The sequence below is a fragment of the Notamacropus eugenii genome, chromosome 5 (assembly GCF_028372415.1).
Source record: "Notamacropus eugenii isolate mMacEug1 chromosome 5, mMacEug1.pri_v2, whole genome shotgun sequence".
Taxonomy (NCBI): Eukaryota; Metazoa; Chordata; class Mammalia; order Diprotodontia; family Macropodidae; genus Notamacropus; species Notamacropus eugenii.
Genome location: NC_092876.1, coordinates 444,193,882 through 444,338,060, shown reverse-complemented (window position 1 = coordinate 444,338,060; position 144,179 = coordinate 444,193,882). Strand labels below are relative to the sequence as shown.

At 38.6% G+C, this 144,179-nt stretch overlaps 2 long non-coding RNA genes and 1 pseudogene across 2 annotated transcripts in view; all 3 read left to right on the top strand.

Moving 5' to 3' along the window:
- The first annotated feature begins 30,675 nt into the window (after window positions 1-30,675).
- Window positions 30,676-115,165, top strand: LOC140503121 (uncharacterized). The gene is made up of 4 exons (XR_011966708.1): window positions 30,676-31,573; window positions 57,189-57,267; window positions 79,766-79,816; window positions 115,102-115,165. It is a non-coding gene; the product is annotated as an uncharacterized lncRNA (long non-coding RNA).
- Window positions 115,166-132,130: 16,965 nt separating this feature from the next.
- LOC140503120 (uncharacterized) overlaps window positions 132,131-144,179 on the top strand; it is a 15,141-nt gene continuing 3,092 nt past the window's right edge. Inside the window, exons 1-2 of the long non-coding RNA XR_011966707.1 lie at window positions 132,131-132,214; window positions 132,327-132,446. This is a non-coding gene — a long non-coding RNA (uncharacterized lncRNA). The remainder of the gene's footprint in view (window positions 132,215-132,326; window positions 132,447-144,179) is intronic.
- On the top strand, window positions 140,662-142,456 carry LOC140503119 (atlastin-3 pseudogene; annotated as a pseudogene).

Genomic DNA, 144,179 nt, shown 5'->3' with positions numbered 1-144,179 from the left:
AACAGACTATAATTGGGAAAAGTTGCTCTTTCTTGAACTAAGAATGTGGTTCATTATTTGAATTTATTCTGAATGTTAGAACAAGACAAGTGAAAATATATTAAGCACATAAGGAAAGAATTGATAAAGGGAGTCCCTGATCAACATGATGAGTTTCCCAATCAAGGTGATAAGATTATCTATCTATAGATAGATAGATAGATAGATAGATAGATAGATAGATAGATAGATAGATAGATAGAACTTTTGTCAAATACTATGCCAGATATGGTACTAAGCTCTGAAAATATAAGGGGAAAAAAAGAATCCCTACCTTCAAGGTGCTTACATTCTAATGGGGAAGGATGGCATAAAAAGAGGCTGAAAAGTTAAAATATAGGAAGTCAAGAAATAATCCAAGGAATGAGTCATGGGCTGAGCCGTGCTTAAAGTGTGAGTTTGGCTGGCATAAATACTTCTTTGAATGGGGATTGTGGGGATGAACTCACCAATCAGAGAAGGATAATGTTAAACACCTTTATAAAAGTGAGCTATGTGCTCAGTGTTACTTCTGTCTCTCTTTTTCTGTCTCTTTCTGTCTCTCTTGACGTCTCCAGGTCTCTCTTTTCCTCTTTTCCCTTGAAACTTTTCCAGAGTGAAACAAAGGTAGCTATCACTGCCCTGCTCCCCCTCCCCAGGAGTAGTTAATGGCAACTGGCAGAAGAAGCATATGCAAAAGTCAACATTTTTAATTGCAAGTGCATGAAACCCAAGAGAATAGTTTATGAATAATGTTTGTGAATGATAATTGTGTGGAGAGAATGGGGGATTTAGAATGCCTTAGATACCATTATTCAGAAATCTAGATGTCTCGCCAGAGAAGGAAGATTTCTTGAGTAAAACCACTTTGGAAGTTGCCTTAATGGGTAAACCACAAGTTCAAGAGTTTCCAAGTTTGGAACTTTGAAGAAAAAGAGTTCAGGACCCTTTGGGGGTGGGAGAAGAAGAAAGGCTATTTGGTTTATTTATGTATTTTCAGTATCTGTTTATGGTCTCCTGGGAATGGTCTGTGTCATCTGCATATTGAAGTATGGGGGGAAAAATGCAGTTCTCCATCCAATTTATATCTACCACCTTGACTGTTTGTATTGAATCTGATAATCCCTGTTGCCTTCTGTTGGAGAACACGAGGTGTAAGCTTTATTGTGAATATATTAGGAGACTTTCCTGAAGAAACTTCAAATGATAACCATAAGCCAATGAGAAAATGATCTGTTGGTGCCATCCCCCAAATCTGATCCAGTCCATGTGAGCCAAAAGCCTTGTGGGGCACTTGACCACTAGTTTAAAAAATATCACATCTTTGGTCAAACCAGGTTCAATTCAAATAGCCAGGACATCTCCATTAGATCCAACTGAGAGTATTAGTAGTCTGAGAAATCTTTTTTTTTTAAACAATATTATTATTTATTTATTTTTATCATTCTTTTCCTCTTAAATTTTGAGTTCAAAATTCTCTCTCCTCCTGACCCCTCCCCAGTCACTGAGAAGGCAAGCAAAATGATATCAATTATACATGTGAAATCATGCAAAATTTATTTCCGTGTTAGTCATATCACAAAAAAGCAAAAAAAAAAAAAAAAAGCAAAAAATTATACTTCCATTTGCAGTTAGAGCTAATCAGTTCTCTCTCTGGAGACTGATAGTATTTTTTTTTTTTTTATCATGAGTCCTTTGGAATTGTCTTGGATTATTGTATTGATCGTTGTAGCCAAATCTTTCACAGATGATCATCATTATAACATTACTATTCTATGCACAATAATCTTTCAGTTCTTCTCATTTCACTTTGCATTTTTTTCTGAAACCAGTCACCTCATCATTTCTTATAGCACAATAGTACTCCATCATAATCATATGCCACAACTTGTTCAGTCATTCCTCAATTGATGGGCATCTTCTCAAACTTCAGTTCTTTGCCATCACAAAAAGAGCTACTAGGTCCTTTGCCTTTTTCTTTGATCTCTTTAGGGTACAGATGTAGAAGTGGTATTGTCAAAGGGTATGCACAGTTTTATAGCTCTTTGGGCATAATTCCAAATGTTTTCCAGAATGATTGGACCAGTTCACAACTTCAACAACAGTTTAGTAGTGTTCCTATTTTCCTCATCCCTTTTAGAATTTGTTATTTCTGATAGGTGTGAGATAGTACCTCAGAGCTGTATCATTTGCATTTCTTTAATTAGTAGTGATTCAGAGCATTTTTTATATGATTATAGATAGCTTTAACTTCTTCTGAATATTGTGTATTCGTACCTTTTGACTATTTATCAATTGGGGAATGGCTTTTATTTTTATAAATTTGAACTAGTTCCCTGTATATATGAAAAATGAGGGCTTTTATTGTCTATGGTACCTTTCAGCAAAATGTAGTTTCCTGGACTATTTCTTTAAGTTATATGTAGTTTTGCTTTTGCTTTATCAGAGATCATGATTGCTTTCTCCTGCTATTTTTATTTAGGCTGAAATACAAATAAATCCTGCTCCAACCTTTTATTTTAACTCTGAATGTATCCTTCTGTTTCAAGTATGTCTCTTATAAATGACATATTGTTAGATTCTGGTTTTTAATCCATTCTGCTATCCACTTCCATTTTATGAGTGAGCTCATCACATTCCCTTCTCAGTTGTAATTATTAACTGTTTATTTCTCTCCATCCCATTTTCTTCTGTTTAGCTTTCTCTCTCTGTCTCTCTCCTATGTCTCTTCAAAAGTTTGTTTTGCTTCTGACCACTGCCTACCTTAATGTAGCCTCCTTTATATCATCTCCCTCCTCCACTATATCTCTTATCTCCTTCGCTTTCTGTTTCTTCATTGGGTAAGATGGATTTTTATACCCAGTTGAGTGTGTATGTATACGTTCTTCCTTCTTTGAATTATTTACGATGAGAGTGAACTTGCCCACTACCCTCCCAATTTTCCTTTCCACTATAAAAAGGATAGCTAGGTGGCACAGTAGACAGAGTGCCTGCTCTGGAGTCAGGAAAACCTGAGTTTAAATCCAGTCTCAGACATTTAGTGGCTGAGTGACCCTGGACAAATCACTTAACCTATTTGCCTCAGTTTCTTGATCTGTAAAATGAGCTAGAAAAGGAAATGGCAAACCAGTATCTTTGCCAATTGGGGTCATAGAATTGGATACCATCAAAATCAACAAATAAAAATTCTTTCTTGTGCACTGCTTTTATGTCAGAAAATTTTCCCCTTTCTACCTCTCCCTCCCCCTTCTCCCAGTGCATTCCTCTTTCTCATCCCTTCTTTTCTTTTTTTCTTTTTTCATCCCAACATAATTGACTTATACCTATGCCCTCCGTGTATATTCCTTCCAACTGCCTTAATAATGATAAAGTTCTTAGGAGTTACGTGTATCCTCTTTCCATGTAAGAATGTAAACAGGTTAACTTTATTGAGTCTCTTATGATTGCTCTTTCATGTTTACCTTTTCATGTTTCCCTTGAGTCTTGTGTGTAAATATCAAATTTTCTATTCAGTTCTGGTCTTTTCATTAGATGCTTGAGAATCCTCTATTTCATTAGATACCAATTTTTTTTCCCCAAAGGATTATATTCAGTTTTGCTGGACAGGATATTCTTGATCACAATCCTAGCTCCTTTACCTTTCAGGATATAATATTCCAAGCCTTCCACACTTTAACAGTGGTAACTGTGATATCTTGTGTAAACCTGATACTGGCTCTATTATAATTGAATTATTTCTTTCTAGCTCTTTAAAGTATTTTATCCTTAACATGGGAGCTTTGGGATTTGATTATAGTACTCCTAGGAGTTTTCATTTTGGGATCTCTTTAAGGAGGTGTTTTGGGAATTCTTTCAATTTCTATTTTACCTTCTGGATCTAAGAGATTAAGGAGTTTTTCTTTATAATTTTTTGAAACAATTTCTAGGCTATTTTTTTGATCATGGCTTTCAAGTAGTTCAAAACTTCTTAAATTATCTTTCCTCAATTTATTTTCCATGTCAGTTGTTTTTCCAGTGAGATATTTAATATTTTCTTCTGTTTTTTTCATTCTTTTAATTTTGTTTTATTGTTTCTTGATCTCTCATGGAGTCATTAGCTTCCACTTACCCAATTCTAACTTTTAAAGAATTAATTTCTTCAGTGAGCTTTAGAAACCCTTTTCTCATTTGGCCATTTCTGCTGTTTAAGGAATTCTTTTCTTCAGTGAATTTTTATGCTCTTTTTACCAACCTGCTAATTCTCTTTTCATAATTTTCTTGTATCACTCTCATTTCTTTTCCCAATTTTTCCTCTACCACTCATCTCTTTTTTTCCCCCAGGAATTCTTATTTGGTCCAATTAGTATTTTTCTTTGAGACCTTGCTTATAGGTGCTTTCACATTGTTGTTTTCTTCTGATTTTATGTTTTGGTCTTCCTTGCTACCATAGTAGCTTTTTATGGTTAAGTTCTTTTTTTTTTTTATTGTTTGCTCTTCTTTCTAGTTTATTTCTTGACTTTGAACTTTATGTTAAAGTTGGGCTCTGCTCACCTTGAGGTAGAAGGCACTGTCTTGAGCTTCAGGCTTTTTTGTGTTGCTGTTTTCAGAACTAGTTCTGGGGGTCTGAAAGTAAACCATACCTCCAAGATAGTGTGATCTGGGGAGAGGTATGGTCACTGCTTTCCTGGTGTATGATCTGGTCTTTACCCAGAGCAGGTCTCTGCCCCTCTGTGGCTGCAAATGCCCTGGAACTGTGATCAGTACTTGTGACTGAATAGAAATGTTATTCTCCATCCTAGAACTATGATCAAGAACTGCTTATGGGTAGTAGAGCTGCTAATCAGTACCAGATGCACCCAGTGACAACAAAAGACCCCCTCATCTTTTTCTAACCACTTGTCAGACCCCCTTACTACTTCTATTTTGAGAGTTTACTACTGGTGCTACTGCCAAGCTCCAGGCTGGCTCCCACCCTGGCATCACAGATCTCTATTGCTGACCTCTTAAGTCGTCTTAAACTAGAAAAATATTTCACCCTGAATCTTTTTTTAGTCTCTGCCACTCCAAAATGTGATTTGAGGAGTTATTTTTAAAGTTGTTTGGAGAGTAATGTTGGGAGAGTTCAGTTGAGTTGCTCCTTGTACTCCACCATCTTTGTTTCTTAGTCTGAGAAATCTTAATGATGCTTGGAAACCAAGATATGATGATGATGATGATGATGATGATGATGATGATGATGATGATGATAGCTGATATGTACATAATACTGTAAGGTTTGCAAAATACTTTATATACATTATATCTGGTAACTGTCAGAAACTTCTTAAATTGCATTCTTTCCTTTTTTTTTACTCCCACCAGCTTTAAAAATATCAAAGTAATATCAAAAGCCCTCAGAAATTTGTGGGGTATATTAAATCTAATGATTATATAATATTATATAATTATATTATATAATTAAATCAAATTCTAGAATTTGTCTAAAGACTCTCTCCATGAAAAACAAGGTACGATGATTTGTCTGCCCTATTCTGAGATATTATACAGGGCAAATAAATCTAAAGGTGATTTCCTTCATCTTTCTAGGTGAGACAATTGTTATACACTGGATGTTTTTGCTGGCAGCTAAATGCAGCACTTCCCTAACTAAAGAGTCTGTCACTTTTTTCCTTATAGAAATTGTTGTCTCTTTTGGTTTTCAACCCAGATAGAAGAGATAGTCTTCACATATTCCATCATTACTCCTTTGAGCTAAAATCATTTATTCCCTAATAAATAAATGCTCAATAAATCCAAGCGCGGGATAGACAAACCCCTACCTAGATAGAAGATGTGGCCACTATGTAGAAACTGTCTCCTGTGTAAACAGACTGAGTCTTGGAAATATTGACTTAGTGGACTACTAACAGCAGCAAACATTTACTTAGTGCCTATTTAATAAAGGGAAAAGGAAAGAGATAGAACAAGAATGTATACAAATGGATCACATGATAGGACCATTATGTATCATGGTAGCTCCACACATACACATGTGTACACACACATCCAATAGATTAGCCCACTGTATCCCTGAAAGATGACAAAGGGACTGTGTCTCTGGGGCTTTATTGGCCCAGGGCTAAGCTTGAAGTTATACCTCCTCTAAAGGGGCTTGGTTGTTGTTCTTGGTCTTTGAAGAGGACCAAAATGGTATCACCATTGTAAAGTGAAATTTCAGTGTGCCTGACTGTGGATGATCAGATAAATATAAGCTTGGAATGCTTTACCACAGATTGGGCACAGATAGTCTGTGCGAGTATTTGGGTTGGATATCCCAAATTTGCACAACCTGCATTTACTCTTCGTTACCTAAAGCATAAAAAGGTTCACTCACATTAGTCAGGGCCCTTCAGACTTAAAGACCCAAGACCATGTGAATTGCCACCCTCTTCCCTGCTAACCAGACATACTCCCATATGAATACTCAGAGAGTTGTATTTACCCAAGTTCTCTAATATGCTTTGTTGTTTTTGTGTTGTTAATTTTTTGTTAAAAATTGAATATGTGGTTCATTTCACTCCATTCAAGCCAGGTAGTTGCCTGAATAAGGCTCATCCTCATTGACCAGTTCCTATACATGGGATGTTCATGCATTTTTTAATGTGCAAAGGCAACCAGTTGACTAGTAAGAATTAGAAAAATAATAGATCATGTTACTAGTTTAGCTAATAAGTTTCTGTACTTCTTAGGGACTGACTTTCAGTACATTTAATTTAAAGAGACAATTTGATTTTTTTGTTTGTTTGTTTCAATTTAATTCTCCAGGCATAGAGCGCGCTCTATTTTTTTTTAAAAACTGGGTTTAATATCTATCAAGCTGCAGGCTCCTGTAGCTGTGAATTGGTTAAGTCATTCTGGAAAGCAATTTGGAACTACGTTCCTAAAGTTACTAAACTGTGCACACCCTTTGACCCAGCAATAACACTACTGGTCCTGTATCTCAAGGGGATCCAAGAAAGAAGAAAAATACCTATGTGTATAAAAATATTTATAGCACCTGATTTCATGGTAGCCAAAAACTGGAAACTAAGAGGGTGCCCATCAATTGAGGAATGGCTGAACAAAATTTGGCATATCAAAATAATGGAATAGTAATGTGCTCTAAGAAATGAAAAAAAGGGGCAGTTTCATAGTAGTCTGAAGCAGCAGAAAAATTTATATATTAACAACAATATTGTGAGGACAAAAAACTCTGAAAGACTTAAGAACTTTGACTTATATAATAATCAAACAAAATTCCTAAGGATCAATAATGAAATATGCTACCCTGACAGAAGTTATGGATTCAAAATTTAGAATGAGACATACATTTTTAATATGGCCAGTGCAGGAATTTGTTTTGTTTAACTCTGCATATTTAATACAAGAATTTTGTTTTTTCTTTTTTCATTGGGAGAGGCTGGTAAGAATGAGAGAAAAGTGCTCATTGATTGGAAAAGTGTAAACTTTTAAAAAAATTAATGTTTGTATTTACGTTTTCTATCCAAGGTTGATTGTTGCATTTTAAATATCTTCTTGATACACTAACAGGTCCAAGTGAGAAGTTACATTTTTTCATTGAGAAAAAAATAATCATTAAAACAATTAGAAAAACTGTAAACATGTGATACTATAAACATGGGATTTCATGTGCGTAAGGAAATCTCAGGTGAAGAAGCTTCCTCTACTAGTGGAGATTAATAGCTTCTCTGCTCTTAAGAGTCAAAGACTTATGTAGTATGCTGAGAAGTGACTTGCCCATGGTCATACAGCCAGAGTATTTCAGAAATGATACTCAAAGTCAGGTCTTGGATTTGAGGCCTGTTCTCTATGCACTACACCATGCTGCTTCTTGCCAAAACAAACAGGCTACTAATCTGGTGACTGTTGTTGGACATTCAGCTGTTGGACTTAATTTTTTTTAATATAAAGGTGACAGTGGCAAGAATGTTAATTTTGAATGATATTTTTAACATTATAAAACAATTAGTCAATCGAGAAACAATTATTAAATTCACTATGTTTTAGGCACTGTGCTAAGCACTAGGTATAGTTATCCCTTCTACATGGCAACTTTCCCCGTCACAGTTATGCAGGTTGGCATAAGAAATTAAAATGGGAATTTTGAGGGAGTTTTGCAGAAGCTGCAGACCACATGTGAGGGCCAGCAGACAAGAGAGAGCCTATGACCAAATACTTAACTCAAAGTTTACAATAAGTTATTGTAAACATTTCATAAAAGAAAAAAGAAAAATCAGACTTCTCTGGTATGAATGGAGGGGCAAAAAATTGTACATGAATTTTCCAGATTGCAGAGGCACCTAACCCCTGTGATGTGGGAGGATAGCTGTATATAGGGAGACAAAAATATGGTCCTTGCTGGCTTGCAATGTAATGAAAGAGACAACATGTTAGACAGTAGATGAGCTAAGAGGGAAAACGCTAGCAACAGGGATCCAGGAAAGGTTTCCTGCAAAAGTGGCATTTCAGCTGAATCTTTAGGGAAGTCAGGAAAGCTGAGAGGTGAGGAGGAAGTGCATTTCAGTTGTGAGGAATAGATAGCTAGTGAGAAGTCATGGAGTGGGGAGATGGGGTGCCCTGAGTGAGAAATAGCAAGAAGGCAAGTATTTCTGGATGGTAAAGTATGTGGGAGTAAAGTATAAGAAAACTGGAAAGGTAGGAAAGAGACAGAAAAGGTTGTAAAAGTCTTTAAATGCTAAATGGAAGATGTTCAGAGGTAATAGGGAGCCACTAGAGTTTATTGAGTTGGGAGGCTAACTTTAAGAAAACCACTTCATCAGCTGACTAGAAAATAGACAAGAATAGGGTGAGACAAGACAAGGAGACCACCTTGAAGTCTATTGCAATAATATAGACTTGTGGTGTTGAGAACCCACAAAAGGTTGGTTGCCATGTAAGTGGCCAGAACAGGATGCAGATGAGAAATGTAGTGAAGATTAAAAAAAAAAAAAAAAGACATGACTTGGCAACAGATTGACTATATGGAGTAGGTACAAGATGGAAGTCAGGCATGGCACTGAACTTTTGAGTCTGGATGACTGGGAAGACGATATTACCTTTATTATAGTAATTGAGAATTTCAGAAGAGGGGAAATTTTGGTGGAAAGATGAGATCAGTTTGGGACATGTTAATTTGAGGTTCCTATGAGACATTCAGTTCAAGATATCTTAGAAGCAGTGTTCATCTGACACTGAAGCTCAGGAGAGAGGTGAAGGCTGGATATATAAATCTGAGAATCTTCCATATTAGATGGTAATTGATTTCTTAGGAACTGACAAGATCATTAAATGAGACAGGAAAGAGGGAAAAGAGAAGGGCAACCAATACACAGAGCCTTTGGAGACACCCACAGTTGGTGATCTGAATGAAGAGGCAGCAAAGGAGACTGAAAAAACAGTTAGGAGGAGGAAGAGTGGTGTCACTTCACATACACATTCAGTCTGTTGCCAAGTCTTATCATTTCTACCTTAGTATCTCTCATCTCACCCCTTTTTCCATTCGCATAGCCCCCTTTTTCTAAAGAGGAGCAAGTGTTTAATAGAAAAGGAAGTTCAGTGTCAAAGGCTGTAGAGAGGTCAAAAGTATGAGGACTGAGTAAAGGCCATTTGATTTGTCAATTAAGAGATGATTGATGACTATGGAAACAGTTTAAGTCAAATGATTAGGGAAGAAATCAGATTGCAAGGGGTTTAGAAGAGAAGTGAAGACACCAATTGTAGATTTTCTCAAAGAATTAAATTGCAAAGCAGGTGAGAAATATAGGGCAATGCTTATAATAATAAAAACTTATTTTATGGGAAATTTTATTCATACCATATGTTAATAACTCAGTCATTAATATAAATTTTGACTACAGATGTATAATTATTTTAATTGAATTTACTCTGACTGGGAAGAATGATATAATTAATCATTGGGGGAATAAATATCTAATTTGTTTTGTAAAATCCTAAATATACTGCCAATAAGTTGCATTTTGTTTGTTTCATTACAAATATGCAAACAGGCAATCACTGATAAGTGGCAATACTTAAGCATTTTGAAAAATATTAGGCAGTAATCCTGTCTTCTGTAGTTGTGTATGTATGTGGTTCTTGTCTGAAAGTTGGCAGCAAATGAAATTAAGTGGTTTGCCAAATGACTGAATTGCCAATCAACTTTCTTTTTCTTAATTTACTAATTTCTGTCATAGCTGTCTCTCCAGGGATCCCTTATGCTACTTCCAATTCTAATGCACATCAAATGCCACTAAAATGTCACAAAATGATCAATTTGTCCAAATGGAGAGGAAGTTGTTTTTTTCCTTAGATTCTAAATGTGGGTCAGCAAATGGAATCTTTCTCTTCCAAGAGATAAGGTTGAATGTTATATAAAGACAAATGTAAACCATTATATGCCTTATTTACACTTTGAATTCAACCATAGTGCTATCATACTGTATTCATGAGTACATTCATGAGATTTTGATAACTTTTTTTGTTTTCTGAAAGAATAGGTAATCAGAGCTGTAATTTTGTATGTACAGTATCCTAGTGAGGTTTTTTTTTTTAATGCACTGAGAGAATTGGTTATTAATAACCAATGTCTTGGGGAGATTAAGAGTTCTCTTCTTTTTCCAGAGTTCTGATTTTAAGTTCAATCTCTTAAAGGCCATTACTGAAAATAGATTGAATTAACTCTTCTGATCTTGATCAGACCCCTCCCAACTTTACAATAAATTTAATCTGTAGAGGAGCAAGTGTTTAATAGAAAAGGAAATTCAATGTCAAAGACTGTATAGAGAGGTCAAAAAGTATGAGGACTGAGTAAAGGCCATTCGATTTGTGGGGAATCTGTTCTACTCCAGCTTAGGTGGAGAAGGATCCTTTTGTCTAGATAGCCCATGGCAGGGAATGGTCTGAGTATAGAGTTTGTTTCTCTGTCCAAAGCTAACATGATGTCACTTTCAGCCTCTCATTAAACACACTCTTTGCAAAGGTAAATTAACTGTCAGCCTACCATCATGATTGTCTTTGTTCTAAGGCACACTACCAAGTGACCATCCTTTTATAAATAATGTGCTGGCCTTATTAAGAAAATGATTAAATTACCCAGAAACTACTTCTCTTGAACCTTTTTAATCATCACAGTCTTGGTCAAGATCAATAATTTCTATTATTTTAAAAGACATGACAATTTGTGTGGCTTCATTTATTCAGTCACTCACTCAGTGAACATGTATTAAGTAACTTCTATACACAATCCGCTGTGCTAGGTACTAAGGATCAAGGAAAGATACAACACAAAACTTTCATTCAATGTGGTTCCTCTCAACAAATACTGTTTAAGTCATTACTATGTGCAAGACACTGGTGATAGCTGAACAAAACCCAAACATTCTCTTTTCTCAATTACTGTCAGTTTTAATGAACAGAAAAAGAAGTGCGTGAATACATATGATGGATGTGAGAGTAAGATAAGTGTAAAAGTTGGGTCTGGACAAAGTGCAATGAAAATTTTGAAGAGGAAGAAATCTCCTGGAGGGGAGAAGAGTCAGAGGTTACATGAGTTGAGTCTTGAAGGAAAGGAGGAACTTTAACAAAATGTATGGGATTGGGTGGTATTCCTTTCATTTAGGAGAGAATTCAAGCATAGAGATGGGAAAGGGCAAGATTAGAATGAGAGACAGAGAGTAGTTGAATGTATCTGGAAGGTAGTGTATAAAGCTTAATGACAGCTAGCATTTATATGGCACTTTGCAATATTCTTCATTATATAGGCTAACTCATTGGTTCCCTTATAGCAACCTTGTCAGGTAGAGGCTATTTTGTCTCCATCTTGCAGAGGAGCAAACTGACACATGTAGAGTTTAAGTGGCATGCCCAAGGTCACATAACTAGGTCTGAGGATGGATTTGTACTTCAGTCTTCTTGACTCCAGAACCAGTGCTCTCTGAACTCACTTAGCTACCTGGTGAAAAATGCAAGTAATATTGAGGAGATGAGAACGAGTAAAACTTAACAGCTGATTGCAAATGTGAAATAAGGGAAAAAGAGAAGTCACCAATAGTTATTGGTAGGCATCTCTGGGGGGAGGGGAGGGATGGGTTGGAATAATAAACCTCAGTGTTGCAGCTGGATGAGGAGAAAGTCTGGAAGATCTTGTCAAATATTACACAGGCACATCAATTTAGTCTAAAAGTATTAAACACAAGCAGATACCATAAAAGACTCAAGTTAAGTCAGACAAATGGTTAACTCCTCTGACTTCTTGTTTCTTCCTTCCCACTCCTATGTTTACATCCTAGTTTGCATTTCCACTTCTCTCAGCTCAGCCCTTTGGATTTAGATGCTCTAAAAGAACCTTGGTATTAACATAGCCCGGCTTGTTGGCATCCCTGTTTGAACTCTATTTCCTCCACGCCTCATAGAATCAAAGTGACACAGAATTGTAGAGTTAGAAGAGATAATGCTGACTTCATTGTTAGATCATACAGAAAAAGAAATTCCCACTCATAAAACGCAAGTGACTAGATCTCTAAATCACCAGGATTTTTAAAAAATGTTATACTTTGAAGCTGGGTCTGGAGACAGGAGGATTCATTTTCATGACTTCAAATCTGACCCCAGACACTTAACTAGCTGTGTGACCCTGGGCAAGTCACTTAACCCTGCATGTCTCAGTTTCCTCATCTGTAAAATGAGCTGGAGAAGGACATGGCAAACTATTCCAGTATCTTCACGAAGAAAACCCCAAATGGAGTCACAAAGAGTTGGACATGACTGAAAGATGACTGAACAACAATACTTTGAGGTTATAGCTAGTGGAGTGGTATGGGTGTAAGACCTCTATTAATCAGGTCATACATACTGTGGAGCATCTCATGTTCCTTCTTGTGCCAATACCCTTTGCCAGTCCATTAGGTAATGGAGGCTCTTAGGCAGTCATGTTTAGTGCAATGCTGTATACATAGTAGGCACATAATAAATGCTTATTAAATTCTGTGTAAGAGTAATAAAGCCAACTGTAGGGGTGGCAGCGAAGACAGCGACATTAGTGCTAAATCTATATGTATAGGGTGTATTGGAGGAGCTGACAATTGATATGATTTGACCCGTTTTCCTAAATTTCAGGTTTTCTAATATCAACAGTTGCTTGCATTTTCTACCCTTATCTTGCACTGAATCTGTTCTACACCTATTCATTTAGATTTGTCACTAAAGTCACTGATTCCAACAATAAAGGCAGAAGAAGATCAAAGTTAGACCCCTGGGATGTACCTACACTTAAGGAGTGGAAAGAAAATGAAAAGACAGCAAAGGTGAGATGAACAGTCAAAAATATGATCGGAGAACCATGTAAGCACAGTGTCATCTGTGAGGAGGGAGGAAAAGATATCCAAAATAAGGTTGTGTGATCCACAGTGCTACAGAGGGATCAAGAAGGAGACAGACAGAAAAAATAGTCATGTTTGTAAGAAGTTCATTAATGTACTTGGAGAGAGCTGCTCCCATGGACAATGGGGACAGAAGCCAAATGGTAAAGATTTGAGATAGGGAATTCATGAAGAAGTGTAGGTAGAAATTGTAGACTATTCTTTCTAGAAGGTTAGCAGAGATAGCTTGAGGGTATGGCAAGGTCATCCCCTCTCTTACATTTTAGCATATCAAAGTCTTAAGCAAGCTTGTAGGCTAAAAGAATGACAGAATAGACACAGTGGTGTCAAAGATATAAGAGAGAAGAGATGATTGATGATGAATCAAGGGACTGGAGCTGACAAGAGGGAATGGTATCTGGAATATCTAGGTCAAGGGAGTTAACCTGGGAAAGGAGGAATGCCACTAAATCCTATGGGCCCAGAGAGAAGGAAGGTTGGGTGAGAAGTTGAAGAATTAAAGAATAAAATTAAGTGAATTTATATCAGATGTCTTCAGTCTTCTCAATAAGGTTGTCATTTGATTTTACAACCTACTCTTCACTACTAAGAGTAAACTATATGGTAATAAATAAAATTAAATATGAAATTCAATTAACAGATCTGGCTACAAAGAGTATTTTATCAGCCTTCCTTGAGTATAGACAAAATTGACCAGTTTACTACTCTCTCTACCTCACAGGCTTATTGTCAAGAAGAATTTGTAAATCTTAAAATGCTATAGAAATAGGAGTTGATTTGGGGAAAAATATTAGTGAACCATTATAGAGTTTTATGGTTTATATATGGTAGAGATTCCATAGGCTTATAGGAACCTATAAACTCAGGGAGCTCTGTTGGAAGCTTGCAAGGACTCTAGGGACATGGTGACTCAAGGCAATCTACAGATGCCATAGTGTTACTCCAAGACTTCCAGTAATGGGGGGAACTGGAGGGAAAGTTGGCTACTTGTCTCCACACTCACTGGACCATATATCTTCATCTTTACTCTGGTCATTATTCATGATTCTATGTTCTCCAGTTCTAGCTGCTGATGTTGCTCTACCTTCTAAACTAGACCAACAAAGGCCATACCTGGAAGGAGCTAAGGCACTCTGCTGTGTTCCAGCCTAGGGGCCCCAAAGTGAGAATAAAGAATACACCAGCTCCTCGAGTTCAGTAGTGATTCCTTATGTTAGACATACACTGTCTCTTTCCATCATCGCAACAGTCCTATGAGACTGCAGTTATCATGGTCCTCATTTGACGGAGAAAGAAATGGAGACACAATAGCTAGTAAAGAGATCTGGGACATAGCTCCAAGGATTCTAACAAAGTCCAAGGTCTTTCCTGCTCCATCACAACTGCTTGAAGTATGAGATATTTTGGAGAACAAATGTTTTTTCTTTTAAAAAAATCTTTGTTCTGGAAAATCTAGAATGTTACTTTCTGAGGACATGAAGCTATGTTATGAAGAAAAAGAGCCTTTGAGTTTTAATTATTAACTGTTAATCTCTCTGAGAAACAGTTCTGTGTATGAGTAGACTGCTTGTCTTAGTGACAGTTTCTATCTAGAGGGTGATATCTTTATCAAGAAGTACTCAAGATTTAGAAGAACACCTGAGGGATTCCTGGGGAAAAAAAATCTCTGCTGTATGTTTCATAATAGCAATAAGCACAACCATCTCCAGAGAGGGAAGGAGGTGTGTGCCTCCGAGTTCTGCAGTTCTGTGAATAAAGGTTTATTACTTTCCTTTACCTTCCATCAATCAGCCAAATGTTAGGAGAAGTAAAAAAGAAAAGAAAGAAACCTCATCTTGGTGTCTGTAACATAAAATAAAGTAGCCAGAATATTCTCTCATTCCTGACCTTGAAAGTTAACTTTCTCAAATTTGGTTAGAACTACAGCATGTTTCATGATTAAACCAAACCACTGCCCATATAATTTGTGGGCTCCGGTCCTAATTTAGACTTTCATCTATCTGTCATGAGGGATTTCTTCACTTACTTGAAAAAAAGTGCACTGTATTCTTTTCCACTCTGAAAGAATCTTAACTAAATAGTCAGGCAAGAGGACCAGAGTTTGTAAAGCCACCCAGCACCATTATTTAACCACTTGGGAGGTGTTTTTTGGCTGGCCAAATCTGACGTTTCCAAGGATACTGCTAATTCTGCTTTTCCTGTCAATATCTTAAAAGCATGTTGAGGTACTAGAGGGCTCAGTACATTTATTAATTTTTACAATTCCCCAACGCTCACTTGCTGGGTTAACAAGCTGAAATGGAAGGTAACCGTTCTCTCTCTTTCTGCAAAGAGTCTCTGTTTTCAGAGAATACCTATTCTGTTTCCCAATCAAAAAATTTAACAAATATTTATTAAACACCTGCAATTCTGGGAACAGGGAACAGAAAAATGAAAGGGAAACAGTTCCAAACCTCAAGGAGCTCCTATTGGGAAGGTATCATGTATGTAAATAAGTATAAAGAAGACATAAATATATGTATGTATGTACATGCAGGAGTGTATTGTATGGAGAGGGGGGCTGGAGAGAGCCAAATGTTAAATTTTTAGTGTATTTTATACCTTGAAAATCAGCACACTCCAAATCAGGTCTTGATTTATTATTTTGTTGATTGTCTAGACTTAAGAAAATGTTAAAAATGCAGATTAAACTTAGAAGTATGTCATGTACATTTTTGGGGGGAAAGTTAGTTATCAAACATTTAGCAGCACACCTGTGTGTGTGTGTGTGTGTGTTGCCCATGTAAGTTATATGTGTCCACGTCTATTTATATGTGGCTTAGAGGAAAGCATGAACAGATATCTCTAGAGTGGCTTCTGCCCACCCTTATCCAAGGGAGACTTTGGTTCTTACTGGGAGGAGAAGCAGGAGATTGGTGCCAGAGACTGGCACCACTCTGCTCTCCTCAGAGAAGAGGTGTTGAACTAAAATTATATCTTTCTGCCCCCACCTTAAATACTGCAGGTCTAGGGAAAATAATTCTTAGGTTCAAACTATACTCTTGATCTCTATTTCTATCTCTATCCCTTGGGGAAGGAGGGCCCAAAGTTATATATCCTATATTCTGACCAAATACCAGTTACACATATCCAAGCTGATAGGAAATAGAAATCTGAGAAGATATACTGATGAAAATATACCAGACAATAACAGAGTAAATGACCTCTCCCTCTGGGAGTATGATAGCTCAGGCAAGAAAGAGAGTCCCAGATCTCACTGAAGAGGGAATTCCTCAAAGTCTCTAGAGTAGTAAGCTAGGGATTGGAACACAATTGAGGTACATGTCAGCTACTTCTCAGAAAGTTTCTCCCCATTTAGAAACCTCTCCCTGAAGAAAATCTGAAACTGAGTGTCATGCCTCTCAAATCTAGAAGTCAGAAGATCAGGACCACTTCTTTTCCCAAGCTCTACCAAGGCAATGTTACTGTATTGAAGAGTATTTATGGAGGGTATAAGGAAGCAGACTGGAAATTTAGGGGAAAAGGATAGGTTTAGAAGGATTTTGAATGGTTTAGAAGGATTTTGAACACAAATAAAGGAACATGAGAGAAGACACAACTGTTAATGGAAAGGAAAGCTAGAGATACAGTCTTCCACAGGGAGCCTGGTTTCCGGACTAAAGGATAGACAGAACATGGAAGGGAAAAAGTCTAAAATGAAGATTAGTTCATTAATTATAACATGGGAGTTCCAGAGGACAAAGTGGAAGGGGCAGGCAGATACAGGATAGAAAACTGAAAGGATAGGGTTGAGGTAGATGGGAACAGAGAGTAAACAGTGGTGACTAGAGGCAGGCTGCTCTTTGGTACTCTGTATATAATATTCGGTATCAGAGAGATAAGGAGGGCAAAAGGATTTGTGTTTGCTAACCATTGGGGAACAAGTTCAGGAAAAATATCAGTTGATAGAAAGAGCTCACTGATGAAGGTAGATAGGTAGAATATTCTCTCCTTGAGATTTTCACTGGGGTGCTTAGTTTTTGGTGGAAGCTTTGTGAAAACCCAGATGTTGTTGCTTCCCTCTCTGGTAAAGATGTAAGTATGGTCAGGCAGTTTGGCAGTGCTGTCTGTTGATTTTTTATTTCTCTGAAATTTTGATTTTGATTTTCTCTGATACCTGTGTTTAATTAAAGTGATTGTTAACCACTCAAAAGTTACTTTTCCTTTTAGAGAAGCAAATCAAAGAACCTGTGGTAGCCAAAGGTCACGCAACAGACAGAACAGAGCTGGAATTCTCTCTGAATTTTAGGCTTCTGTAGCTCAAGCTGAGATCATCTAGCCTACAACTGTCAAAACAGCTGGCCCTTATGCCAGGCCCAACATTCCCAAGTAGGGTCAAATCAGATCAAAATGTAAATGGCAAGCATTTGACAAAATAAATAAAAATGCAATTAAAAAAAAAAAAGAAATTTCCACTGCTGTAGTGACTGTTTGGTCTGGGCTCCAAGAGGGGAAATCGAACCCTTGGAGAAGGAATGAAGTAGACTGGGCCTGGAAGGTCTATTGGACAAAAGTGTTAGTTAGGATTTTAAGCCAGGATTTATATTTAACTGAAGAACTGAGGCTTAAAAATATGCAGTGATTTTGCCAAAAGTCACATAGCCCAGTATGTAATCAATTTACTGATATGAACTCAGTTGAAAACAGTCCTGAAAATAGACATCTTTTACGTGTCAAGGATAATTATTGTCTGGTGTCTCACCACTGCTCTGGTAAGCTTTAGGAACTCTCTCTCTCTCTCTCTCTCTCTCTCTCTCTCTCTCTCTCTCTCTCTCTCTCTCTCATGCAGTAGGCTTAATATGTGCCAAGCACTGCTCTAGGAAGTATGGATACAAACAAAAAAAGAGTATCCCTGATTGTACATTCAACTGTAATAGCAAGGAGTTAACATTCTGATGCACTATTTCATGATACAATGAAGAGAGTAGTGGATTTGAAGTCAAGGACCTCAGTTCAAATCTTAGTTCCTACCTCTGTGACCTAAGACATCACAACTTTTCTGGGTCTTAGTTTCCTCAATTGTAAAACGAAGGGGAACATAATAGATAATCTCTAAGCTTCCTTCCATCTCTTAAATCTATGATAAAATAAAATGCATAAAAAGATTTTTTGGGGGATAATAAGTGGGAAAATAAAGCAAGTCTTCCTAAAGAAGGCGCACAAGGAGCTAGTATTTGAGTGAGAGAATATCAAGGGTGAATGTATTTTATTTCCTTACAATAGGAATTAGTTTTCCCTAAAAGATGACAAAGTTACCCCTGAAACTTGATTGATCTCTGCCCCCCTTAACACAGTTTCTGATAAACTAAAGATATAAGGCACCCCACCTACCTGGAGTCAGGACCTCTCCAACTTGATGGATTTCTGGTAACTATACCCTGTCTTATTTGTTTCCATATGGAGACAAGGAGGGCCTCTTCCAGAGACAGCAAGTGCCACTTATTGTGTACCTTTCAGTATACCCTTGCTATATTAGGCAAAGTGAACTCCTTCTGATAAATGTTCAGTGATTTCTGTCTCATTTCATTCCAACATTGACTTGAACTGATGTATCTCCTAATGTGAGAAGAAGGCAAGGAATGCCTTCAGCATGCTTGGTAGACCTTCTTCTCAAACTTCTGAACTAAAGATTACAGATTTGAAGGTGGAAAGGGTGTTAAAAGTCACCTGTTTTGTATATAAGGAAACTGAGGACCAGGGAGATTAAGTCTCGCACAACAGCTTGCCTCCTCTGTCATTTCTTTCACTTATTTTCAAACTTTTCCTATCCACTGACTCATTCCCTGCTGCCTACAAACAAGCCCATGCCTCCTCATCCTGAGAAAACACTCACTTGAACCTTCCATCCCTGCTAACTATCATTTTATTTCTCTTCTACCTTTTGTAGCTAAACACTTTGAAAAGGCCATCTACAATAGGTGCCTCCCCTTTCTCTCTTTTTATCCTTTTCTTGAGCCCTTACAATCTAGCTTTCCCACCTTGTCATTCTACCAAAGCTACTCTCTCCAAAGTTACCAATGATCTTAGTTGCCAAATCATGACTTTTTCTCAATCCTCATTCTCTTTGATCTTCGAGCAGCCTTTGACAATGTTAATCTCTCTCTCTCTCTCTATCTCTCTATCTCTCTCTCCCTCTCTCTCTCTCTCTCTTTCTCTCTCTCACTCCTTGATAGTCCCTTCTCTCTAGGCGTTTGGGAATCCACACTCTCCTGGTTTTCCTCTAACCTATCTGGTCACTCCTCTTGTCTCCTTTGCTGGATCCTCATCCAGATCACACCTTCTAACCATAGATGTCCCTCGGGGTTCTGTCCTGGGCCCTCTTCTCCCTCTGCTTCATTTGGTGAAATCATCATCTCCCATAAATTTAATTACCATCTCTGTGCTGATGATTCTCAAGTCATTCTGCCTCAGTCTCTCTGCTGACCTCCAATGTCATATCTCCAACTGCCTTTCATATATCTGAAACTGGATCCTAACTTGAATTCAACATGTCCAAAACAGAATTCTTTATCTTTCCCCTGAAATTCTCTCCCACCTTCCTACTTTTCTTATTACTATAGATATCAAACTCCCAGTTCCTCAGGCTCAAAACCTAGAAGTCATCTTTGACTTCCAGTCTATACTATTGTAATAGCCTCTTGGTGGATCTGCCCACCTCAAGTCTCTACCCACTGTATATTTGTTTGCTTGTTGTCTCTCCTGTTAGATTGCAATGAACTTCTTGAAGACTGAGACTATATTTTGCCTCTTTCTTATCTCTGGCATTTGGTACAGGGCCTGGCACATAGTTGGATTTTGAAAAATGTTGATTGATTGATTGATTGAGGTAAGTTTTGAAATCGTAGATTCTGACTCCAAAGCCAGTACCCTTTCTACTGTCCTATTGACAAACACCACACAGGATGGGCAGGCATGGATAAGTTGTGACAGGCATCATTGGAGGGAATTTCCAGATAGATCTGGCAACAGATTCATTTGAAAATTTGAGCATTTTAATATTTTAATTCTTCCTGAAATCTATGATTTCTCAGTGTGGGCATGCCCTCAGCTCAGATCCCTCCATACCTTAGCAGATGGTTTCATGAGTTTCTGTGGCCAAAATCTTCATAACCTGATGGCTAGCCTTCTGGTGGCATGCCTCTCTGAAATTATCAAGGCTAGTCTTTGGATGACATTCCATTACTGAGCCTGTACTCCAAACCTTTTTAACTTGGTATGACCTGCCAGAAATTGCATTTGGCAGTCTTCAAGTGGTTTGTGTAAAATTGTCAATTTTAAATAAAGGAAAGGAATCTTATTCAATAATTCATTTTTTAAAAATTGAAGCACCTACTATGTACACATTATTGTATTGAGTAAAGAGGGACACCCAAAAGATAAGCCACTATGGACTTCATATTTCAATAGTTAGATATGGTGTATAACATACCCCAAACAAACAAACAGTTCTGTAATAAACAAATAGGACATAATATAGCATAAAATTATTGCACAGTGTTTTGTGATTGTTAAGACAGAAAAAATTAATTTCTCATCTGGGCATTACTGAAAGTTTTCATAGAGATAATATCATTAGCTCTTGGCCATTTAGTTCAATATGTACTTATATAGTAGGGGCAGCTAGATGGTGAAGTGGATAGAGCACCAGTACAGGAGTCAGGAGGACCTGAGTTCAAATCTTACCTCAGACACTTGACACTCACTAGCTGTGTGACCTTGGGCAAGTCACTTAACCCCAAATGCCTCATCCTGATGAATATCTGGTCACTGGATTCAGATGACTCTTGAGGAGAAGTGAGGCTGGTGACCTTGCACAGCCCTCCCTCACTCAAAACAAAGTCAAGTGCAAGCCATGTCATTATTTCTCTGACGGCACGGTCTTCTTTGGCAACGAAGGACGAACACACACACACACACACACACACACACACACTTATACAGAGCTTGTTATGCTTAAGGCACTATGATACAGACTGAAGGTGTTAAAAACCAAATGAAAAATCATTCTTACCCTCAAGGAGATTACATTCTCTTGTTAAGGAGAGGGATACAACATGTAAACAGATGAATATATGCTTGATAGTTTGAGGCGGTAGAGAGTACTAAAAACTAGGAGCTAAGGGTAAGATTTCACAGGGGAGGTTAGTCACATGTGGGATCAGCCTTGAAGAAAGATAAGGATTCTAAGAGACAAAGATAGGGAGAATTGGATTACTGCATAGGACAGCCTGTCCTTAACCACAGGAAGTGAGATCCAGGATGCTGTTTGGGGAACAGCAAATACACCACTTTGGTCAGAGTAATGAGTAATTGAAGGGAGTAATTTGAAATACCTGGAAAGTTAAGCAGACGTCAGACTGAAAATGGCTTGACATGCCAAATGGAAGAATTCATATTTTATCTTAGAGGCAATATTGAACCACTGAAGCTTATTGAGCAGTTGGAATGACTGAGTCGCTGGAATTTATTGAATGGGAAGTACTGTAGTCAAAAGGACACTAAACTTTAGGAACATTATTTTGGCATCTATACATAGGGTGGATCAAAAAAGTGGAGATTGAAGTAAGCGGACCAATTGGAAGGCTATTGTCGCACTGGTGAGAGGCGATGAGGACCTTAACTAAGACTATGGCTGGAGAGAGGGAGGCAGAGATATTCTGGAGGAAAAATGTCAAGACTTGATAATTGATTGGATGTGTAAGGTTGATTAGAGGGGAGTCAGTGAGGGAAAGTAAAGTGTTGAGGATAACTGCAAAGTAGTGAACCTGGGTGACTGGAAGGATGTTGGGTATTCTCAACAGAAATAGGGATGTATGGAATGAATTCATAAAGGACAGAGAAAGATTTCCAAGGGTAAAGATGTGTGGGGAGGGGGAAGGGGAGGGCAGTGAGAGGCTATGTTCTGCATCTGGAACATAGTTTGAACAATAGCAAAAGGCAGGAAAAAAGGGATGAGTACAAGAGAAAATAAGTAACTCTATGCTAAAAATTGAATCCAGAGAGGGGAATGGTATGAAATAATCAGGTAAATTAATCTGGTATCAATGCAAAAGATGCTCTGGAGAGTGGAAATGCTGGATATTGGAAGACTGACTAGGAAACTATTAAAATAGTCCAAGTTGGGGATAATGATGGTCTATACTCCAGTAATGAGAGTAGAAGTGGAAAGTGAATGAAGAGGGAGGATAGGCCAATAGATTTACTTTGGGAAATTTCCCCAGATACTCAACACTTTCCTTTTACATATCAATCAAAAAGCAATAACTGAGTGTCACCTGTGTATCTATAATAGGTCAACCAGCTTCTGTTTGAAGGGGTTAACTAATTACTCTAGGTTCTGATAACTCTGCTTTTTTTAAAAACAAATGGGCTGCTTTTCAGAGTCAGTATTGCCTTTTATGTGCTAGTGGCAGTAAGATCAATGTATATGGAAAGGAGTAAGATAAAATGAAATTTGTACCTGACAGTCTTTTTGGAAACTTCAATGGCTTGGGCTATTTTATTGATCCCTGGAGCCATTAAAACCATCCAACCCTACCACTCTTTTAAGGAAAGAGAAATAAAAGCGGACCTACTTAGCAAGTAAAGAAAGGAGAGTAATTAATGCTGCCTTTTTAAGGCCCAGGATTAGCTCTATTGATTAGATTACTTTGGTATTGTTAATGGTAATACATGTGAATAGCTCTAAGCTCTAAAAAGAGATAGGCAATAACTTCTGACAAAGAAATGCCGATCTTGTGAGAACAAACTAAAGGTTGAGGGAATTCAGTTACCCAGTGAGCATGGATGGGAGAACTTTTGATTGAGGCAGAAGGTTAGGAAACTTCTGAGGCAAAGACGATTGCATCTGGAGGGGAAAAATTGCTAAGGTGACATTTATTTAACTGTGAAGAATCCAGTCTAACAGAAGATACGTAAGAATGAGACTCAGAAGGTGCTCAGAGAAAGAATCCCAGCTCTGTCATTGTATGACCTTGAGCAAGGATTTATCAGTCAAGTTGTTGTTCAGTTGTTTGTGACTATACACTAAAACCATTTGAGGTTTTCTTGGCAAAGATACTGGACTGGTTTGCCATTTCTTACTCTAGCTCATTTTAGATGAGGCAACTAAGGCAAACAGGAAGAAGTTACTTGTCCAGGATCATACACCTAGTAAATGTCTGAGGCTGGATTTGAACTCATCTTCTTGACTCCTGGCCTGCACCTCCTAGTTGCCCCTATCAGTCTCTAGGGTTCTTTCTATTACTACTACCACCACCACCACCCCTGCTACTACTACTACTACGACCACTACTACTACCACTACTACTATCACCACTACCAAAATTACTGTTATTATTCAGGGTTCTCTAGTATTTCAGGGGGCAGCTAGATGGCACAGTGGATAGGATGCCAGACCTGGAATCAGGAAGACTCATCTTCCTTAGTTCAAATCTGGCCTCAGACATTTGCTAGCTATGTGACCCTGGGCAAGTCACTTAACCCTGTTTGCCTCAGTTTCCTCTTTGTAAAATTAGCTAAAGAAGTAAATGGCAAACCGCTCCAGTATCTTTTCCATGCTATATTCTGGAAAAGTTACAAAGTTTAGATGTGAAATTATCTTTGCCCTCATTGACCTTACAGTCTAATAGGGACATTAGACACAATCACAGATAATTTTAACATATTATTCTATGTTAAATGCCAAATGCTATATGAGGTCCAAGAGAGAAGGCCACTATTGAAAGGGAAACAAAGTCTTCATGAGTGAGGTGACATTTGAATTGGACTTTAAAGGATGAGTAGGAATTCAATAGGCCAAGGGAAGGAGGAAGGAGAATATTCTATAAAGAGGAAACAGTAAGGGTAAAGTCGTGGAGGGAATAAAGTGCAGGGTGTGCATACAATGTAGTTTGGCTGGAACACAGAATACATACAGAGAGTAGGGTAAGACAAGGCTGAAAGCTCAGATGTTCCAAATTGTCAGAGGCTTTGAATGTCAGCTAAAGTTCTTCAAAATATGCTAAAGACAGTGTAAAGAAAAACAACTTTGAAATTCCAGATGTTGTCTAGTCTGGCCAACTCTTCCTGACCTCTTTTGGGTTTTCTTTTTTTTTTTAATTATTTTATTTGTTTTCAGTTTTCTACAATCACTTCCGTATATCTTAGCTTTTTCTCCTCCCTCCCCCTTCTTCCTCTCTCTCTCCTTTCTGCCTCCCCAAGATGGAGTGCAATCTTATATAGGTTCTGCAAATACATTCCTTTTAAATACATTTTCACCTTAGTCATGTTGCATAGAAGAATTAAAATGAATGGAAGAAATGATAAAATAAAACAAAACATAATACAAGAGAAAATGATCTGCTTCATTCTGCATTCCAATTCCATAGTTCTTTCTCTGGATGTGGAAGACATTTTGCCTCAAGAGTCCATTGGGAATTTTTTAGGTTCTTGCATTGCTGTGAAGGACTAAGTCTAGCAGAAAAATTTCTCTCACACTGTGGTCATTGCTGTGCACAAAGTTCTCCTGGTTCTGCTCCTTTCACTCAGCATCAGTTCATACAAGCCCTTCCAGGCCTCTCTGAAGTCTTCCTGTTCATCATTTCTTATAGTACAATAGTATTCCATTACATTCACATACCACAACTTGTTCAGCCATTTCCCAATTGATTGGTATCCCTTCAATTTCCAGTTCTTGGCCACCACAAAAAGAGCTGCTATAAATATTTTTGTACATGTGCAACCCTTTCCCATTTTTATGATATCTTTGGGCCCTTTTGGGTTTTCTTGGCAAAAATAGTAGTGTGGCTAAATCAGGCTGATGGTAACTGACAGACCTCAAATTTGTTGGTGAGTTAGGGAGAGTCTACTCCAAGCATGTGCAGATGTTCCCAGTGGAATGGATATTGAAATTGAAAAGCAAATTGAAAGCAATTTGTTCCAAGGGCCATAAAAGTGGCTGAAGCAGTCACTGTGGGGCACTTGGAGTTTGGTCAGACCTTGCATCCTAGGATGATCACCAGTCACCCTGACTTTTGTCCTGCCACTAGACTTCCATACTCAAGAAGAGAGAGTGAGACGACTTCATGCAGCTCTGCCTCATTTAAATCCAATTCATGGGTGAGTCAAGACATCACCCTAGATGTCCCTGGTCCTCTTCAAAAATGAAGGACAAAATTGTCAATGCCCACACTTCCCAGTGTAGTGTACTCTGATGAAAAACATGGAGAAGTTAGATAAATAGGGACCCATGCTTTGTTCATTGATTGATTGAAATTCTACCATTTTATCTTTATTTTTAAAGATAAAATGGTAGAATTACATGTTAGATGATGACTGGATTGTTCTTTGGGTTCTTGTAAAAGCACAAAACACACGAGGACAAATTGTAAAGCCTATCCTTGTGGATATGGCACATATCTCAACCTTGAATCCAACCCTCAAACCTGAATCCTCAGTGTGATAGATCTATCACTGCTATAAGCATAGATTGCTTACATTAAGAGGTATATACCAGGAATTATTTTGAAAATTCACTGTTATTTGTGGACTTAGCTAAGAGATCATCTGTCCCACGTGCTCACTTAATGTGAGTCATCTATCCTCCACCCTTATTTTAAAGTTTTTAAATTCTTGTTTTCAAATATATTTTATTAAAGACTTTAGTCATCATATCACAATTATTTCTGAGAAAAACTAAAATACTTCCTCTTCCTTTTCCCCCAAAGGCAAATCCTTTCCTATGACAAAGGAAAGAAAATAGCCAAGCAAAAACATAAATACATCGGCTTCATCTGCTCTCTTAAACAAGACTCTCTCCTTAATGCCCCCTTCCTCTCCCTCATTCCCTTCCCAGCTGTGCTTCTGACTGTCCAGACTCCAACACCTGGCCTCCACTGGGGGCCTTCACAGCCACACTGTTCTTTTCACTCCTTTTTATTACCAGTCTTCCTCCATAAGAATGTCATCTCCTATAGGTACTGCCTTTGTCTTTTTCTTTTTCTTTGTATCCCTAGGGTTTATTCTATGGTAAGTTATTATTAAAGGCACAGTGGATAGAGTGCCAGGCCTGGAATCAGGAAGACTCATTCCTCAGTTCAAATACAGCCTTAGACACTTACTAGCTATATGATCCTGGGCAATTCACTTAATCCTGTTTGCCTCAGTTTCCTCATCTCAAAAATGAGCTGGAGAAGGAAATGACAAATTACTCTAGAAACTTTGCCAAAGAAAACTCCAAATGGGGTCACAAAGAGTGAAACGCGATTGAAATGACTGAGCAAAATGCTTGATAAAGGCTTGACTTCTCATCATCTTGCCATGCCTCTCTGCTCTTTATCTCTTCATTGGTCTCCAGTTTCTCAGAGTTCCCCTCCCCCTTTTCATCTACTTTGTGGTAGCCTTTGCATATATTATTCTTTCCTTTCTGCTTACTTCATTCTGTTCTAGTTGGTACAAGATTTCACATTTCTAATAGTCTCTCATAGGCATCATTTCTTCCTGCATAATAATCTTCCATTATATTCATATAGCGTACTGGGGTTTTTTCAACCATTTCCCAATCAGTGGGGGACTGTCCTTTATTACCACAAAGTCTTGCTGTGAATATTTTGAGTTATATTAAACATTTCTGTTTATTTTTTGTTTCCCTGAAGTATATACCTGATAGTGGGATTGTGGAGTCAAAAGGTTAACATCTTAGCCATTTTATGACAAATTGATATCCAGAATAGTTAGATCAATTCATGGCACTACCAAGATTATGTTAGTAATGTTTATCTTCCCATACTTTGGGGAGAATGTTTGTTCTGTGAAGTTTGGATTCAGTCAAAGGGTTGAGCATGAGGACCCAGAGGGCCACATGTTGCCTCTAGGCCACAGGTTCCATAGTTCTTCCAAAACTGTTGCTGGAGGATTTTTTGTTTGTTTGCAATTTTTGACATTTCATGTATGAAATGAAAACTCAGAGTTGTTTTAATTTGCATTTTTCTTATGATTCAAGATTTAGACCATGTTTTAATATGGTCATTTTTATTTGCAATTCTTTTGAAAACTATTCATAGCCTTTGACCACTTATCTATCAGGGAATGGCTCTTGGTATTATGAATTTGCTATATATTCCTTACGTATTTTGGATGGTATGCTTTAATCAGTGATATTTAATATAAATATTTTCCCACATTGTAGTATCCTTTCTAATTATATCTTCGTTGATTTTATTTTTATAAGGGCTTTTAATATTTATGTAATGAAAATAGTCCATTTTATATTTTATGACCATCTCAGTTATTTATGTAATTAAGAATTCCAAATACTCCTTCCCTGATCCTTATAGTTGTCATTCTTTTCTATTTTTTTTAAAATAATCTTTCATATACCTTTTGCTATTCATGGTGAACTTTTTGTGGAATATGGTATTATACACTAGTCTAAACCTAGTTTCTGCCAAACTGCTTTCCAGTTTTTCCAGAAATTCATATAAAAAATTGAGTCCTTCCCTCTATAGTTTCTACTAATCCTTTCATTCTACCAATGAGGAATCCATAGCTCAGCAATTTGAAGTGATTTGCCTGAAGTCCCACAGGTTGTCAGCATCAGATCAGATCTAGATTTTTCTAGTTCCAATCCAATGTTTTCTTTAATCCTTGTATCCTGAGGACTCGTCACAGAGCCTTATTCAGTAGGTATTGAAGAAATATTTATTGGATTTGAAAGATAGAGTTTAAAAGGCAATAAGTAAAATCTTTGTTGGGTACATACATGATGGAAAACAATAAGAACAATTATAATTCATGTTTTTCCTGAAGAGTTAAAGGAACTCCCACAGTAGAAATGGATTCCACAATGCCCCTTGCCAATACAGGTTAACAATTTTACTGTAAGCTAATACTTTAGAAATTTGCCTAGGGCACTGAGATGTTGGGTTGTGACTCACCCAAAAGGGCAGGAAACAAAGAAATAAAGTCAAAAGAAGAAAACAAAAGAAAACTTAGAAGGAAGCAAAGAAAAGCTGGCTATCTCTGACAACAGTGTGTGGTATTTATTACATAGTTTTTTTGAAATGGAATTTTATAGTTTCATATTGAATCCTCTCTTATGTTCTACTATATATAGAAATATTCTTTTCTCTTTTCATATTGTATTTAAGTTTAAAATGAAGAAAAATTTATACACACACACACAAATAAATTTTAAAAAAGAAAAAATGTTACTTGCCCAGGGTCATACAGCTAATATTTGCTAGAGATAAGACCTAAATTCAGGATCCCTTAATTCCAATGCTGATCTACTAACCAATACAACATGCTTTCCTACTTATATAAAGATGAAATTATTCTTTTTTTAGGCTCAGAATACTTAATAACTCTTTCATACAATTTGACACCCCAGAGCAATTATTGTAATTTAAATAAACAAGCTAAGAGTTACTACAGCTTCAAAATAAGCACTCAATTTCTTTATCCTCACCAAAAAATACAATATTTTATGTTTCTGCTGTCAATAACCTGACTTTTTGTTTCTATGAATTATTATGAGCCTACAAAACCTATTTTGTGACCATTGTTTTCTAAGACCATATTTCTTTTTTTCATTATGAATTTGGAAAACATCAACCAACATTCCCCTATAAAAGAATTTTTAAAAAGAACTGTGAATCTTTATTTCATGCAGCTTTTTTTTAAAGTGTATATTAAGTTGAAGAAAGTAGAACCAATATTGCCTTGCTTGTCTGTATGCTCTTCTGAACTTCCTTCTACTCTCTTCTGTGCATTTTTAAAATGTTCCATTGGTACTCTTTTCTTTCATTTCTTTTCCTTTTCTTATAGGCGGAAGGACAATCACTGTACTGCCTCTTAATCTTCTCCACAACTATCTCTCGCAAGAGCTTTCCTGTAACAAAGTATAGTCAAGAAAAATAAACCTATGCATTGACTTTGCCTGAAAATGTATGTCTTATTCCATATATTTGCTCTATTACCTTGCTCTAGGAGATGGGAAGCATGATCCAACATCAGTCTCATGGTTCATCGCATTGATCAGAGTTCTTAATCCTTTAAAGTTATTTTCCTTTACGTTACTGTTCTGTTCACTTAACTCTGCATCAATTCATACAACTCTTCCTAATTCTTCTCAGAATCTGTACCTTATGTTTTTTCTTAAAGCACAATAGTATTTTATTATAGTCATATAGGATTATTTGTTCATCATTTACCAGTTGGTTGGTACCCATTTTGTTTGCACTCCTGTGCTACAACAAAAAGTACTACTATAAGTATTTTTGTATATTAGGAAACTGTGGCTTGTCTCCCTTTTTCTTTGACTTCTTTGGGAGATTAGTCTTGTAGATGCATTGCTGGGTCACACGTTACTGACTTTGGAGGGGGAGAGAGGTGAAGTATTATAATTTCAAATTGCTTTCCAGAATGATTGGACCAATTCAAAGTTTTTCCAATAGTAAATAAGAGTGCCTGTTTTCCTGAAGCTCTTCCAATAATTGTCACTGTCCTTTTTGTCATCTTTTGTTGGGTGTGAAATAAAACCTCCTCAGAGCTGGGTAGTTTACGTGTCTAATTATTAGGGATTTGGAGCATTTTAAATATAACTGTTGATAGCTTGCATTTCTTCTTTCAAGCACTACTCAAAAGAAGAAATTTATTTTTTCTTTTATTATTTTTTAAAATTTGTTTTCAGTGTTCTACTGGGGTTATATTTCTTAAAGCAAAAGAAGTTCTGAGCCTCCAGTGGCTCCTGGGATTAAACCAAATATCCTATATTTGGCTTTGAAAGCCCTTCGTAATGTGGGACTTTCCTACTTTTCCAATCCTCTTGAGCTTTTTTCCCTTTAGTGCCTTCCAAACAGTCTAGTGAGTAGTCTGTCTATTACTTCTAAAACATGGCACTCTCTCTCCCAAATCTGTGATATTTCAGTAGCTGTCCCTCTTGCCTGGACTATTCCACCTCATCTCTCTCTCCTGGCTTCACTGGTTTCTTTCAAGACTCAACTCAAATCCTACCTTCTATAAGATCTTTTCCAGTTTCCCTTATGATTATCACCTTCCATCTGAGATTATCTCATCCTGTATAGGTCTTGTATGTACATGGTTTGCCTGTTCTCTCTCTCATTACAATGTGAGTTCCTTGAGGGCATGGTCTGTGTTTCTGCCCATCTTGTCATCCCCAGTATCTTGCACATAGTAAATGCTTAATAAATGTTTGTTGTCCAACTGATGTTAAGGTGTCTATTTTCCCATAGCTCCTCCAGCATTTGCCATTTTCCTTTTTTGTCATCCTTGTCAATTTGATGAATGTGAACTAAGAGTCATCTTTCAGGTCTCTCCTATATGCTATTTGTGAGGCCCTTCCCCTCCAGATAGCCATGTATCTGCCTTCACCCTAACCATCTACATGAGAGGTAAATTTCCCATCAGCTCTTGCCAATTTCAGTGGGTTTAAATCAACTGCTGATCTAACACAATCCCCTACCTGACTTCTGGCTCTCCAGTGAGCTGGGGTCACCACTTGTTACCAATAACGATGGCATTTTAGGAGACTCAGCTCAAGAACTACATTCTACATAGAGTTTTTGCTAATACCTTCCAGCTGCCAGTAGCTTTCTCATCAGTACCTTGTATTTTATGTTGTATATAATGGAGGTTTTGGTTCGTTTCCAGACCACCTCAGATAACATCTAGCTTGCAGAAAAATCTTAATGAAATGTAAAAGAGGTGCCTTGGAAAGACTTGGGTAGATACAGATATGGACATATTGTAACTGGTTCTGCTTGGCTAACCAAGAGTTGAAGAGGAAGCTCTTTGGTTGGATGTGAAAGAACTCAAAAAATCCTGTCAAGTATGCTTCAATCACACTCTTTGCCTCTTCCTTCATTCCTGCAGGATCTTGGTGGCATTTTCATTCATGTGGTCTAGTGAAGGGTATGTAGTCCCTGATTTTGGAAGTTTAGAAAAGTTGGGAGTATAAGCCACAAATAGCCAAGAATTGGAGCCCAGCCCAGATTTCTCATCCAGCACAACACTGATACCCTAGAGAAGAAGGAGTGATGTTCAGCAGTGCCTTTTAGTACTACAGTGGAAGGATTGATGCAATCATGCTTTATCTGGACATGAACTTGATGAAAGCAATGGTATGTAGGAACTGAATTAAGTTTCAAGCCTAACCTTCCTTTCTCTTCCCCAGGTAGCAGCAAGAAAGATTATTCCCCTTTGATTTTGAGAGAAATGTTTGTCCTTTCTTCTAACTGAAACTTTGAAGTAAATATTTCTTTGTAAAGTCTATCCAGTGTTAAAGTTAAATGAGACTGAGGACCTAACTGCTATACCCTAACAAATGGGATAGGTGTAACACAGTTAGTGGGAGGGAGGATTGAGCTGATGGCAGTAAAGAAAAAAGGTCCGTAAGGTACCCTAGTCTCAGAGCACCTAGAACCTTGAGAAGCAGATGTAGCAGTCCTGGTTCTGAGACAATGGAGCCAGATCACCCATGTTCCATGTTTATATTCATTTATGTATGTGTTGTCTCACGTCCCTCCCAGATGAAATGGAAGCTCTGTAAAGATAAGGCATGTTTCATTTTTGACTCTCTAGCCACAATATCTGGCACAAAGTAAGTCTTTAATAAGTGATTGCTTGTTTGAGGCAGATGAAGTGACATAATAGAATGGAATTCACAATAGAGGACTTGGAGTCAAGAAGACCTGAGTTGGAATCCTGCCTCAAACATTCACTACCTTTATGACTCTGGGCAAGTCACTTAGCATCTCTCAGCCTCAATGTCCTCATCTCTAAAACAGAGATAATAAAGCCTACTTCCCAGGGTTGTAGTGCAGATCAAATGAGATAATAAATGTGAAGTGAACCTTAGAGCATTATGTAAATATTGGCTATTATTGTCATTGACTGATTGAGGTGCTCAGACATTAAATGACTTTGTCAAGAATACCTTACTCCACTGTGTGGTTGCAATAACCAAACACATCTTACAAAAAATAAGTTGAGAAAATGCAAAATTTTAATTTTATTGTGATTTTATTTTTTTGTAATTAAAAATGAATTTTCTTTTTCCTTACTCTTCTCTTTTGGAAAAAAAGAAAAGAAAAACACAACCCTTGTAAAAAATATGTACAATCAAGCAAAAAAAGTTCCCACCTTGGTCATGTCTAAAAAAATATCTCACAATCTACCATGTCCAAAAAGCACATGTTATAATTGGAGAGTCCAACACCTTTCTCTCAGGAGGAATGTGATGCATTTCACTATGAATCTCTGGAAATGCAGCTGGTCATTGCATTGATCAAAGTTCTTAAATCTTTCTTAGTTGTTTGTCTTTATAACATTGTTATCATATAATACTAGCTGTTACTCTTTTCCTGATTAGGCTCACTTCTCTGCATCAGTCTATTCAAGTCTTTATAGGTTTCTCTGAATACATTTTCCTATCAATTGCAAGATTACATTAACAATCAAATTCACTTAATATATTTGTTTGTCTAAAATGCTTTTTTAACCTTTTATTACGGTTTTTTTTTGTTCCAAGAGATGATTCCCTGGAAAGGAAAAAAAAAGGAGACATACTTAGAAATTAAGGTGATACGAAAATAAAAGCTATGAACAAATAAAAAAATAGTTTGTTCCTGTGGAGCATCGCTCGATTTTTGGTAACATTTCTGCTAAGAAAAAAATAGAAATCCTTGTTATTTTGGATGGCTCTAAGGGTTTTTCTTTTCTAAGTGGTGCCTTCACGATTTCATATAAACCACAAGTGAACTTGTTCCCTCCGGCTGTTTTGACATTGTGCTCAGGTTCTACAGTACCCCTGAAAATCAAAGGTCTCATCTCTCTAAGACTTGCCACAATGGGCATATACAGAGCAGGTATGATGAAATTCTGTTTTAAGACAGAAAGAAAGCTTTTGTGCTCCCAAAGTATTCTGTGGTAAACCAGACTATAGATTATACAGAAGGGTCATGTTACCTTGAGCCAGTGAAAAATCACCACTAAGAAACAATGGCACTTTAGACAATGAACTAGCAGCTGCTTGTCCATTAGGCCACTCCACAGGCCAAACTCCCTTTTCATTATCTCCCTGACCTATAGAGGCTGCTTGTGGTGACTTGTTCTTGCTGGTGATGGAATTCTTTCAAATAACACCTGCACTTAGCATAAAATCTTTTCTCTGAGCTTAATCACAGAGTCCTTTGCAAGGAAAAGAAAAAGCTCCACCTTGTAAAAGAGGAGAAAAATATATACTTACCTTAGAAACCTGATCATCCAGCTAAGTACTTGTGGAATTGGCCATAATAGTTTAAACCTCACCATTTGTATGAACCCTGCCTGATAGCCTCTCTCATGATTATTAAAGGGCTGCTGCCTAGCTGAAGTTTTTGTCAAGTATTGAAAAGTCTTGATCTGAAGCACTGGAGTCATTTGATATTTTGTTCTTAAAACAAATGTTACTGAGATATACTCAGAGTGGCACCAGAAATTCTAATACTCAACACCTCCCTTCCCTTCCCCCCCTCCCCACCCCTTTTGTCCCCCTTTCTTTGTCTTCTTTTCTTTCCCTCTTCCTTACCTTACTGCCTTCTTTTCTCTCTCTCTTTGTTAAGAAACAGCTTTTGACTCTACTGTCTCCGAGCTCTGCTCCTGACTCTGGAATTATCCATCATTTGCAAGCAGCCTTCTTACCCTGTTGCCCTCTCCTCTGATGGATGAGTTTTTCCTGAAACACCCCTTTGAGGATGTGCCCAGGCTAGCTGTGTTTACTCTCCCATCTCTCCTAGCTCCAGTCCTGACTCTGAATTTCTCTACCATGCCTACCCCATACTGTGCTTTTCAGTGTTGTTGTCTTTTGTGTGTTGTCTTACCCTATTAGAATATAAGCTCATGAGGACAGGGGCTGTCTTTCTTTTTCACTTGTACTGTGTAGTATACTACGGCATATGGTACTATATGGTCTGGCATATAGTAAGTGCTTAAATGCTTGTTTACTTGACTTGAAAAATGCAAAGGACCACAGAAACCATTTAGCCTAACCAGTACCCAAGAAGGAGTCTCTCCAGGTCACATCCCCTAAATGACCGCTGAACCTTTGCTTAGAGCCCTCAGATGTTGCTACCTCATAAAGTAGGCTGTTCCACTTTTAGATAGCTCTTGTTTTTAGGAAATGTCTATCTATATATATCTATAGATATATATATATACACACATTTTACAGCAAGCCAAAATTTGCTTCTTTGCAATTTCTGCCCAGGGCTCCTATTTCTAATTTTTGGAAACAGGAAAAACATGTTTAAACCTTATTTCATGTAATAGCTCGCTAAATATTAGAAGATAGCTGTCATCTTCCAGGGAGGCAATTTGATGTAGTGGATAAAACCCTAGTGTTAGTCAAGTAGGCTGGAGTTCAAGTCCAGTCTGTGACAGAGGCTGCCTGTACGACTCTAAACAAGTCCCTTACAGGTAGCTAAGTGATGCCATGAGCTCCAGGCCTGGTATCAGGGAGACCTGGGTTCCAATCTGGCCTCAGAAACTTACTAGCTGTATGACACTGGGCAAGTCACTTAACCGTTGTCTGCTTGAGTTTTCTCATCTGTAAAGTGGAGATAATAATAGCACCTACCTACCTCCCAGAGCTATGAGAGTCACATGACATAATAAAGTGCCTAGCACAGTGCTGGACATATGGTAAACACTGTATAAATGTTAGCTATTAGTAGCTGTTACTTAACTTCTCAGTACCTCGGCCAGCTCTCCTTTGCCAAACAGATGTTGATTTGAATGGCAAAGTGAGATTTTTCAATGAAAGCACAGATCCAATTATTTTTTAAAAATCATATCTTCATAACTCTTCTAAATATGGCTTCACCTAGTCCCTGTGTGTCATGATCCTATTTAATTCAAGATGTTGAACTTTTCACTGTTATCATTGCCCAGTCTAGCAATGTTTTTCTTAAAATGCCCTACCCAGAACTGAACACACTATTACAGAGGGAGTCTGAAAAGGAAAGACCAGACAGATTATCACCTCTTTATTTCCAAATGCTTTGCCTCTCTACGTTTTCAGATGGTCATTCTTCCGGACAAAACCATATGGGCTGAAACAACCCCTTCCTTGACTTAGCAAGGTCTTTCCATTTCCTTGATTCCCCTGCTCCTACTTCTGTTCTGGAACATATTCTGGCTATTTGCCCAGACCTCGGACATTCTGCCTGGTTCTGCCTGCCAATACTTATATTTTCCTGGTTCTTGTCAGACCTGACTTACTACTTGATCTGCCCCTCCATTCTAATACAGACATTGACTTTGGCTTGGTTATCTAGTGCTGACCCATTGCCTGTTCTCACCTTCAGGAACTATAACAACTTTATTTCGGTTCCTTGCTTCCTTTCTGGTAACCCAAACTTGCCACCAACCATGCCAGTCAGAGTGCCCTCAGCTGTGTCTAAGTTTACTACTTCTACCATTTTGATTGAATGGAAAATTGATTCAGTCAACAAGTCTATTCAAGCCCATCATGATGTGTGTTTTTTTAAACTATTGACCAATTGTTTGAAGCGACTCATAGGGTTAATCAAAATGATAGAAATGATTACATGCATACAGATGGCACCTCAAGTGTTTTTTTTTTTTTACCCATTTCAGTGCTGAAGTAATAGATCAGGATGGGGAGGAAATAAGGAGGAGGTTAAGAAAGTGGGATATTTCATAGTCTGATATTTTGAAAGCTATTTCCTGACTGCTGAAAGAGAGCTTTTCCTCCAATCTGCTTCCTGGCTCTGCATGCTGCCATCCAACCCAAGGGTGGAGAAAGCTCCTGAAGCGGAGACACTGACTGACACAAATCCTGCTTGGCATTTCCTGGCTCACTGTGAAAATGAAAATGAAAGCAGGTTTGTCTTCAGTCCCAACCAAAAACACTCCAGTGACTGATATGGAGTCATGCAGTTTGTTCTGAGTGTAAATATTAATGACAGCCTGGGTGACAAAGGGGAATGTAAATAACACGGCAGCAGAGTTGCATCAAACGGCCCTTTAACCACTCGGAACAGATTGATGCCATGTCACCTTGACTGTGGGAAAAGGAAATCAAAATGGGGTTAGTGTTCAAACAGCAGCTTAGAAACATAGAGCTGCCATTAAATAAATTCCCCTGCAGTAGCCCTTTAAGAAAAAATCTCCAGGTACCATAGCAAAATAATGTTAAAGGATCCCAGAAGACTTGCTTCATCAATCAGGAAGGACTCACATTGCATAATAATTTTATCTGGACTTTGAGGCCACCAGGCTCATCTGAATCAGATAGAAGAATCCAACCTAATCAGATAAATTAGCACAGTGCCAAAATTGTCTATCATTAGAACAGAAAGTAATCATGGATATGAAAGAAGATGAACCAGCTCTGAAGTACTGGTCCTGCCAAAACGCTGATGCTGATTTCATTCACTTCTTGATATCTACATTGGAAAATCAAAAAGGATCAGACTGAACACAGGTTTCTATGATATGCTGTAATCAAAAGACAATATAGGACCAGAACAGACCCATAATGGAAGGCCTTGACAGATAGACTTGCTGATTCTAAGTATTTGGAAGTGAGCTCTTGAGTTTTGTTCTAAAACTTGGTGATTCATCATTCCTTCTGAAGATTCACAGATCATTGTCACATCACTCAGAAAAAGGAGTCAGAGGCTTTATGAAAAATAAATAAGGAAGAGGAAAGAATGATGTGCAAATAAAGAAGCAAAACCCCAGTTCTCTATCAAGTAGTTTTTAATTCTAACTCACCCAACACATTGAAGCAAAAAGACCAATTATTTTACAATTGGAAAGATTTTGTTAACATATTTTTTTGTGACTGTTTTGCAACTCACGCTTGGAGCCAAGAACTGTCTACAAGCCCTATCTCTGACACATCCTGACAGTATGACCCTGAGCAAGTCACTTAACAGCTCAGTCCTCTAGATCCCAGGAATCAAACATGTGAGCTGCGCCATTCCTGAATGCTGCCTTAACCAGGTTAAAAAGCAGTTGGAAAATAATTAATCAAATCAATAAAAGTACGCTAGAGCATAGATAAGGTTAATTCATGGTTTTCTAAGTCAGTAGGCATCCCCCAAAGACTCTTAAGTATGGTTCAGTGGTCCCCTTTTCTATATGTCTTTCAACCCACTGCTGTAGACAACTCTAGTGAGGCTCTAAGATGCAGAGGAATCAATCTGCATCGGTAGAAGGAAATTCCTCATCAGGAATTCTCTGTATCATTGAAATCACAGAACCAGTCCTGATCTCTTATTTTTAAGTGTTAAACTAGTTAGATATCAAGTCATACAATGAGTACACAAACAAATATACATAGCCTTGAATTCATAGAACCATTCAAATAGTAGGTAGGAGACTCAGATGGCAGGAGTGCATTCCAGAGCCTCATGATAAATTGGATATGACCTCTGCCCCCTCAAAATGTGGACATGATCAAAATGTATTTCACAAAGGTCTAGATTTATATATGGATTTATGTCTGGAAAGTTACCATTTATTCCAGAGTACAGTAGGAAGAAAATTGACATTGATAGTGGAAAAGACAAGTCCTAACTAGGTCAGAACCAAATTAAGCATCTTTATTTTCTGTCCTCAGTGTTTAACCCTGTATGTTCAGTGAGATGAAAACTAGGTTATTATTAGAAGAAAACTAGTGTGTGCTTAGTACTTAAATTCATGGCTAATTCATAGTTAAAACATTTAATATGTTCCTCAGATACAATTAAAACAGTATTATATTCTTATATAGAAAGGTAAGTGCATATTGTACCTAGAGAAATGTTTCTGTGGGAATATTAATTAAATGCAGGCTCTACCTGTGGGAAATTGATTAGAAGAGTTCTGATATAAGCTTGAGGAGATTCCGGGATGGAGAGCCTTTGTTTGGGACTTTGATTACATTTTCCTGTAAACATACATAGCAACAACTGAGAGCATAATAGGAATATCCACTAGGCCATATCAGGTAAAACCTCATTGAAGAGGAGGATATCTCCTTAAAGCTTACTTACCAGGGATAAATTGATTGGCTCTTACTTGATTGCATGGCTCTGATGAAGTTAATTCTACAGATTGTTAATCCTACAGATTTGGTCCTTTTTCTCTCTTTTTTTTAGCTACTAGAAAAAAGTTAAAGTCCCTGAAGAATGCCTTTGAAGTGGTGTAAAGCCCCAGAGACTGACCACCCATCCCCCTTTCCTGCTACTTAAGAAATAGTAGGACTCAGGATAGTGGGAGGGTTAAAAGAGTTCCTGGTTCCTGAGTGTCTGGGAACCACATGGTCAAGTAAAGGGAATTGATTAAACTGAGGCTTCTGGATAAAAAAGGAGGGAGTTCCTGGAGAGTGCTGTCTTTGAATTTACCTCATTAACAACTCAAAGTTTGAAAGTTCCAGAACTCAACTCTAGACAGAAAAAGGTAATTCCTGGACAGTGCCAACCAATGAACTCCTAAGATAAAAGAAGATTGGGATAGATTAAACCAGAACTTCTTAAACTGTGGGTCGTGATCCCATATGGGGTAACTGAATGTGGGGGCTCACAAAAATTTAGCAACAGTAATAGGTTTTTGAACATGCAAAGATCAAAAATTAATTCAAAATGAAATGATTAATGAATCCAAGGTGTTTCTGGCAGCTCTTGCCTGTGCTGCATCACACGACTTCAGTACAGCCTGGGATCTGAACACATGCACATTTTGTACTACACATGCTGTCAGTGCCAAGGAATCCAGCCAGAAACACCTCAGTTCAGATTCAAGACTACAGTATGTTAAGAAACGCAGTGTTTTTGCTGTACATGCAAAGTTTTCTGCTCTTACAGAAGTATAATAGTTTAATTATGGAAAATAAATATTTTTAACATTTTCCTACTGTCATTCCTCAAAATGTAAGTATCAAATTAGTATATCATTAGATTGTATTGTGTTACAATGTTTGATTTTTAAAATTGCTGTTATCTCTTTCTTCTACAGAGACATAGGTATTTGATTGCAGCAAATAAAGACAAAGTCCCCTTAATAATATTTCTCCACCATCACTACTATATATGGATGCAAATGTGAACATCAATTTCTTTTTAAATTAAGCACAAACAAATGTAGTTTCATAAACTAAAGTTAGTATTTATTTGAGAAATTATTACCAATATTTATTTATATTTTAGGACAAAAATATTTTCAGTTATAGATAAGTGACTAAATTTAGATAGAAGTGGTAAAAATATTGATGACAATGTGGTAGAGTCTTTGCTACCAGGTGATAACACACCTAAATTGACAAGAAAAAGAAAATATGTCAAATCATTTTTGCCATATGGATTTACTTCTAATAATGATAATGGTGTGGAAAAAACTCTTTGCTTCATTTGTAATGAAGTTTGGGTTGTGGACAGCATGAAACCAGCTACATTAAAATGACATCTTAATACCAAGCATTCAGCATGCTACAACACTACAATAAACCACTATTTTGATCAACTTTTAAAATTTTCTAATAAAGAAAAGCAATGTTTTGAGAAATTTATTCCTGTCAACAAAAAGTGTTTACTTGCATCTTGTGAAACTTCTTATATAATTGCAAAAATTAAAAAGCCCTACGCAATAGGAGATCTTGTGTTTCCTTCTACTATTAAAATGTCAGAAATAGTTCATGGGAAAAAGTATGGGAATGAAATTTGTAAAATTCCTTTATTGAATGATACTGTTTCCAACAGAATTTCTGAAATTAGTAATGACCAATTCTAGCAGTTTATTAGCAGCTCTAAGTTTACAATTCAGTTAGATGAAACAACTGATACTTCTAACATGGCACCGTTTTTATGTAAGATACATTTATGAAGGAAGCATGCGTACAAGAGGGGAAGATATATATCTTAAAGTTGATGGATTTTTTACAAATGAAGGTTTACGGTGGGGGAAAATGCATTCAAGTCTGTATAGAGGGTGCTGGAGCAATGATGGGCAGTGTTGGATTTATAGCAGTAGTTAAAGCTGGTGGCAATGAACATATGGCTATATTCAATGCATGATCCACTGAGAAGCACTCATAGCCAAATACCAGAGTGAGATGTTGTGCTTCACAGTGCTATCAAAATCGTTAACTTCATTAAAAACTGTGCATGCCCTTAACAGTCATTTGTTTTCAAACCTTTCAAAAGACATGGACTCTGATTACAAAAACTTATTACTATATGCAGAGGTAAGGTGCCTCTCAAGAGGATGATGTTTAAACAGATTATTGAAACTGAAAGATGAAATTGGTATATTTTTGACTGAGCCAATTTTGTTAATTTTTTTCATAATGTCTCATGGCTTTCAAAATTGTGTTATTTGTCAGATATTTTCAAAAAGCATGTCACTTCAAGGAAAAATTATAACATTTATGTTAAAAGATAATATTGAAAGTTTTACTAAAAAAAAAGTTAACACATGAAAAAATAGGTTGGAAAATGTTTCTTTAGAAATATTTACAGCTACAGATGATTTTATAATTAAAAATGACCTTCCCAAAGATTTAATTGTAAGAGTTATAACTGATCATCTGAAATATCTAGAGACACAGTTTCAGAAATATTTTCCTTCAAATTTTGACTCTAAAAAACTAGGTTGGATTCACAAATCATAATCAATTCAAATAAAAATAAAGGTCAGTCATCTGCCATTAAAAATTCAAGAGAAATTTGCTGATCAAGCAACACAGGTTTATAACTTGAATTTCCTAAAAAAATCATTACATACATTTTGAAGTATGTTTAGGGATATTTCAGAAATTGTTGGAAATTTCCAACAATTTCTGAAATATCCCTAAACATACTTCTACCATTTTATACTATGTATTTCTTTGAAGTGACATTCTCAGCATTGCCAATTAAAACATCAAAATATTGATCAATTCTGAAAAACACTGAAGATGCTCTATGTTCTGCAGTATCAAATATTCCACCAACATTTAATTATTTATGTAAAAATAAACAATCACATTCATCTTATTAGTATGAAAGTTTGCTTTCATCTTTAGTAAATGGCAAAATAATATGTACACCAAAGAATTGTTTTAAAATAAATTTCTTTATGATTTCTTATCAGTAAATGTTTGATTTGTATACCTATATTTTATATACCTATATGCCTGGGGTCATGTAAAAATTTCTCAGGTGAAAAGAGGTTGCAGGTGGAAACAGTTTAAGAAGCCCTGGATTAAACAACAATTTGAGGGAACAGAAGACCTGGACTTTGTCCCCTGCTATTTCTTTGATTTATTTCGATATTTGGATTTTATCAACCAGAATTTCATTTCCCAAGTTGGATGTCTATTTGGGTCTTCATGGCAAAGGTGGAACTGACTAAAATGTCAGAGAGCTACCTATCTAGCACCCCCAAGTTCATTTTCCTTCTGATGGGAATCCAAATTATAAGATTATATGATTATGAGGAACATTATAGACTCTGAAGGAAAATGATAATCACTGAAGAGGGAAGATAATTATATTGATTGTTTATAGCTGCTGTTAGAGCATTATGTATTTTCTTTTTTCTGGGGTGGAATTGGGGCTGTCCTATGTTCAATATGTGCATTGTGACTTTGACCAGAGCTAGTGACCCATTCAACCTATATCTTTGAAGGCCTGAAGAATATATTGAAATTATATTCTGAAATTCAAACTATATCTTTGCAGTCCTGGACATAAGCTATATTCAAACTATATTGTGAAATTTTCTAGTGTTTTCTCTGAGTGAGGGTTATATGAGCCAAAACATACAAGATTTTGTAATCAGACCCCTCTCTCCTCTGCTATTATATACTCTTTGCTTTGGATATCTTATCCATCATCTCTTTTTAGATATCTTTCAAATCCATGTCTCCAGATTGTCCTCTCTTTTGAGCCATAGCCTCACTTGGCCAACTACCTGAGGATTATTGTCTATCTACCTAGATGTCCCACTGGCTATTCAGCCTCAATGAAATTGACCTCATCTTCCCTTTCAAACCATTCTTTCCTCTTTCTCTCTTTTTTTAATAAATTACATTTTATTTTTAGATCCATATTCTCTCTCTCCCTTTGTTGTCCCTCAACCACTGAGTTACTGTGATATTGGTATTGTGATAGAAGCAGTGTTTTCTAAGCAAATTCTTTCCTCCCACCCACAACATAGGGAAGTTTTACCTTCAAGAAGATAAATCTTCCACTTGAACATGATGGGCTTCAGCTCCACTGATCAGCTTCCTTCTCCACCCTCCCCTGTTCCCCCCGGCAGCCAACATGGACAAAGCTGCCCCAAGATATAATGCAGTTTCCCCGATGCAGTTCCCTGGTCATTTAGGGGCAGAAAATGTCCCAGCCTTGTGGTGTCTGAGTCTTTCAGACTTGGTGGGTGCCTAAGACATAGACAATATCCAAGGCCATTGGTAGCCAAACCCTTATGACATATTAACCAGATGTGTTACCAGATACAGATACAACATGAAGAAGAAGAAGAAGAAGAAGAAGAAGAAGAAGAAGAAAAAGAAGAAGAAGAAAATCCCTGTTATAAACACATATAGTCAAGTAAAATAAATTCTCATCTAATACATAACACAAAAAATGTCCACAACATATATATATATCTCAATCATCTCTCTATGAGGAGATGGGTAACATTCTTCTTTCTTCATATTAGTGGAACTAACATCCTCTTAGCAACTCACATTTGAAATCTTGGCGTTATCTGACTCCTAAATGTCTCTCACCACTTGTTGGTGGCACTCTCAGCTTCCATATTTTGATGGGATAAAAATATGAAGCATTCTTAAGTCATTGAATATCTCACAAAAGATGTTTACTTTGTCTTAACACAGCAAGAATGCAGCGAGAATACAGTGGCATATAGTTTCTCTGAACACAAACCCCACCCCATCTCCACACAGAAACACATTATTTTGCTTGACTATACATGTTTATAACAGAGATTTTACTATCTGGTCAGTACGTCACAAAGGTTTGACTCCCCATGATATTAGGCCTTAGGCACCCACTAAGTCTGAAAGATCCAGATACCTCAAGGCTGAGACTTTTCATGCCCCTAAATGACCAGGAAACTGTATCAGGGAAGCCAAGACTAACCAGGTCTCACAGGCAATTTTGTCCTGAGCCTACCCCATGTTGGCTGGGTTGTGGTGGAATAGTGAAGAAGGAAGGTGAATGAGGGAAAGTGAAGTCACTCACATTTGGGAGAGGATTTGTTTATTTGTTTGTTTGTTTTTAGGTAACACCTCTCCCCACCCTCCTATCCCATTCCATGTTATGGGTGGGAGAAAAAAGGTTGCTTCAGGGTGCCATCATGCCACTGATATCTGATTGGTTGCCAAACTCCCCTGAACCTATTTCCACCATGTTTCTCAGAAGCAATCCTCTTCTATTCCTGCTGTCAGCAACTTGGTTCAGGCCTTGATTGCCATTATCCTGGATTACTCTAATAATCTCATAACATCTACCAGTTTCCACTGCTTAAAGTCCTGATTGTATTATAGGGAGGTAGGGATAGCAGAGAGTTGAAAAGAAGAAAAAAAAAAAGGAAAAAGGCATGTCCTGAAATGTGAATTTCTTGGTGTTCCCTGTCATTTTATTTTATGTGGGTAGTTGTGGGGGTAGGAAGAAGTGGGTGTTAGTTGTTCTATGGAGGTAGAGAGCTGGAAAGATTAAGAAGCATCTGGAAAGAGGCTCCTGTGTGTTGATTAATGGTTAGCCTGAGTGTAAAGTAGGAAAAAGAGAAAGAGTGGTTAGTGTTAGTAACTGCATGAATTCATGGCAAATTAGGCAGTAGAAGTATTAGGAAGAAGAAGAGTTGTAACAGCTGTACCTTTGAAAATGATTTGAATTATTTCATGTCATGGGTGTGGAGGCTAAAGGGGTCTCTTAATTAGTGGCTTCCATGAGTGTTGGGGATACCTTAACAGGGTGAGGGCAGCATTCGATTCCTTTGTCATGACAGCAAGATGGATCCATGTCAAGACTAAAGAACCTGCATGCCTTACTGTGAAATTCCTTCTCACAAACAAGCATCATCTAAAGTAACTGTAGAACAATTCACTTCACCTCCCTAGGGCTCTGTTTCTTCATCTATAATAAGAGGATTGTATTCTATGTAATCTCTGAGGGTCCTTCAAACTTTGCCTTTCGTGATTCGTGATTTCTCAAGGCCCGGGTCCAAAGCCACCTCCTTTCTCCATAAGTATATACAACCCATTCAGGAAAGAAGACAAATGATCACATCTCAGAGACTTCTAAAGAAAAAGATTTCACAAATTTTTTCGAGAATTTGCCACATTCAAGAGTATTTTCTTGTGTTTGTTTCTCAATCTAGCACCACTGGTACACTTGGGAGCTCTGCTGGAAAGAGATTAAAGTTATACAGAGAAACATATTTTTGAATTTACTACTTCTGACTTCCTTATTTCAGATGACTCATGTATGAATGCAACACTGACCTTTAAACATCTTACTGGGATGTGTGAAAAATAAACAAAACAAAATAATAAACAACCAGCCAAACGTACTTTTAATTTGGCTTGCTACTGTCTTGTAGTATGTTGATTTGCTGAACATAATTTGTCTTGTTAGAATTGCCATTAGACAGGAAACCGCTAGACACAAGCAGTGAAGCTTAATGGGGCCACCTTGTAAACATATTTTTAATAAACAAATGAACACACATTTCTGAATTTTTCTTGTTCTACGCTTGAACTCTGAGAATAAAAATAGCCAATGCATGACTATGATATCCAAAGCAATAAAGAATAGGTTAGCGATGCGAAACTGGTTATTTGTCATTGAGATTGGACTGGAGCAATGGAGGCCGTGTGGTGTAAGGGAGGGAGTGCTGGCTTTTTGAATCAGGAAGACTAGAGTTCAAATGTTGCTTCTGGTGCTTACTATTTGTATGACCCTGTGCAACTCACTGAATTTCTACATTCTTCAGACAGTCAATTCATCATTCAATAAGCATCTATTAAGTACCTGAATGTGCTTAATAATATGCTAGGTATTGGAGAGGCTGCAACAAAAGCAAAAATAATTTCTGTCCAAAATAACCTTACATTCTATCTGGGAGAGACAAATAAGTACTCATGTAGTTGAAGGCAAAATACATAAAATTTGAATTATGAAGGGGATGATATTGGCAGCTACAGGGATTAATAAAGGCTTTACCAGTATTGAATCTCAGAATATTAATTTTACTACTACTATTACTACCACTGCTACCATCACTACCACCACCACCACCACCACCACCACCACCACTACTACTACTATCACTACTACTAGCTAACCAGAGTTCATGTTGTGTTTTTAAGGTTTGCAAAGAGCCTTTACTAGTCTTACCTTATTTTATCTTTACAATAATCCTGGGAGATAGGTACTATTATTATCCGCATTTTACAGATGGGGAAACTGAATGAGATAGAATGATTGACCAGGGTCACATAACTCATAAATAAGTGGATGAGGTTGGATTTTAATTTGGGTCTTTCTGACTCTGAGTACAGGGCTCCATCCATTTTACCACCCAGTTGCCAATTCTTAAAACTCTGTGGAATTGGATATTTTCAAATGTAAACAAAGTCATGACTGAATAAAAACACAAACATCGTTTCTCATTTAGTGACTTTTCTGTACTGTTCCTAGGGTCTTCATCAAGGAACATACTGATTGCTTGAATGTAGACTAATGAAGGACTCTATTTAGGGCATAGCTTCCAGGAATAAAGTGGGATGCTCCCTCTGTACTCTGCCATGGTCAAACTATACTTGGAGAAATCAGTTTGTTCTGTGTGCCACATTATAGGATGGACATTGTTAAGGTGAAGAACACCCAAAGGATGGAAACCAGAAGGATAAAAGACCTTATACCTGTAGCATTCCTCCTCACTCTCCTAAGCCCCAACTTGCACTTTTACTCATGGGTTGGGTCCTGAAAGGGGCAACTACTTTGAGTCTGAGAGCATCTCCTACTCTTTTAAAACAACAGCTCATAAGCCCCTACCAGCGTGCTTCCTATTAACAATAATTCAATAGCCTCATTTAGCTCTTAGCAAAAGCAATTACTCAAATGGCATAGCAAGAACAGTAATTATAAATCATTCTCCCTATAAACCTGACTGAGTACATTCTTCCACAAATGCACATGCTATGTATGTGAGGAAAATAGGCTCAAACTTAAAATACAAATGTAGTGAGGCATACTTGTAGGAAACACATGGAGATGACCATGCTCAGCTCTAGAGCTTCAGGGCATTGATGTCTTTTCTCTGTAGAACCCTTATGAAATTCATTGATGTGTGGAGGATCTCTGCTAGACTGATTGTTCAGCTGAACTTGTTTCTCACAGGGCATGATCTCTCTGTTGAATAGGTTAATCTGTTGGATTCTATGGGCTGGCTCTTTGGTGGACAGTTGTAGCATCTACCACCTCCAGCTTCAGATGTAGCTGTAATCATCTACTGTGATGCTTCTGTGCTCTTCAGAGATTTCTACCCAAGGATTGGTAAATCCCTTCCAATTCTGCTCCTTTGAGCCTCAGTTCTTGAGTCTAGTCACTTCCCAGGCAGGAATTGGGAGAGTCAAGGGTTAGCCTTTCCTTTCAATGACTTCCTGATTCAATACCGGGTCTCCTTGGGTAGAGACCTAACCCTAACTCATGATGACTATCAAGTAAACTTCTCAAATTTTTATCTTTAAATTTTTAAAAAATATATAATTCATTTTCTTAAATATTTTCCAATTACATATAAACATCTTTAAATTAATTTATTTAATTTTAGTTTTTAATATTCACTTCCATAAGCTTCCCCTCTCTCCCTTCTCCCCAAACCAGGCATGAAATCTGATAAAGGCTCTACATATACATTCTTATTAAACATATTTTCACATTTAGTCATGTAGTAAAGAAGAATTAGAATGAATGGGAGAGACTATGAGAAAGAAAAAACCCCAAAATAAAACAGAAAGAGAGTATACTTCAAACTGCATTCAGACTCCATAGTTCTTTCTCTGGATGCCAAATCTTTATTTTAGCAGGCTGGGCTGTAACCAAGCAATGGCCATTTGCTCAATCATTATCAAACAGATCTGGGGTTCAAGATTCTCCAGTTTTAGTAAAAGCTCAGATTTTCTTATTGGTTTTTGAAAATGAGTGCCTGGGGAAAAGGTAAAGTCTATACATGTCCTTGGGAGAAGCTCATCATCTCTCTTATTAAACTTTTTATATGCAAATGAAGCATTCATAGTCTCATATCCTGTACAAGGTTTAAAATTATCTATTTACACTTGAAAGGGACTCATTTTCTGCTAAATATAAATATAGCCTGAGTGGTATGTGCTCTTAAAGCTTATCATCTCTGTGGCTCACTTCTTATGGCATCAATTTGCTGAAGTGAAAGAGGCACACTCTTACAACTCTATGCTACATATGGGTATGTTTAGTGAGAAAGCAGTAAAAGTTCAGGGGCTTATGTTATCTGAAGTCAAGGTCTTTTTGTTATTCATCATATGGAAGAAAAATTATACTCATTCTGTTTTGCACTAGAGGAAAGAACAGAAAGCAATGGGTAGAAGTTTCAAAGGGACATGTGTTGCTGTTATAAACTTGCTAACAGTGAGAGTTATCCCAGAGTGGATTGGAATGCCTGGAGGAGCAGTGGCGTCCTCCTCTCTGAATGTTTTTAAGCAGCACTAGAGTAATGGATCCCAATGATTTTTGTTCCTCTAACCTCTTTAAACCAAAAACAAAACGACAAAACCAACAACAATGCATTGTGAACCCCCAGAGTAATTTGATATACTATTCATGCGATTCCATTAGATTTCTTCATTTTGTGTTTATATTAACTCTAATGATAACTTTTGCCTCCAAAAGCTCCAAATTAAAATTTAGATTATATATTACAATTATGAAATATTATTCTACCTATAATTATGAGAACTAAATGTAAAGTTATGAAACTCTAATTGTAAAATAATTGTTGTTGTTTACATATTTAATTTATGTCTGACTCCTTGTGACCCCATTTGGGGTTTTCTTAGCAAAGATACTGAGTACTTTGCCATTTCCTTTTCCAGTTCATTTTACAGATGAAGAAACTGGTGTAAACAGGATTAAGTGAATTGCCAAAGGTTGCACAGCTAGTAAAATGTCTAAGGTCAGATTTGAATTCAGGAAGAGAAGTTTTGTTGACTCCTGACTGGGCTGTGCCACCTTGATATAAAAGTTTATGTGGGAAATGTTGTAAGACTTTAAAGAAATAGTCCCACAAAATCTCAAATACTTACCATTCAAATCATGACAGAAACAAACCTATAACACTTCAAACATACATATGTTAGTTGTCAAAGAGGAAAAATATACTTGTCACATAATTGGGTGGGGCAGCTAGGTGACATAATGGAGAGAGTGCCTGGTCTGGAATCAGGAAGACTCATCTTCCTTAGTTCAAATATGGTCTCTGACACTTACTAATTGTGTGACTCTGGGCAAGTCACTTAACCCTGTTTGCCTTAGTTTCCTCATCTGGAAAATGAGCTGGAGAAGGAAATAGCAAACCACTCCAGTATCTTTCCCAAGAAAATCCCAGATGGGATCACAGAGTCAAATACGACTGAAAAATGACTGAACAAGATGTACCTGGCATTGTATGAAGTACTACAGATATGAAGAAAGGTGAAAAATAGCTCCTGCTCTCAAGGAACTAACTGTCTAATGGGGCAGACAACATGCAACCAAATGTATACAAAAAATTATATATATATGTATGTGTGTGTGTGTGTGTGTGTGTGTGTATGTGTGTGTGTGTATATATATGTATATATACACACACACAGGATCAGCTGGAGATCCAGGCAAAAACCATATGCATGCTACAATAGAGAGACTCAGGACAAAAGTTTCCTTTCTTGCTCTGAAGGCAAGAGCTATGCTGCAATTATTACATTATTAACAATAATACACCAGAACACCAGGCCCAGGGGGTTATTTTTTGACAAGGCTTCTTACCTCAACCAGTCCTCTATTAAGACAACTCTGCTGGAAATTTCACTAATGTTCATGGGGATGGGGTGATGTTGATCAGGTAGTCTCTGATCAATTAGATGAGTTATTCCAATCACCTTGACAAGATAACAAGGTATGGGTCTTTGTATGCCTAGCATCTGGTTGTAAAAGCAAGGACCCCAACATACACAGGGGGACCTGCTATCACAGGCTCTTTGATCTGCTTTACTAAAAAGAAAGACAGCTTTTGAGGGGTCAACAATCACTTTAATCAAGCACATAGTTCAGGTGAAAAAGACAGCACCCTTAACTTCATAGAAAATATAGAGAAATCAAAATCAACAGACATGGTTTCCAACTGTCTGACATAAACAACATGTACAACATAGATCTACCGACAGATCCAACTGTCTGACCATTACATACATACATAGTTACCAGAGACAGAAGCATCAACATCTGAGTTTTCAAAGCTGGTGGGGCTGCTTAATAGCTTCCCCGAGTCTTATCTGGAACACAAACCTTCTTCCAAAACTAAGCCCCAAAGTAAAAATCTCACCTCAGAGTACTTATACATTTTTCAGAGACAGAAAGCATCACAACCCTTGAGGATTAGGGCCTTATTAACAAAAGGTGTGTGCCTTCCTACAAATCTTCCCAGGCCCATTAATGGGTAGGGAAGATCTTCCATCTTCTCATTAAGAAACAAAATTATATGAATCACAAGCAAAAATGCATTATCAGTACAGTTCCTGGCACCTCTGAATGCCTATTGATTGATTGATTGATTGATTGTCAATTTGCACTTGCTCTTTGATGTTTTCCTTTTTAACTGTTTTTAAGGATTGTATTTTTTGTAGGCTTTAATTGAAAGTACAATGGTGGTTTGCATTCTATGTAGAAACAAAATGTATCAATATCCTTTTTATTAGTTCATTTAGAAGTGAGAGGGACAGTCAGTTTTCCTCTTTATAGTTAGAACTCTGTTAGAAGCTGATTAATTTCATAATTGTTTCATTGATTACAATGTGGCATTTGTGAACTACCTAGGTTTAAGTATTGACAGATTATGAAAAGCATGAAGGCACATAACCAGTATTTGGATTTCCAATATTACTCTTGCAATGGTTACAGATTACTTTTGCTGGTTGTTTATTATGTCAAGAATCAGAAATGTTCCCACTCTATAGAACTATCCCCATTTTATTGCCTCCAATTATCCCACATGAAATGTGAAATTATATACAAATATGATCTCAGACTTCTTAAGGCTGAATGAAAAGTGCATTGTGCAAGCTGGACAACTAAACTCCTTTGGAGTTGCATTAATGTCCTCCTTAACTGACAGATGAACCTATTCTTATGATAAAATAAAAGAGGCTTTTGCTTTCATCTTTCCCAATGAGTAGTATTTCTTCAGTTTTTCTGGGATTTAATTTGAGAGTGAGGTAGTATTCATCTAGGCATAGTTTTCAAAGAAGAGAGGGGACAAGTAAGACACTACTCTCCTTTGAATATCCTATACCCTACCTACAATCATAAATACCATAAATTTTTGACATATCAATACCTTAAAAGTAGATTTTTCAAGTCTCTGGTTCTATAAACAAATTCCTCAATAGTGTTTTCTTCTGAAGTTGTGTGTGTATGTGTGTACATCAGCATATATACATATATTCTATATATACATACACATATATTATATATATACACATATTATACACACATACATACACATACACACATACATAGAATGATTTCCCCCCTCCCCCATGTTCAGCTGCTCAGGCTGTCAGTACCCCAAAGAAATCATTCAGTCACCCCATTTATTCACCTGCTAAAATCAAAATGACGCCAGCCCCAGGTCTTGCCCTAACTTAAATCAAGAAGGAAGATAATTTAATTTCAGGGAATGCCTCTTTCCTCTCTCCCCAGTGTGCAGGAGAATGGGATTCTTTCTCTAACAAGGTTAACTGGAGTCTTGTGGTAGTTGTCTTAAGGCTTGTGGACAAGCTGAAGATTTATCCCCTTTCCACTTCTCTGTGACTGCAAAGGGAATCACAGAACTGCAAGCTGGAATACCTCCAGGTTATTCATTAATTTAAAACTGATGGTTCAGAAAGTGCTTGAAGATACACTATCCTGAGGTGGATATATGCTTTTACGGACATTTTGAAATTTGGAGGATTATATCCCCACATTGCATCCTTCCATGTAAATCCTTCTACAATTTCATAATGATGGTTCATGGGAGTTTTTTCAAAATGACTACCACCTTCATCAGTTGGGTTCTGATAACCTCAGGATCCAGAATCTGCCTTTGTGAGCCAGGGAGAAGCACTAAAACCTTGTGGATATTGATATTTTTCTTTTTAGTATAGTTTTCAAGACTATTTTCAAAATGTAAATATCTAAAATTTAGAGAAAAAACTACTTTGTCATTTTGCATGTGTGTGGAGGTTATGGAATATAGATAGTTAATAAGTACAAATATTTTTCAAATCTGCCCCCAGAGCAATGAAAGCTTTAGATTTATTTCTAATTCTAAAAGTTTTTTGTTTTGTTTTTTAACTTCTATCAAGGGAGAGTAGCAATTTTGGTATTGTCAAGAATAGAGGAAGGTCCCCAACTCTACAGTATTCCTCCAGTTTTGGTAAGTAAGTTTCTCGGGTGATTTATATGGATGCAGTGTCAATAGACAATACATGATGAGAATTTAAAGGAATTTTTTCACCCTAACCCAAATAGCAATAGATTTGATGGAGTTGTTCTGGGAAAAAAGAAAATGAGCTCAAAATATAGACATGATCTACACGCTTTTGATAGTTGGCTGGATGCAGCTGTGGATCTGACTCAAAGAAAAGCTGAAAAAAAACCTGAGATGATGGGTCACACACCAAACCTGTGACCACTTTTCTGTGGAGAAAATGGTGTATGGTAACTCTAATTCCACAGAGGACCAGTCAGATGGTGGCAGCAAAATGGAGAATGATTCAATTTCAACAATAACTCAGCAGAAAAGTATTAAGGGGCAATTTTAGTAGTCAAGATACATTTGAATTGGGATATAGTCCTAGGTATATATATATATATATATTTATATATATATATATATATATATATATGTTGCCTAGCTATTTATATTTCTTCCTTGGCATATGTTTCCTGGCGACATGTTCTGACTGAAAAGTTTTTCCTCTTACTAATGTCGTGGAAATCAGTGGGAGAGTATACCCCTGAATGTGGGGGGTACGGATGGAGGAAAAGGCTTTATTCATCTTGCTATTCTGTTTAATTAAATGACTTTTTCTATCAATTAATGTGTCTCTTGTTTTGGTCTGGTAGAAAAAAAAGAAACATTGGTGGGGGCTCATAAGCTGACCTGGAATAGAGTCAATCCAAAATGTTCCTCAAACCTCAGAAAGCTTTCAGGTGCCATTTTGTGGACAGGGAGCTGGGGAATGGTATCAGAGCCTGACGAATTTGTAAAAGCCAGTAATGGTCTTCTTAATGAAGCTAGCCTTCTTCATTTCTTTAGGTGAATGTCTACATAAGACATTTTTCTATTGCGGTACAGTCTTCTAGTAGAAACTAGTAAAAAAAATCACCACAACATATGTAACAATACAAATTAATAAATACTTGGAGTATAGAATACGACATCATCTGAAAAAGCTCCAGGCTTCATATCTCCTAATGAACCCTGCACAGAAGATAGTAGGTAAAACTATTTTGATTTTATTTATGTCTAGAAAGGCCATTAGTAAATAAAAATGTGCAACCAGATTATCTCCACCATACATTATTTCCTAGGAATAAGCTCGTCGGATCTGGAAGCTGGAGGATTTTTTTCAGTCCTCTGGAGAGTCTTTAATGGAGTCATGCTTTAGGATACCAATTAAATACAGTCCAACAAGTATTGCTTGTGAGATGCAAGGTACCATGCTTTCTTATGTGGGGATACAAAGGTGGGAAAGAGAAACTGACCCTGCCTCTAAAGAGCTTACCTTCCATTAGGGGATAAAATATGTACACAGATAAGTAAGTAGAGGATAATTTAAGGAAGGAGTGAGCACTAAATACTAAGGGGAAAATATTTCCTTCACTTATTGCTTAAGTCATGACATGAATATGCCTTCAGTTCCTCAAAGGCCATAGCTACACAGTGCAAGCATTGAAACGTTTGATCAACCTGGAAAAGTTTTACATTCCAGTCAAGGGAAATGCTAGATTTTTACAGTATTTTCAGGTTTAGAAAAGTGCTTTACAAACCAGATGGAATGCAGAATAAAGTGGCCTCAGAGATTTTGTGCAGATTTCAAAAGTGTACAATATATATATTCCCAGGATGAACCTTAAGTTTGGAGAGATTGGCTCAATGGATTTACACGTCTTGGGATGTTTCTTATTGTTTCTTTCTTTGTACTTCAGAGGACCCGTTTCTTCTTAATTTTTATTTTATTTTTACTTATGACTTAAGCAATCCTCCCCAAACTTCCATTTGAGGAAGCACACACTCCAGTCTTCTTTTCAAACCCAGACTAGTTCATGACTCCCTGAACCAGGGGTAGGGAACCTGGGGCGATGTGTTCTGTGAAATTTGGATTCAGTCAAAGGGCCGCACTTGAGGATCTAGAGGGTCACATGTGGTCTTGAGGCTTCAGGAACCCCTCCTTGAGGTCTGGAAAATTTCTCCACATTTTCCCCCTACCCCAGGTCCTCACCTCCCCATCCACACCCCACACCCTCACACTTCCATAAACACTCCTGTCTGCTTTTCAACTCCCTTTTATATAATGTCTTCCACTATTAGAATGTAAGCATGTTAAAAACATGTAAATACATATTAAGTGTGCATTAAGTAACAAATGCTTAATACATAACAAATGCTTAATAAATACTCCATTTAACTATCTATTGGCAAAGTACTGAGATCATAGGTCTTAGAGACGGAAGGGATATTTGACATCATTTTCAACCCTCTCATCTTGCCGCTAAGAAAATGTTGAGTCTTTTAATATTATATGAACAGCAGTAAGTATTTAAGGTTTCTATTTGTTATTCCCAAGGGCATACTGGTAAATGTGTAACCACCATGTTGAGGGGAGGGGAAAGAGAAGAATGTATGCACACAAACTTTTAAGTTTAATCTGCATGATTAACACTTTCTTAAGTCTGGACGATAAACAAAACAACAAATCAGGCCCTTATTTGTAGCCATTGTTGAGTTCCGAGGTGGAGATATTCACACTGAAAATTTCAATATCAGCTCTCCTTGCTTAGAGCTGATTGCAGCACATCCCTGGCATCTTTCACTTTTGCTATATCGCTTGCCCTTTTCCACTCCTATGTTTCCTTAATGTTTTCTATACTTTTGGTTGGCAAGAAATATTTGGCAATATGTTACAGTAGACTACGTGTCTCTCCATTGGGTCAACTGCAGCTTTGATTCTATTAACAGTGTCACTGGGAGACTATCAACATTTTAAAATGGGTTTTTATGTTAGAGAACAGCTTGAGATTCCCAAAAGCATAGTACTTTCCCAAATTCAATCCAACCTGCTTTGTTCTTCCTCATTTCTGAGTCTGCCTCATTGTGTATCTGTAATGCTTCTCTAAGATATTTGCAGTGATAGCTTAATCAAATGACTTATGGTAACATGGAGATGACCCTGCCTGGAGGTAGAACGTAAACTCTCACGGGTTCTAGTAAGCTAGGACAGCTCTGAACAAGGCCTTCATAGAAGACCATGCCTGTTTTTCAAGGGCCAGCTTCCCCAAGGACAAGGAAACTCACCATCAGCAGATTGGTTAATAGGTGACAAATTCTTTAGCCATGGCAAAACATGAAAATAAGGCTGATCTTTAAAAATAAATTCTGTATTAGAAACTCAAAATGAAACATCAGAAGAAACAAGCAAATTTTCTTTGTAGCTTTTTATATTTAAATTAATTTCAATGCACAAAAATACTATTCCAGTTAATCCCTCAAAGTCTCCTTCAGAATTCATTTCCTATTCTGTCTCATTTAATTTTCTTCATATGACTATGGTTAGTGTTTCTGCTTTCCCAACCTACCCCACCCCCCAACCCCACCCTTTGGTACTGTTACATAAAGTTCTTTCTAGATTAGAAACTAAGTTTTTCTAGGTAAAGGGACAGAATGTGGTGGTGGGAAGAGGGTTAGGTCTAGAGTCAGAAGAAGGGGGTTTGAGCCCTAACTCAACCACTTCCTACTTTTGGCACCTTGAGAGGTCATAGAATCCATCTGGTTCTCCATTTCTTTATCTTCAAAGCATTTGAGTTAAATAGCCTCTAACATCTTTTCTAACTCAAAATCTATGATTTCTTTGGATTCTTAATATCTATCCATTAAGGAGAAAAATCTAATAGGGATAACTGTCAAGTCTTCCATTAAGGTTCAAAAAGTCGACTACACAAGAATGGAATAGAAGAGATATGACTATTGAACAATTCCTGAGGGAAAAAATGTGAGGGGTTTAGGGAAGTAACTACAAGTTCACTCTGGGTTAACAGAGTAAAACAGCAGCCCAGAAAATTAGTATGATATGAGGTAATACCAGTAGAAATATACTATACAGAATAAGGCAGATGATAATTCTAATATACTCTGCCATGTTTAGATTATGTTTGCAGAGTAGCCTTTACTTCTGAGCGCTACATTTTCAGAGGTACATTGGTAAACTGGAACTCATTTGGGACGTTAAGGGGACTAATGTTTATGTTAAATCACATGAAGATGCACTGAAAGAATTGGGGATGTTTATCATGGAAAAATTAAGACTTAGGAGAATCAAATCATCTTTATGCTTTTCAAATATCTAACATTCACATGTGGAGGAAGAATTAGACTTTTTCTGGTCAACCTCAGATGCTACAACCCCTAAAACCAGAACCAATGACTTGAAGTTACAGAGAGGAAGATTCTGTATCTTTGCATACTCCCAGTGTCTAGCCCGGAGTCTGATACCAAGTACTTGGTTATTATTGTTTGTTGACCACAAAGAAGAGAAAACACACTTCCCTCTTTTCTTTGAAAGGAAGGAAACAAGCATTTATGAAGCACCTCCTTACTATCTGCCAGGCACTGTGCCAAGAGCTTTATAAATATTATCTCATTTAATCTTTCCAACCATGTGAGGCATGGGCTATTATTATTTTATAGTTGAGAAAACTGAGGTAGATAGAGGTTAAGTGACTTGCCCATTTGCACACAGCTAATAAGGTTGTACAATTGTCTGAGGTCAGATGTGAAGTCAAGCCTTCCTGAGTCCATGCCTCCTCATCCCAGGGGAAGTACTGTGGTTGTGGAAATATGAAGAACTTTCATATGTGGATGATGTTTTGGCCAAACTGACTCAACTATTTTTCCCCTTCCTCCTTCTTCCTTCCTTCCTCCTGTCTTCTTTCTTTCTCTTTCTTTCTTTCTTTCTTTCTTTCTTTCTTTCTTTCTTTCTTTCTTTCTTTCTTTCTTTCTTTCTTTCTTTCTTTCTTTCTTTCTTTCTTCCTTCCTTCCTTCCTTCCTTCCTTCCTTCCTTCCTTCCTTCCTTCCTTCCTTCCTTCCTTCCTTCCTTCCTTCCTTCCTTCCTTCCTTCCTTCCTTCCTTCCTTTCTTCCTTCCTTCCTTCTTTCTTTCTTTTTTTCTTTCTTCTCTGTTACAGGGAGTGGCTTGCTGAAGAAAGGAAGAAGATACATTTGGAAATGAATGCGATTAAAAACAAAAGCTATCAATAAAATAAGGTAAAGTAAATCCTTGCTGAAATAAAATGAGGCATTTTCTAACAATTATCAAGATCCCAAAATAAAATGGGTTGTGTTATAAGGAAGTGAGTTTGTTATTGCAAATGAGTATCCATTTGAGTTCATTGCTTTGGTAGTTGTCTAATTAGAACTCTGAGATTATCTCAGCAACAGGGATTCTGCTTGTTCTTGGTCACAGAAGGCAGAAGTAGGAGCAATGAGTATCAGTCAGAGAAAGGTGATTTCAGTTTGAGATTACATGAGTAAGAGAAGGGGATGGATATGAAGGATGTTGCAGAGATAGAATTGACTAGAAGGGATGATGATTCACTATGTGGAATGAAAAGAGTGGGAAGTAAAGGATAACTCTAATGTTGCAAAACTGGGTAACTGGAAATACATAAAAAGAAAACTTTCTTAATTATATATATGGGTATTGTTGACCTGAAAACTTGGTTAAAGAAAGGCAACAGGCTAACGCATACATTTTATGATTTAATTAATTAATCAATTCCCTATTAAAGACAACAGTAACATAATGCATTATGGAGCCAGAAATGTTCTGGCTACCCAGTGCAGAAATCTTCTGGCTTATATACATTTTGCCATGAGAAAGGAACTCTCCTAGTTGAACAAATCATAAATTTAGTAAGACAAGACAATTAACAAAGTAATGTTGGTCAGGCCTTGGGATTCCAGCTGGGTAAGCATATGTCTCAGTGATAAGGAAAGAAACCCCACCACTAGTAAGTGGTAGGCTTCCTCCCTTAAACAGATAATTGACATAGGAAAGCGTAAACAATGTTCAATAGAAATTATGATCTAAGATGTCTATATTTTCTTTATCATTAATATGCCATAACATAGTATATGTCTATAGATCAAAGGAAAGTCCCATTATTCATAACATAGTATGTGTCTATAGATAATAAGATTCATCAAAGGAAAGTCTCATTATTCATCAAAGGAAAGTCTTATTATTCAAGATATAGTGTCTTAGGTTAAAGGTCTCCTTAAGGAGTGTGGAGTCGGCCTTGGCTGGCTTTTGCTGACATAGGAAGAGGCACTCTCTGAGTTTACTTCAGAGAGAACAAAGAGATTATTCTAAAATTTTATATTAAACATTATCAGTATATATGTATATATAAGTATGTGTATATATGTATGTGTATATATGCATGTGTATGTATATGTATATATGTATGTGTATATATATGTATGTGTGTGTATATATACATATATATGTATATATGTATATATACACACACACAAAGGAAACTTTCTTAACAATTAGTGCTCTCTAAAAGTAGAATAAACCATGTTGGGGAAATAGTTCCAGTCTTGAGAGGTCTTCCAGTGAAGGTTGGGTGGCTACCTAATGGGAATTTTGTTAAGGTATGAATTAGATTCAAAAATTTCTGAGGTCACTGCAACTCTGAGATTCCATGCTTCTAGATAATCTTTGTTGTCTGTATCAAATCTATGATTTCCTACTTCTTTAACTAGGTTTTTGTTGTTGTTCAGTCACTTCAGTTGAGTCTGACTTTTCATCACCCCATCTGGGGTTTTCTTGGCAAAGACACTAGAGTTTGCCATTTCCTTCTCCAGTTCGTTTTATAGATGAGGATCTGAAGCAAACAGGATTAAGTGACTCACTTAGGGTCATATAGTTAACAAGTGTCAGAGGCTGAATTTGAACTCAAGAAGAAGAGCCTCTAGGTCCAGCATTTTATCTACTGCCCCTTACTGGCCCTGTAACTAGATAACTTGACACAAATGTCTCAGTGATTCTCAGACATCTGAAGATGTTCATTCAGAAAGGGAGAATTTTCAAAATCAAAGAAATAGCACTGTAACTGTATCATGTACTCCTTCACCCATCCCAAATTTCTCTTTCTTATTTCTCTGCCTGTTTGACATTTCCAACCACCTATTTGATAATTGGATATTTACAACTGGATATCTTGTGGGCATCTAGAACACAAGTCCAAAAGAGAATTCATTATCACTTATTCCAAACTCACCCCTCTTTCTATCTTCCCTATTTTTCTTGAGGGCACCACCACCTTTCCAGCTACCCAGTTTCGCAACATTGGGGTTATCTTTACTTCCCATTCTTTTCATTCCACATAGTGAATCGTCACCCGTTCTAGTCAATTCTATCTCTGCAACATCCTTCATATCCGTTTCCTTCTCTTACTCATGTAGCTACCACTTATCACCCTTATCAGCCCTTTTCATCCTTCATCTATTTCATTGCAAAATCCTCCTTTATTTTTTTCTGCCTTGATTATCTTTCATCTCCAATGTAGCCTCTAGATAGTTGTCAAAGTGATCATTCCCAAGCACAAATCTCACCATTTCACTCTCTCATGCAAGAAGCTCCCTACTGCTTCTAGGACAAAATAAAAAATCCTTTGTTTGGCATTTAAAGTCCTTCAGAGTCTGGCTCCAGCTTACCTTCTGGGACTTATTATATGTTGATTCCCTTTGCATATTCAATGGGCCAGCCAAACTACCCTCTCTACTTCTACTCCAGCACTTTTTAGAGAAGACGAAAACCTGCCTGGCTGGCTCAAAGACATGGATCTGAAGGGGACTGTTTATACAGTGCAGCTCCTAGGTGCCAGGTAAAATGCCCATTCTGCAATCTCTCAAGTAGCTCATTGGTTAGACGTTTAAGCCTAATGTGATGCCCAGGACCTTGTGGATCCATAAGCTTATGTCTTTTCTAAAGGGACTTGTGAGAGTCTTTTGTATTTAACATTTCTCCTGCAGAATGAATGGATGAGAACAATTTGCTCCAACAGTCATGAAGGCAGATGAAGCAGGTGCTAGGGAGTGCTTAGAGCTTAGTCAGATACGGAATATACCAAGGTCATCCACTGCATCCCGGGCTAGTCATCAGTCATCTTGACTTTCGTTTTGCCACAGGACTTCACTGACTCTGGGAGAGGGATTTAGGCTAAGGACTTTGTGCAACTTTGCCTCATTTAAATCCAATTCACACTCAAGTCAACATATCTCCCCGTGATATCACTGGTCCTCTTAAAAAAAGTGAAGGACACACGTAGCAAAGAATTTGGACTTTATTCTGTGAGAAAACTGGAAGATGAAACATCAGGTAAAATTAGTCAAACTCATAAAACAAAATAAAAGAGTCAATTCGCATTTGGTGTTATATCAGTGAAACATCTGGATAATTGATGTATTTGCTAAATTAGCTAAATTGACCAGATGTACCAAATTCTTGCTTCAAGTTCAGTTTGGCCAGAATAACATACATAGGATGTGAAGGAAAATACAAATGAATGGAAACATAAGCTCAAATTACATGGCACTTAATTTTATAACATTGCACATAGTATCATGATTTCAAATCCTGGATACCAATGAAGAAAATTCAAAAAGAGCTATCCTTTTTTGTTTGCCAAAATCAAAAACAAACATAAATCTCTTTTATAGATCATTCTATAGCATAGGTACTTTAGAGACTGTTTATGCCTATAGGGAGAAAATAAAACTGAAGCTGATAAGAAGTGTTTTTATGCTTACTCAGGTCAGTAACTTACCCTCAGTGCAACCTCTGGATCTGTGGGATATAGCTAAAATTATTAGGTACCACGGTGCAATGAACTAGATCAGGAGGCAGCAGATCTGTGTTCAAGTCTCAGCCCTGATATTTACTGGCAATTTATTTTGAAATTCTTTTTGCCTCCCTGAACTTCAACTTCCTCTACTGTCAAATGTAGATAACAATATTTTCCCTATTTACCTTGAAAGGATGTTGAGAGGATCAAATGAGATGACAAATGGGAGCCACATTGTAAAAAGTAAGGCACTTTATAAATGCTGATTTTTAAAAATTGCTTTATAAGCCATAAATTGATAATATAAACATGATTTATTGTTACTGACTTTTAAATGCAAATGAAGTGCCTTATGGATTGATAACTTGTTAAAAACTATGCTGAGATATCTAGTGGGAGAAAGTACTGTTGACAATTATAATTACTGTTAGCAGCTATAAGGTTGTAGCCCATCTACCTGTATTGTGTATTACCTGTATTGTGTAATGTGTATGACAGTACCATTTAAACCAGATCTGCACAACTTGGCAGTAGGTAGGGGACACAATTAAAATAGACTAAACTTCTTTGGGCCACAGAGGGTTTTTTGGCAGCTCACTTTCAAAATAAAGATATAATTAGTGATTAAACTATTTTGCAAGAAAACCATATTTTTAAAAGGAGAAATTTCAATTAGTATCAATTAATTACACTTATTAAGATTTTTATTTATCATGAAATCACATTAATGTTTTAAAAACTACTTTGCTAAGGGGTCAGTACAAGTTTTAAAACATTTTTCAGACTTTCTTACCATTTACATGTGTGTGTGTTTGTTCTTCATTGCCAAAGAAGACCATGCCAGCAGAGACATGACATGACTTGCACTTGACTTTGTTTTGAGTGAGGGCTGTGCAGCCTCACTTCTCCTCCAGAGCCTTCTGAATCCAGTGACCAGATATTCATCAGGATGACAAGAGATGGCCCAGGATAAGGCAATTGGGGTTAAGTGACTTGCCCAAGGTCACACAGCTAGTGAATGTCAAGCATCTGAGGTGAGATTTGAACTCAAGTCCTCCTGACTCCTGCACTGGTGCTCTATCCACTGCACCACCTAGCTGCCCCTGTTTACATGTAGTAACGACTGAAAACACAGCAAAAAGATCCATTAGACAGATTGACAATGGTTGGTTGCTGCAGGTCACCTGACAAACAAGAGAGTGTGCGCAGTGGCAACCCACCTGCCAGGTTGCATAATAGGCACAACAGTGACCAGTGCAAGGCAGGTTAAGCAGCAGGACAAAGCATTCATTACATTTTTACTTTCTTTTACATCTTCTATCTTTTTCACGAGCCTTCAGGAATTCTCTGGTGGGCCCCATGCAGCCTGCAGGCCATATGGTAAACATTTCCTAGTGACCAGATTGGGCCTTTCAGTCAGGTGATTTGACCTTCAGGGGCTCGCTCCCTATTTCCTCTAGGATAGTCCTTAGCCTGGCCTTAAAAGCCCCCCTAATGTGACCCTGGTTTACCTTCCTCACTCTACTTCATACTAAATTCTCTTTATGATACTACATTCTAACCACCCTGAATAGATGAGGAAACTGAGTCTGAGAGAAGTTAAATGAGTGGCCAACAATCACTCAGATGGTAATTCATAATAGCCAGAATTTGAAGTCAGATCTTGTGATAAGTATAGTGCTCTTTCCACCACACAACACATTATAGTCTTTGACTTTTTTGTGTTACTTAAAATGTTAGCAACCTAAAGCAATATGCATCTTGGAAATGCTTTTGAAGAGGATTTTGTAAAGGTGGATGGCTGACATGCTTGAAAATTACCTGAAATAATACGCTGAAATGAAGTAGATCCTTGAGTGAAAGAGGCGAGACAAATCCCCACACTTTGAGCACCTCTATATTTTAAAATAGGCTCTCAGCCATAGTTCAACAATGCAAGCTTAATACTTGTGTACGGTCAACATTCAATGCCCTGCTGTGCTAAACACACTTGATTTAAGTTTCAAAGAGCTCCCAGTGTTTGAATGCCCTGTTTGAGTAAGTTAAGGAACCTCTTTTCTAACCAGTTTTACTTTATTTGATAGGAGAGTATGGAGAGATTAATATTTTTGTGAAGTTTGAGTGTTTGGTGGCTTATACTTACTGACCCTAAATCTCCTGCTCTAACCCCCCACCTAAATCCCCAATAAAGCCCCGGGTGAATATATTCAATGCCCCTCAGCTAAAAATAAATGGCGTGTGGGCACATCTGGCTTCTTTGAGCTCAACACAGCTGCTCTGTCGTCTCCCAGGGGTTTTATGTCCCCACCTACTCTAGGAGATTGCTTCGACTACTGGCAATTAGCCCTAATAAGCCAGCAGGAGTTTCCTGTGGGGGGAAGCATTACTGACAACTATAATTCCTATTAGCAGCTGCAGGGTTGTAGCCCATCTACCTGCCAAAGTGCGATAGGTACCACTTAAACAGCTTCTAGTGGCCAGATCAGCCCTTCAGTCAGGGGATTTCAAGACCAAAGGGATTAGACTTTCGAATGTAATTAACTTTGTTTACATCAAGTATTAAGTTCAGAGCAACAAAGTGGTGGCTACAACACAGTGGTTAGTAAGTTAGTAAGTTTGAGCTTCTCATATAACTCATTGTGGTCACTATGTAGCTCAGGAACCTGCAATGAGTCCCTGTTAACTCGTCAGATCATGTCTAACCCCAGCTTTCCATTCAAGGTTTTCCATCAACTGGATATAACTGACTTTCTGACTTGAATTATCTCTGGTACCTAATACAGAAATTTTGCTTTCATCAAACCAGCTCTCTCGCTGTCATTCTGTTCTCTTTTGCTATGCTCACTCCGTGTTTGTTCTCTCAGAGCATAATAAGATCATATATCTAGAATCAGAAAGAATCACAGAACTTGTCTAAACCAATCCTCCAATCTTCTGTCGAGAATATTATCATCCTTCCAGGCTCCCAAGTTGGATGACCTTGAAGTCATCCTCATTTCTAAAATTTCCCTCGCAATATATGCGATCAGTTGCCAGGCATTGTCAGTTTTACAACAGCTCTCACATCTCTCAGACAGCTACCACATTAGTTGTCTCCCATTACATTTTGCCTAGTCTATTGAAATAGCCCTCTAATTGTTATCACTGGCTACACTCTCTCTTCTATCCAATATACTCTCCACTCAGCTGTCCAATTGGTATTCCTAAAGCACAGCTCTGACCATGTCATTCCTCTGCTCAAAAAGCTCCAGTAACTCAATATATTATACTAGTGATAAAATTACAAACTCCTTTGTTTAGCATTCAAAGTCCTTCACAATCTGGATTCAGCTTACTTTTCCAAGTTTATTATATAATACTTCCTCTTTGCACTTTTAAAAAATATTTTATTTTTTAAGTTTTGAGTTCCAAGTTCCATCCCTTTCTCGCTCCTTCACTCCCCTTTTCCCTCCCTGAAACAGTAAACGATCTGATATATGTTATAAGTGTGCAATCATGTAAAACATTTCCATGTTAGTCATTTCGTGCAAGAAGAGTTGAACAGAAAAGGATGGAAGGAAGGAAAAAAGGAAGGAAGGAAGGAAGGAAGGAAGGAAGGAAGGAAGGAAGGAAGGAAGGAAGGAAAGTGAAAATAGTATGCTTTAGTCTGTATTCAGACAACACCAGTTCTTTCTCTGGAGGTAGATAACATTTTTCATCATGATTCCTTTGGGACTGTCTTGGATCATTATAGTGTTACAGCAAATAGGTAAGTCATTTGCAGTTGTTCACCATAGAATATTGCTGTTTCAGTGTACAATGTTCTTCTGGTTCTACTCCACTTTGTTTCAGTTCATATAAGTCTTTCCAGATTGTTCTTTGAAATCGTCATGTTCATCATTTCTTATAGAACGATAATTTTCCACTACAATCTTACACTACAACTTGCTCAACCATTTCCCAATTGATGGGCATCCCTTCAATTTCCCATTCTTAGCCACCACAAAAAAAAAAAGAGCTGCTATATTTTTGTACAAATAGGTTTTTTTTCCTTTTTTTAAAAATGTCTTTGGGATATTGTCATAGCAGTGGTTTTGCTGGATCAAAGTTCTGTAGCCCTTTGGGCATAGTTTCCAAATTGCTCTCCAAACTGGTTGATTCGGTTCAACTCCACCAATAGTGCATTAGTGTCCTAGTTTTTCCATATCCCCTCCAACATACATCATTTTCCATTTTTGTCATATTAGCCAAACTGGTACCTCCATGTACTTTTTACCCAAACCAAACTATAGTACTTTCTGTTACTCAAGGACCCCTCCCCCAATCCATCTTGTATTTATTTTGGTGACTTTGTATATACACAAATGTGTACATGTTGTCTCCCCCTATAGAATATAAGTTCCTTGAGGGCAGGATCTCGATATTTATCAATTTCAGACAAGGGGAGTATGAGGTAGTCCCAAATACTTAGCATAATGTCTGGTATATTAGTCAGTATTTAATACATATTTGCTGATTAATTCACTTATTTTAGAAGAAACTGAGACCCAGAGAAGTAATTTGTCCAAGCTCACGTAGGTGGTAGGTCTCAGAATCTGGATTTGAACTCAGATCCCAGCACTCTAATTTCAGCACTTTTTCTTCACTAATACACATTCCTTCAAGAAAGTTCCTCTTCTTCTTTTAGAAGGCTCCAAATCCTATACTTTCTTCTAAGTCAAGCTATAGATTCATGTCCTCTATAAAATTTGCCCTGAAGAACCCAAATTCTCTGAATTTCCACATTGTGGTAGTCAGCATCATGCAATATTGCACAGAGCTATTTATTTCCTCATGTAATCTTATAATTGTCTCATATACTATACATCTTTTCTTTCCTAGATAGATTGTAAGCTCCTACAGGCCAGAGGTGGTGGCTTTGAATTCCTTTGTATGTCCCACAGTACTAGGCACAGAGCTCGACACAGAAAGACTTATTGACAGATTTTACTTTATTTTTTAACTGTATCAAGTTTAAATAGTGCCATACTGGGTTTTGTGGAATAGCTTCAGCCACAGTTCTGACTGTTGGCTCACCAGATTCTCAAGCTGTGTAATTTCTGAAATACATCATTAAATAATTGAACATAACAGCTTGGGTTTCCTTCGGGATGGGGAGAAAAATTAACATACACACAGATGTAAAGATGTCCTACAAAGTCCTCTTCCTTTAAGACTGGCTACATTTACATATTAAAAGGGCAGGAATACCACTAAACTAGTATAAAAGATCCTTCATTCAGCATATTTTGGCTTTATCCCAGTAATTTCTCTCTACCTACTCATCTATATAGGTGAATGGAAAAGGCTTAGCAGTTAGAACCAAAACAAAACAAAAACTGGGGATCTCAGAACCCTACAGTTATTTGGTGATTATGGAGCAAACAATCCTTCAAGTGGTTTATAATCTGGCCTTCAGGAATTAAAGTTGAGAATAGAAGGAATGCTCACCAAAAGTTAGGGTGTGATCTGACAGACCCAAGCTCTTTGATCAGAAAGAGAAATCTAGAGGAAAGAATAACACGGACGACATAAATTCGTTGAGAGGACTACTCTTTGTTCCAGAGTCTGACACCTGAGCTTCAGAATCTTTCTAGAGAGATAGGAGGTTTCAGTGGCTAAGACTTTGAGGAAATAAAAAGAGAAAACCTAATGGGACATTAGGCTGTACTTGGTAAGGGCCTTTTCTTTTCTTAAAAAGATGGGAGAAAACCCCCACACCTCCAAAGGGCTGATGAGGAAGGAGGCTGCTCACCCTTAGTCAGAATGATGAACAGAAGGAGACACATGTTTTTAGATATGGCAAATACATGATTTTGGTTTTTTCTGACTATGATTATTTGTTACAAAGATGGTGGATTTGTTTTGATTTTTGTTTGAGGAAGAGGAATTGAAAAGGGAGCTAGTGATACTGTTGCCAAAAAAGAAAAAGAAGAAAAGAGTCATTGGAACATTTTTTAAAATGCAAAAAAAAGAAGGACGCTCAGGAGACAGAGACAAGCAGGAGAGCTTTGAATTTAAAGTGTTGTATGAAAAAAACTCTAAATCACTATTGATTAGAAAAATGCAAGTTAAAACAACTTTGAGGGACCACGTCACACCTATCTGATTGGCTAATATGACAGAAAAAGAAAACGTTAAATATTGGAGAAGATGTGGGAGAATTGGAACATTAACACATGGTTGGTGACGTTGTCACCTGATCCAACCATTCTGGAGAACAATTTGGAACTATGCGCAAAGGGGTATAAAACTGCATACCCTGTAGCAAAACCACTACTGGTCCTATATTCCAAAGAGATTATAAAAAAGGGGAAAGGACCCACACATACAAAAATATTTAAAGTAGCTCTTTTTGTAATGGCAAAGAATTAGAATTTGAGGACATGCCTATCCATTGAGAAATGGCTGAACAAGTTGTGATATATGAATGTAACAGGATAGTATTGTTCTATAGTGAGCAGGTGGATATCATGGACTTATGTGAATTGATATCTAGTGAAGAAAATTAGAACATTGTAATTGTGCAGTGATCAGCTATGATAGATTTAACTCTTCTCAGCAATACAATGGTCCAAGACCATTCCAAAAGACTCATGCTAGATGGCGGAGTAGAAAGACGCACATACACATAGCTCCAAACCCACAACCCATAGAACGGCTACAGGGAAGTAACTCACGGCAAATTCTGCACCCAGAGGCCACGGAATATTGGAGCGAGGGAGATTTCTGTTCCGGAGAGACCTGCAAACCTCTCGCGGGGAGTCCTTTGCGCTGCAGACTGGGCGCTGGGACTGGGAGCTGAGTGCAGCCCTGCTGCGGCGGCGGCACCAAGAGGAAAAGATCCGAGCGGGTTTCAGGGACGGGATCTCCAGTGGCCACGCGGGTCCCTCCACCCACAGAGGAACCTGCAAACCTCTCACAAAAGGTCCGTCGTGCTGCAGACGCGGAGCCCAGCCCAGACCTCCTGCGGCCGTGGCTGCGGCACTGAGAGATACAGATCCGAGCAGGCTTCAGGGATGGGATCTCCAGCGGCCGCACAAGTCCCTCCACCCACAGGTGACAGGGGTCAGTGAGAGAGTCTCTTTGGCGGGTCGAGAGGGGAGTGGGGTGCCCCCATAATTCAGGCCCCCCCCGGGAGGTAGAAGCTGAGAAGCGGCATCAGACTGGGGCTCCCCAAGCGGGCGGGAGCCTGGATCCATTGTGGAAGGTCTGTGCATAAACCCCCTGAGGGAACTGAGCCTGAGAGGCGGCCCTGCCCCGACCTGACCACCTGAACTTTATCTCACACTGAATAGCAGCCCTGCCCCCGCCAAAAGCCCTAAGGCTGGAAGCAGCATTTGAATCTCAGACCCCAAACGCTGGCTGGGAGGATCAGGAGGCGAGGTGGATGTGAGGAGAATATTCAGAGGTCAAGTCACTGGCTGGGAAAATGCCCAGAAAAGGGAAAAGAAATAAGACTATAGAAGGCTACTTTCTTGGAGAACAGGCATTTCCTCCCTTCCTTACTGATGAGGAAGAACAATGCTTACCATCAGGCAAAGACACAGAAATCAAGGCTTCTGTGTCTCAGCCCACCCAATGGGCTCAGGCCATGGAAGAGCTCAAAAAGAATTTTGAAAATCAAGTTAGAGAGGTAGAGGAAAAGCTGGGAAGAGAAATGAGAGACATGAAGTCAAAGCATGAACAGCAGATCAGCTCCCTGCTAAAGGAGACCCAAAAAAATGTTGAAGAAATTAACACCTTGAAAACTAGCCTAACTCAATTGGCAAAAGAGGTTCAAAAAGCCAATGAGGAGAAGAATGCTTTCAAAAGCAGAATTAGCCAAATGGAAAAGGAGATTCAAAAGCTCACTGAAGAAAATAGTTCTTTCAAAATTAGAATGGCACAGATGGAGGCTAATGACTTTATGCAAAACCAAGAAATCACAGAACAAAGACAGAAGAATGGAAAAATGGAAGATAATGTGAAATATCTCATTGGAAAAACAACAGACCTGGAAAATAGATCCAGGAGAGACAATTTAAAAATTATGGGACTACCTGAAAGCCATGATCAAAAGAAGAGCCTAGACATCATCTTTCATGAAATTATCAAGGAAAACTGCCCTGAGATTCTAGAACCAGAGGGCAAAATAAATATTCAAGGAATCCACAGAACACCGCCTGAAAGAGATCCAAAAAGAGAAACTCCTAGGAACATTTTGGCCAAATTCCAGAGTTCCCAGGTCAAGGAGAAAATATTGCAAGCAGCTAGAAAGAAACAATTCAAGTATTGTGGAAATACAATCAGGATAACACAAGATCTAGCTCCCTCTACATTAAGGGATCGAAGGGCATGGAATAGGATATTCCAGAAGTCAAAGGAACTAGGACTAAAACCAAGAATCACCTACCCAGCAAAACTGAGTATAATGCTTCAGGGGAAAAATTGGTCTTTCAATGAAATAGAGGATTTTCAAGTATTCTTGATGAAAAGACCAGAGCTGAAAAGAAAATTTGACTTTCAAACACAAGAATGAAGAGAACCATGAAAAGGTGAACAGCAAAGAGAAGTCATAAGGGACTTACTAAAGCTGAACTGTTTACATTTCTACATGGAAAGGCAATATTTGTAATTCTTGAAACATTTCAGTATCTGGGTACTGGGTGGGATTACACACACACACATGTACACACGCACACATACATAGAGACAGAGTGCACAGAGTGAATTGAAGAGGATGGGATCATATCTTAAAAAAAAATAAAATCAAGCAGTGAGAGAGAAATATATTGGGAGGAGAAAGGGAGAAATGGAATGGGGCAAATTATCTCTCATAAAAGAGGCAAGCAAAAGACTCACTAGTGGAGGGATAATGAGGGGAGGTGAGAGAAAAACATGAAGTCTACTCTCATCACATTCCACTAAAGGAAAGAATAAAATGCACACTCATTTTGGTAGGAAAACCTATCTCACAATACAGGAAAGTGGGGGACAAGGGGACAAGCAGGGTGGGGGGGATGATAGAAGGGAGGGCATGGGGAGGAGAGTGCAATTCGAGGTCGACACTCATGGAGAGGGATAGGATCAAAAGAGAATAGAAGTAATGGGGGACAGGATAGGATGGAGGGAAATATAGTTAGTCCTATACAACACAACTATTATGGAAGTCATTTGCAAAACTACACAGATTTGGCCTATATTGAATTGCTTGCCTTCCAAAGGGAAGGGGTGGAGAGGGAGGGAGCTAAAGAAGTTGGAACTCAAAGTGTTAGGATCAACTGTAATGTTCTTACCACTAGGAAATAAGAAATACAGGTAAAGGGGTATAGAAAGCTATCTGGCCTTACAGGACAAAAGAGAAGACGGAGACAAGGGGAGAGAGGGATGATAGAAGAGAGAGCAGATTGGTCATAGGGGCAATTAGAATGCTTGGTGTTTGGGGTGGGGAGGGGATAAAAGGGGAGAAAATTTGTAACCCAAAATTTTGTGAAAATGAATGTTAAAAGTTAAATAAATAAATTTAATTAAAAACAAAACAAAACAAAACAAAAACAAAAGACTCATGCTATCCACATCCAGAGAAAGAATTGTGGAGTCTGAAGGCAGATCGCAGAGCATACCATTTCACTTTTATTTTGCTTTTTCTTTCTTGTGGTTTTTTCCTCTTCCGATTCTTCTTTCACAACATGACTCATGTGGAAATATGTTTAACATGTATAACCTATATCGGATTGCATGCTGTCTTAGGCAGGAGGGAGGGAAGGAAAGGAAGGAGAAAAATTTGGAGCTCAAAATCTTACAAAAATGAACATTGAAAAGGATCTTTACTTGTAATTGGAAAAAAATAAAATGTTATTAAGTGAAAAAAATTAAGTAACATTAAATAATTATATAATTTTAAAAAGAAATTTTACGTAATATATGTAATGGAGATTTGCAGGTACACATATGCTCCTTTCTGTTCAAATTTATATAAAAATACTCTTTTTTGAAGCATTTATTTAATTCAGAATAAATCAAATAAGATAAAATAAAAAATCTGGGGAAAACCTATGGGCTTTAAGATGCTCTTCTCTTGAAGAAAAGATAACTGAGGATTTTAGTTGAACCAATAGCTCAAGGGAGGAGAGAACCCAGCTGAACTGCATCTGATAAAAACTACACACCTGATCGGGACTTGGCACTCAGTTGAACAATGTCTGGCCGATGTTCAGCCAGTGAAACATTGCCCAACAAAACAAAGTCCATTGAAGCAACATCTGGAAGAGCAATATGCAGTAGAAGCTACAGAGCCAGCATCTAGCAGCAGAGACAACATGCTTAACCAAGAAGTTCCAGGAGAAATGAGGAGCCCATTGATGAAATGAGTAGAATTTACCAGTGGTCCTACAGCATTAGAGATGAGAATTGTCCTCCAATGAATGAAAGGCATGAATTTCAAAAGCATTCAAAAGCATTTATTAAGTGCTTACAAAGAATTGTACTAAGCACGGGAGACACAAATAGCAAAACAAGATATTTCTTGCTCTCAAGGATCTAATAATGAAGGAAGGTTTCAGCTACAAGTCAAGTGGAAAGGTCCCATGAGCTCTGTAGCAGGGCAGATGCTAACACATTTCCCTTAATTTCATTTCCACTGATGAAAATCGTAGTAGTTTTTTATATTGAACCATTTGATGGTTCCAAGGATTTTGGTGGTCCTTGGTGGCCCCAGACCCTTTTTTCTGTAGTTGTGGCTGCAGCACTTGTAGGAGTAGTTTCTAGATTCCATCCCCAAGGGAGTTATTCTCTCAAATGATGTGACCTTGGGGACTGGCATGAAACCAAGACCAGGGGTCTAGGAAGTGCTGTGATTTCTGGATCTCTTGGGCTTATCTGTCCATTGGTGACAGTTAGTCAGCCGTTGCTGTTGGTGGTAACTTTGGGACTTTTCCTTTCTCCGTTGTGATTGCTAGGGAGTTCATTGCTACCTGTAGAATCTGGTCTAGAAGCAGGCACAGTGGTCTGGAAAGCACTCCCATCCCTCAGACTCTTTGGTTCAAGGTCTTGGGTTGAATAGATTGGGTTCTGAAGGAAGATAGTAGTGGCTGAGATGGTTGTGATGGGTTTTGGACCAGTCTAGCCCAAACTGCCTCTTCTCTCTCCTTCACAGTGCCCTGCTCCTTCATCTTAGCTTACCTGCCCTGAAGTGGAAAATGTTCAGGTAACAGGGGTTCCCCTTGTGATTCTAATCTTCCATATTGATGTTTTATGCATTTATGGGAGAATACACATAAGGTTTGTGGTGAAATATCTTGTTGCTACTTTTGTTACTATGCTATTTCATTGTGTCTTTGTTTTGAACTAATTATACCATTTGATTATTTTTTTCTTTTTTATAGCATTTTTTCCCAATTACATGTACAGATAATTTTTAGCATTCATTTTTTTAAGAATTTTGAGTTCCAATTTTTTCCCATCTCCCCTCCCCTCTTCCTAAAATGGTAAGCAATCTGATATAGGTTCTATATATGTACTCATGTAAAATATTTCCATATTTGTCACAGTCATAGTCCCTGCTCCACCACTTACAGGTGGCTTAAATTTGAGGGTCTCAGTTTCTCTATCTGTAAAGTGAATGAGTTGAACTAGATAATATGTAAGGTATCCAATGTAATTTAACTGAGTCTATAGTGAAGTATTCATTTTTCTAAGTTCACAAGGAGAAAAAAATGAAAGGAAGGATATTGAAAGGGGAGAAATGGGGGAAGACAGAGAGAGAAATAGAGACAGAGAAAAACAGAGAAAAAATGAGTGAGAGGAAAAGATGAGGACATATAAGGGAAGACAAGATATTGTTATGGTCCCTAAACAAAATTATAATTGAGAGTAATGAGAATCTCTGGATTCCTAATATGACTGAATTTAATTCATCGCTGTGTCTTTTAAATTAAAAAATCAGCATGGAAAACGAGTAACATGAGAAAAAATATTCAGAATTAATATGATTGATTAAAAGTTCCTGTTAAGTTTGCTTGCAAAGCTTCGTTACTTAAAAATGGTTTAGCTCGGCATACCCTTTGACCTAGTGATACTGATACTAGGTCTATACTGTAAAGAGATCAATAAATGAGGAAAAGGACAAAAATGTTTATAATATCTCTGAAACTAAAGGGATGCCCATCAATTGGGGAATGATTGAACAAGTAATGGTATATAAATGTGATGGAATATTATTGTGCTCTAAGGAATGATGGATGGAATGATTCCATGGGAAGACTCATATGAACAGATGCAAAGTGAAATGAGAAGAGCCAGGAGAAAAACTTAAGAGTTTATTGTAAGGGCAATCAACTCTGAAAGACTTAGGAACTCTGATTGACACAGTGATGCTTACCCCACCTCCAGATGGAGAACTGATGGGCTCAGAGTGCAGATCAAAACATATGTTGTTTTTCTCCTTTTTTCTTTCGGACATGGCTAATATGGGAATTTGTTTTGCATGACTATACATATTTATAATAGGTTTTATATTTCTCTGCTTTTTAATAAGTTGGGTAAATGTAGGGAGAGAATTTGGAACTGAAAATAACATTAGAAAAAAATTCAAAACAAAAAAATTAAAATATTTTAGGATACCTAAGTATAAAGTATTTAAAATATTAAGAACATTTAAAAATTATCTCCTTTTGACAAGTCTACTTTTAATGAAAAGAATGTCAATATATTGGTTTAGTGCTTCCCTTTTATCTCCTGCCAACAACTTGGCTTTACCCACTTTTCCCATCACCTTGTGAAAATTCAGTGTCTCTCTCTCATGAGGAAAAAATGCACAATATGTAGGAACCCTGCTGGCCTATTTGCTGATTTATGGGTCAAGCCTCTAGTTATTACAGACAAAATTTGAAAGTCTCTGATTAAGAAGCCCTGCTGATTTAAAGATCTCACCAGAAATACATGCATAATGAATTATCTACAGATAATAATTCAAGTTGTCCCAGGGTGATTCATATCACCCACTTTTATTAAATTATCTATTTTAGTAGGACATTCAGGTCTGCACAAAGTAAGATATAGTGGAGCACATAATATCATAAGAGTTTTTAACACAAAACACTTTTGTTGGGGAACAGCATTCACTCCAAACATAAGGCTAATTTTTGCAGGGCAATAGCTACTTAAGTAGAAATCTCACAGCTGTTTTCAGGAAAACATTCTGCCTCTCAGAGTGCCTAGCATTAACTTCTTCAAAAATATACTTGTGGAAAAGATAAAATGTATTTCTAAGTGGTCAGAGAAGCAAGATAAAAAAACATCAAATAAATTCAAATGGCAGAATTTCCCAAAGTATTTTTCTTCAAGGACCATACATAGTTGGGTCTGAGAAGATATCCCTTAGGAAAATGGACCACCTTTAAAAATGCAAGTTTATGGAGCAGAAAAATTGGCTGAAATAAAAAGAGAAGGAGCCCACTGACTGGAAATTCTGAAGCTCTGTCCCCACATCACACACACACACACACACACACACACACACACACACACACACACACACACACACACACACACACACACACACACACACACACACACACACACACAGTGGTTTGGTTTATTTTTTCCGCTTTTGGGTAAAGGGGATTAAAAAAAATACTTCCCTTTTTTAAACAAGAAGCCCTCAGACAGTGACACCTATGTCAGTGTCTGTGAATGTTTTCCCTGGAACGACATTATCTACAAACAGTCCCACTCCCATTTTTAAACACAAGGCCTAAGCAGACCTTAGTCTGCATGTTCCTAGGGTAGCCTCAGAAAGTGAACACCCCAGCAACGTATTCAGTCCAGAAATCCTTATCCAAGGGAACTCTGAATCAAGGCTACCCTTAAAGAAGGTGGATCCTGGAGGGTATGGTGGAGGAATTGAACAAAACACACAAGCCTAGAGGCATTTTAGCTCCCTCCACTTCACCAGCACATTTTGATTTTCCAAGTTATTTTAAGGTTGTCATGCTGCAGGCAAGGTGATTTATTATTATTAGGCTTTTATATAACTCTTTATTTTTGCAAAGTGCTTTACAATCATTTTTCTTCCTTGTTCAGAGGTTTGCCTCCTCTCGACTGCCACTTTAATTGGCTTTTCTGGAGGCAGCACTTCCTCTCCCAGGGAAAAAAAGCTACTCTTTGTGGCATAATGCATTGTCTGTATTTTGGGTTTATCCCTGCTTTGCTAGTTCTTGGTTACTTTCCCTTATTGGATTGCATTTCCCACTGCCTCTTGTTTCCCTCCCCTCCTTTTTTTCTATCATTCCTTGTGCCACAGAAAGCCTTCCTTAATCTAGGTCCACCATTCATTCACTTGCTACCCTCCTCTTATAATTCAATTTGAGTCCCTGGCAAGGACTGCTCTCTTTCCACTAAACCTCATTCCCCAAGGAAACAGCTTAATTGTTTTTGCTCATGAAGCCAGTAGCTTCCCTCTTGCACTTCCGCTGAAAATCCCACACACAATGGAGGGTATTTTTTATTGTTGTTAGAAAGACCTCTCAGTGAAGAACATTTTCTACAAAGCAGATCACTCAATCATTAGGCGTTTATTAAGAGTTTACTATGTGCCAGGCACTGTGCTGTTGTTTTTCAGTCATTTCAGTCGTGTCCAACTCTTTGTGAATCCATTTGGGGTTTTCTTGGCAGAGATAATGGAATGGTTTGCCGTTTCCTTCCCCAGCTCATTTTACAGATGAGGAACAGAGGCAAGCAGGGTTAAGTGACTTGCGCAGGGTCCCACAGGGTAGATTTGAACTCAGGAAAATGAATCTTTCTGCCTTCAAGCCCACCACTTTATGCACTATGGCACCACTTAGTTGCCCCCACTATGCTAAGTACTGAGCATATAAAAAAAAATCAAAAACACTATCCCTATCCTCAAGGAATTCACTAACGGGGGAGACAACATGTAAACAAACATGTACAAATGAGACATATACAGTGGAAGGCTGTTTGTTTGCAAAGAGGACCAAGGATGTCATAGGGTAATGTCTTAACTCATGTGTGAATTGGATTTAAGTGGCAGATTTGCACAGTCGTCAGCATCACTCTCCATTCCTGAGTCATAGAAGTCCAGTGGCAAGACAGAAGTGATGGCCCAGGATACAGTCATGACCTTAGTATCTTCAATATCTGACCAAGTTCTAAGCTCTCCAGAGTGCCTCCTTCAGCTGCCTTCATGGCAGTTGGAACAAATTGTTCTCATCCATCCATCCCTCCAGGGGAAGTCTTTACATGTTCAGATAGACATTTTTCTAACTCACTGATGGCTTTGAAGCCCTATGGTCATCCTTAACCTGGGGTACCCTTCAACCTAGTTAAGCCTGTCTGCTAGAACTGGTTTACCAGGGTGTAGCCACTATGTATCAGCTTCTGGGAGCCACATGAGTTCCAGGTAGACACCAAAGGTAAATGAGCAGCCATGAAAAGGGCTCTGCAAGTTCTCCCACCAGAAACACTAGTTCTCCTTGAACATCCCATACATCCCAAGTGGATTCTCAGAAGGTGTGGATGGAAAAACTGAGTGGAAAAGCCTCCTGCAGAAGATAGAATTTGAGCTGAGTTTTAAAGTTTTAATGCAGAGGTGAGGAGGGATGAGTATTCCAGGCATGGGGGACAGTTAGTATACCTTAAAAGTTATGGAATGGAGAGGAGTGTATATGAGATGGACAGCAAGCAGGCCAGTGTCACTGGATTGCGGAGTAAATGGAGAGGAGTAAAATTTAGAAAACTGTAAATATGGAACAAAGTCAGGATGTGAAAGTCAAACAGTATTTTATATTTGATCCTGAAGGTAATAGGGAGTCAGGCCCTGGAGCTGATTGAGCAGGGATGGTGATATGGTCAGACTTATGATTTAGCAAGATCACTTTAGCAACTGAAGGGAAGATGGATGAGAGTGAGAAGAGACCTAGGGCAGGGACCAATCAGAGGGCTATAAATGGCAATACGTGATCTACATTGAAAGTTTCCTGAAGCAATATGAGCTTAAGTGATTTGCCAAGGGCCATAGACATACCGTAAGTATCTTAAGTAGGAGTTTAATATGGGGTCTTCTTGACTCCAAAACTAAGCCCTCTATCCACTGCTCTACACTGCCTCTGGAGATGCATTTAAATGCAGGCTCTACTGTTAGAGCTAGAGAGAGAATATTGTGAATTTCTACCTTTATATTATCCCTAACTGATATTCCTCTTTTTGACCATAACCTCCTATCCTTCCATTCCTCTCTGTGCCTTAGTTCTCAAATTATTCTCCAACATCACCACAACCTCCAACCACTCCACCCTCCCTACTTCTCCAAGCCTTCCCCTTCCTCTGTCCTACAGTTTTAATTCAAAATTTTAAACCTATAGTTAGCTAGTTCACCTTGAATGGTCTTCTAACCTGGAATCCTCTGCCCCATTGTCCAATGAGACTCATCCACAGACCTAATCCACAGCCCTAGATTCCTTTCACCATCTGACTTTTCTACTCTTAACCAAGTGTTACTGAACACACTGGATTAAATTACATAATTTGCTCCCTGGAACTCCTCCAGATTTGTGTTATGTAACCTTCAGTGCTCCATGCTACCCTTCCCTGATTGGCTTCTTTTTCTACTTCTTTCAGTGTCAATTCCAAATCTTTTCTTCTTTCCTTAAGCCACTTATACTACTTCTTCTCCCTACACTTTTCAGCAGAGGACCTCCTCAAATATTTCACTAAAAAAAATTTCACTAAATTTTTCACTAAAAATTTCACTAAAAAAACCTATTACAGATTTTCTTTTCCCTTCAAAACAAATCACCTTTGCATCATCCCCCTCTCTCTCCTTTGTTTGCTCTCATCTTGGAGGAAGAGGTGCCTTTTGTCTTTGCAAACATCAAACTCACCCCACTTCTTGTGCTCTTGATGCCATTTCTTTCCTTATCCTAGAATTGCCTTGTTTAATCATCCCTTCTCCCTGGTTTTTAATCTCTTCTCATTCACTGGTTCTTTCCCTTTACAAACATACCAAGACACACCCCATCTGTAAAAAAAAAAATCTTAATAATCACAGATTACTATCCTCTCACATCCAAAGTCCTAGAAAAAGTTATCTGTACTTTTTGCTCCACTTTCTAACCTCCCACTCACTTCTCCCCCCTTTACAATCTGCTTTTATTCAACTGAAGTTGTTCCCTTCAAGGCTGCCAATGATCCATTGCCAAATCTAACAGCATTTTCTCAGTCCTTTATTCTTCTTGGATTCTCTGTGGCCTCTGACACTGTTGGAACACTCCACCACTAGCCCTATGGCTAACCCCAAAAATATATACACAAACACTCCTCCCTGGGTTTTCATAGCACTGCTTTTGGCTTCCTCCTAGCTGGCTATTCCCCAGTCTCCTCCCTTTCTTATTTGCCTAGACTATCTGGAATAATTCTCCTTCTCCTTACCTGCCTGCATCGCTACCCCAAGAAATCCCTGGTCTGGGTCTCTGCCTTCCTCAAACCTTTGTTTTAGGAAAGATCCTAACTGATGCTTGGTGTCTCCCCTCCATTATTGTCCCCTCATCTACCACACTACCCTCCTAACCTTCCTCCGACCTCATTATCTCCCCTCCCTCTTTCTAGTTCCCCTTTATGTGTTTGTTTGTTTTCTATTTCCCTTCATATGTTTTTCCCCATTAGAATTTTAAGCTCCTTGAGGGTAGGAATTCTTTTGTTTGTTTATATTTATAATTAGTACTTAACACAGTGCTTGACACAGAGTTCCTGCTTAATAAATGTTTTATCTATGTACGTCTGTCTGTCTGTCTATCTACCTCTCCTTTGCAGGATCATCATTCTTGTCCCTCCTCTTGCGTATGGGATGCATGAGTGTACCCCAAGGCTCTGTCCTGTGCTGTCTTCACTTTTCTCACAATATTCTCTCAATTGAAGATCTTATCAGCTCCCATGGATTCAATTATCATCTCTATGTAGATGATTCCCAGATCAATAAATGCAGTCTTAACCTTTCTCCAGAACTCTAGTCCTATATTATCAACTCATTATCTTCCTTTTCAAAACCACTCTTCTCCTCTATTACTTTCCAGGGTACCACTATCCTCCCAGTCCCTCTGGCTCTCAATTTCAGTGTCATCCTTGATTCCTCTCTTTGTAGTCATGCTACATATCCAATCTGTAGCCAACTGTGATTATTTCTACCTTCACTCTCAAATATGCCCCTTTCTCCCCAGTTACACAACCACCATCTGGTGGAGGTTCTCATGACCTCCCATCAGGACTATCGCCATAGTCTTCTGGTTCATCTCCCTGCATCAAATCTCTCCTTATTCCAGTCTATCCTCTATTCGGGTATCAAGGTGATTTTCCGAAAGCTTGGGTCTGATCATGTCATCCTTCTACTGAATAAACACCATTAACTCCTTATTTTCTCCACCATCAAATATAAAATTCTGTCATTCAAAACCTTGCCTCTTCCTATATTTCCTACCTTCTAAACTTTACTGCCCTCAACTTATTCTACAATCCAATGACAATGGACATTTTTCTCTTCTTCATACGCAACACCTCATATCTTGACTGTATTTTTTCAATGGTTATTCCCCATTCCTAGAGCATCCCTAGAATGCTATCCCTCCCATATTCTGCAGGGGACTCTTTCTGGATCCCTTCACTCCTAGTGTCTTCCCTCTGAGTAACCTTCCACTTACATTATATATGTCTTGTATGTCCATAATTGTCCATAATGTCTCTGCCATTAGCATGGGAATTCCTTGATGTCAGGGATTATGATTTTGCCTTACTTTGTATCCCAGTACTTAGCACAGTGTCTGACACATAGCAAACACTGAATAAATCCTTGATGCCTGACCAAACAACATAGTTATTTTGTGTAACACCACCTACAGGAAACCTGTCCTGAGACCTCCATCTCCACTTCACCCACCAGAAAACGCTTTGTAAGTATTTTATGTATCATTTTCTACTTATATGTTCTACCTCCTCAGTGAAATGTATCCTCTTTGAGAGCAGAGATTTTCATTTTTGTCATGTAACTCTAGGTGCTTGTACATAGAAGATGTTTAATAAATCTTCACTGAATGAACAAATTAAATGGATGTCTTGTTGTCTGTCTCTTAAATTGGAAAACAATGTGATCTGATTAATTGGTAGGATTAATTTTGTTCAATATTATGTACTTAAGTATGCTCATAGTTTTCTCTTGCTTGAAGTCCCTCTTAAAAATATAATTTTGTTACAGCCCAAGTGAAACTTTAGTAGAGGTTCTATGGGTCTCCCAGTACACTGATGAATCAGCTGACCCAAGTAAATGACTCTATGATTCATGAAATATACATTCAAAGGGGAACATGACCCAGAGTAAAAATATGCTAGAACCTAAGTGAGATGTCCTATTGTTCATTTTTCATCATTACCCTGCCCTAGCCCTTTGGGAAGGAGTAGCTGACCAAGTGCTCAATATATACAATGTGCTTTAACATGTAAAGTTCAAAGGATCTAAGATTCTTACCGTTATCAAGGTTCCAAGAAGGTTTCACCAAGAGAGCAATGTAGCTCTTCAGGAACTCTGCTCAACTGAAAACCACCTCATAGTGCTGGCCCCATATCACCATGGCAAATGGACTACAGGATCAATTGTAGTGGCAATCATTCTCATCCATGCTTCATGGGATTGTTTCTTGCTTTCTGTCTACTGTATATTATTTTGTTTTCTTTGCAATTTTTGTGAAGCTGGATGGCATGATATATAATGTACCAGACCTAGCGTCAGAAACGTTCAGATTCAAATCCATCCTCCATCACTTATTAGCTATGTGACTGTGGGGAAGTCACTTAACCTCTTAGCCTCTCTTAGATCATCTGTAAAATGAAGATATTGTTAGTAAGACGTTTGTGTAACTCCAGTGACATAATGTACATAAAATGCCTTGTAGACTTTTAAGTGTTATATTAAGTGTTACAATTGGAGTTATAATTCACATGCAGAATGGCATCCCAGCCATTAAAGTTCTCCTTGTGAAATTGCAGGTGTTGTAATGGCAAGCAAAATAGAATCTTTTGCGGTTTTTGTTTTAGTATAATCAAGAGCCTCTATTTGAATGTGATTAGGGGAGATCTTTCCCACTCATAGATGGGCCTGCCCATTGTGGGAAGCTTGATTAGAGTAGTTGTTTTGTAGAGGTCCCAAGTATCTTTTGTTTTTTCTTTTGAGGAACTGGGTCAGAGGGTCATGCCCTCTGGCTCTAAAAAGTGTATAAATATTCTGAGGGTGAGGTTTTACTTTGGGGTTTAGTTTTTGATAGAAGGTTTGAGTGCCAGAAGAGAGTCTGGGAAGCTGCTAAGCAGTACCCCCTGCTTTGAAAACCCAGATGTTGGTGCTTCCCTCTCTGGTAAAGATGTATATATGTTTATGGCCAGGCAGTTTGGAAGTGCTGTCTGTTGATTTTTGATTTCTCTGAAATTTTGACTTTGATTTTATCCGATTCCTGTGCTTGATTAAAGTGGTTGTTAACCCCTCATAAGTTGCCTTTCCTTTTATGAATGGAGATCTAAGAGCCTGTGATAGCAAGTCCCCCTGTGTATGTTGGGGTGCTTACTGATAAAGGTGTTTTCCCATTGCTGTCTATAAACTCGATTGCTTGTTCTTGAAAGAATTTCATCTTAGTAACTATTGGGCCTAGTCTAGTCCACTCAGGAGAAAAAAATTACTCACTGATAGACAATTGAATTCTGGGCTGAATTCGAAACTGCTAGATAGTCCCCAAGGCAGAATATTAATTTCTTGATTCAGGTTGTTTGTTCCTAATCACATTGAGATCAGACCCTAAGGTCATTTCTTTTTTTTTTTTAAAGCACTCTGGATTTCTTATGACAACATGGAAATACCAAAGTGCAGAATATTCCAAAAGGCCTAGTATATTTTTAAGCTACTAAAGTATTAATGTGCACTAAGGTTTTGGGGACACTCAAGATATAAGAGTAGGAGGATGAGGAGAGAGAGAAACTTATTTTGAGCCACCCTGAAGAATTCTGAGTCATTTTCCTTGATTCATTGTTGACAAGTGAGAAAGGTGAGAAAATGAGTTGCACACTTATCCTCACCAAACAATGGTGCCTTTAAAAGCCAACAAGCTGAAAAAAGCATATTTGGAATATGAACACAGCTTAGCTGCCTTGCAAATAATCATTCACCCCCAATGAGTCCCATATTTGTTATATGTCAGGTAAACAGTAAGACTGCTGATTGAATTCATCTTGTGATCTCTGTACCTCCTGGTGGGGAGGTTAAAATAGCAAAATTCTGAGCTTTTGTTGTTATTTTCAAGAATAAAAAATATGGATTTCATGACAATCTCTTTTTACCAGTGCATCATTCCATTAAATAAGACTTCTAGGAGGTATTTCCTGAGGTAAGCGCTTCTGCCACCAGCCACATTTAGCAAGAGGAAAGACATGCTTTTAAGGTGACTATAAAAGGAATTTAATCATAGTATAAAAGATTCCTAGCGTGTAGCCAGGTTGCACAGACCTGCTCTATTTACCACCCTAGTCTCATTTAATCTCTTACACACAGCCATGTTCCCCATTGCAACCAGGGCACTCAGCTTGAGCACTATTACATCTATGATCCTTCAGGAAGCTTTTCTGCTTCAACAGGCTGCAAGCCTCCATCACCGTCTTTGATGAAATCACTCATCTTGTATGTCTATGGCAGGGCCTTGGAAGCATGCTCACAGGAAGGATTATGCACGCTTTTACGGAGTCGGGCGATTGTTATTGACAACCAGCTTGGAGAAGACTGAAGCCATATGTCACCCTGTGCTAGGGAGGCTCTCTGGGCATCCCAAATGCTTCACTGGCAATACGAATAGATAGGCAAACTGTTGAAGAATTCTTCTATTTCAGCAGCCAATGGCCAAAGTATGCAGTTATCACTGCTGACTACAAAGCTATTACCTTAAGCTCATGTTCCTAGTAACTAAAGATCTATAAGGCCTAGCTATCAGAGCAAATTAAAATTCCACTGAGATGATGACAGCCAAACACTGAGAAGGTTTTCTATTCTTTTAGCTTCTGGGCAATCTGATCTGTGAAACCTGGGTACCATGTTTAAAATACTAAATATCCGCTTTAAAGCATCTGATTGTAAGGCTAGGAAATCTTCAGTTACTTCATATCCTTTGGATCCAAAGCTGTAAGAAGGGTATGGTGATCAGAGCTTTGTACCTGGATCCTGAAATGTGGAAGCACTAACCATTTTTCTACAGCAATCTGAAGGTGTCCTGGAGCATACTTCTTTCCCCAAGCAGCTATATACCACAGGTGAGCTCCTCTCTGGCCCCTTGGACCAATTGTTCTGGGAGGAACAATAGCTAGGTACGCATATTTCTGAAACTATGCTCAGCTTCTCTAGGCGGTATTATAATAACTGCACTTCTCATTCTCATTTACATGGTGTTTTATAGCTTATAAAGTATTTTTAACACAATATATTATACATTGTCTAGTACAGTGCTTGACATATATTAGGCACTAAATAAATTCTCTGGTCCAAGTAAAATGTAAGCCCTTTTACAAAGGATGTGAAACGATATGACCACAGTTATACAGCTAGTTTCACAGAACAGCCAAAACTAGAACTCAGGTCTTCTGACTCAGCATCAAGTGTTTTTTTCCATGTACTTATCCTATAAAAGTAGATGGCTGCAGGATATAGATACTAATGCTACAGCCCTGAAGTCAGCAGAAGAGAGTGGTGCTGTCAGAAATGGACAATTATTCCCAGAATGCACTGTAGTGATGTAAATAATGATGACTGGGAAATGAATGCCTCCTTAGACTAGCAAGCCAGCAGATGATAGGGAAGTGTGTCCTCAAAGAATGTCTGGCTCAGTCTGAAGAAAAATATCAGGTTCCCCAGGAACCTAGGAGTCATGACTGGAAACAGTCATGCCCTATAGGCAGCAGCTGCCATCATTAGAGGCAGACCAAATGTGCAGTCAGCACAGAAGGACTAGTCATGCCTCAGTCTCTCCAGCCGATTTTTGATGCACTGGAAATACCAGCGTCAGCACTATTATCTTCAGATGCCACAGACAATGGCAAAATACATGATGATTCTATATTAAGCCCTGGTTTTGTACAAGTGAATTATGCTAATGTAGGACAAATTCCTATGAAATACTTCCTCATAATAATTTAAATGAAAATTCTAAAATGTAGCAAAACGCAGTAGTAATTTTCAGCACTTGGAAGGCTCATTTGAGCCTCTCTGTTAAAAAGATGAGCAAATAGCTTATTTGCTGCAATCTTGCTTCTTTTGCATTTTCTTCCCTATTTTTTCATCCTTTTCTCCTATTTTGCACTCCAGCTACTTCTTTTTTCTTCCCTCTCCTCTGTCTTTGTAATTTACTGTTGAACTTACCCCACTTCCTTCCCAAACAAGTGCTGTATCATGAGTCATTATAACCATGTGCCTATTTAAAATTTAATTTTGTTCTTATTCTACATGTCTTGTGTCTGTTCTTCTTTTCTTTAGAGCAGTCTTTACTATCCAATAGGTGGAGCACATCTACTATTTTAAACACTCCTATAAGTTTTCTGTGTCTGAGTGTGTGTGTGTGTGTGTGTGTGTGTGTGTGTGTGTGTGAGTATGAGTGTTTAAACAATCTGTCATTTCTACTGCAGTGAAATAGTAGTCGGAAGATCGTGTAATGCAAAACAAAACTGCTAATCTTGGCTACGCCAAAGCATATAATTTTCTGACTCATGTCAGCCATGTAGGGCTTAACAGCAGCTGATCTAGATGGGTGGTATCTGAAAAATAATAGGAGATATTGTTTCAAACAATTGACAGTATTGTGACCACTGGTTTAGCAGCCTCCTTCCTTCCTTCCTTCCTTCCTTCCTTCCTTCCTTCCTTCCTTCCTTCCTTCCTTCCTTCCTTCCACCCTTCCTGCCTTCCTTCCACCCTTCCTGCCTTCCTTCCTACCTTTTCTTTGTCCTTTCTTCCTCCCTCCCTCCTTTTCTTTCTTTCTTCTCTCCCTTTTCCATTCCTTCCCTTTTAGCCTCTGTTGCTTTTCTTTCTCTCTCTTTCATCTCCCTTTTCTTCTCTCAGAGATCTGTATAAGGTTTTTCATCATTCCCTTAAATTTAATGGCTATAGATGCATAGGGACCTCTATTTCTCCAAAACCACAAAGTAGGATAATAGACTTTTAGAACTGAAAGTGATCTAGTGCAATAGGCAGTAGCATCACTTCAAAAAATATATATTTGGACTGCTTTTGTCTCACTCTCAAAAAATTTTCTTGCATTCTATCTTATAGGCAAGACCAAGCTTTCATGGGAAAGCTCCCTCCTTCAACTTTCCTCATCCATACCTTAAAATCTCCTCTCTTTTTTTCTTTCTCTCCTATCTCTGAAGCAGATAAATCTTCCTCACCACATCATCTATGCCACCCCATCCTACATCTTCCTGAATTTGTCAACCGCACATACATGCACACACACACTGTAATTTATACTCTTCTATTGGATACTGCATCTAGAGTAACAAAAGGGAAACATGATGCATTTGCACAGTAGTTAAAGTGCTAGGCTCAGAGACAGGAAAACTTAGATTGAGGACTCACTTCTGATGCTAACCGTATGATCATAGACCAATCAAAACTTTTCTGAGCCTCAGGAAACTCTCTAAAATTGGTGAAAGGAGCATCCCACCCACAAAATTACAGACTTCTTCCAACCTGTTTCCTACTCAAGCTACTCTCCTCTCTCTCTTCTACTCATTACTCTCTTGAGACAGAAGTTAACGTTCTCTTCCTCTTCTTTCTTTCTATTCATTCTTCAAGCCCGTGCAATTTTTCTTTGATTTCCACCATACTATAGAAAAAATCCTCTCCAAGGTCACCCATTTGGTAAATCCATGTTAGTTTACATTCACCTTTACCTCTGCTGCATTTGACACCAATTGACAACCCCCTTCTTCTTGAAAATTTCAATTCCTTTGGTTTTTTGGACACAGTTACATATTCCTACCTTTCTGACAAATTTCTTTACTTTTTTTTTTTTGCTACCTCCTCTTCCTCCTTCCAGGTTCTACATGTCAGTTCTAAAGTATGTACAAAAGTAATTACAGTAGCTCTCTTTGTAGTGGCAAATAATTGGAAACAGAGGGTATGCCCATTAATTGGGGAATGGCTAAGCAAGTTATGGTATATGGAGGTGATGGGATACTACTGTACTGTTAAGAAATGCTAAATGACTGTTTTCAGAAAAGCTTGGGAAAACTTATACGAACCGATTTAAAGTAAAGTTAGCAGAACCAGTAGAACAAGCTTACACAGTAACATCAATATTATAAAGATAATCAACTCTAAAGGATTTAGTAATATTTATCAACACCTTACCTATCCCAATTCCAAAGGACTCATGATGAAAAATATTATGTACCTCCAGCAAGAAAACTGGTGGACTCAGAGTACAAATTAAGCAAATTTTTCCTCTCTTTTCCCCCCTACAACATGACTAATGCTGGAATTTGTTTTGCATGACTTCATATCTGTAATGAGTTTTTATTTCTCAGTGGGTGGGAGAATGATCAGGGGGTGGGAGAGAATCTAGAGCTGAAAACAAAATAAAATTGAATATATATATATTTTAAAATAAAATTTCCATCCTTGTCTGTCTTCTTTTGCCCCTCTATACTCTTTCCCTTAGTGAAATCATCTATTTTTTTTTTTGTTGAGATCCTCTCTTATTCCCAATTGAAATGTCTTTCCCAAGTTCTAGTGACACAAGTCTACCTACCTGATAATAAATATAACAGTTCACATTTATAGCAATTGATTAACCAGCATTTATTTGAGTTCCTAGAATTTTCTGAGCACTGTGCTAGATAAAATTGAAGTGAGCCATTCCCCACCCTTAAGCAACTTGTATTAGGGGGATTGAACCTAGTCATAGGGTCTATGTAGTGATAACTCTTTTGGGCCCTGAGGGAGGAAGGAGATGGGCATGGGGGAGAGGGAGAGAAGAAGGTTGGCATGTAGGGTAAGTCGGCATCCTTCTCCATGAAGAAGCTCTTCTAAGTTCTGTATCCATACTTGGACTGAAAAGGGTCAGGCTCTTTTGTCTCATAGTCTCTTGCTCTTGCCCCCCACCCATCCATGCTGCGGACATAAATTTTGAGCTTAAAGTTATCTCACATGTAGAGTCTCCTTAAAGTGAGAAGCAGAAGGGTACTTAGTGTACAATGTAGATTAGGTGTAGGACAGTTTTTTGTTTCCTCTGAAAAGGAAGGAAGGAAGGAAGGAAGGAAGGAAGGAAGGAAGGAAGGAAGGGAGGAAGGAAGGAAGGAAGGAAGGAAGGAAGGAAGGAAGGAAGGAAGGAAGGAAGGAAGGAAGGAAGAAAGGAAAGAAGACTTAACATGCACATGACCTATAAGCTATATTTGACATAAAAACTTAAACAAGTGAAGATGGGGGAGTAGAAGCAAAGATCTGATGGAGTTCTTCCTCCAAACCCCTCAAAAAAAACTGTAAAAAATGACTCAAAACAAATTCTAGAGCAACAGAAGTCACAAAATAACAGACTGAAGTAAATTTCCAGCCCAAGACAATCTGGAAGGTTGACAGGGTCTATCACACCAGGTTGGGAGAAAAGTGCAGTTTGGTATGTGCCATATTGGCTCAGATGGAGCTGGAGGAGACCTGAGGGGACTGAATTGCTACCTGCTGCTACAGTTTTCAGACTTCTCAACTTGAAAATTCCAAAGACAATTTCCAAGGTCTATGGGAAGGGTCTCTCACCTGACTGAGAGGGGAATGTTATCCAGCCCCAAGGCAGCAGTAGCCACTGCTAAAGCAGGGGCTGCTTCTGGAGCCCTCCACTTAACAAAGAACTCAAAAATCAAGTAATTGTCTGGGGAAATGAGCAAACAGGGGAAAAAAGAAACAGACTATAGATTCTTACTTCCTCAGTGAAGAGGTATTCTCTTATGTCATTGGTGGCAAAGAAGATAAAATCATACAACCAGAAGACAATAAAGCCAAAGTTCCTGTATCTAAAGCCTCCAAGAAAAATATGAATTGGTCTCAGGCCATGGAAGAGCTCAAAAAGAATTTTGAAATTCAAGTAAGAGAAGTAGAAGAAAAGTTGGGAAGAGAAATGAGAATGATGCAAGAAAATCATGAAAAAAGAAAAATGGTAATTGTTTTCTCTGAGAAGCATTGGGGTAATTGCCCAGGCTGAAATACCAGGTAGTTGTTAGAGGGTCATACCTGGGCCACTGCCTTTGTGATCTTCGTTCCTTCCAGCTCTATATTTGTGAATCTATGAACTCAGAATTATCTTCATGCCACAATGAAGTAAATTTATTTTTTAAAGTATCAATTAATATTTGTATTGTTAATGTATTTTTGCTTAATTTGAAGATCTTTCCCATCCATTAATATGCCCATGTGACCTGCTTAAATCACATCAAAGCCTAAGTCACTTGTGATGGGAGAAACTTGCTGAACAGGTAGAACAAGAAGGATAGAATAGAACTAGGAGGCAGGTGGTGAGAGCGGTTAGGTCAAGGGGAGGGAAGAGAGGACACAGGCAGGCACAGTTAGTCCTGTGAGTGTTTGCTTGTGGGAAGGCCCCTGCAGAGGGGGAAAGGTTTGGGAAAGGCATTGTCCCCTGCAGTGCTAATGTGTATTGACTTCTTGGTTACTACAATGGATTTGACTTTCTGGTTTTGGGATCTAGATTTCTGGTGTCTGAATAAATGTTTTTCTTTTGCCTTCTATATGGAGAGTCAGTTATACTTTGTGACTCAGAACCATGCCAGCATATTCAGAGTCACTGTAGGTGCTGTGAATATTGCCTTGGTGATGCAGTGTTTGAAATATGGCAGGCAAGATTGCTATTTAAAAGAACTCTACAGTGAATTATTTTCAAAGAAATTCATAGTATATCTGAGTTGTGTTTATTGATCCCTGAACCACTTTGAATATACATACATCATGGAGACATATGGTAATTAGGATGTAGCAACAAAGAGTTTAGTTTGTTCTTCCAAAATCTTGGCTTAGAGAATCAGGATGTGCATGTTTATGGAGATCCTAGGAACTCTATGAAATTAAATAGAATAAAAGTGGATTAAATAGAGTAAAAGTGGTAGAAGCTCTTTCCTTCCTACTCTGCTGATCCATGAAAGAAAGATCTATAAGTACTTGGGGCATGGTGATGTAAAAGGTGCTGAACTTTTCATGCTCACTTTTCTTTCTCACATTGGAATTTGAAAGTCTAGTTAATCACACTTCTAACTTAGGGACAATATAATGAACCTGAGCTCTTTGTGGTCCCTTTCTCTCTCTCTTTTTTTGTCTAATTAAATGTATTTTTCTCTCTTACAATTTATTCTTTTTAAAATTTTATTATTTTTAATTTTCAACTTTTACTTTCATAAGATTTTGAGTTCCAATTTCTCTGCTATTTTGTGGAGTTTATAGTTAAGAAAAATTATTAGTAAAACCACAATAGCTAAGAGCCCTCAGTTGTGAGAATTCCAAACAGTTGGAAAGAGGTCTTAATTGTATATATTCCTAGCCAACCCCAGCCTTTTTATGTTTGAGGTAAAATCAGGATACAGGACCATTTTAGGTAAAAGAAAAGAGCAGCGTATATGGCAGTGTCTGATACTGAATAAAGCATAGTGGAGGAGGGGAGGGAGGACCTATTGCTTGGAGAAAGAGCAGACCTTTTCGGGAAGGGGTAGGCTTTCTTCATTCCACAAAGAGTTAAGTTGTGCTTCAACCAATAATTTCAGTCAGACTCTTCTTTTCTGAGATACTTAAAGGGCCAGATGACTCACCTCGATATCTATCTCACTCCTCCACCACAGGTAGTTCTCTTTTCAAATTTCTTAGCACAACCCTTCTTTCAATTTCTCTGTTCAATCGACTATGCCTTTGCCACCAATCCTTTTAAGTCTGGGTTGGGGCCAGTCCCTCACAGGATTGGACAAAACCATCACTCCACTGCTGGTGCTCAGCTCTTGAAGTCCCTGCTCCTTCCTCTCAATCTGTCTCTCAAAGACTGGCATATACTTTTAAGCATATCTGGACATGACTCAAATTTACCTTCTGACTCAAAGATCTCAAATCTCACACAAGCCTTGTCCCTCAGAATTACAAATTCCAGGCTACCAGTCAGTTTTCAAACCCCTATTTACAGTCTTTCTCAGGATCTGAAATTTTGCAATCCCTTGAAAAATTAGCTATGGTACACTTGACATCTGTTATTTATAAGTATAGCATCAGAGTACATTAGCCCTTAATAGAACAAGGATGAGTAACCCAGTATATCAGACAATCACCACAGGGCAGCATTTGCAACAAAAGTACATCATCAGTGCATGCAACAGGCCTGGCCCAAGGCAGATGATCACTTGTTAGGATTGCTTGCATGACTATAGGTTAAAATGACATGCAGGATATATTATGTAATTGTGTCTCAGCAGTACATGCATATAAATACAACACAAATAAATATCCATAACAGCAAACAAATTAGAAATAACACCGGTGAGCCATGCAAATAGCAAGATTATATGCACATAGCTAATAGCAAGTTATATAATACGTATATGATATGAGAACAGGGCACATAACTTCAAGAGAGGAAAGCAATAATAAAGGAGGGAGCATATTGAATATATAACAACTAACACCTTCATCAATGCATGGTAAAATTGCACAAAAAGCACACAATGCATATGTGAACATTAATATTATTTGCTGGCGACATGTCTAATCATTTGTCTGCTGGCACTCAAGCCTCTAGTACCAACCACAAGATGTTCAATCCTTTTGGGAAGTCACATACTCTTTGGGGTTTTTAAAGTTTTTTTTTAAGTTTCCTAGTGATGCATGAGTTAGGAACCACATTTGGATTGCCCCATGTAATGGCAGAAATTAAACTTGAGAAATTTCAGTAGCAAGATCCAGAGACAAGATTGCCTTATATGTTAAAAAAGAAAAAAAATGATCCTTGTGGACATTTGGTGGGTCCTGTGTAAGAAAGGAACACTTGGAGATGTTTCACAGGACTCTCAGCTGGGTCACCTTTTATGCTACATAATGTTTGCTGAGTGTGGAGGGCATCCCTTCCAGCTGGCCCCAGGTTCTCTGTCCTTGGAGAGGAGGGAGCAGAAAGCTCTGTGTGTTCTGAGTGTTCTATGGGGACCAGGCACTCCCTTTCAGAAGAGTTGTCATTTTACTTTCTTTTCCTTTTTCTCATCATTATATTTGTGTTGGGGAAAGTCATTTGCAAATAACAAGACAGGCAAGCATGATATCTCTTTGTAAGTTGGTATCATCATGTATTTGGAAATATGGAAGAATATTAATTTCTCAATGTTTGTGAACTGTGCCACAGAGACTTTTCCTCTGACTGCAGCACATGGCATAGGGGGAGGCTTTGGAAAAGGATAATGCTTGAACCTCCCCAAGTCACTAGAGATCTATCCAGAATTTGGGACTTGAACTTTACCCAAAACACATGGTCAATTTAACAGGAAGAGTAAATGTTTAAATTGGGGGTATGGGTAAGTTTTTACTACATCCTTACCACAATTAGCAAGCTCCTATAACCCTTATTACCTTTCTTGGGTAAAAACAAAAACAAACAAAAACAAAAATCACCTCTTTGATTGATTTACAGTATCATGCAACCAATGGACACGATATGTAAACTAGATAGTCTACATCCCCATGAGGTAAGAACCTATTTGATTGGGTCAAGGAGGAAAAAATCAAACCAAATCATGACTGGTCAATAAAGCAAGCTACCCATGCTTCTGGGAGCTCTAAATAACAGAATAAATGCCAGTAGCTCCCCAATCAAGGAGTGTCCAACACAAATGTGAAAGATTTCAGTTTATGTAATTCAGTTTGAGCCTAGCCCTTCAGTGGGAATTACCTTTGGGTGCAAAAATTTGTCCTTTTACCTCTTAAATTCTGGTTCCAATAACCAAGTCAACAGAAAGGACAGACCATAGGAGACGATGCATTCAACTAGGAGAGGAGGGAGATATACTGAGACAAAAATGGACACACAGAAGCAGACAGATACAAGAGGATAGCTATGTAAGGGAGGAATCAGCTTCTAGGAGTGTGATATACTGTCATATTTTATTTCCTACCTCACCCCTCCCTCCAAATCTCCCCTGCCCAGCTGAGAGAATGGTGGCCATGGACTCTAGAAGGACAACTCTCATTAGAGTTCATCAGAAAGCCATACCTTCGGGGGATTTCATGGGGATTCTGTTTAGGTAGAAAAGGATTTCCAATAACCTAGAGTTATGTCACCCCTTTGCCACATGTGAATACAACACATAAGCCCCAATACCATTGCAATCTAAATGGGAACCCATCTTCACATGGACCTATGTGAAATTTGGGGAGAGTGTGCCTCAGGTTTGGGGACAGGATAGAGAAGAATGCTCTGTACTAATTGTTTTTATTATGCTAGATTAATAAATATCCTTTGCTAAAAGCTAATTGGATTAAGCTAGGTAGCACAATGGATAGAGTGCCAGGCCTGGAGTCAAGAAGACCAGAGTTCCTATCCAGGCTCAGATAATTCCTAGCTGTGTGACCCTGGACAATTCACTTAACCCTGTTTGCCTCAGTTTCCTCTTCTGTAAAAGAGCCAGAGAAGGAAATAGCAACGATTCCAGTATCTTTGCCAAGAAAACCCCAAATGGACAACATGAAGAGTCAGACATGATTGCCCTTTTACATACAACAACAAAAAGGCTAAATGAGGCTATTGAGTGATGATCAATGTGAGGTGCACTGGTTGAGGATCATGAGCAACTACACTGAGAATCCAATTCATTGGGGTTAGGCCCAGAACTCTGAGTAGAAGTAGTATCTGTTTCCCTAGGAACCCATCCCAACAATTGGAGTGGAGTTGGGAAAGTAGCTTTGGAAGGGAGTGCTGCATATGAGTTCAGAGAACTGCCTGCATCCATGCAGATCTATTTAGTTTAGAGAGAGGTTATCAACTTGTAAGTTCTGCAAAGCTCCCTAGTATAGCCCCACCCAAATTAAAATATAATGGGATGAAGAGATATGAGAGCTCCTATTCCCCCATTTAGGAGGTACACAGGTGTTACACATCACAGGTGTTTTGGGTCTTTTTTTTTCAATGTGCTGATCAGTTGTGCTTTCTTCCCTCCCCATAAAAAAATAAATGCTTGTTAAATGGAATGATCCTCTGACAGGGGAAGGGGAGGTATACTTGGGATAACTATGATGATGCAAGAAATAGAAGATATTAATGAAAACTTGCTTTCAAAATATAATTGGGAAATATTTAACAAAATAATATATAACATATATAATATAATATAGAATAAACAGAGAAGGTTAATTTGTGGTTTTCTAGGTTAATATGCAGCTGGCAGGGATGTCTTTCTATTTAGGTTTTACACCATTGGCTTGAGGAACATAAGTTTAAATGATTTGCCTGGACCACAGAGCTAGTAAATTTCAGAGGTAGATTTTAGACCCAAGTATTCTGTCTCAAATTCAAGCATTCTAGCCATTGGAGCACCCTGCCTCTACAAGAAAGATCTGCAATTCTGAAAATATATTTGGCATTCAAATCTGAGTTTTTTTCAAGGACATCTTGTGTGTGACCAGGCAAGAAAGAAAGGCGTTGGAGATGAACTCTCCACTAGTATGCCTTCTACTGTAGAAGGGTGGTGGCAAGGAAGGGAACCAGATGTTTATGTTTTCCAAGTTTCTGGGCTTCTGTCCTTGAACTGAACATTAGATTCAGTCTCCTTGTACTTTTGTTACCTTAATAGAATTCAAGCAATCTTTCTCCCCTAATCCATTTACACTAACTTACAGACCAGCTAATTTCACATCCCTGTTGACTTTGTATGGATCTCCTTTCCCTAAAGCATTAATACTAATTCTCTTTTTCCTCCATAACATTAATACTAATTCTCCAGGTTGTGGGCTCAGAGCCATGTAACTTTAGCTCACTTACTGCAGGATCACAGCCAAGTGCTGGGCTAACCACAGCTGCTGCCCTTTTTCTTTTTTCTTTTCTTTTCTTCATTTTTTTAAATTCCTGCTACTAATTCCTTTACCAAAATGGGTAAACAAGTTTCAGGAGCAAGGTCACATCCACCACGTATTCTCATGTTGCACCTTGGGTTTGCCCAGATAAAGAAAATGAGGGAAAAAAGGAAATCTAGTGTCCACTTCCTACATGCTAGTCAAAGGAGTCTTTTCATGTGACTTTTTCTAGGGGAAAATTTGGGATAGACAATTTTTTTCTTTTCCCAGGAATTAATATAGACAACTATGTTAATCCTCTTGCATGAATGAGCTTGGAGGAAGTTAGCACCTCATAAGCAGTTTCTGTAGAAGAATCACAGTGCAAGGATCCATGCAAAAATGATGACTGTTTCTTTGTTAGAGTCAGTTTCTGGCATGTCTCTAAAGGAAGTACTAAGACTATTTCCTTCTAATCCATTCAATTCAATAAGCATTAAGTGTGCAGAAAACTGTACTAGTCAACAGAGGAAGAGACAAGTTGGCTGAAACATATTCCTGTACTCTTTCTGTTTTGAAATTTTTTTATTTTAAACAAACACAAAATGAGTAAAGAAAAAAGAAACATTGCCATGTACACAGCAGACCGTAAGAAATGATTCAATATAAAACAACATATTTCCATTTCAAGAAAACCTGTATAATAAATACTACACATCGTTTTCAAAACTGCCTAGCTTTTCTTTGTTTCCTTGTAGGTTTTCTTTTCTTCTCTGCTTTGCCCTTTTTGCTTTAGCTTTTCCCCTCCCTTTAACCCTTTCACCCTAAAAAATGCTGTAATTAAGCATGAATAGATATAGGTATATACATAGATATCTATGAACATACACATATGTATACATATGAACTCATACATATATGTAAGACTGTACTATGTTTATTTCCTCCTAGCATCTGTTTCTCTGAAGGTGGATAGCATCTCCCTTCCTAAATCCAATTCTTTCCACGTTTTTCTACTTCAACCAACTCTTCATTTCCTATACCGCAGCAATATTCCAACCTAGTCACATCCTAGGTGAGAGATTGTCTATGAAAGTTTTTTCTCAATTTTCTGCATTTCTTCTGCTCTTGGCTATATAGGTTATATTTATACAAGGAAATGTTAATTTAAAAGAATCAAAATTATCCTTCTGATACTTCAGCAATACTCACACCTTATTCTGTAGTTTAAGGTCTGATACTGCTAAATCTACTTTCTTTACATCTTTTTTCCTCTGATTCTTTTGAAGTTCCTGACTTTTTGTTCTTCCAGATGAGCTTTGTTATTATTTTTTTCTAACTCAGTAAAATAATTTTTTTAGTAACTTAATTGGGATGACATTGAATAAATGGATTAACTAGGTAAAATCATCATTTTAAAAATTATATTGGCTTTACAAAAATAGTACTTCAATTATTTAGCTGTGAATTCATTTGTATAAAAAGTGCTTTATGTTTACATTTGTATAGTTCCTGTTTCTGTTTTGGCAAATATATGCTCAGGTATTTTATATTGTCTAGGACTAAGTAGTTGAAATGGTCTAAAACAATATTCAATCATATCGTTGACACATAGTGTAGTTTCTCTGTTTTTCACTTTTGATTAAATTTATTTTAATTTTAATTTTGTCTGAGGTCATGATTATTATCCCTGCTATTTTTACATACTAAATTCTATTCCTGCCCTTTATTTTATCTTTGTGTGTATCTCTCATTTTTATAATGTTTCCTGAAAGCACATACTGTTTTATTCAAATTTTTAATCTGCTATGCAATTCCATTTTATAGGTAAATTCATCCCATTCACATTCTAAGTTACAATTACTGGTGCATTTTCCTCACTATCCATGTTCCTGCACTCTTAGAGTTTATAGTGAAGTGACAGGACATTCACAGGAAAATGGCCTTGGTCTGAATCTTAGTGCTGACATATATTTAACTGTGTGACCTTGATTTAGTTCTTTAACCTTTCTTGCCACAATCTGTAAAATGGGCAGGGATGGAGAAAAAATGATCTCTAAGCTCTAAGACCTTCCAGCTCTAAATCAGTGATCCTATGCTCCAGCAATGCAAATGAAAAACCAATCTACATCTTCTCATCTTGAGATCCTTGTCTATTTTCTTCTTGTTGTAGAGGCTGTGACTTAATGTGTGAAGAGGACTCCTGGTGAGGAGTTTCCAAGACCAAAGCAAAATATAAAACAAATAAAAAACATATAAAAAAACAAAAATAAAGGAAGGAAATAATCACCTATTAAGTGCTTACAATATGCCAGCAACCATGCTATACACTTTATCAATATTATTTGGTCTTCATACTCTCAGAGATAGGGCTATTATTATCCCTATTTCATAACTGAGGAAACTGAGTCAAAGAGAGGTTAAATCTGAGTCCAGATATGAACTTAGGTTTTTCTAACTCATGGCCCAGTGTTCTATCCACTGTGCTACCTAGCTGCCTCCAGAAAAAAAATAGAAAATAATTTTAAAAAAAACTCTCATCTGTAACTTAGAGAGATCCCTAAGCTCACCGAGAGGCTAAGTGACTTGCACATATCTGAACAGCTAGTTTATGTCAGAGGTAAGATTTGAATGAGGTGTCATGCTACCTCTCAAATTTTATCTTTATTCTTCCATAAATCTGCCATAGGCAATCTACCCAAAGTCTTCCTCTAAGATTCTTAGTAGTTAAGGTATTCAGATGTCATCCCTCAGTCCTGATACATGACTTCCTTTTACAACTCTATATTTTCTTGATAATTTCATTTTCAATGTTTTTGGAGTCTGCATTGGTAATCAGTTGCAGTCTACTTATACTCATCATGTTTCTTTTTCTTACCTTTTGGCCTCCACACAATTTTATTTCTTTAGCGATCACAGTGTGTCATGATTTGTATTGTTATTGAAATTCTAGAGAGATATCAGTACTAAAAAATTGAGTTTCTGTTTTAGGAAGCAATTTAGGACCACTGAAAATGCTGCACAGTTTTCCAAGTTCCTCCTCTATTCAGTTTTGCGACCAGCTCATTGTTTATTTGGGACAAGCTCAATGGGATCTTGATGCACCAATGCGATATTCACTGTGGCCATGAATATACCTTCACAATTCTGAATTGTGAAATACCACAGACTCTCCACATGGAAGACAGAACCAAAACATCTATTCAGACACCAGAAAGCCAAATCCAACATAGCAACAAAAATCTGTACACAATAACAATGCAGAGAATACCAGCCCCAAGCCTTCCCCCTGCTAGGCTTCCCACAAACCAGGTCCCTTAAACAAATCACAAGCAGGCCTCCCTTAAACAAAATGCACTTCTCACACTCACAGCCACTTGTAGGCTTGCCTGTGTCCTTCAGTTCTAACTGCTCACTAATTTTCTCTCAACTCTGCTCTAGCTCTGCTTCTTCCTGTTCTACCCATTCAGCAAGCTTCTCCTACCACAGGCTCCATGTGACTCAGACTTCCATGTGATCCAGGCATGTTACATGGGCCTGTTAATGAATGAGAAAGATCTCCCCATTTTAAATTACCATTACAGATCTCCATTAAATTTCATGTCACAATCTGGACTATAGTTGCTCCTCATCCACTTGATTTTCCCATGTGCATTGCTAGACCAATTTCTATTGATTGGTCACAGATCTCTTTAAGGAAGTGCTATAGTATTTTGAGACTTGATTTAATCAGCATTATATCACTCACAAATAGGAGTCTGGAATTTCCCAGCTATTTATTGGAAATCCTTCTTCTTTTTGGCCTCTGTACCAGAATATCTTCCATGGTAATGGGATATATCTTTTGTGAGTCTCTCTCTGTTCTAAGTTTCACTTGTTAATTGATAACCAGAAGATTGTTGAACAAAGTTATTGTTCAGCCAAGTATGTACCAAAGAATCTATTGTAACTTTAACATATTATGGAAGATATCTTGGTGGAAAGAGTTATGAATTTCCTCTAATAGTGAAATACAGTTTTTGGAATTAGCATACAATAATCACAGCATACATTTCATTCCATTGTGGGTCTATGAAGTTATGAACTGTTGTAAAAACTTGTCTTTGAAAGTTCACACCTTCCATTCTCATATCTTCATCAAAGAAAGCCTTGATATAGGTGGAGGCATACAGAGATAACTGGAATAGGTTGTAATATCATATAACATGATATAAGAAGACATAACATATAGCATAGCATAATATGACACAATACAACATAACATAATATGATACAATACAATGTAGCATAATTTAATACAACATCACATAATATAATAGAAAAGATTATAAGTACAACACAGAGGTACAAAACAAAATGTTTGTGAGGTACCTGAAAGAAAAGGAAATGGTCAATGATAGGAATCAGCAAAAGCCTCAGGGAAGAGGTGATGCTCCATTTTGCTTTACAGGAGAGGGAGAAACCCAGTGGGAGAAGCACCTTAGCGAGAATATTCCAGGCACAAGAAATAACAGAAGCAAAGCTCTGAAGTAGGAAAACTCAGCCCACATTCAGGAGACAGTGAGTCATCCACTGTGGTTAAAGTATAACAAATATGCAAGAGAGTAGCGTGAGATAAGGCTACACTAGAGGGTAGCACCAAATGGTGGAGAGTTTAGAATGACAAAGGAGTTTGAACTTTTCTCAGTAGAAAATTGGGAGTTGCTATAGATTTTTGAGTAGCACTGTTCTATGAGTAGATCCACGCAGAGTAACCCAATCTTTACATGAGCAATCCAGAATAACCTCTAGCTTCTCCTTATGCTATTTTTAACCTGGTTCAAACTCTTTCTAGCTGATTCACTCACCAAGAACTCAGTCTGAATCCTGAGATGATTTCAAAGATTATGTCTATGCAAGACAAGTTAATGGGAAAAAAAAAAATCAAAGAATCTGGTTTGTTTTCACTATAATCCAGTTCTTAAGATAAAACCATGGCACAGTGAGTGGTCAAAAGATGGCTATGGTTGTAGAACAATTGCATCTAGGGTTAGTAAGATGTATTGTGGTCTATCACCAATCAGAAGAAGATGTTCCTAGGGCAGGAATCCCAAAGCTGAGTGGTTAAGTTCTTCAAGGACACAGTTGTTTAAAGTCCAATTGGAAGGAGACAAGGTCCTGAAGGAACTACGCCATTGATCTTTGGAACTTCTTCTCTGGGATTACACTGTACTGATTGGTTAGAGCCCAGTACATCCAACTAGCTTCAGTCTGAATGATGCTTCACCCAAGCTATCTTGTAGACATCCATCCTACCAAAATGCAAGCATATCACTCAGCTACCCATATTCTACCTCTTGATCTTAATCAACATAATGATGCCATTGCTTCTAGAGATGGTGTATTAGTTGGCTGCTCTATTTTTCCTCTCATCATCCCTGTGACTTCCCAGACCAAAAACACTTGCACTAGTCACTGTTCTCTTATACATGTTATCTCTTATTTCAATGTAAGCTCCTTGAGGGCAAGACCTGTATCACTTTTGTATTTATATTGTTAGCACTTAGTACAGTGTTGGAAACATAGTAAGTCCTCAATATTTTTTATTCATTTATTCAATTATTCTGTTAATTGGTGGAACCAAACTATATTATAGACAGGTATGGTAATAGCTGCTGACCAGATCAGTTCTATAAACTAATTGTTCAGAGCACAGTGGGAGACAAAAGGTTTAGGTAAAAAATGTTCCCTATCATCGTAGAGTTAATAGATTAATCATTTTTAGGGTACTTGTAAGTCTTTACTGACTATATCCTTATAGCATGACACAACGTTTTGTAATAGCCTTGGAAACATTCACATGATTTCGAAATTCCTTCCTTCCCAACAGAATGCTGTGTTATAATCTATATGGATGTCTATGTATATGTTCATATATATTCTAGTACAGAGGTGTCAAACATGTGACTTAGAAGCAACACTGCAATCCACAGCACTCCAGAGTGCAACCAGAACTATATTAAAAAGTAATTTTGAAATATCTAACAAAATAAGTAGAAACACAATGCTCATGGGTGGTTTTCCAAATCAATATGCAGCCTACAGGGATCCTTTTGTGCATTTTAGTGACCTCCATTTTTATTTGAGTTTGACACCACTTTTCTAGTATATCCATTTCTCCTTAAATTTTAAATTTAAATCATTTTAAAAAATGATTTTAAACCTTCTGAGAATGTGAGGCAATGGTAGTTTGATAAAAGACTCATAGACCTAAGTGTTGAAAGAGATTCCAAAGGCTACCTAGTTCAACAGTTCCATTTTACAGATTAGGAAACTGAGGCTCAGGGAATCTTCCCAAGGTCACACAGATACTTAAGCATCACGGTCATGATTTGAATCTAGTTCCTCTCATTTTAGTGTATTTCTTTTGCAGTACTCTTCCTTTTTTTAAGTGTGAAGGATTTAAGAGAGGCAATAGTGTAGAGCACTATAAAAAGCCACTCTGAATTATCTATTGCTTGTTTTGTTTTTGCAAAAGGACAACCTAACAGTAAGTAGGAGCAATTTGCTCTTACGCCAAGCATTTTCATATCCCACGTTGCAACCTAGAGGAAATTTTATGGCCAAATTTTCAAAATCAAAAGACGTTATAGTCGACCACATAAACGTTCCAATAGTATTAACTTTAACAACACATACTCATTTGTCGTTTTGATCTGCTTCTGTAGAGGAAAAAACCCCTTCTTTCTCTCCCCACCCCCACCTCCCAGTAATTCACTATAGTAATCCTACTCAGAAGATGATTTTTGAGCTTTTCTTAAATGTGAAATCACACGCAACCGGGACCTGGCCAATGAAAGCCTTATTCTCAGAGTATGGCCAGGCAGAAGATGTTGGGAGTTTGCTTCCAAAAGAGGCACGATGATGTATAGTGGAAGGATCCTATATAATGTATAACTGGTTGACTTCAAAATATGTATTGGTATTTCTGGTGCTCTTGTCAGGTGGAGAAGAGGAATGTTTTAATTGGCTGCTTAGCCAGAACTGCAGATGCATTTAAAAGACACTAAGTGACCAAGGTGTTTTCTCTGCCTGGCTGCAGTTAACTAAGGAAGTAAGGATTGCTATAATGCCCCAGTGAAGAGAGTAGCCCACTGCCTTTATCAACCCACACAAGTCCCTGCCATGTGGGTTACAAGCTGTAACTTCTGTCCCTTTAAGGTCTATTCTTTCCTAACTTATGTAAAGGAATACTAGAGGTGGAATAGATTAGGCTTCTACCTTGTGAGCTTTGAAAAGCCAAGAGCCACCAGATGTCTAGGAGCCAGAATCTAGGTCAGAGTTGGTGGTCTGCCATTGTGGCTCTCAGGAGTGAGCAGGACTCAGCCTAGCAGTGGATTGAACCAGCAGCTAAGATCATGGGTCTTGCAAGGGAGGGGAACTCATCTATTAGCTCTGCCACAGTACTCTTCATTCAGTGACACTGACTTTCTTGCTGTACCATGAAGAATATACTCCATCTCTCAATATTTTTTTTCATTGTCCCATATGGCTGAAACCTTCCCTTTCCTCATCTTCTGCCTCTTGACTTCCCTGGCTTCCTTTAAGTTCTGATTAAAGTCCCATTTGAGGGCCATCCCTAATGGTCCTGATCTATATCTTGCCACTGGACCCAGATGGCTCCAGAGGAGAAAGTTAGGCTGGTGACTTAGCACAGCTTTCAATCACTTAAATCCAATTCACTTGCTTTTCATGGTGTCACCACCCTGAAGTCATAGTCCTCTTCAAGGGCAAAGGACAAACCGCAAAGTCCCATCTTCAACAGCTCTACTTAATTCTGATGCCTTTCTTCTCTTATTTATTTTCTATTTATCTGATGTATAGCTTGTTTCTTGTCATTCACTCATATCTGTGACCTCATTTGGGGTTTTCTTAGAAAAGATACTGGTTTGATTTGCCATTTCCTCCTCTAACTCATTTTACAGATAAAGAAAGTGAGGCAAACAGAGAAAACGGACTTGCCCAGGATCACTCAGCTAGTGTCTGAGATTCAATCTGAACTCAGGAAGAAGAGTCTTTGTGACTCTAGACCAAACACTCTATCCGTTGTTCCATTGCTTGTGTCTACTATTCATTTGCTCGTTGTCTCCCCATCAGACTGTGAGCTCTTTGAGAGCAAGGACTGTCTTTTGCCTCTTTTTGTATCCCTAGTGCTTAGCATAGTGCCTGGTAAGTAGTATAATCCTAATAAATCCTTTTTGACTGACTGACACATTTAGAAGTAAAATTTCTGGGGCAAATGACTTGGAGAGATTGCTTTAAATTTGGGGCCAATTTCTCTAGATGACATTGGGACAATATGCCCCAAAGTGTGTGTGCATGTGGGGAGGAATGTTTTACTTCAGTTCCTGCTCTATCTTCTCAGTAAATATCTCTTTGTAAAAACTAATTGATAATGATTGGTCAAATTAAACTAGGTACTAATCACTGATTATTAATCACTAATCACTGGGGAGAATATCCTGGGATTGGAGTTTGAGCCAATAACACCAGAGAAAGACATCTCACAACCCTTCAGGGATATCCCTAGATTCCTGATGGGGAGATAATAACTTTGTTTAGGAAAGTGACTCATCAGTTTGTGTGAGTTAGGATGAGGATTTCCCAGAGTTTTACATGGGATACATACACGTAGAATCTGCATCTTCCCTTTTCTTAGTATAATTTTAATCTTTGGGACAAATTCAAATTATAGGTTCTAGAAATGTGAGAAACATGCCCCCAACTGTGAGAGACATGCTCACCCTAAACAAAGGACAATAACTTGTTGTGAAATCAGGAAAGCTTTTATTAATTTTTACTTATGGATAGCTCCTGAGGAGTGCTACAATTATTCAAACCAATGCAAGCCTTCTTATACTTCCATTTCAAATCTCCCACCTCCTCATTTATTGGCTAGGAGAAACCTCCTGAACACCTCACTTCATGTTCTCTCTGATAGACTTCCCCTCAAACAGCTTGTCAAGCCTGCACAAGTTTCTGACCTTTTATCTGACTATGCTACTCTGATTAACCGCTATCACATAAAGCTGGGAGGAGTTTTAACCCTGTGGAAACAGAACTCCTTCCTTCATTTCCCACAGGAGAAACCATGAGAAAAACCAAACCAAAACAAAACATAACACAAGAGAAAAGAGTCTGCTTCATTCTACTTTCTGATTCCATGGTTCTTTCTCCAGATGTGGATGGTATTTTGCCACAAGAGTCCTTTGGGATTGTTTTAGGTCCTTGCATTGCTGTGAAGGGCTAAGTCTATCAGAAACAGTCCTCGCACACTGTGGCTGTTACTCTGCACAACATCCTCCTGGCTCTGCTCACTTTACTCAGCATCAGTTCATAGAAGTCTTTCCAGGTTTTTCTGAAGTCCGACTGTTTGTCATTTCTTATAGCACAATCGTATTCCATTCCATTCATATACCACAACTTGTGCAGCTATTCCCCAATTGATAAATGGTCAAAGGACATGAACAGGCAGTTTTTAGGGGAAGAAATTAAAGTTATCTATAGTCATATGGAAAAACTCTCTAAATCACTATTGATTAGAGAGATACAAATCAAAACAGCTCTGAGGTACCACATCGCACCTATCAGATTGGCTAACATGAGAAGACAGAAAGATGACAAATGTTGGAGAAGTTGTGGGAGAGTTGGAACACTAATTCATCGTTGGTGGAGCTGTGAGCTGATCCAGCCATTCTGGAGAGCAATTTGGAACTATGCCCAATGGGCTACAAAAATGTGCATACCCTTTTACCTAGCAATATTGCTTCTAGGACTGTATTCCAAAGAGATCATAAAAATGGGAAAAGATCCCCAATGTAACAAAATATTTATAGCAACTCTTTTTGTGGTGGCCAAGAACTGGAAATCTATACCTGTTTTCTGAAGATCAACCTGGGTAAGTTCAGAGAATTTTGGCTTCTAGGTGAAATTATTCAATACTGTAATTCTTAAAGACCATATGTCTACAAAAATAAAGATAGGTTGCAATTGGTGATGGTGGAACAGATACCAATGAAATCACCACACTTGAAAATATTAAAATAAGTATCCCAGCTTTTAATATTATTCTCTATTCTCTTCCTCCCCTGATGTACAGTGTCCCTATATATAAACTATTAAATCTTAAAAATGCATGAAGATTTTGAGATACTCTGGATTGTTATGCTCAGTAGAAAATTATTAGGATATTCATGAAAGGAGAAAAACAATTCTTTTCTAGAAGTGTTTTGAGGACACAGTGGCCCTGTAATTTGACTTTACTATGCAGTGACCTCAGTGCAGTGAAATTGCATTGAGACCAGGCATTAGCTAAGGTTATCCAGGGCCAATGGAGTTGCCTGATTCAGAGTATCAATATTCGTTGGTGACAGAATGTATGTGGTTTTTGTGATGTGCTAGACTAGTTTCAAAAAAGCTCTTCTGTTCATTCTAATATATATGATAATACTGTACTTTAGTTATAGAGTAACTTTCATCCAAGGAGGAAAAAAATGCATTTTCAATATACCAGTTTCAAAAATAAGAACGCAGTTTTATATGAACACCCATAATGTTATTGAAAGTCTAATATGTGAGGAGCAAAGTACCAATATTTAAATTCTAAATCTGAATCTTGGTCCTTCTTACCAATCGATGCAAGCTAGAGTTCCTAGCATGCCTGTTTAGCAATTTAAAAATGTTACCTAGTAAGTGGTTGTAATAGCTTCTTGGTGGCATTTCAAAAGCACATTAAAAATATACAGTTTGAATTTCCATCCCTCTTCATCCCCTTGTGTTTCATTTCTAAGGAGCTAAGAGGTAATGAAGTAGAAATAAAGTTAGGCCCAACAAAAACAAAATAAAATGTTCCTCCTTTAAGAAAACAGTAGTTTTTTGTTTTGTTTTGTTTTGTTCTGTTTTGGGTCCAGGCTCCCATTCTTTGAGACCCTCCCTCTGCCTCTCTTACTATATTTTGTTATATTCTCACTTAGTACTAATTTTCTGTTTAGCTGCCCTCTTGTATTTGGTTTTCCTCTTTATATCTTCTTCTGTTTTATTCCCTGTTTCAGTTAGAATTGATTTCTGCGTTATGTTTTCTCCCTACTTCCAATTTTCCCTGTCTAATTTTCCTTGCCTACATTTTTTTCCATTCTATTATGGTTTCCCTTGGCCTTATATATCTTTTTATCTCATCCTCTGATTTATTGCTTATTTTCCCTACTCTTGCTGCAGTTTGTTTTCTTTTGCACTCTCCCCAATTTGTTCTAATTGCATTTCCATCTCCTTGTTTCTTCTTCATGCTTACCTTGGACAGTGTCCTCTTGCCTCCTTGATTCTCTCTTACATATGCTTAGTTACTTATTTCTGCCTTTGGCCTTCAGGTGAATATGAACTTTACAAACTGTTTCTATTAACATACATTGAAAAGCCTATTTTGGTCTTTGTGGAGTTGATACGTTTTCCTCTTCTGTGGAAGAGGAAAATCTTAAAAGGGGAGAACTGAAGGGCAATGGATTCTTGGCCATCTCAGCTTCCTTAAAAATCTGAGCCTTTATTACACAGGAGTTAAACACAAACTGTAAACATACCAGTTAACTAAAAGAATCCACATGGTCCCCAGATTAATATGCTTTTTTTTTTTTGTAAAGTTGGGGGCATTTGATTTTGAGTCTTAGTTTCTATCTCAGTTAAATTCAACCATCATTTATTAACCACCTAACATGTGGAGCACTGTGCTAGGTCCTGGAGGAGGGTTTCCTTAAATCTCTGTCCTTCATGGAGTTTTAGAACCAGTTACGAATACACAAATATTCTTACAGCTGCATAACCTGAGGTGAGAACAAAACACTATTTTAAGTCACAGAGGGTAGGCAGAAAAGGCTACCCAGAAGAGGTGGATATTGAGATAAGCTTTGAAGGATGTATAGAAATTCTGTAGCTTGGGGAATAGAAGGCATTCTAAACAGAGAGAAAAAAGTAATGGATATAGTAAAGCACAGGACACTTCAGGGAGATGACAGGTAGACCAGTTTGACTAGAGTATGTGAAGGGGAGTGTTACAAGAGAAGGTGGGACAGGTAACATTGTACAAGGTTGGGGGTTTGAATGCCAGGCAAAAGAGCTTGGACTTTATTGGGTAGGCAAGAGGAAGCCATTAAAAGATCCATGCAATAGAATGAGCAGCCTGTCAGAAGAGTGAAGAAAGAATGGTCTGCAGGAAAAAGAAAGTGGAGAAATGAAAATCTGTTAGAGACTGTTTGAGGTAATAATAAAGAAGGCGTAAAGTGAGGATAATGTCAATAGGAATAAAGAATAAGGAACACTTTCAAAGCCATTGCACTGGTAGAACTGACAGGACCGAACAGGACTGCCCTCAAGCCCAGGAAATCTGGAGGCCAACAGCAACAGCTTGTCAGAGCCCCAAAGACTTGGACATTGTCACTCAGAGATCCACCCAACATGGACATCATCACTAACCCCTGATTCTAGAATGGGCTGTGCCCCCTGGTGCCGGTAGCTGAAAGAGGAGGAAGCTGGATACCTGGGCTGCCTTGGGGCTTTTGACTTAGAACCTAGGGAGCTGCCATAATATTTGCCTCTAAGTTCTATTTGGTTTCCACTACCTTTGCCAGGAAAGCTCTCAGTTGGGGTGGGAAGAGAAGAGCTCCCTACCTGTACCTGGACCACTCTCTGCTATGACAGGGGTAGAAAGGAAGGATGAGGACGAGGATGAGGGTGAGGGAGCAGTTTCTGTGAGCACTGTAGTCACAGAATACCTTTCCAGAGCCTCGTAGAGACCTGTTCACAGCTGACCAGATCATGACACAGCAATTGGGTGGACATGAGACCACTCAGCAATCATTCTTTCCTACCCCTTTTTCCCCAAACATCACACCTGAGTCCTCTCAGAGCTATTCAGAGCCCCGCACATTTCAGACAGTATCCCACTGACAGGAACCCCATACTTGTAGCCCACCTAAGCATTAATGGACCACCCAATCCTCTTCTCTATCCCTTCTCCCCATCCATCACTTAGAAAAATGTCCAATTAGTGATATGGACCCCTGCATCTGACCACCAGGTTTTGGGATATTGGGAACTCCATGACCCACAGCAACTTTTTTGGGCCCCAAGGACCCAAAATGCCACCCACACCTATCATCCTCATAGATAACCCTGACCAAATCCATCACCATTAGAATTGATCCTACTCTCAATCTTAGCAGAAAATTTATATTCCTCAGGTGACTGAGGGAAGAAGACCTTACATACTATGGCCACCCCCTTGGGGCTTTTATCTTGGACCTCAGGTGATGACATCGATAGGTCTGCACTGACTTCCATCATCCATCCTCTGCCCTGCATCAAGGGAGGAACACTGCAACTGCACCCTGGAGATGGGGATATGAGGGTGAAGTGGGTGAATGAGATGGTCACTGCCCTCTGCCTGAACCCTTCATAGTGTTGCCCACCTGAATTAAATCTGGGATCTCCTCACTGCAGGTGGGAGTCTTCCCATTTCCTCCCCTCATTCCCCTGGAGGCAGACCTGAGACTAAGCAGCTGCTGATCGTACTTCCCTAGCCCCCTGCTGAGATTGATGTTCAACCTTCTTAGACACTATGAAGAATCTTCACATGCACTGATTAGACAATAAACAGATATGTAAATACCTCTTCTCTACAAATTATTCTAAGTCTTCCTCAAGAAATTGGTATACCTCATATGACTGCATGAATTTTGTAAATCATTTTAAAATCAAACTATTTAGATAGGAGTAAAAACTATTTATGGGTTTGAGGTGCCAAAGGTGCAGCACTACAACTGAGTAACTATTTGAAATGCACTTCTCCTCCTTCACTTAAATGTTTTTCTTTGTTAAATTAAGTGTTCAATGACAGTGGAGATGTTAAGGAAAAATGCCAGTGGTGTTAAAAAAAACCCCAGAAGACAACAATATAATTTAAGTTTTAAAAAAGAGAGAAAAGTAATGAAAGCTTTAACTGGGGGATGGCAGAAGGAATGATAAGGGAATGAATGAAGGAGAGATTGCAGAGATAGAATAGACAGGATATGGAGGCTGGGTGTATGTATATGTGAGATATGACAGAGAGGGAAAAGTCAAAGATGACTCCAAGGTTAGGGGCTTATGTGACTGAAAATTCTAGTATTTCAGTCCTATAGTTCAGCTAAGTCCCCTTTTTCTTCTTTGCCTCTAGCACAGTATGAATAATTCCTTTGTTTCCCTCTGCTATCTCCCACCACACAATATATTTACAGAGTTATTGTGCCCCCTGCATAAGCATCAATTCGGGAAACTAAAAAGATGAAGATCCTTCAATCTATCCATGTAAATGACATTCAAGGAGAAACAGAAACAAACTAATCTCTCTCGTCTAACACAATGAAAAATCACAAAAACTGAGTGTAATGCTAAACTGAGAAAGTTTGCATTTTTTATTATCTGCCCAAAAGCCACAAGGGTACCAAGCATTGAACATTCCTCTTCTCGTCTTTCACTCTCATGAGCCTCACAAAATCACACCTTCCTGCTCATGAAACTCTTGGAAGTTAGTAATGAATTGATAATTGGATAAAACTAATCATTGTATTTAGATTTGCAGCTGTAGTCTATGAAGGGAGAAAAAAACCCAACCATCATGGCTACTATTATTTTGCTGTCGTGTGTATGTGTGAGTGTGTGTGGCCTTCCTTCTTGGACAGGCATTGACTTTGACCACCCAGCCAGTGACCAAGGCCTAGAGGGCATTCCTAGGGATGGAAAGGAATGAAAACAACAGAACATATAAGCAGGTATGAACAGGATTTGTTTGGAAACAGTTACCTTCTCTTGAAACTTTTCTTGGAATGTCTTATAACATCCTCTCGATGGTTCCACCTTCACCCCTGTAGTCTGGGCATTCATCATAGTCTTCTAGCTGGCCCCATGAAATATTCTCCCCTCTCTTCCTAAATAGCAATCAGTTTAAACTTCAATTCTATGTAATTTAACAAACATTTTTAGTTACTTCCTACTTTAATGACTTTTAGTTACTTTTTAGTCACAAACATTTTTAGTTACTTACTTTAGTTAGATGTTATTTTAGTGACATCCTTTAGCTGCTAAACTTTAGCATGCAAAGTTCTGATGAGCTCAAAGTTCCTTTCGGCTTTGTGAAAAACAAGTATTTTTCCCTTGTATTTAATGAGGAGTTATTGTGTTAGGACCAAGGTTTTTCCCCTTTTCTGTTTCCTCATCGAGAAACCCACCAGTGTGGTGGAGAATCTCTTAAAGATTTACCCAGCCCAAGATCTAATCAGAGTCAAAGAAATTCGAAGTTTGGGCCAATGGGAGCATTCCTGCTCACTGCATTTGCTCAGACAGGTCTGGGAAGTGTTGATTTTTCCTTTCGTCAGGCAGATGATATAGAAATTAATGCCTCTTTGATTAAGATTTAGGTGCTCCAAGTCGTCTTATCCCAAGACTCTCATTGCAAAATTCATTTTCTCATCAATTGTTAACCAATCAGAATTGATTGTCACTCCTCAGGAACACCTCCTCTTTGAAGGGCATATAAACTGTGAGCCCACCACCGTAAGGAGTCTTGGTCTGAGGGAGATGGCCAAGTGACCATCCTTTTATTAATAAATGTGCTGACCTTATTAATAAAATGATCAAATCACCCCAAAATTATGTCTCTCAGATCATAGTTTTGTTTGACTTTATATGTGTGTGTGTGTGTGTGTGTGTGTGTGTGTGTGTGTGTATGTATGTATATGTTGAGTTTGAGGTACTAGAGAGATTACTCCTGGAGAGGGTTAAAAATAAGCGACCTGAATTCCTTGGGGAAGCTACAGGTTAGGATAACAGATGTGTAATCATCTAGCTAGAAGTGAGGAGTGGAAGAAAAAGAGACAAAGGCTGAGGATAGACCTTGAGGTAGGGAGTGCATCTAGCTGTCTCCCTTTTCTGAGCTCCTTGGAAATTGTCAGTCTATATCACAAAATGTAGCAGTTAATTCTATATTGTATTGCACATCCATGTAATTTTCTGTATATCATTATCTTGTCTAATCTCTTTAAGACAGAAAGCCCTTTAAGGGCAGGAATGATTGATTATCTAATATAGCACCTAGCTCAGTAATGGTTACACTGTAGGTTGCTTAACAACTCTTTGCTGGCTGAATGATTGATTTTAGATCATGTGTCTGTGTACCAGGACTGGCATTTTTAATTCCTAGCTCCAGAAGTCTGAAAGCATCAAAATATCTCTTCAAGGGAAACAATTTTCTTTTTTCTAACCATACTCAAGGCTTGTATATCATCTGGCATACGGGCTAGAAGAAACTGCTGAGACTTAGACATTCAAGGTATACACCTCTTCCTCCTTGTATTCATCCATGCAATGGTTTACTGAGCTCATTGGTAGGGAGGCCTGACCTCTCTTTGTGCGTTTAGTCTCCTCACTCTCCAATTTTTTGGTTCATTACCAAAATGGTTTGGTTCATGAGGGACCATTTTATTTTTTGTTCTAGGTTCCAAAAGGAGAATCAGTTTAAAAAAGTACCCAGTGTACAAACATGAATTGGGAATGGGACAGGTAGTTGACAATGGCATGGTAAAAAGATAACATAGAGATAATAAATAGAACATAGTATACATTAACAGAGTGATTTAAACAAGATTCGGAAACTCAAATCGGTTACAGTCTGGCAGGAGGCCAATCAGCAATTTGAAACCTCACCTATGCTCTGGGTATTGTCCAGTCAAATAGACAATCATTTCATTTTCATCTTCTTTCTGGTAACTGGATTCTTGTGGCAACTTTTCCTTTGGTGCTGCTTAGGTAACCTCTTCTGATGGTTGTTGAACTGTCTGATGCAGGCACTCTTTCCTCCCCCACCTCATGGGCAGGTCAGTCATTGGCCATCTGGGGGTCAACATACTGCTGCTAGGGTCTCAGAGCTCCAGGCCTTTGAAGTTGTCACAAGGCTCTACAAAAGGAAAAGGAGGAGGCAGCCCCATCCCAGGCACAGGCTTGCCTAAGCAAGATGTGAGATCATGGATTATGGCCAGGTGGGACAAAAGGTAAACTCCCCTGCCCCACTATATATGCACCCTCCAAACAACTCAGAGAAACATCTTCACTATGAGTTCTCCCTTTAGTGTATCCTCAGAGTTCTAGCTCAGGACTCAGTCAACCCAGGATTCAACCCAGTAATGAGCTATACATGTAATGTATGTAATGATCCCACCCCCTAAGCTTCCATGTGGTCATCTGGAATAGTGACTAAGTATACTCTAAAAGGGAGAAAGGAGGAGGGTGCACAAAGTGTTGTTTTTTTATACAAGGCATTAAACCTACAATAAACAAATTTAACTTCTATTTTCTCTCAGAATTACTAATGCATCTCCTCCTTCTGAGTCAGAGTTATAGTGAAGAAAAAGTTAAAAAATCATTTTCATAGGTAACATAACCATTTAACAGAACACATATGTTAAGGGCTTTATCAGTGGGTGGAGAAAACAAAGAACTAAGACAAATAGCAACTCTTCCTCTTTGCCTTCACTTTGGGGGAGTCAATTGGCATGGCAATTTATATTTATGAAAAATGTGTGAACTTGACTATTTTCTTGCCACATGTAGATTGGCTGAAGGAACTGGAGAAGTCTGGTAAGGATAAATGCTAGATATTGTCAGATATCTGAAGCTCTGTCTCTTTGGGGCTCTTTTCACTTAAGACCACAGATGTAAGACTTGAAGGGACATTAGTGGTCATCTGGATCAACCCCTTGTTTGAAGGTTGTGGGAACTGAAACCCAGAGGGCTGTGATTTGTCTAAGATCGTGAGTCATATATTGTTCTAAATTCAGAATTCTTTCCACTGCCATCTCCCCATTCTATCTCACCAGATCCTAGAGGGCAGACATAGGAGCAGCATATAGAAGTTACAAAAAGACAGATTTTAGCATGATATAAGGAGGGAAAACGGCAAAAATTAGAAATTATAAGGGGGGTAGGGTAGAGAGAGGGAGAGAGAAAAGGAGAGAGACAGGGAATAGAGAGAAAGGAAAGAGAGGGAAGTGAGGAGGAGAGAGGGAAATTGGCTAGAGACATTCGTATGAGGTTTGTATGAGGGTAGGGTCACTTTCAACCTCTCTAAGTAAGCCTGTTTCCTCATCTGAAAAGTTAGGTCAATAATGTTTGCAGTATCTGCCTCACAGGATGGTGTGAGAAAAATTGTTTGTATGGATGTGAGGAAATTACCATGGAAATATGAGTTGTTATTATTGTTGAGTTCAGAAATGGATTCTAAGAATGGCCAATCTTGGTCCCAGACGGTAAATGATGAAACACCTTTTGCTTCTCTTGGGAGAGAAGCGGCGGGGCGGGGTGGGGGAGTGGGGCGTGGGCTATAAGACTGAAATATTACAAATGTGAGAAGCAGCTATTGTTGCTTTTAATTACCAATTTTTCTTTGTTATGAAGGAGGATTCTGGGAGAGGGGGCTGCGTATTGGGAAATGAGCGGTGTGAAAAACAAAAGGCACAAATTGCAGGTTATAAATAAAAATAGATAGATGATGAAGGTAGGAGGAGTTTGGGATTTGTTTGCCAGTTTCTCTCTTCTCACTTTCCCTCTCTAGCTTTTTAAATAGGAAATAACCTTGCTTTCTTTCCAACCCACATTCTTTTAAAGGGACTTTCTCCTTTGTTTTCAGGTAACAAATATTTATTGACTTTTCAATGTTGTTAATTCATAAATAGGTCCTTAATAAAATTGTATTGTCTGTCCTTGATTTCAAGTCTCCAAACAGTCCAGGACGGTAGCTGTCCAACCCAGCTCCCAGCACTGGGCCACATGGATAAAAGGGCTCAAAAATACTGTTGATGAGAAAAGACGAGGCAGATTGAGGAGGCAAGACTTAAAAGTGATGAGGACACTGCCTTTAAACTGTCATTTGTACTTCCCACTCAGCCTTTAATGAACATATCTTTAGCTTGCCCAGGCATCAGCTTTATCATACGTTGCCTTTCATATGACACCATCTTCAGGTCTGCAAATCAACAATGAATATCATCAGCTTCGGTTGACCAGAGCTATAATTGGGTCATTCTCACTGACCTCCTCTCTGTAATTAAGGTTGACTATCCAACGACCTTGTTTGGTTCTTGCCTACTTTAAAATACATGTATGTCGTCCTTCCTCTGGATTTCTCCTGTAAGTTTCAAAAGCTCTCCTTTTAATGTGTAGTAGGTTAGTTCCGAGCTCATATTGATCTGATCAGCCGCAGTTGGACACACTGTAACTTGACTGGCATAGTGATGTCATTTTGGTTCTCTTTGAGAATGAAGGACAACAGCCAACCAGGTTAAGTTCAAACGCAAATACCTGACAATAATATCTAGCATTTCTTCAGCATTTTATGATTTGTAAAGTGTTTTATATCCATTATCTCACTTGATCCTCACAACAAACCTGTAAGGTAGGTGCGATTATTACCATCACTATTTTACAATTGTAATGGGAAGCTAGTATTGGGCAATGAGAGCAAGTCCTTATGGGAGACGGTTAGGGTAAGGACTTTCAGAGGATCTCTATTGGCTGTGTTGTCATTGTTATTTAGTCATTTCAGTCATGCCCAACTTCTTTAATTATTCCTGGGGGAGTCACCATTCTTCCAGTCAAGTAGGTTTATAACTGTGGCTTGTGACTTGTTCCGTTATTTCAGTAATATCCAGCTCTTCATGACCCCATTTGGGGTTTTCTTGGCAAAGATACTCAAGTAGGTTGCCATCTCCTTCTGCAGCTCATTTTTGCATATGAGGAAACTGAGGTAAACAGAATTAAGTGACTTGCTGAGGATCACACAGCTAGTATCTGTGTCAGATGCAGAAGTGTCTGAGGCCAGATTTGAACTCATAAGTATGAATCTTCCTGATTCCAAGCCGTACTCTATGCATGGCACCACCTAGCTCTCCTGCCTGTGTAAAGTAAACATTGAGGAAACTGGGCCTGAGAGAGAAAGTGACATGCCCTGTGTCACAGTGAGTCTCAGGTAGATTTTGAACTCAGATCTTCTTGAATACAAGTCTAGCACTCTGGTGACTGTACCACATAGCTGTCTTAACTACTATGAGTGTACTCTGATAGGGCATGATTGAACACTGTCAAATCTTGACCAATGGAGCAGACATTTTCCTATTTGAGAAAACTTAAAAAGCAATAGAACTTATTAGAACTTAGTTATTTTATCTGCAAAAAGAATCAACTTCAATTTATTTGTACCCGTATCACTCAGATAAATAGCTCTGACAGAGGAGAAAATGTAAGAACAAGTTCAAATCTGTAATCCTATGAACAGTAAACAAAGCATAGTTCAATGGACATACAGGCACGTAGCTATATCATATTTAAGTGACAATTAAAAAGCTTGTACTTTTGGGTAGTTCTGATATCCCACTATCCCCCAATTAAACCTTTACTAAAGACAATCTATTTTCCTCATTATTCCCTTAATATGCCTAGAATATTTTCTTTCTCCCTCTCCACTTTCCTGAGTTCTGTCTTACTTTTGAAGTCCAGCTCAAATCCAAGTTCCTTCTATAAGATAAACTCTATTATCTCAGACGTTGGCATCCTTTCTAACCTCTGAATTCCTATAACATTTTATACCTGTCCCACACACATTGTGTTACTGGGAAAGCCAGAGGAAAGGTTCAGAGAAAATCAAAAACTATATCGAATTCCAGAGGACATCAGAAATTCTCTGGTTTTCAAGGACCTGCACAATTTGGTTTGACTCTTGTCTACCGTACATATACATAAACAGAACGTTTTCTGTCCCTCAAATTCACATTTCTTCGTCACCTCTAAACCTTTGATCCTGTAGTTCACCCTGCCTGGTATCTTGTCCCTCATCCTCTTCTACTGCATTCTTCCCTATCTTTTAGGACCGAGTCCAAGTGCTGCCAAGTTTCTTAAGACTGGGGAACCCGTCTTAGTCATTTTGGAATCTCCTTCAGCTCCTAGCACAATATTTTACACACAAAAGGTGTTTAATAGATGTTTCTTGAATTAAAACCAATTGAATCAACATAAGTTATGTTAGTTTCATTTTTTATCTTTTAATAGGCTCTACGTGCCAGTTTCAACCACGGTATATGTCCTTTGACGATGGGAACCATATGTGTCATAGTAGGTGCTTATTAAATATTCATTATTGTTAATGTTATTATCAGCAAGTTGAAAAAACATTTTAGCTCTACTGTAATCCACATTTTCTATCTCCCCAGTTCTGCTCTCAAGCCTTATCATGGTTTGTGAAGGCTGTGTCAGAAAAGAGCAAGCTTGGACTCATACTACCAAGTGAGGAAAGCTCTGAGGATTAGTCTGTAATACACAGTGCTGTCTGCCAGGTGAGGACTAGACTGGATAAGGCTCATCACACCATTTAGCATGGAGTGCTGAATTTAGGGGCCATAGCAACTAAAACATAGAGGGATTTCAGCTGTGCATTACCTCTGAAGCAGCAGCTTCATCCTTCATCTTCTCTCCTTACACAGCTACTAGCCCTTTTAAGACTGTCATCACCATTCACCTAATATGAGCACCCTATTCATTCAGGTTCAGTTTCAGGATGAAATTAGACCTGCCTGAGTAATTGAACAGTTAACATCCTCCTGTGAAGGATGGATTGAAAGGGGGACGCTTGGAGGAAGGGAGACCAAAGAGAGGGCTCTTGCCATAATCCAGATGAGAGATAATGAGGGCCTGCTCCAGGACAGTGGCTGCATGAGTAAAGAGGAGGATGGATATTAGAGATGTTATGGTGGTATAGTTAATAGGACTTGACAACTGACTGGATACAGGGGGAAGGGGGATGGTGAGTGAGAGCAAAGTTATTCAAAGGTCGTAAACTAGGATATCCAGAAGAACAGTGTGCCCTCAGTAGAAATAGGGAAATGGGGAGGGGAGCATTTAGACGGAATAACAATGAGGTCAATCTAGGTTGTGGTGAGTTCGAGATATTTATGGAAACTCAGATGCAGAAGTACAACAAATAGTTGGAGATGCTAGACCAGAGTTCAGGAAACAGATGGAGGCTGGATATGTAGAGATGAAAACTGAAACTATGAAAGTTGATGAAATCACCAAGAGAAAAAGATACATACCCCATATCCATGAAGTTGTTCAGTTGTATCTGACTCTTTGTGACCCTGTGGACCAATAGCACGGCAATGTGGTCCATGGGGTTTTCTTGACAAAGATACCAGAGTAGTTTGTCATTTCCTTCTCCAGAGGCCTGAGACAAACAGAGGTTAAATGACTTGCCCAAGGTCACACAACTAATAAGTGTGTAAGGTCAGATTTAAACTCAGGTCTTCTGACTCTACGTCCAGTTTTTTATCTGCCAGGTCACCTAGCTGCCTCCAGGGAGTACAGCCACAAAAAGAGGTAGGGACGTGAATGATGATGTAATGAGAAACTAAGAAGTGTTGGTCATATAGGTAAGAGAGTATATCTAAGAGGAGAGAACGATCATCAGTGCCAATCACTGGAGAGGTAAAAAAGGATGAGGACTGAGAAAAGGCCATTTTATTTAGCAATAAAGGGACACATTGATGACCTTGAAAAGAGTTGTTTCTGTTAAATTACTGGATTATAAGACAGTTTGCAAAGGTTTAGAAGGGAATGGGGAGTGAGAAAGTAGAGTCAAGAATTGTAAACAGCTTTTTCTTAAAAAAATTAACTTCCTGTGTTCTCACATCCCCTACATTATCCTATATACTTCTTCCCTACTCCCTCTCAGAGAACCATCCCTTCCAACAAAGAATAAAGAATTGAAAATAGTTTAGCCAAACAAACCAAAATATTTAAAAAGTATGATCTATCCCTCTGGTCCCCCATCCTTGTAGAAGGCAGGAGGTGCCTTCTAATATATTTTCTTTGAGTCCAAGCTTGGTCCTTATAATTTTGTAGTGTGTTTTTCAAGGTTTTCTTTGTTCTTCTTAAATCTTCTACTGTCATAGTCATTGTATAAAGACTATTTTGCTGGTTTGGGAGTTTGCACCCGTTCACATATCTTCCTGTGATTTTCTCTGTTCATCGTTGTCATTTTTATAGAACAGTAACATTCAATTACATTCATATATCACAATTTGTTTAGCTATTCTCTGGTTGATGAATATCAAGTTCTTTGCTATCACAAAGGTACTGCTTTAAATATTTTGACTTAGGTGGGACTTTTTTTTGTCATTAATTTCTTGGGATATATGCCTAGTTTTGGGATTCATTGGTTAAAGGATATGAGTATTTTAGTCGCTTTCTTCACATTCTTTTTGGAAAATTTATTTGATTTTCAATTCATGGAACAAAACTAGCATTTCCAAAACTTAGTCCAGTAAAAAAAAAGATTGCACGTGAAACTGCAAATTTGCCACATACAACTTGCAATTCCTTCTAAATAGACAACAGTTATCATGAAATTTCTTTTTACCCCTTTTTCTTCCTTTCTGGCTATAGATAGTACCTGTCTTCATAGGTCCTTTATTTTTAATTTGTGTATTTATAATAGTCAAAATGACTCAGTTGCTCAAAATCTTTCTTAAAACAAGATTGCTATTGTTTTATATAATGTTCTCTTGGCTCTGCTCACTTGGCTCCTCATTTCATGCAAGTCTTTCCAGGTTTTTCTAAAACCACTGAGCTCATCCTTTCATATAGCACAGTAGTATTCCATTGCAACTATACACCACAATTTGTTCAGCCACTGCCCAACTGATGGGGATTCCTGCTATGTCTAGCTCTTTGTCATCACAAAGAGAACTTCTATAAATATCTCATTTGCATTCAAAGTTATAATCACTATGTATGAATTTCCCTCCATTTTATTTCTACTAATCATTTTCTTTGTCAGTCTCTCTTTTTTATCCTGTCCTTATCTTCTCCTCCCCACCTTCCCACCCCGCTACTTCACCCACCCTTTAAGAGCACATAATTCTAAACTACTTTCCAGAAAGCCTGGAACAACTCACAGCCCATCAACACTGCATTAGTGCCCTTGTCTTCCCACAACCCCTCAAATCTTTTCCGTCTTTGTTGTCTTTGCCACTTTTCTGGGTGGTAAATGAAACATCAGAATGATTTTTGTTTCTATTTGTCTTATTGCTAGAGATCTGGAACATTTTTTCTTAGGGCTGTTGTTAATGGTTTTCCATTCTTTTGAGTACTGTTGGTGAATATCTTTTGACCACTTATTTATTAGGGAAAGGCTTTTGATAATTTTTCTTGTTTTGAAACTTGTCATTGAGAGATATAAGAAATATTAGATGATATCTTGAAAGAATGTTAGGTCAGATGAAGGTTTTGGGGTTTTTTGTTTTTGTTTTAAGTATGATGATCTGGAAATGTTTTCATGCAGCATGGGATAATCTAGTGAATAAACAGAGTTTAAGATGATAGAGAGATGATGATAGAACGGACAAACTCCTGAATGTAGTGGGAGAATATAGGATCAAGGACACCTATAGAAGGGTTGGCTTTGACAAGGAGAAGGGCTCCCTCTTCCACTGAGATTGTTGCAAAGGAGGATTGAGGGAACGCTGCTAAGGGAATTTAAAGCAGAAAAGTAGAAATAAGAAGGAACTCCTGATCAATGATCTCAATTTTTTTTCAATATATCTGCTGAGAGGCAGCAGACAGGAGTTAACCCTAGATTGCATAAGGAAAGGATGTAAAGTTCTGTGATCATGGGTAAGTCATTCAACCTCTGAGCTCAGTTTTTTAGTCTGGAAAGTTATTATAGTAATAACTGTAGTACTTACCTTGCTAATATAGTTGTACCATCCCATTGTATGGGACTACTTGCCCAGTTCCCACTATTATTGGCAAGCCAGGCCCCCAGAGCACCAGTTGCTACTATTATCTCCAGATTTTATGAGTATCTTTAAGGGCCTGAGATTTTTTAGTACTGTCATTCATGGGGTGCTCCCCCACTGATTATCAGTTAGTCAGCCAGAGTTAATTAACTTTTTGAAAGGGCATGAGATGGAAAGACAAGAACAGTTGATGCAAAGAACAGCCCCTCCCCCCAAATCTAAAGCATCTTCTCTCAGAAACACACACATATCTTTGGGGACAGTGGGCACAAACTTAAAATACAATGAAGGTGATACATGTCATGGCAAAGGGGTAACACAGTTCCTGATGACTGCAACTCTTTTTTTTTCCTTTGTAGAGAGCTTATGAGAGGGAATTTAAGGATCAGTATCCTTGTAGCATCCTGAGGTTGCCTGTCTGGTTTTAGACCTTAGCCTAAAATGGTCAGGGTCCCACACTGCATCCTGGGCCATCTCCAGTCATCCTGATGAATATCAGGCCATTGGACCCAGATAGCTCTGGAGGAGAAAGTGAGGCTGGTGACCTTCCACAGCCCTCACTCGCTCAAAGTCCAGTGCAAGTCATGTCATCATCTTGATGTCATGGTCCTCTTAGAGAACTTAGGACAAACACAACAACAAGCTCTCAGCTCCCAGTGTAGACACCACTATCAGTCACCACTACTAGAGGATACTGCTTCTGGCTCTAAAGGATACTGCTGAGGATGATAGTCCAGGTACAAGGATCTGCCTCCTCAAAGTGTTCCTGAAGCTTGGCTACACAACTACATGCTTCTAAACAGGCTTGCTATGTTATACATAGTTCCACAGGATGTGATTGTAGACTACTCATAAAATAGTTCTTGTACTTTTTGCATCATTCGTTTGCTGATCCAGAGCACTTCACTTTCCCCAAATTGATTGGTTGCACCTGGTTTGCACTAGTTTCAACCTTTAAATTGATTGAGTCATTTGAGAAGACTAGGCCTTCTATGTTTACGTTAATTGGGTTGGGGTTTCTTTAAAGCCTATGTAAATGTCATTTTATAGTCTCTAGTCATTGATAGTCTTCTATAACATCATTAGCCCAGAGAATGGAGAAGAGACCTGTAAGGTTTAAATGGCTAGCCTCAGTTCACAGAGATCACTAGCACATTCATAACTGACAGCTGTGATCCCAATTCTAGTCCTGTGTGTACAACCTAACTAGGTTGGAGAGCAAGATGGGCAAACCCCTCCATTGCACCATTTCAGACTTGTTTCCTGAGACGCATCAAACCCACCCTGGGGATGCTTGGCTGGTCATTTCGGACTCTCAGAGTTAAGGTCTATGATATCCTATCAAAACTTCATAGGGGGCTACTTGCTTAGTTTCCTTTTGCCAAGTATCTAATAAGATGTGAAAGATTTTCAAGGGAGATAAAAAAACTGCTACAGTCAAATTAGATATTCTGCCTTTGATAGGAAGGGTAGAGAAGCAGTGAATTCCTTTGATGTTGCTCTAAAAAAAAGTTTCCTCATACCACTGGTGGCTTTGATGTTCACAGAGAACTCCTGACATCTTGACATTTTGACTTGTATTTTCCTGAAGCAGAAATTGATAGCGAAACTTCAGTTTTTTTTTTTAATCAAAGGATGAATATAGGACATTTTTTTCTCATGCCCCTCTCCTGACATGATCAAAGGATGTGTGCCACCTTGAAGGCTGGCTTATTGCCTGTATGTGTCTGAGGATATTACTGAGTGTTTGTCCTTGGGTCCCTACCCAAGAAACCCTTTCCTGTGATTTCATAGAATCTCAGAATTAGAAAAAACCTCAGAGAAAAGACCTGGTAGGCCACACTGTGCTTGAATAAGACTTCCCTCTCCATCACTGACAAATGGTCACCCAGTATCTACTTGCAGACCTCCAGTAGTAGAGATCTAATTACCGATGAGGCAGCCCATTACACTTTAGGGCAGCTCTAGCAGTTAAGTTTTTCCTTTCTGCCAAGAAAAACTTCTTTCATTGCTCCTAGTTTTGCCTACTGGGGCCAACAGAAAAGTCTAAATCCTTTTCCACAGGATGCACCTTTACATACCTGAAGAAAGATATGTTGCTCCCCCGTCTCCCCTAAGGGTTTTCTTTCCTCACCTTAAACCCTTGGTTTCCACTCCTTTTATCATTTTAATCTACCTCTTCTGGGCTAGCCTCAATTTGTCAATGTCATTCCTTAAACTGTGGCTGGGCCACTAGGTGGTGGGGTGGAATCAGAAAGACTCATTTTATTGAGTTCCAATCTGGCCTCAAGACACTTTCTAGCTACGTGACCTTGGGCAAGTCATTAAACCCTGTTGGTTTCACTTTCCTCTTCTGTATAATGAGCTGGAGACAGAAATGGCAAACCACTTCAAATGACCCAAATGGGGTCGCAAAGAGTCAGACAATGACAAAACTGTGGTACCCAGAACTGAACTCTGTGCTCAGATAACTTGTCTCTGAAATTCTAATCTAAAAGTAATAGAGAGGTATAAAAGGAAAGGGATAATCAGGGAAGAAAGTTCTTCATCCAAGCCCCGGGATATGCACTAGGGCAGCATTCTTATGTACCATGGGATCATCTGGTACCTTAACCCTTCTCAGAATAATGTTTTTAAATGCTTAGAGTAAACTGCATAGTATTACTAAGGAAAACAATTAGGGTGAAATGTAGTCTGTAGACGAGACTGATCTAACAGAAAGTTAGAGATTCAGATGTCTCTGGAGAAGTGAGGCTGGTGACCTGCACAGCCCTCCCTCACTCAAAACAAAGTCCAGTGCAAGTCATGTCATCATTTCTCTGATGGCATGGTCTTCTTTGGCAACGAAAGACGAACACAATCCTGTGAGTAGATTCAGCTGACTGAATGCGGAACCAGCTGAATGGGGGGACCCCTCCTGCTTCTCTGTCCCCCTCCCCTTCCTTCTCCTCTCCAAAGGAAGGTAAATTTGGATTGCCAAAAGATGCCCAGTTGACTGGGTTTTACTGGCTCAAGTCCTCTCCTCCCCTCCCTTCCTCTCCCCTCCCCTCTCCTCCCCTCCCCTTCCCTCCTTTCCCCTGTCCTTTCCCAAAACCTTAAACCTACTGCAGGACGGATGCCAATAGGGCCCTGCCTGAGGGCTCCTCTGGACCCTCCTTGCTTTAGAGTGATTATCAATAGGAACTGTTGCTGTTTCCCTCCCAGCGTGATGTCTTTCTTTTTCTTGATCTCATTAAAGTGGCCGTGCCCTGGCTACTTCTTAAACAGGCCTATTCTTTGAGTGGGCTTTGCCTCATCCTAAGTGAGTCCCTGCAAAGACGTTGGCCTAAAGGGCCCAAGGTCTCCCAGTGCAACCTCTTTCATCTCCAGTCATCCTGATGAATATCTGGTCACTGGATTCAGATGGCTCAGCAGGAGAAGTGAGACTGGAGACCTGCACAGCCCTCCCTCACTCAAAACAAAGTCAAGTGCAAGTCATGTCATCATTTCTCTGATGGCATGGTCTTCTTCGGAAATGAAGGACAAACACACAAACAGAAAATTAACTATAACTGTAGTAATTTCAAAGTATTGATAAGTGTAAATGATATTTTAAGATATCTGAAAGAACTATAATGTCATTTGAAAAGATCTGTGATTTCTATTGGCCATTCATAGGTACTGCTAATATTACTGTGGTTTGCTGCCTTTATTTATAATTAAAATAAGTACTAAATTTCAGTTAGAAGTTAGTGAAAGTGATATTTTCCCCTCACTTCTTAGACCCCCTTGAAATCTAACTTTAAATACCTTGGCAGTCCACAGATTCCCATAGTTAAGAACTACTGCATTAGGGTAATAAAGAGAAATTAAACACAAAGAGATTTTTTTTTAAGTTATAGGTCAATTCACATTTGAGAACAATTGTAATTCAGGATTAAAGTCTCAAAAAATTGAGGGCACTAGTGTCAAAAAATTGGTCAGACCCAATAGGTTAGACAAATGACAAATGTACTGCTTTAGTCAGGCTCAAACTACATTATTTAATTGGGATGCCAGTCTTAAATGCAAGTCCAGATAGAAATGGATAGAGCAGGGTGGAGGCGGGGTGAATTAGAAACCTCTGTAGTGATGGAGAGCTTTGGAGAAGTCCTTTGGAATCAGTCTAATAGCACATCTGTTGTTCTCCTTTGGTCATTGTACTTCCAATTCACTTGTCTTCAATGTTCTTTCAGTAGTTGAGATCTTGGTAGGTGATATTGTTTCTTTTGATCCTGGAAAACTTCCCAGCCTTGTGTAAATTGCAGGAGTTTGGAGGTTTAGGGGGGAGGAGGAGGGTGGTGGTATATAGAGAGAAAGGGGAATGTTTTAGTCACTTGTACAAAGGTTAGCTTGTAGCAACAAAAATATAGGTTGGTCTCCCTGTTAGTGGAGGTGGAATGCCTGTCTACATTTAGTAATGCTGAGGAAGTGTTCTTTGAAAGAATCTTAAAGGGGAAAATAAATATGACAATCAACTTGAAGGAAGGAAAGATAAAGGACAAAATATGAGGAGTTATCTAGTAGGTTCAAGGGTCTTTTCACAGAGCTGGACCCTCTGAGGAGGAAGCAAGGTCTTAGGTTCTAAAGGATGGTGAGGATTCTTAGGTTGGACCAACAAAGAAGACAGGCATCCAATGACAGTCAAAGGAAGAAGATACAGATTATGGTGGTTTGGTAACTACCTGCTGAGAGAAACTGAGGACATCAAATATCAAATAACAGGGAATAACCACTTCTTCCTGGGGCTTGTAACGGAGGCATCATTGATGAAGAGACTCTGAGACTTTATCGCACAATGACTTTTAGTGATTCACATGGAAACAAATGATAACCCCAGAAGAACCCTAGACAGCATCTACAGGAATTGTAAAGGTTTTGGCAAGAAAATGAAGGTTTTAAGGGTTTAATTGAAAACAGGAGATTCAGAGAAGTAACAAAGATATGGAAAGTGAACAACTAGTTAGGAAATCATAGAATCTTTGAGATGAAAGAGCTCTTCTGAGGCTACCTATCCCACCTACACCTGAACAAGAACAACCCCATAGAATCCTTGAGTCTTTACTCGACAACTTCCAATATGGCTAAAATCACTGACTCCTGAGGCAGGCCGTTCTACTTTTGGAGAGCTCTAATTATTAAGAATTTTCTTCCTAAAATAAGATGGAATCTGAGAATGGGATCTGTATTTTGGGGTCAAAGTTTAAAATATAGGAATGATAGACCCTTGGTCAAAGATAAAATGCATCTGACAAGGGTAAGGGTGAGTCTATTGGCTTCAAGACTTGCAGATTGGATGAAGAGAGTTTTACCCTGAAAATTGGAGGAAGGAGAAGGGAAAAACATACAAACATTGTCAGAAAATAGCAGATATCATAGGAAATTTGACATCATAAATACCACTGAGACTTGGTGAAAATTGGCTCATGTCTGGAATAGAATGATATGCCTCACTCAGAAGGAATATGTCAGATGAAAGAAACAATAATGTGGCTGAAATATCCTTCACATTGTCCTGCCAGAAGACTCCAGAAGCAAATTGTAAAGCACAGAGACAGGATATGGCACTGAAGTTGGTCTTCAACTACCATAACAGTTTCTGAGTCTTACTTTTCTCTGCTAAGGGCAGAGGGGATCATACACTCTTGTTTTGCTTTCTGATGTAATTTTTTAAATGACAGAGGAAGTAATGAGAGGAAATACTACCCAGGATGTGATGTTGACTAAAAAACAAATTAAAGAACAGACCACTAAGGTAGGAATGATGGGAATTATGATAGGACTTAATTACTTTAGAGTGTGTGACAGATAAGAAATTGAAATTTGGTCTGTAGGATAGCATGCACCCAAGATTTGGGGAAAGATTTTAAAGACTTCAGAGAAAGCATAGGTAAAGTCTCATTGCTTAAAATTCTGCAGGGGAGATTGGCCCAAAAGAGACTCTCAAAAAAAAAAAAATTGGTGATACACAAATAATTCCAATGAGAAAGAAAGGTAAAGAGCTGTCTAAAGAAACCTGTTTGGATGCCCTGGAATCTTGTCAACAAAATCTGACTTGAAAAGGACAGGTACAAAAGATGAAAGGAAGAGAATGCAATTGTAAAAGAAATTGAGGTGAATGAACCCATATGTATGTCTAGAACTCTAAACCCTAAAGTGAGTTGAAGGGTGGAATGATTAAGTAGAAAATAAACAAAAGCACTTTAAAAAAACAAAAGAAAGATCATAGAAGTTATAAGACTATTGTGTCTGATGAGCAAGATGATAACAATGGAGTAGCTCAACTCCTATTTTGCTTACATTTTATTTACTAAGGAAAACTATCTTCAAATTGGAAAACATAAAGGAAAAATAGTAAAAATGGAATGAACCCCAAGACAGATAAAGATATAGGAATAAAGGACCTAACTGTCTTCTCTGAGTCCAAATTACTAGGTTACAATGAACCACATCCTATATTACTGAAGGAATTTTTAAATATATTTGCTGAACCACTGTGAGTGGTCCTTGAAAAAAATCAATGAAAAAGATTCAAGTCACTAATAATGTAAGAAGTAAAAATCGTAACAGCTCTGAGGTTTTCCTGCAGACCTAGCAAATTCATAAAGATAAAAGATGGGAATGGTTAATGTTTGAGGGATTGTGGAAATATGGGCATATTAATGCATTTTCTAACCATTCTAGAAAGCAATTTGGAACTATGCAAAGAAAGTGACTAAAAGTCTATACCTTTTGATCCACAGCTTCCACTGCTAAGGATATACCTAAAAGAGGTCAATGATAAAAACAAAAGGCTCCATAAAATATTTATTGCAGCCCTTTAAGTGGTAGCAAGGAATTGAAGCTAAGTACAAAGTATCCAGTGTTTCTTAAGATGCGTATCATTTGAGAAATAACTAAACAAACTGTGGTCTATGCATAAGATGGAATATTATTGAACCAGAAGAAACTATGAATTTGAAGAATATAGTGAATGGGAAGACTTATATGAACTGATACAAAGTGGAGTAAGCAGAACTAGTGAAACAATGTATATGATTACTGCAACAATGTAACTGGAAAGAAATGAAAAGAGCAGCCGCAAAGTCATCAAAATTGACTGCTGTGAAATTATAATGACCAAACTTGCTCTGAAAGAAGAGATGAAAAGTCAGTCCCCCTCTTTGCAGAGGTGGAGGAGCATGCATGTGAAAAAATCACATTTAATGCCAAACTTTTTTTTAACATGGAGGTTAATTTTGCAGAGTTCTTAAACTTGTTTCTTTTTTCCCCTTTGTTATAATGGATGCATCTTTGTGGTGGTGGAGGAGATAAAAGGGGAAATGTAGGTGATATTAAAAACAAAGATAGCAATAAAACTTATTTGAAAAATAAATGGAGGAGTCATGTACCTGAAGACAGCAATTTTCAAAAATGCAACGCAAGTGAATTCTACTACTAAAGGACAACGAACTTGACTTTGATTAATGTCTGAGTTCTAGAACATATTAAAGAGTTGGTTTATTAGTACTTAAGAAAAAGAAAGTAGATAATGCAGAAAACCAACATAGTAAAATCAAGAACAAATCATACCAGTTTACTTCACCTTCCTTTTGAAAAGTTTCTTTACTGATAGATTAACATTACTACATTGATTGATGACTGAAGTACCAGTATTTAGAATTATAAACTATCTAAAAGTAGAATAGATTAAACTTTTCTAAGGGTTTCCCCATCAATAGAGTTCTTGAGGTAAAGATCACTGGATAATGACTTGTCAGGGATGTAGAGGAGAGAATTGTTTAGATATGAATTGGAAAAGATAGCTTTCCAGGTCCTTCCCAGCTCAAAGGTGTTCTGTACTTCTGGGAATGCTGTAGACAAAATACACCTAGATTTCAACAAGTCACATATGTGTCCCATGATATTCTTGTAGAGAAGAAAGATATATGGGTAGAAAAATAGAAAAAAAAATTTAAAACATTAAAAATTTACTAGTTAGGTTAGTGCATTTATTAAGCACTTACTATGTGTCAGGAACTGCTAAGATATGGGAATTTAGATTCTAACAAAAAGAAAGATAATTACTGTCCTCAAGGTGCTTACTATGTAACTGAGGAAGACAACGTGTAAAAAGTAGCTGAAAAACTGAAGTGGGAAAGGAAGAGTGACCTCGGAACCCATTACAGTCTGGAAATCCATGGGCTTCCAGGTTGGAGAGAGAATAATGGGTGAGTTTGCTTTCCCAAGTGGAACATAGAAAGCATTCTTAGGGATTTTGATATCCTAAGCAAGAAAGTAAAAATCTTAGGGACTCATGCTGGATTTCCATCACATCTACCAATTGAGGGTAAGGGCTCAGAGAGACGCTGGAATAAGGCATAAGAGTTCTAGTGATTAAGGAAATAATTCCAAGAAGTGGGCAGTAATAAAATTTGTGATCATAGATGTCTATACACAAATACACAAGTATTTAACAAAGAATGTCAAACCAAAGATGTCAGATCAAGCAGCTAACTTCAGTCTCATAGATAGGTCTATCCCTGAGGCTTGATGGAATATGGCAACTAGAAGGTATACTTCATTCAAAAGGAGCAGATTATATCAAAGAGCTGGTGAAATAACACTACATATCAAGAAGACTTACTCATGTGTGGAAATTGATGAACCAGAGGGGAAAAGTATGGTGGTGAGCATTTGGGTGAGGATCAGTGGAATGAGAAACAGAAATCCTATTGTGGTGGGAATATGCTAACAACTATCCAGTCAGGAGATAAAGGATGATGAGTTCTGAATACATTTCACAAGCCTGGTACAGAAGCATGATATAGTAATGACAGATGACTTCAAAACTATCCAGCTATCTGATGGAGCTCTCTGCTAAAATAGGAGAAGCTGATAAATTCCTGTTTTAACTATATTTTCATTCTTTGAAAGGTGGAAGAAACATGTGTGACATTTAAAAAGTTCCAGAGACATACTTTCTGGGTAATTTAACAGTTTTTTTAATAATACCAGCATTTTTAATAAACGGCCAGTGGCATTCTCGAATGCCAAAAGCAATCATGGTGGTGGACTCAGGGCTTAGGATGGCAATCAACTCTGGTCAACAATTAATGAGAGGTGAAATTTACAAAGAAGTGAGATCACTTCAGTGACGGGCTGAGAGTGACATCATGTCATTCATGGACAGAGAGACTATCTGTATCCCCAGACCTCTATTTATAGAAATAAATGCATAGGCCCACCTGTCTAAAGACCACTATTAAATCAGAATGATTAAAATAAAGGTGTCCTCAATCATTGCAGATTGTTAGTATTTGTGAACAGGTTGAATTAATTTAATGAAAATGACAAAACTGCCAAAATTATTTTTAATATTTAATAGGGGGTCATCTCCAGTTGTCCTGATCTAAATCTTACCATGGGACTCAGATGGTTCAGGAGGAGAAAGTGAGGCCAGTGACTTTGCACAGCCCTTCGTAACTTAAATCCAATTCACTTGCAAGTCATGGCATCATCTTCCTGATGTTAGGATCCTCCTTCAGAAAGAAGGACAAATGACCACAATAACCCAGATCACTGCCAGCCTGGGGTAATCTAGACAAGGAATCTATATCCCCCATCGGAGCTTGAGCTAGTTGAGTGGGGATACAATACCTGGAATGAGGAGAATGTTAATCAGATTTTCCATTAGCCCTGTCCTGGAGAGACTGGGCAAGGAAATAGGACAGGTAAAAAATAGCTAAAGTCTCTCCAATTTTAATAATTCGCTCTTAATATGAAACAGAAATAATCATTTCTCTCACAGTGAAGTAAACTATTCTCAATATAATTTTGACTAGAAGGAAATAGTTGCCCAAGTAAAAAAAAAAAAAAACCTAGGAAGATGTAACTAGAGTTTTTAGGATTCATCATAGACAACCAGTTAGTCAGTAAACATCTATTAAATATCTACTATATGCCAAACACTGTGCTAAATGCTGGGCATACAAAAAGATGCAAAAGACAGTCACTGCTTTGGAGAAGTTCACAGTCTAATGGGGGAGAAAACAAGCAAACGTGTCCAGATAAGCTATATTCAGGATAAATAGGAAATAATGAGCAGAGGGAAGGCACAGAATTAAGAGGGGCTGGGAAAGGCTTTCTATAAGACATGAAATTTTAGCTGAGACTTAAAGGAACCAGAAGAGAGAGAACATTCCAGGTAGGAGGGAAGGGGGTGGAGTCAGAGAAAAGCCCTGATCTGAGAGATGGAATATCTCCTTTGTGGAATAGCCAGGAGGCCAGAATCCCTTGATCTGAAAAGGCGGGATGGGGCTAGGTTTAAAAGGGCTTTGAATAACAATAGAACATTTTATTTTTGATCTGGGAGGCAATAGGAAGCCAAGGGAGTTTATTGAGTAAGGGAGGTGACATGGTTGGACTCAAGCTCTAGTAAAATCACTTATGTGGTGGAATAGAGAATGTTTTATTGTGGGAAGAGACTTGAAACAGGTAGATCCATCTATAGGCTGTTCAGGTGTGAGGTGATTTGAGGGCCTATACTAGAATGGTGACTGTGTCAGAGAAGAGAAGGGAGGAGAGATGTTGCAAAGGTGAAATCTATGGGTCATGGCAACAGATTAAAGATGAGGACTAGTGAGGAATCCAAGATGACTCCTAGGTTTGGAACCTGAGGGACTAGGAAGATAGTGGTGCCCCATTTTTATTTGAGTTTGTCACTACTACGTTAGAAGATCTTCAGGATCTGGCTCCTGAGGCTCATATTATCCCTCCTATTGGAGGATCAATACTTATCAATAGCAAAGCCTTATATGAATAGTATTTGGGGGGGTGTTTCTTTAAAAATTAAGCAGGTGCAGCTGAAACCTAGACATTCCTGAAAGTCCTTTATTTTGGTAAAATTCCATTTCCCTCCCCATAGGACTGTTCTCAGTTTTGCTGAATAAATGATTCTTGGCTGGAATCATACATCTTTTGCCTTTTAAGATATCATATTCCAAACTCTCAGTTCCCTTTAGAATTGCTGTTATATCTTATAGAATCCTGACTGTGGCTCCTCAGGAGTAGCATTCTGCCTGACAATCTGTAGTAATCTTTCTTTTACCTATCAACTGAAGTTCACTATAATAGTCCTGGGAGTTTATATTTTGGGGTTTCTTTCAGGAGGTGATTGGTAGGTTCTTGCAAATTGTATTTTACTGTCTTGTTCTAAGAGATATAGGTTTTTTACTTTCTTTCTAGATTTCTTGAAATATGATATCTAAGCTCTCTTTTTGGTTATGGCTTCCAGGTAGTCTAAAGGTTATTAAATTCTCTCTCCTCCATCTCTTTTCCAGGTCAATCGTCTTTGCTATGACATAATTCACACACTCTCACTTTTTCATCTTTTGACTATTTTAAGGATGACTTTTAAAGTCCATTTAAGTTTTCAGGATGTTATTTTCTTGCATAAAGTTTTATACCTCTAGTAAACTGTTAATTCTCTTTTCATATCTTTCTCCCATTGCTCTCATTTCATTTCCAGTTTTTTCTCTCACTCTCATTTGATTTCTTATATCACTTAAACATATTTTTTTAAAAACATAAACTTTCAAAAATTCTGGTTGGACTTGTGTCCAGGCTGTATTTTTCTTTAAAGATTTGCTTGTTTTTCTTGAGCTTCCCTGTCACCCTAATACCTCCTTATGGTGGGATGCTTTGTTTACTCATTCTTTCAGTCTACTTGTTTACTTTGGATTATTTGCTAATTCCAGATTCTGGGGATAATTTCTAACTTGAGCTTTTGTCTTCTTATATCCTCTTGTTGTTTTTACAGTTCAATCTAGGTGCCTGCAAGTTTTTAGTGCTCTGAAAGTGATGTGATTGGGCAAAGTTTGCTCAGTGCCCTCCTAGTCTATGTACTGCAAATTCCTGACCCAGGTTTGGATCTATAGTCTTGTCCCTGTTTAGGAATTTCAATGGGTTCATTCACTATTAGCTTGCTGAGAGATTCTGGTTCCAAGTGACTGAATTGTATGTAGGCTTCCCTTTGGTCTAGGACTCCTGCCCTGGTTTTTTCACTGCAGATTCCATCTTGGACTGAAGGCTAGAACTAAGGTTCTGTTCAGCTCCTGGGATCAAAGCCAAACCACTACTTTTTGCTTTCAAACTTGTTCCTTGCTCAGTACACAACTAGGGCACATTAACAATCGTTCTTCTCCACCATTCCAATTTACAGGCTCCTCCTCACCCCCTGATTCATTCTAACTGGCCACTGGGTAATAGGCAACTAAGCTGCCACATGGCACTTGTTCCTGTAATCTGTGATAATTCAGGAATCTCCTGGGATCTCTTCCTGCCCAAGTGCTCATTGTGCTGGTGCCCAGTGTTGGTTCTCTTTCAGTACATGGGCACTGGCACACAGAGTGTGCTCCTAGACAGACCATGTCCATTGTCTGCAGTCTTCACTTTCTATCTCCCTAAGCCATCCTGGTGTGGAAAATGGCTCAATGGGACATTTTCTCGGCTTTGCTGATAAGAACTTAAACTCGTAGTTTTCTAAATCTTTGTGGAGGAGGTTTAGTAGGGGGAAGTTAGGTTATACTTCTTCCTCCTATGCTGCCATCTCAACTCCACCTCCACCTGAGTATCTTAGTGATGGTCATGGCTTTGTTCTTTCTTCAAGATTCAGCCTAAATCTATGTTCAGAAAAATTTCTTCTAGTGACCCTTCTTCTCTTCCCTCCCCACCAACTCCCCACCTCTTTGTCTCTCTTCCACCTGTAGATACATTTGAGCAAAGAAGGGAGGGAAATGTTGAAAACAATTTTCATATCCCTGAGTAGAATGTGGGACTCTGCACTGCATTTTTGTTTTGTAAATTCCTAAAGAATGTGGAAAATCACCGTTACAATGTTGTTCCAGCATATTGCTCAACAGGGTGTAAGAGCTTACATAGCAGTTAGAAAGTAGGAAAATCCCATCCTTCCCTGTACAATAATAGGGAGGCTTCGCTTCAGACTGGGACTTGTCCAGTTAAAACTGGTTGAAACTGGTTTTGTGCTCCAACATGTCCCCTTGCTTAAAGCTGTGGGGAACTCTGATCCAATAAAGTAAAAAGAAAATAAGGGGAAGGAGGAAACAAAATGGGGGAGTGGGAGATGTGAGCAGGGATGGAGACCAACATGGGTTGTTTAGGCAATCTAGATAATCTGTAAACCCTGCAGTACTCAGCCAATGGGGAAACAGGGGAGGGAAATTCAAACTGAGAATAAGAAATAAAAAGCTGTTTCTCTTAACAGGTATGCCTACTTGCTAGACACCTGCTCTTGCAAGAATATTAGTAAAAGTCTTCCCTGGTTCACTAACAGCTTAGTGGAGTTCTTGGTAAGATCCTTGTTTCTTACACATGGGGGTTCATCCAGGATCCTGACATCCTGAGTGAAGGGTGGCCGCCAAGATGTGTCCCATTGACTTTAAACGGTTCCATGTATTGCAGACTGCTCACGGTCTGTTCAGGATCCCTGGATTACATTAACGAAAGAGGCCACTGTGGATCCAGGGGAAAAAGGAAAAAGTAGACACCACAGCAAGTAGGCAACTCTGTGCACAAACCAAGGTAAGAAAAGAGGATATTGAGTATTTCCTTCGTGACTGGGACATCCTATGGGGTTTTGAAGACTGAGTGTGTCTGTGTCTAAAATGTACTGGTAAAGTGTGAAGAGAGTGTGGAATAACAGCAGTTCTGTTGACTGTGTGAGGGAAACAGCCAGAGATTGAAGAAATAACTGGTTTTGATGCAAGAGGTCTCAAACAAAAGATATAGAAGGGGGAATAAGGATATAAAGTTTAAGGGAAATAAAGAGGAAAATGAGAATATTCCTATGGACATTCCTCCAGACAGTCCCTTAGGAAGGATGATGAAATATTAGGAAAATTTAAAAAATATTATTTTATCTAATGAAAACACAGTATACAACCTCTTGCTCTTTTTTGGCCTAGGTATGGAGCAAATGAAAGTTGACTATGTCAAGCCCTTAAAAATCTATGTTAATGAAAAGAAACCATTTTCTCTGGAAGAATCAGATTATGCCTCCTGTTGGATGGGTGGGGTGGCTACTCAGCTGTACCCACGTAAATCTACAGATCAGGGATTTCAAAGACAAAATGGGGACACAAAACTAAAAATCTGGGATCCATTGTCTCTACATCTTGTGTTCTTCCCTTCCCCTGTGGGATGTTGGGGCAGGTGGGTTGGTGGGTCTCTGTGCCTGGGAAAACTACCTAGATGTAAGTCTCCCCTCTCTCCCTATTCTTTTCTTCCCCTCTCCCACGAGGTATACATTTTCTAGTCTGATAAGTCTCAAAGATAAAAGAGATGAGGAACTACAACTCCTCTCCAGTCAAGACTGGAAGGTATGTAAGCTTCCCCTCTCTCCCTATCCCTTTCTTACTTTACAATTCGGTTCACTCTCCAAGCACCTAAGAAGTCTTGGAGGTGCTTTTCGGGTCTGACCTCTCAGACCCCATGAGATCAAACAGTTACAAGGCTGTCTCACACTTATCCTGATGCTCACGGGGTCTCGGTCCAGCAGTGAGAGGCCATGGACCTGGCCACACCTTCTTCATCCACCCTATCCAGAAGCGTATGCCCAATTCAATTCTCTTGATTTTCTCAATGCTAGGGAATTGCGAAAACTGTAGCTGCTTAATCCCATCCCTCTAGCCCCCAATACTCCCTCTCCCTCTGCCCATGCCTGCAGGATCACCCGTTTCTCCTGGCCTTCTGGCCACCAGATCCTCACAGTTGGACTCTGTAGGACTTCTCTGAAAGTTGCCTCTAGGTTAGCAATGAAAATTTTTTTTCTGTAGTCCTGCCTCTGACAAGGCCTTGAAACGTTAAGACAACAGTGAAAAGTTAAAACAGCTAAAAACATCTTACCAGATTCTTGAGGTTTTGTGATTGATCATTAAGGAATTTTGAAAAACCTTCTTACAACCCCAGTCACTCCCTTCCCTGACTCCCTTTCCTTAAGTCAAGTGGGCTTCTCAGTATGACAGCCATCAGCCCTGGAGTTTTTTCATTAACTCCTCTAATCCCAGATCAGATTAGGAAAAGAGTTTTACCTTTCTCTTGCCCCCTCCCCAACACCTGCAAATTCACCTTCCCCCACTTGAGGAGAGGAGGGAGGGGGAAGGGGCAGCAGCTACTGCATGCGCTCCACTGGTAATGGTCCAGGTCCCTGGGTCTGAAAGCCTTGAAGTATCTCCCAGGCAACATGAGACAAGGAGCCAGCCAACCTCCAGCTTGGGTGAGCCCACTCTCTTAAAGTTGTAGTTTTAACATGTTCATCATGAGGTGATGATTCTCTGTAAAGTAATTTAGAAATGCATTCAACAAAATTGAAGCCACTTGATTGGTTATAGGTTTGTTTCAAGTTTCAAACTGGTAAACTTTTGTACCAGTTATGTAATATGTAAACTTGCCAAAGAGCTTGTAAAGGTTATGGAGTTCCTAAACAAGGAACTTGGTTTGCTGAAAATTTGTAAATGTATAGAAATGATTTTTAGTGATTGGCTTTTACACGAGGACAAGTTTAAATTTGAGATGTGAGTCCTGCTAAATTTTTGATTAGTGAAACTTGCCATCTGAGGTGAAAGTTCATGCGACTATAATGGATTTTGAGTTACAGATCATAATAATGCATCAATAATAAATAGTCAATAATCTACCATCTGAGAGAAATACCACAAGCTACTCAGAGAGAATGTGACTGTTCACAGGTGGAGGTCTTTGTCTGGAAAATCTAAGAGAACAATGCTAGCCTCAGCCTAGGATGGGATCCTCCTTGTTCAGTTTCTCCATTGTGTTCCTTTGAAAAGGAATGTTTCCCACATAACTATTCCTGAGCCTGCCTATGAGGTGGAATTGATAGTGCATGGTTAGAAAACTGTGATATTTTATCTAATCATGTCCTTGCTTTTCCTTTTTATGGCAAATTTCTGTAATCAAAGCAAATGGTCAGTAGAAGATGTGAGCACCATGCAAATATGTGAATCTGAATGTGTAGTCATCCCATAGCCCAAACAGTTGGATAAGTTAGTGCTCCTGCATAGTCATATGAAAGATTATATCTCTGGAATAGAACATTCTTTCTGAATGTTATGGGAATAATTAGACAAAGGGAAAAGAAGTTTGTGAAACATTGGTACAAACACAATGTTGAATCATTATCCCATAGACTAAGGCTGGGATATATCTGAGCTACTATAATAAAATGTGCATTTAAGATCTGAGCTAGTCAACCTGAGATTATATTCCTTTTTATATTTTAAACAACTTAGGAAATGGGCATTAGTCTAGTCATCTGCCTGTTACTAGACATATGTCTGTATGGAATAAGGTACTTAAATGTTTCAAAGTGATGTAAGAATGATTGGGTATTGGTACAACTGATTGAGAAACATCGCTTGTTTATTGATGGGTCAACTAGGGTGATAAATGGGAAAAGGCACAAAAATTATGCCATAATCGATGGGAATAAAATTTCACTGGAAGAGGCAGATAGATTCCCAAAACACATGGTCAGCACAAACTTGTGAGTTATATGTACTAAATCAAGCATTAAAACTGCTGGCTCAAACAGAGGGAACCAATTACATCGACTCCAACTATGCTTATGAGGTAGTATGCACTTTGGGGATAATTTGGTGTGAAAGAGGATTCATCAATAACAAAGAGAAGGAACTAGTATATGGTGAATTGGTAAGGCAAGTATTAACAAAATTGCTATTGCCAAATGAAGTCGTAGTGGTCCATGTGAATGAACACCAAAAAGAGAACACACTTGAAGCAAGGGGAAACAGATTGGCTGATGAAATGGCTAAGGAAGCCACCCTAAACACTGAGCCCAAAGAAATATATGTCTTAGTTCCTTCAATCCCTGACCCAAAGGCAGTCCTGACGTTTACTAAATAAGAAAAAAAGAGATTGACTGAACTTAGGGCAGTAAAGATAGAAGAAGGTCTGTGGTTATTACCAGATGGGAGAAAAATGCTGAACAACTCAGTTGTGAGAGAACTTCTATCCATTCTACACCAGGGGAGTTATTGGGGAGTTCAAGCAATGTGTGACCTAGTGCTGAGGAAATACAGATATGTAGGAATATATGCAGTAGCTAAACAAGTCTGTGAAGGGTATGCAATTGGTAAAGAGGTACATAAGAAAGTATGAAAGAAACAAACCTCTGGAGAATGGGAACCAAGCCTTCGACCCTTCCAGAGCATCCAGGTAGGTTTTACTGAGATGCCAAAGGTAGGCAGGTTGAAATATGCTATGGTAAATCACTTAACAAGAAGGATTGGGGATTATCTGATGGTGACAGCAATAGCTGCAAGGGTCTCCAAGATAATTTTAGAACAAATCTTTCCCCATTACAGTTTAGTGAAAAGTGTAGATTCAGATAATGGTAGCCACTTTGCCTCCAAGGTATTACAAGGAATAATGAAAAGTTTAGGAGTGTCCTGGGATTTTTATACCCTCCTGGAATCTTCCTTCATCAGGATGGGTTGAATGTATGAATCAGACATTAAAGAAACATCTGTCTAAATGAGTTCCAGAAACTAAGCTCCCTAAAGTAAGTGTCTTAGCTAGAAACTAAGTATTTGTGTGTGGCCTTGTTGAGAATTAGAACGACCCCAAAAAGGTACTTAGGACTATCACCCTATGAGATGTTGTTTGGGGGAACCAGAGATATGACAACAATAAAAACAAAGGATAGATTTTTTAAAGGATTATGTCCTGGTGTTTTAAAGAACTATGATCCTCCTCTCTATCCCATCCCATCTTAGGGAGAAAGGATTACTTGCCCAGATGCCACCTGTTGAGTTTGTGTACATAATGTCTAGCCAGGTAACTGGGTCTTACTCAAATCCTGGAGAGAGACCAAGCTGCAGCTCGGCTGGGAAGGACCCTATCAGGTGCTCCCAAACTCAGAAACTGCAGTCTGGATGACTGAAAAAGGTTGGACTCACTACACCAGGATCAAGAGACCAGTGAAAGTCTCTCTCATAAAATCTGAAGTTGAGTACACATCCAACCAAAGATCCCTTGAAGCTAAGGTTAAAAGAGATATTAAGAACTGGGGAATATATTCTGGGTGGGGGGGAGGATGTTAGCTGCTGGATTTTTATTTTAATCTTCATAGGAATAATATTCATTTGTTGTATTAATAAGAAGAGGTTCTGTGGAAAACTGAGGACAGATGAGGGGTTTATTAATCTTGTGTGGAGGACTGCTATTGTGGGCAGTTCAATCAAGCAGAATGAAGGCATGCTCAAGATAATGGGTACGGGGAAAGAGATAAATATCACGAAGAAGTTACCTCACAAACAGTTCAGTTTGATGTATGTCAGATTAGAGAATGTGGAAACTTAAATAGTCAAAGACAACTAAGTAGATACCATAAATACCTGTTGGGGGTGTAAGCTCAGTTCCATGTGGACAGTCTCGGGCGGGTAAAGGTGAGAGCTTCTAAACCTTAGAGTTCTCATGAGGCCCCCCAGGAAACAGCAGGGAATTGAGGAGTGAGATCTCGTGTATTTCCGCCTCTTCCCGTGAGAACGTGATGGGAGAGAGCATCCCCGCCCTCGAGACTGGCCCGGATCTGGGCACACCTATTGTTATCTAACAGGCACGGTATTCAGGTGCAAACTATGCGGCCAGAGAGCTTAAGTAGGGTCAGGAAAGCTTGAAGGCGCTCTTAGTGCTGAGGGGCCCTTACAGGACAGAAGGCCCCTTTTCCTCTCTTCGCTCTTCCCTCTCCCCTCTCTCCCCACTTCCACTTCTGCTTTCATTCTCTTACTGTAAGATCTTTGCCTCCTTGGGAGATTTCTCTCTCTCTCCTAAGGAAGAGTTCCCCCTGCACATGTAACCAGGACCCTGAATAAAGCCTAACCCTTGTTCAACTCCGGAAAGTCTCTTCTCTCATACGTTTATCCGGTTTGGCCAGCCGAAGACCTGCGATAGGTAAGGTAAGACTTGGGTAGCCCTCAGGCCTCTAGGCCTGGCAAATACCTATGTCCAGAAAAGCAACCTTCTGGGGGAAAACCCAGATACTATCAGCCCCTCTGTCCTGGCTGGAGCAATGTTTAGTTCAACACAGCCTATGTGGGATGGACAGCTTCATTTGCCAAAAAACAAACCAATAAAATTAAAATTGAATACATTCAGGGGAGAAGCCAGAACCAACTGTCAAGAATTAAATGTAATCCCATAATTTTAAGTATAAAAGATGCAGATTGGAAAGTGAATTGGACCTATGGGTTTGGAATAGACAGTACAGGTCAGGATCCAGTAGCAAGATTTAGGAGAGTGGTTTGGAACCTGGAGATACAGGGAAGTCCTAGTTCAACTATAGGGCCCCCAGTAAAGGAATGGAAACCCTCGATTGTGAAGGTAATAGAAGTTAAGGACTTGAGACAGACTGTAGAGATAGGAACAGGATATGGGGATACAAATACCTGGATAGAATGGGTAAAATATACCATTAGGAGCTTAAACAAAAGCAACTGCTAGGCCTGTACCTCAGGCCGACCAGTAACCCAAGTTGTCCTCTTCCCTTTGGCATGGACCAAGGATAAACAAAGGATGAGGTGTGTGGTCACACTGTATCAGGATAAAACTGCATGGGGAAATGATACCTCCCACTGTTGTTCCTAGCTCTATGGGGCGAAGACATCAGGATACCTCTGGCTTCTCCACAGCGACTGGCAACCACATAGCTTGTCTCTCATGACAAGGTGTAAAGGCTACCATAAATCTTGGAGAACTGGAGACATGCATAGATATGTGGAACGTGACTGAAAATGAATCAGGAAATTACTCTGCTTTGAGCATCCCCAGAGCAAAACTGTGGTGGTATTGTGGAGGCAAAATCTTGAGACCTACACTTCCCCCAAATGGGAGAGGAACATGTGCAATAGCACAAAGCTATACCTTTGCCCCAGCATTTGAGAGACAGGATGCAATCAAAAACAGAAAAAGAAATAAAAAGGAAACACCTCATGGCTCATTTAATGACAGAATTTACCTTGATGCCACTGAGGTCCCAAGAGGGATTCCAGATGAGTTTAAGGCCAGAAATCAGATTGCTTCAGGATTTGAATCTTCCTTGTTTTGGTGGGTTACCATTAATAAGAATGTAGATTGAATTAACTATATTTATTATAACCAACAGAGGTTTATTAATTTCATCAGGGATGCTGTAAGGGAAATAGTCAGTCAACTAGATACCATAAGTTGGATGGCATGGGAAAACAGAATGGCCCTGGACATGGTGTTAGCTGAGAAAGGAGGAGTGTGTGTTATGTTGGGAGGAGAGTGCTGTACTTTTATTCCCAACAACACAGTCCTAGATGGAAATATTACTAAGGCATTGCAAGGTCTAATCTCTTTACTTGAGGACTTACAAGAAAACTTTAGTGTAGACAATTCATGAACAGGATGGTTGGAATCATGGTTTGGCCAATGGAAGGGAATGACACTCTCCATCTTGACTTCTTTGATAGCGGTGGCTGGAGTATTAACAGCTGTAGGCTGTTGCGTAATACCTTATGTAAGAGGATAGGTATGAAGATTAGTCAAAACAGCAGTAATAAAGCAAATGTCCATGAACACGCAACCAAATAATATATTTCTACTAGATGAGGAGACTGAGGTGAAGCCTAATTATAATAATGAAAATGAAATACTGTTATCAAAACTAGAATCTCCTTATGGTGCAGTGAAATAAGGTGCAGATGCAACAACCTTCCCTGGTACAACAATAGAGAGGCCTACTTGAGACTGGGACTAGCCAGGTTAAAACTGGTTGCAACTGGCTTTGTGGTCCAACACGTGCACTTATGCCTACAGCTTTGGGGAGCTATGACCAAATAAGGCAAAAAGAAAATAAGGGGAAAGGGGGCATTGAAATGTGGACAGTGGGAGATGTAAGCAAGGGCAGAGACCATCATGGGTTGTTTAGGCATTCTGGATAGTCTGTAAACTTTGTAGTACCCAACTAATGGGGGAACAGGGGTGGGAAATTCGAATTGGGAATAGGGAATAAAAAGTTGTGTATTTGTGTTAATGGGTGTGCCTACCTGTTAGATGCCTGCTCTTTCAAGAATGTTAACAAAAGTCCTTCCTGATACACTAAGTGCTTCATTGAGTTCTTGGTAAGATGCTTGTTTCTTACAAGGACAAGATACAAAGAAAGGTCAACTTTGGTACATTTACACTGTGATGCTTAAAGAATTTTATTACGGATTTGATATTTCTCATCACTTCTATCTCCATTTGTCTTCCCAACTCTGAATTTCAATTTAGGAAAGATTAACATTTTCATTTCCTCCTAAGCTTCCAGTCCTGAAATTATAACTGAATGAATGATCATATCCCTTGCCTCTGAAGAACTCAATAGTTCTAGGCAAAATGATAAGGTAGAAGAAGATGATCTTTAACAACTGGTTTGGGGCTCCCCTCATCCTCTCTTACTTCTTCAGGTACCCAGTATCTTTAGGCTCTCTGCTTGCTATCACTTACAACTGCGATGTCAAAATAATGAAAGTTTAGAAATGTTACCATTTTGAGCAGAGTTTTCACTTTAATAGAAGCAAAATTGTCAATTAAAGGGGTAAAATTCTGACCCTTGGCATTTCATTTCATCAGTGGGTGTGGAATAGAAAGATCTGGTCCTTCCTTTATTAAGTGGAGTTGATTTTCTGCTGCTTTCCCACCGGGGCTGATGAGGTGGCTCAGTGTTTTCTTTTCTGCAAATGGTAGCAGCCTCAACAGAAAGTGGGGAGAACACAGGATCAACTGAAAAAGAGGGCTATGATTCAGCAGGCATGTCTACTCCTAGTGTTTGGCTTTTGAACAACCTCAGTACAACAGCCCAGTGGTGATGTCATGCAGTCCCTGGAATACTGGCGTGACGATCCTCTTGGTGAACAAAGAGCAGCATTATTCTGAGCTGGATGAGAATGCCTTGACCCAGGTCCTCTTGCAAGACCACATCAGGGACCTTGACATGGTGTTAGTAGCTGGAGCCTTCCACAAGGGAGAGGTTTTCTTTCTGGACTTCTTGCTTCACTACTTATATAACCAGAAGGAAAGTTGCCATCCACATTGGTTGGGTGATAAAGATGAACCGCTAACAGGATTTTCATGGCAAGGGGGTTCTGACCCTGAAGTCACTGAAATTTAGATCTGTAGTGAAATTTTCACTGTGGAGAAGTTTGATGGGGAACAGACTGCAGGTGTTTTGATGGATACTTAAGGTGCGTTTGACAGTCATTCAATGGGGAAGGACTATGGCACTATATTTGCCCTCAGTACCATGTATAGCTCCATCCGGATTTATATTTTGTCACAGAACACTCAGGAGGACAATCTACAGTTGTTGCACCTGTTCATAGAATATGGTCATCTGGCAATGGGTGAATTTTTCCAGAAGCCCATCCAGATGCTGATGTTTTTGGTTTGAGACTGGAGCTTTCCTTACAAGTTTAACTGTGGACTTGAGGGAGGAATGGCATTTCTGGAGAAGCACTTGCAGGTGACAGAGCAGCAGCATGAGGAAATTCAGAATGTCCGAACTGATATTCGCTGATGTTTCACAAATGTCACCTGCTTTCTTCTACCACATCCAGGGCTCCAAGTGGCCATGAGCCAGACCTTTGATGAAAATTGAGAGATGTCACTCCTGAAATCAAAGAACAGTTACAGGCACTGATAGCATTTGTGGTAGATGAGAGCAAGTTAATGGAAAAAGACTCAACGGCTCCAAAGTCACCTGTCGGGTCTGCTGGAGTGTTTTAAGGACTACATTAAGATTTACCAAGGAGAAGGTCTGCTTCACCTCAGATCAAGGCTTCAGGCCTCTTCAGAAGTCAATTTAGCTGCTGTGGCATCTGCCAAGGATATACGTGTATTATAGCAACATGGAAAAGGTCTGCCAAGGGGAGAAGCCCTACCTGGCCTCTGACACCCTGCAGGACAAGCATGATGAGTTCTAGAAGCAGTTTAAGTTCTGAATCCGTTTAAGAGGAGCAAGAAGATGGGGACAAGGACTTAAGCCTGTGGTATCAGAGCAAGCTGGACCAGGAAGTCCAGAAGCTAGGTAGCGCCTTCATCTGTGTTCAGCTCCTTCTGCACACTGGCTGCGTGCTACAGCTTCATCATGATGCTCTATCTGAGCTGAGGCTTCATGGGCTTCCTAGGCCTCGATACAGTCACCTAGCTCTGCAAGCACATGCTGGACCTGCTGATCATCTCTCTGCTGACCTGGGGTTATGTTTACTACTCGAGCCAGTATGGTAAACTGAGTAACACTGTCTCCTCCAGCATGGGCTTCATCTTGCAGCTGGTTACCTCTTTCATGAGTAATTCCACTCATGAGACTGTTGGGGAAACAAGGTGCAGGAGACCATTTGTGGATAAAAAGTGCGAATAAAGTGGGGACCTATCCCTAGCAGGCTGTACCATGATGTCCCCAGTGGGCCTTCTGCAATGCCTTCAGGTGGGACATCATCCTAGAAGATTCTACAATGTTGTAATAAATAGAGTAGATGTTTGTAGTGGCTTAAACCCCCCTCCCCCCCATGCTACCTTATTTATATTTGGTTCCTTCCTATATTTTTTTTGTCCTACAATTAGATGGACACAAAATCCCATTTTAAGGGTGCCTATTTAGACTTCCAAGCTGAAGGTGGTAAGGGCTACAAATAGAGACAATGAAATGAAAGGGTGAGGCCTTGTCAGGTGTAAATGATGTGTTTCTTACCTTGCAAGGAATTCTAAGGCTTTGAACAATTTAATTGCACATAAAAGGCTAACCAGGGAGTGTGAACTGCTTATTGGATATACTCTGCTTCAATACCCTTGTCCCAATTCATTTTGCATAAGACCCAATAGAATTCTGAGAAATGTATTGTCATCACAAATTAGGGTGGGGTCCTCAGCTCTGAATCAAGAATAATTATGGAATAGGGGAATTTATACCTAATCTGCCTTCTACCTTCATCCTGAGAGGTGACAAACCTCAGAGCTAAGGCCCCAAGAGAGCAAAGCTGGCAGGTTCCTGCCAGTTCTAGGCCAAGGATCTCTACCTTTCCTGAAAGAGCACAAGGACACTCCTGGTTCCCCCATTAGTGTGACTTGTGTTGAGACCCAAACTACCGTAAGAAAACATGAATATGACTGTACTCACTAGAACGAAGGCTGTGATTAATTTTGTATTGCTTTACTATTGTAATATGAATAATTTAAATATATGTTAATGCTACTGAGAGTTCTTGGTTTGCTAACAAATGAGTCGATAGAATATGCCGGAAGCAAGCTAACGAGAGACATTTCCCAAGACTTTCAAATCTAAGTGGGGACAAAATGCACCAACAAAAGTGTTAATTATTGAGAACCTTTGTTGTTCAGTCATGGTAGTCATGTCTGACTCTTCATGATCCTGTAAGGGGCTTTCTTGGCAAAGAGACTGGAGTGGTTTGCCATTTCCATCTCCACTGGATTTAGGCAGATGGTTAAGTGACTTGTCCAGGGTGACACAGCTAGGAAGTGACTGAGCTCAGATATTCCCGACTTCAGGCCCAGAGCTCTATCTACTGTGTCACCTAGCTGCCTCCTATTGAGAGGCTATGTGATAGAAATTTGGTCCAGTAATCAGAAGCTAGGGTCAGACACCTAGATTTCATTTGCAGGGAACTGTTCTTGAGTTGACCATCTTGTTTTCCTAGAACATTCAGATTTCCCATCAGGACTCTATCTCTTGGCTATCTGTTGCCATATTATTACTTGTTCTTCTCCATGCTGTTCTGAGTTGAGGCCATTGATTAATGACAGGTCTTCTTTAATTCATCTCAGTCAAGTGACAAATCGAGTCGTAGACAGGAGTTTGCTGGAGTTAGCTGATATGGGTTCCGAGTTAATTGTTACGTCTTCAGTGTAAGCATTAGCAAATGCTGCAAATCAAGCATTGTTGTGTTGTCCAAATCAGGGGTCAATCTCTGGTCTAAACTTGTGAAGCCTAAACTTCTAACTGTGATCTGTATACATTAATGTTTTGTTATTTTCGGCTTATTTTCCAGCACACCCATGGTCACAGTAATAGTAACTAGTATTTCGGAGCCCTGTAACAACCTTGATATGTAAGTGCTATTGTTATCCCCCTTTTATAGATGAGGAAGCTGTGGCAGACCATAGTTACCGTGTCTAAAGATGTATCTGAACTCGTCTTCTTGCTCTATCTATTGCTATACTTGTTGCATTATATAGGTTCATAGATCTATATAGATC